The sequence below is a fragment of the Dendrobates tinctorius genome, unplaced genomic scaffold, assembly GCF_039654945.1.
Source record: "Dendrobates tinctorius isolate UK_male_01 unplaced genomic scaffold, ASM3965494v1 ptg000070l, whole genome shotgun sequence".
Classification (NCBI taxonomy): domain Eukaryota; kingdom Metazoa; phylum Chordata; class Amphibia; order Anura; family Dendrobatidae; genus Dendrobates; species Dendrobates tinctorius.
In genome coordinates, this window is record NW_027361738.1 from 16,702,153 (window position 1) to 16,846,331 (window position 144,179).

Consider the following 144,179-nt stretch of genomic DNA (forward strand, 5'->3'; position numbering starts at 1 on the left):
AGGAAACACTTTGTCACCCTTATTGTAAGTAAGCAAATCAACAGATTCTATGCAGACCAAATTATGTGGGACTTTTACAATGTGGAGATATTGATTATTATGATTACATACTGACATTTGCAATAGACTGCTACCTTTTCAATGTTTTCAAAAATTGAAAACTGTCTTTAGTCCTAAAAAATGTTCTAAAGGATTCATGAACCTAATCACTCAAAATGTTAAAATTTAAATACGATGTTTAAACATTTAGGACAATTTATATTATTATTTCCATCATATGGAGGCAGAATACTTGCAGTGAATACACAGATTAAGATTCTTGTTAGGGCTCTTACACGGGCCTTGATATTGCCAGTACTGCAAAAACCAGTAACAGAGATATCAGTGTCCGTGTGTTTAATACTTGTGGCATACATGTGGCAATCATGTGCCACATCAGTACCACATGTACTGGCGCTTGGGAATCAGCGGTACTGTTTGTGCTGTTCCCCGATGCCGGGTGCTGAAGACAGCTCACATCACTGTCAACTGATGGGAGTATTCATCAGCCACCGCCTGCTCTATAAATAAATAAATAAATAATAATTAAAATGACGTGGGGTTCGCCTGCATTTTTGATAAGCCAAGCAAAACTGACAGCTGCAATCCTCAGCTGTCAGCTCTAGCAAGGTTGGTTAACAAGAATAGAGGAGTTCAATTATTTAAATAAAGAATTCAAAAGATGACATGGGGTTCCTCCCATTTTTAATAACCAGCCAAGCTAAAGCAGACAACTGGGGCTGGTATTCTCAGGCTGGTAAGGGGCCATGGATATAGCCCCCCAGCCTAAAAATAGCAGCCCGCAGTCACCCAGAAAAGACACATCTATAAGATGCGCCAATTCAGGCACTGTGCCCGGCTCTTCCCACTTGCTATATGGAGTTGGCAAGTGGGGTTCAAATTTATGGTGTTGATGTCATCTTTGTATTTTCTGGTGATCTCAAACCCATGGCTTAGTAATAGAGAGACGTCTATAAGACACTTATCCATAACTAATCCTATAGTTTTAGTGTAAAAAAAAATACACAGCAGGGATAAAGTCCTTTATTTTAAATAAAAACAAAACACATTTTTCCTTTTTTACTTAAAAATAACAAACACAGCTATACTCACCTAACGCCCATTCCATTGAAGACCTTGTCTCCTGTAATAAAACAAAAATAAAAAACAAACATATCCCTCACCTGTCTATCGTTCTGTCCCACACCATAATCCATGTCTGGGGATAAACAGTTTTAAACCTGGACGGTGCCAAGATGCGACCATCCAGGCTGAGAACCACTGATGAATGAGCTGCTAAAAGCGCAGCATCAGTGAGTAGTGGTGACATCATCGAGGTTACCACAGGTCACTGAGGCTTCATTCCCAGCCGAGCAGAACTGCGGTGACCTCAGCACTGGGGAAAAAAGTCAGTGAGTTCACTACAGTTAAGCTTATTGAGTTCACCGCAATTCACCATGAGAAATTGACCTTATGATGGCTAGTTTTCAGCGCAAGTGCTCGCTACTTGAGTTTGCATCGTGTGCTCGGGTATGCACATAGTATCGCAGATCCCTGTATGTTAATTTTTGGTTGTCTAACAGCCAAGAAACATATAGGGCAGGGACTCTAGCATGTCCCACAAGCACCCACGATATTTGCGCTCAACACTACTGATGACATGTTCAATATGACAATCTAATGTTAACAAATGCTGTGTCATACATGTGGGTTCAAAATGCTCACTATATCCCGGATAAAATCCTTGAGAGGTGTAGTTTCTAAAATGGGGTCACTTGTGGGGGATTTCCACTCTTTAGCACATCAGGGGCTCTCCAAATGAGACATGGCTTCCTTTTTCAATTCCAGCCACTTTTGCGTTCAAAAAGTTAAACGGTGCTCCTTCCCTTCTGAATCCTGCCATGCACCCAAACAGTGGCTACCCCCCCCACATATGGGGTTTCAGTGTACTCAGCAGAAATTGCACAATAAATGTTGAGGTCCATTTTTTCCTGTTACCCTTGAGAAAATAAAAAGTTTGGGTCTTAAGTAAAAAAAAAAATTGTGGAAAAAAAAGGTAAATGTTCATTTTTTCCTTCCATATTGCTTCAATTCTCATGAAGCAACTGAAGGGTTAATCAACTTCTTGAATGTGGTTTTGAACACCTTGAGGGGTGCAGATTTTACAATGGTGCCACTTTTAGGTATTTTCTGTCATATAGACCCCTCAAAGTCACTTCAAATGGGATGTGGTCCCTAAAAAATGGTTTTGTAAATTTTGTTGGAAAAATGAGGAATCGCTGGTCAACTTTTAACCTTTCTAACTACCTAACAAAAAATAATTGTTTGCAAAATTGTGCTGATGTAAAGTAGACATGTGGGAAATGTTATTTATGAACTTTGTTGTGCGACATAACTCTGCTAAATAAATGTAAGTCATATCGAAGAAATTTTACCATTGTCATGAAGTACAATATGTCATAAAAATAGTCACAGAATCAGTGGGATCTGTTGAAGCGTTCCAGAGTTATAACCTCATAAAGTGACACTGGTCAGAATTGTAAAATTTGGCTTGGTCATTAAGATGAAAGTTGGCTGTCACTAAGGGATTGATTTGGTAGTTTGCTCTTTCTTATGTGTGATTTTGAAGAATATCCATATAAAGATTATTATTATTATTGGACCTTTTTTACATATGAGATGGATGAAAATCAGGTTCAATTTTTTGTAGTTAATTATATAAATTTGTGCGGTTGGTAATAACATGACAGCAAATAGTATATCATAAACCCACAACAGACAATAACATACTGTTGTGCACAAGTTCTCATCCTGTGTCATTATGTAGGGGATACCAAGTCCATAACCTACAAATGAAAAGAAAAAACCCCTCTGTTGCTGATTCTGACAAACAGGGTAGGGGATTATCTCTATAATCCCTATCTGGGATGGGCTGTCCACACAAGGGAGGGAGAAAATGTAAGGGTACCGTTACACCTAGCGACTCACCAGCGATCCCGACCAGCGATATGACTCGGTCAGGATCGCTGGTGAATCGCTAGGTGGTCGCTAGTGAGCTGCCACTCAGGCAGATCTCACCAGCGACATCGCAGGGGACGGGGATCTCTACTTACCTGTCACACCAGGCGATCCTGCGTCCTCCCGCCCGGCTCCACGTGTCGCTCATCGTCACAGCAGGAAGCGCCGCAGGAAGTGGACGACGAGGAATGGTCCAGCAGCTTCTCGCGCGATCAGCGATAACCAGCGGGGGAGCCGGTCGGAGGTAAGTATCAGACATAGCGATGTCGCTAGCAATATCGCTGCAACGTCACAAAATCAGTGACTTTACAGCGATATTGCTAGCGATATCGCAGTGTGTAACGGGGGCTTTAGAGATAGTTTATCAACACCATGCAAACATTAATCCATTATCGAAGTGATGATAACAGATGTTGTGTGTTTGATCCATTGTCTTCAAGACGGAACAAAATAGGGAAACACATTGCGGTGAACACAATGTAAAACATACAGTTATACAGAAGAGGATAACCTAGTGAGAAATAATGAGAAGAACAAACACCCCCTTTGATGTAATTGTGAGTGGATGATCTGCTGAATCAAATAAGACTGTGAGAGTCTTTCTTGTAAAAAAAAAAAATCTTTGAAGCAAAGCAAGTAAGAAATATGCCACTTTTACTCATAACTCACAAATCAGTATATTTGGTCAGAAATTATTCAGTATTTGTAAACCCAAACCAAAAGAGGCTTTAAAACACAGCGCAGGGGTGGTTCATTTATAGTTTTTCTCTCTGTAGACTCCACTCCTGACTTTAGAATAAGAGCCAAATTTTCTTTGAGTATTCTTTATGAAGTTTAGTGATGGAAGCAGGTGCACAGACCTTTCAACATTTTGGCCTACTGGATGCCACAGAAATTGAATTATTTCATTCTAATTATAATCAATAAAAATAATAATTTTCTAATGTGTGCAGGTTTGTCTACATTATAAGGCGACACCTTTACCGAAGTATGTATATATATAAATATATATATATATATATATATATATACATACAGTGGGGCAAAAAAGTATTTAGTCAGTCAGCAATAGTGCAAGTTCCACCACTTAAAAAGATGAGAGGCGTCTGTAATTTACATCATAGGTAGACCTCAACTATGGGAGACAAACTGAGAAAAAAAAATCCAGAAAATCACAATGTCTGTTTTTTTTTCATTTTATTTGCATATTATGGTGGAAAATAAGTATTTGGTCAGAAACAAAATTTCATCTCAATACTTAGTGATATATCCTTTGTTGGCAATGACAGAGGTCAAACGTTTTCTGTAAGTCTTCACAAGGTTGCCACACACTGTTGTTGGTATGTTGGCCCATTCCTCCATGCAGATCTCCTCTAGAGCAGTGATGTTTTTGGCTTTTCGCTTGGCAACACGGACTTTCAACTCCCTCCAAAGGTTTTCTATAGGGTTGAGATCTGGAGACTGGCTAGGCCACTCCAGGACCTTGAAATGCTTCTTACGAAGCCACTCCTTCGTTGCCCTGGCGGTGTGCTTTGGATCATTGTCATGTTGAAAGACCCAGCCACGTTTCATCTTCAATGCCCTTGCTGATGGAAGGAGGTTTGCACTCAAAATCTCACGATACATGGCCCCATTCATTCTTTCATGTACCCGGATCAGTCGTCCTGGCCCCTTTGCAGAGAAACAGCCCCAAAGCATGATGTTTCCACCACCATGCTTTACAGTAGGTATGGTGTTTGATGGGTGCAACTCAGTATTCTTTTTCCTCCAAACACGACAAGTTGTGTTTCTACCAAACAGTTCCAGTTTGGTTTCATCAGACCATAGGACATTCTCCCAAAACTCCTCTGGATCATCCAAATGCTCTCTAGCAAATTTCAGAAGGGCCCGGACATGTACAGGCTTAACAGTTGATTTCTTCACTCCAAGCTGGTTGGCTATTGCAGATTCAGTCTTCCCAGCCTGGTGCAGGGCTACAATTTTGTTTCTGGTGTCCTTTGACAGCTCTTTGGTCTTCACCATAGTGGAGTTTGGAGTCAGACTGTTTGAGGGTGTGCACAGGTGTCTTTTTATACTGATAACAAGTTTAAACAGGTGCCATTACTACAGGTAATGAGTGGAGGAAAGAGGAGACTCTTAAAGAAGAAGTTACAGGTCTGTGAGAGCCAGAAATCTTGATTGCTTGTTTCTGACCAAATACTTATTTTCCACCATAATATGCAAATAAAATGAAAAAAAAACAGACAATGTGATTTTCTGGATTTTTTTTTCTCAGTTTGTCTCCCATAGTTGAGGTCTACCTATGATGTAAATTACAGACGCCTCTCATCTTTTTAAGTGGTGGAACTTGCACTATTGCTGACTGACTAAATACTTTTTTGCCCCACTGTATATTGTGTGGCAATGACCCCTGTTACATCTAGGAGGTGCTGTGTGTTCTCCCCAGGATAAGCATGGAGGCGTATTGAGGCTATGAAGATGCATTGTGGTCACAGGAATAGCTGGGATTGCAATGGGGAAGCAGTGACCGATGTCACAGGTAGGCGTCGCTGTCTAGTCTCCCCAGGATATGCACGGGGGTGTATGAAGATCATAGGTGTGCATGGCTGTCATGGGTGAAGCTGTGACTGCAATGCAGACTGATAATAAAAGTAAGTGATAGTCTTGGACATGTTAGTGTACATGACAGAGGTATGGAAAACCTGCTCTGGATGTTGTGTTTGAAACAGATTGCAGAATGATAGTGTTGCAGTCTGTTCCATTCCGGATCCAGGTTTTCCATGTGGCTGAAAGCCACAGGTTCCTGTGCTAAAAATCCTGCAGGAAAGGGTTAGTGAGATCTGAGGAGTTCTGAGTGAGTCTCAGGTGTGTCAGGGCCAGAGTGAGTTGGTGCTTGTTGCTGTGCAGCAGAGCAGTTGGTGTGCAGATCACAGGACAGAGTGGAGCTCATAGGCCTGGCACTAACAGCGTACACGGTGATGCAAGTCGTCCACGGTAACTGGTCTCGGATGTGGTCAGTCCTGTGCCAGGAGGTGAACCGGAGGTGGATGTCCTGTGCCCGAAAGAGGACTGGCATGTAACGATTGCAAAACAGGTGGATATGGTGCCTGGCTGTGATCCGTAGGACATCCTGGACTGTGTACAGCTCTGAGTAGAGACTGTGATACAAGCAGGTGCAGGACACCCACAGGAACTAGTTAGAGGAAGACTAGCGTGTGTAGTGACTGCAGTCTAAAGGATGCTGTGTACTATGGAGTGCTATGAACTGGTGTGAACTGAACACTGATATTATGCACTGAAGTTATATGCAATTGTGTGAAGATAACACGTTAAAAAGACTTTTGTGTTTGAATTTTGTGGGTCACTGCCTCTTCAATGCGCATGGTGCTACCGCTGCCTTACTATATATATATATATATATACAGCTGTTTCTCACAAAATTAGAATATCATCAAAAAGTTAATAAGTTAACTTATTTCACTTCTTGTTGCTGATTATGGCTTACAGCCAATGAAAACCCAAAAGTCATTATCGCAGTAAATTAGAATACTTTATAACACCAGCTTGAAAAAATGATTTTAAAATCTGAAATGTTCGCCTACTGAAATGTATGCTCAGTAAATGCACTCAATACTTGGTCGAGGCTCCTTTTGCATCAATTACTGCATCAATGTGGCATGGCATGGAGGCGATCAGCCTGTGGCACTGCTGAGGTGTTATAGAAGCCCAGGTTGCTTTGATAGCAGCCTTCAGCTCATCTGCATTGTGGGGTCTGGTGTATCTCATCTTCTTGACAATACCCCATATAATACCCCATAGATTCTCTATGGGGTTAAGGTCAGGCGAGTTTGCTGGCCAATCAAGCATAGTGATACTGTTGTTTGTAAACCAGGTATTGGTACTTTTGGCAGTGTGGACAGGTGCCAAGTACAGCTGGAGAATGACATTTCCATCTCCAAAAGCTTGACGGTAGAGGGAAGCATGGGGTGCTCTAAAATTTCCTGGTAGACGGTTGCGCTGACTTTGGTCTTGATAAAACACAGTGGACCTACACCAGCAGATGACATAGCTCCCACCATCACTGATTGTGGAAACTTCACACTAGACTTCATGCAGCTTGGATTGTGGCCTTTCCTCTCTTCCTCCAGACTCTGGGACCTTGATTTCCAAATGAAATGCAAAATTTACTTTCATCTGAAAACAACACCTTGGACCATTGAGCAACAGCCCAGTTCTTTTTCTCCTTGGCCCAGGTAAGACGCTTCTGGTGTTATTTATTGGTCATGAGTGGCTTGACACAAGGAATGCGACACTTGTAGCCCATATCCTGGATACATCTCTGTGTGATGGCTGGTGAACCAATGACTCAAGCAGCAGTCCACGCCTTGCGAATCTCCCCCAAATTTTTGTGTTGAAGAACTGAAATAAATTAACTTTTTGATGATATTCTAATTTTGTGAGAAGCACCTGTACATATTTGTTGTGTATATATATATATATATATAGACTGTATTTATACATACTATGTCTAAATATATATAAAAATGTACATGTATACTTACTGTATATGTGCACAATATAATCATTGATTATAAAAATAATAATAAAAATATTTTTTTAAATTGGTGCAGACATATTTACATTATAATACACCACCTTTCTCAAAGTATATATATCTATATATGTATATATAGATATATATAGGTATTATACATAAAAAGACATTTACTGTATATACCTAAATATATTCAAATATGTACAATATATATATAAAAGATGTATGTGTGTATATATATATAAATATATATATATACACTAAATATATACAGTTTATTGTATATATACAGTAAATATGGAAATATGTCTTTATATGTACAATACCTCTGTATGTATGTGTGTATATATATATATATATATATATATATATATAAAGGTGGCATATCATAATGTAGACATATCTGCACCAGTTAGTAAAAATATTTGTTTTATTATTTTTATAATCAATGATTATAGTGCGCAGATATACAGTAAGTATACACGTGTATTTATATATATATATACAGTCATGGCCAAAAGTATTGACACCCCTGCAATTCTGTCAGATAATACTCAGTTTCTTCCTGAAAATGATTGCAAACACAAATTCTTTGGTATTATTATCTTCATTTAATTTGTCTTAAATGAAAAAACACAAAAAGAATTGTCCTAAAGCCAAACTGGATATAATTCCACACCAAACTTAAAAAAGAGGGTGGACAAAAGTATTGGCACTGTGCAAAAAATCATGTGATGCTTCTCTAATTTGTGTAATTAACAGCACCTGTAACTTACCTGTGGCACCTAACAGGTGTTGGCAATAACTAAATCACACTTGCAGCCAGTTGACATGGATTAAAGTTGACTCAACCTCTGTCCTGTGTCCTTGTGTGTACCACATTGAGCATGGAGAAAAGAAAGAAGACCAAAGAACTGTCTGAGGACTTGAGAAAACAAATTGTGAGGAAGCATGAGAAATCTCAAAGCTACAAGTCCATCTCCAAAGACCTGAATGTTCCTGTGTCTACCATGCGCAGTGTCATCAAGAAGTTTAAAGCCCATGGCACTGTGGCTAACCTCCCTAGATGTGGACGGAAAAGAAAAACTGACAAGAGATTTCAACGCAAGATTGTGCGGATGTTGGATAAAGAACCTCGACTAACATCCAAACAAGTTCAAGCTGCCCTGCAGTCCGAGGGTACAACAGTGTCAACCCGTACTATCCGTCGGCATCTGAATGAAAAGGGACTGTATGGTAGGAGACCCAGGAAGACTCCACTTCTTACCCCGAGACATAAAAAAGCCAGGCTGGAGTTTGCCAAAACTTACCTGAAAAAGCCTAAAACATTTTGGAAGAATGTTCTTTGGTCAGATGAGACAAAAGTAGAGCTTTTAGGGCAAAAGCATCAACATAGAGTTTACAGGAGAAAAAAGAGGCATTCAAAGAAAAGTACACGGTCCCTACAGTCAAACATGGCGGAGGTTCCCTGATGTTTTGGGGTTGCTTTGCTGCCTCTGGCACTGGACTGCTTGACCGTGTGCATGGCATTATGAAGTCTGAAGACTACCAACAAATTTTGCAGCATAATGTAGGGCCCAGTGTGAGAAAGCTGGGTCTACCTCAGAGGTCATGGGTCTTCCAGCAGGACAATAACCCAAAACACACTTCAAAAAGCACTAGAAAATGGTATGAGAGAAAGCACTGGAGACTTCTAAGGTGGCCAGCAATGAGTCCAGACCTGAATCCCATAGAACACCTGTGGAGAGATCTAAAAATGGCAGTTTGGAGAAGGCACCCTTCAAATATCAGGGACCTGGAGTAGTTTGCCAAAGAAGAATGGTCTAAAATTCCAGCAGAGCATTGTAAGAAACTCATTGATGGTTACCGGAAGCGGTTGGTCGCAGTTATTTTGGCTAAAGGTTGTGCAACCAAGTATTAGGCTGAGGGTGCCAATACTTTTGTCCGGACCATTTTTGGAGTTTTGTGTGAAATGATCAATGTTTTGCTTTTTGCTTCATTCTCTTTTGTGTTTTTTCATTTAAGACAAATTAAATGAAGATAATAATACCAAAGAATTTGTGTTTGCAATCATTTTCAGGAAGAAACTGAATATTATCTGACAGAATTGCAGGGGTGTCAATACTTTTGGCCATGACTGTATATATATACTAGCAGAGAAATACAGTGAGCGTCATGTTGCCTCCAGCCTTAAAATTTCTAAGATGGCAGTCCATTACAACAAGGTCAAGCAGCAGACATTGGGGACAACACAGCCACAGACCAGCAGAGGGTGAAAAATGACTCTCTACTGACCGGGATGACCGTCATCTTATTCGAATGTCACTCAGCAACCGCAGGATGGCATCAAGTGACCTACAAAAGGAATGGCAAATGGCAGCTGGGGTGAAGTGTGCGGCAAGAACAGTTCTTAACAGGCTCCTAGAGGTAGGGCTCAATGTAAAGCTAGAAAAAAGCCTTTCATCAATGAGAAGCAAAGGCTGTAGTTTGCCAAAGACCATAAGGATTGGAACATAGAGGACTGGAGTTACATCAAACAAAGAACTGCTTAAATTTTTGTACCAGGAGTGGCATAAGGTCACCGAAAAGCAGTGTGAAAGACTGGGGAAAGCATGCCAAGATGCATGAAAGCTGTGATTTAAAAATCATGGTTATTCCACAAAATATTGATTTCTGAATGCTTACAGAATTAAAACATTAGTATTGATGCTTCAAAATGATTATGAACTTGATTTCTTAGCATTATTTGAGGTCTGAAAGCACTGCATTGTTTTGTTCTTTTGACCATTTCTTATTTTCTGAAAATAAATACAAAATTTAGTGCTTGGAAATTCGAAGACATGTTATCAGTAGTTTACAGAATAAAATGTTGCTCAAAAATATACCTATAACGAGAAAAACCAGATATACTGAATATAAATATATATATTTTGTGATGTGACGGGTGGGTGGTCGCGTGGTTAATGGGAGGTATATGTCACATGGATGGATGCTCCCTGCGATGCAACCCGGAGTATTTTGTTGTTAGTGTACATGAGCACTAATATGGCGTTTAGTGCACTGGGTCCGGGTTGCGGGTAGCTATGAGAGATGGGAGGGTCTGGCTACCCATATTGCCTCACCTTTGGGTGAGTGTGCGGACTGTACCCCGTTTTGCCTGAAGATATGTGTATGTTCAGGACCTGTGGTGAGGCCCTGACCATGTGACCAGCTCGTGTGATCCATACCTCACCTATGGGAGTGGTTACAGGGCTATGTAATTGAGGTGTTTAGCACATGTGAGCGAGTGTGAGGGAGTCTGTCAGAGTGTGGACAGACTTCCAAGTGTCCAGGTGGGACACTACAGAGTGGTCTGTGTTCTAAGGAAGGAGAAGCCTTCCTGTGTCTGAGGCTGCAGATAGAGCTCTGCTATGGACATTGCCCTGGCCTGTGTGTGCACAGAGGGAACCAAGCCCAGCTAAGGACTGTTTTTTGTGTTTCTGTAAGACTGTTTGCCTTTTGTTCATGCTTCAATAGTTTATGGAGAAAATAAACCGAATGGACCCATTTTAACCCTGCATGTGCCAGTATTTACCTCCAAGACCTGCAAAGTGAGTAACCCCTGTCCACAGACAGTGTGGAACGTTACTATATATATATATATATATATATATATATATATTGTGGCGTGGCTAAGGGTCGTATAGTCGGTGGGAGGTATGTGTCACAGAGACGGCTTGTCTCTGTGATGTAGCCCGGAATGTTTTGTTTAGTGCACGGAAGCAGTAAGGGACGTCACCGCACCTCTATATGTGTTTGAGGACCTGCGGTAATGTCACAGTCACGTGACTAGTCAGGTGATGGGTTCCTGGGTGTGGTTATAACAATGTAATGTGTGCTACTGCTTAAAACAGAGCTGTATGTGGGGAGGGGGAAGCCTCCTGTGTATGTTAAGGCTCCAGGACCGAGCCTGAAGTACTGGACACTTGTACTTTGTTTTGCCTGAGCAAAAGGCCATTTCTTTTGTTCTGCTCTGCTTTGTGAGTTTGTGAAGCAATAAACCCCGTGAACTTTAAAAGGAACGTGCCTCCTGAGCGACACACAGCTCTGGCAAAAATTAAGAGACCACTTTCAAATGTTCAGTTTGTCTGATTTTTTTTCTTTTTAGGTATATTTTTGAGTAAATTGTAAATTGTTCTTTTAGTCTATAAACGTCTGACAACGTCTCCGAATTTCCAAGCAATAAATTTTGTATTTTTCTTCTGACAAAGAAAAATGGTCAGAAATAAAGAAAAAACAGTGCTTTCAGACCTCAAATTATGCAAAGAAAACAAGTTCATAATCATTTAGAAACAACAATGCTAATGTTTTAACTCAGGAAGAGTTCTGAAATCAATATTTTGGGGAATAACCATGATTTTTAATCACAGCTTTCATGCGTCTTGGCATGCTTTCCACCAGTCTTTCACAATGCTTCTGGCTCAAAAATGTAAGAAGTTCTTCATTGTTTGATGGCTTGTGACTATCCATCTTCTTCTTGATTAGATTCCAGAGGTTTTCAATGGGTTTCAGGTCTCAAGAATGGGCTGCCCAAGACAGGGTTTTGATGTGGTGGTCTCTTAATTTTATATATATATACTAGCTGAAGAGCCCGGCGTTGCCTGGGCATAGTAACCAACTGTGGTTAGTTATAACAAATTATAATGATTATATTGCACATAAAAACCGTGCATCTAATCCTATCCTTGTGATACTGACTGCTGAGCCATGTATCTAATCCTATTCTCTGTGATACTGTCTGCTGAGCTGTGTATCTAATACTATTCTGTGTGATACTGTGTGCTGAGCTGCGTATCTAATCCTATCCTGTGTGATACTGTCTGCTGAGCCGTGTATCTATTCCTATCCTGTGTGATACTGACTGCTGAGCTGTGTATCTAATCCTATCCTGTGTGATACTGACTGCTGAGCTGTGTATCTAATCCTATCCTGTGTGATACTGCCTGCTGAGCCATGTATCTAATCCTATCCTGTGTGATACTGGGTCACCCTCCCAGGGCTGTGGGGTACTTGGTATCGGGCCGATGTCGGCGGGATGTGTCACAGCAGCGGTGACCCGGTCCTTGGCCCTGGGTGCCCAATTAACAGGAGAAGATTGAATGGTGGAATGTAGTTAATGGTATAGTTTGTGACGCCACCTGTGGTGTTCGGCAAGTGAGATGTTAAGCCGACGCTGCGTGCAGATCCTCTGGGGCTGGTGGTGTGTTGCAGCTAAGATGGTGAAGTTCCCCACAGGTGAAGCTATAGCCCCAGGGCAGTGTAGATGTAGGGGTAGAGGAGAGGCACAAGCGGTGTAGTAGCTGGTACCCAGGTGTAGCAGTGCTGGGTGTGTTGGCGCAAGAATCTTTGGAGGACACCAGGGCTTGTAGTTCCAAAGCTTTACTCACAGTCTGTAGTACACACAGGTGCCTGCCTCCGTACTGTGTCCTCCGGGTCAGAGACTCAATCAACCTCCAGGCCAGATGGAATGCTCCCTTCCAACGCTCCGCCAACATGTACCTTTCTGAGCGTCTCCTCTTATAGCGCCTTTAAGTGTGAAGTACTCCCAGTACTGAGTTACACTGGAGTGCCTCCTGACAGATGTTCCCAAGAACTCTACTTGTACGGCAGCCACCTGTAGTCTGCTTCGGGGACTCCTTACTCCTGAGTCCCGGCTCACTATCCAAGTTGCTGTTGTGCCCCCAAGTCATAAATGGGAGTAGTGCATTTACAGCCCACTACTCCACCGGTGTCTGCTGCAGGACCATTAGCATCCATACAACCTCGGGGACTGGGCCCTGGCCTTGCGCTTAGAACTTCTAGGCAGGGTTCTCCTCTAACCCACGTCCTCTGTTCCCTTTTACTCCTTTGTTCCGTACTAATCTTTCCTTCTCATGGAAGATCAGGTTTCAGTTTAATGTCTTTCTCCTTTCCTTTCCCGTGCCAGCAGACCCAGGTCACTGAGGTCTGCTGCAGCACCTTCCTCCATCCCTCTCCCAGGGATCTTCTTTCCTCACTCCTCTCTGAGTGACTCTCCGACTCACACTGCCTGACTGACCTCAAATCCTAAACCTTCCCGCTCTTTTATGTTTTCTAACTCCACCCGCCTCCCAGCACATTTCGTGTTCCAAGCAGGGAGCCACCAAAGGTGCTCTGCTACACTCCAAGCAGGGAGCCGCAATGTGGCTTTGCTGAACTACTGCGTTGTGTGGGATGCAGATGTTGGAGCGTGGTCAGGAGCCTCCAACTTTCCTGGATGGTGAGGCACCACATCTCAGGAGGAGGTGCAGTACCTCTGTGGCGACTGAGCCTCAGGGGCACCACAATACTGATTGCTGAGCTGTGTATCTAATCCTATCTTGTGTGATACTGACTGCTGAGCCATGTATCTAATCCTATCCTGTGTGATACTGGGCTCCCCCTGCAGTCTGTGTCAGAGGGTGGTCTGTGTTGGCACGGTAATAAATTGTGTTATTTCCAGCTTTACAGAAGGATGATAACACCATAGAAATGATAAGAATAATAGGCCTCAGTTACCACAACTGTCTACAAAGAAAACTGTTGCTGATAGCAACAAATCGCAGCTCATTTTTCATCTTTTAAACAGCTCTGGGACAGCGTGCCGAGTTTTGAGTGGCGACTTTTGTGTTTCGACTTTTATGTGGCGAGGTTGGTGTATGTGTGCTGAGGGTGGTATATGTGTTGAAGCATGTGGTAGTGTGTGGTGCATTTTGTGTGTGTGTGTTCATATTATTATTATTATTATTTATTGTTATAGCGCCATTTATTCCATGGCGCTTTACATGTAGGGAGGGGTATACATAAAAACAAGTACAATAATGTTGAACAATACAAGTCATAACTGGTACAGGAGGAGAGAAGACCCTGCCCGCGAAGGCTCACAATCTACAAGGGATGGGTGAAAATACAGTAGGCGAGGGTAGAGCTGGTCATGCAGCGGTTTGGTCGATCGGTGGTTACTGCAGGTTATAGGCTTGTCAGAAGAGGTGGGTCTTCAGGCTCTTTTTGAAGGTTTTGATGGTAGGTGAGAGTCTGATATGTTGTGGTAGAGAGTTCCAGAGTAGGGGTGATGCGCGAGAGAAATCTGGTATGTGATTGTGGGAAGAGGAGATAAGAGGGGAGTAGAGAAGGAGATCTTGTGAGGATCGGAGGTTGTGTGCAGGAAAGTACCGGGAGACGAAGTCACAGATGTATGGAGGAGACAGATTGTGGATGGCTTTGTATGTCATGGTTAGGGTTTTGTACTGGAGTCTCTGGGCAATGGGGAGCCAGTGAAGGGATTGACAGAGGGGAGAAGCTGGGGAATAGTGGGGGGACAGGTGTATTAGTCGGGCAGCGGAGTTTAGAATAGATTGGAGGGGTGCGAGAGTGTTCGAGGGGGGCCACTGAGCAGGAGGTTGCAGTAGTCAAGGCGAGAGATAATGAGGGCATGGACTAGGGTTTTTGTAGATTCTTGGTTGAGGAATGAACGGATTCGTGAAATATTTTTGAGTTGAAGTCGGCAGGAAGTGGAAAGGGCTTGGATATGTGATTTGAAGGAGAGATCAGCATCAAGGATTACCCCGAGGCAGCTAGCCTGTGGGACTGGGGAGAGTGGGCAGCCATTTACTGTAATGGATAGGTTCGTTGGGGGGGTCACGTGAGATGGGGGAAAGATGATGAATTCTGTTTTGTCCATGTTAAGTTTCAGAAATCTGGTAGAGAAGAAGGATGAAATAGTGGACAGACATTGAGGGATTCTCGTTAGCAGGGAGGTGATATCTGGTCCAGAGATGTAGATCTGTGTGTCATCAGCATAGAGATGATACTGAAAGCCGTGAGATTCTATGAGCTGTCCCAGGCCAAAGGTGTAAATGGAGAAGAGCAGGGGTCCTAGGACTGAACCTTGTGGGACTCCGACAGATAGGGGGCGAGGTGAGGAGGTGGTGTGTGAGTGGGAGACGCTGAATGTCCGGTCAGTTAGGTAAGATGAGATCCAGGACAAGGCCAAGTCTGTGATGCCAAGGGATGAGAGGGTCTGTAATAGTAGGGAATGGTCCACTGTGTCAAAGGCAGCCGACAGGTCCAGGAGGAGGAGGACAGAGTAGTGTCGCTTGCTCTTGGCGGTTAAGAGGTCATTGGTGACCTTAGTAAGGGCAGTTTCGGTGGAGTGGTGTGACCGGAAGCCAGATTGTAAGCGGTCGAAGAGGGAGCAAGAAGAGAGATGGGAGGACAGTTCAAGGTAGACGTGTTGTTCCAGTAGCTTGGAGGCATAAGGGAGAAGTGATATAGGGCGATAGCTAGATACAGAGGATGGGTCAAGAGAGGGCTTTTTGAGGATAGGTGTGATTGAGGCATGTTTAAAGCTTGAGGGGAAAACACCAGTTGTTAGTGAAAGGTTGAAGAGATGGGTTAGGGTTGGGATGAAGACTGTGGTGAGGTTTGGGATGAAGTGGGAAGGGATCGGTTCAAGTGCACAAGTGGTGAGATGTGATCTTGAGAGTAGAGTGGAGAGTCGATCTTCTGTAATGGTGGAGAAGTTGGTTTTGGAGGTGGAGGGCTGGGAAGTTGGGAGGAGGGGCTCTGGGGGTTGTTGACCAAAACTGTCTCTGATGTTATCAATCTTCTGCTTGAAAAATGAGGCAAAGTCTTCAGCTGAGATGAGTGGGGAGGGAGGAGGTGCTGGGGGACGGAGGAGAGAATTGAAGGTGTTGGATAACTGTTTAGGGTTGTGAGACAGGGCGGATATGAGCGATGAGAAGTAGGTTTGTTTAGCTGTGGCGAGTGTGGTCTTGAAAGTAGTGAGAGACTGTTTGAATGCGATGAAGTGCTCGTTGGAGTGGGATCTTTTCCATCTGCGCTCAGCAGCCCTGGAAGCTCGCCTCAGTTCTTTGGTCAGGCTTGTGTGCCAGGGCTGTCTGTTGATTTTGCGAGCTTTGGTATGTGTAATTGGGGCAGCAGATTCCAAAGCTACAGCTATTGTGGTGTTATATAGAGCAGCAGCGTCATCCGCATTGTGTAAGGCACTTATATCTGTGAGAGGGAGGAGGGATTCAGAGAATGAGTGTAGGTCAAGGTGTTTAAGATTTCTGCGAGGGTGTGAAAGTTTGTGGGGTGGGGATTGTAGACATGGAGTGGAGAGGGAAGAGAATGTGAGAAGGTTGTGGTCAGAGAGAGGAAGAGGTGAGTTAGAGAGGTTAGATAGGGAGCAGAGGTGGGTGAAGATGAGGTCCAGTGTGTGGCCATCTTTGTGGATGGCTGTAGAAGACCATTGAGTGAGGCCGAAGGAGGAAGTGAGAGATAGAAGTTTAGTGGAAGATGAGAGGGAAGTGTCAATGGGGATGATGAAGTCGCCCATGATGATAGTAGGGATGTCCGCAGAAAGGAAATTAAGTAGCCAGGTGGTGAAGTGGTCAAAGAAGGTGGTGGCAGGCCCTGGGGGCCGGTAGCTGACAGCCAGTTGGAGGGGGAGTAGACGTGCACAGAGTGCACCTCAAAGGAAGGGAGGGTAACAGAGGGTGGCAGTGGGATTGGGGTGAAGGAGCAGGTATCTGACAGGAGAAAACCAACTCCTCCGCCATGTTTGCTGGTGGGGCGGGGGGTGTGAGAAAGGTTGAAGCCACCATATGAAAGTGCAGCAGGAGAGGCTGTGTCAGAAGGGGTAAGCCAGGTTTCAGTGATGGTGAGGAAGGAAAGTTTGCTAGTAAAGTTTGCTGCTTGTTGCAGACAGAGCGAGCGTTCCACAGAGCTCCTGTTAGTGGGACTTGGGAAGCGGGGACTGGGTGAATGGGTATAAGGTTGGAGTGGTTACGGAAGGTTGTGATAGAGCGTGGATGGGAGGTAGAAATGACTGTGGGAATGTGGTGAGGAGGACCAGGATTTGGAGAGATATCACCAGCAGAGAAAGTGTTAGCAGGTGGGAGCAGGAGAGGGCATGAGGGGGCTGTCTGTGTTTGGAGACAGAGGATTGTATGTTAAGGAACAGTTTTGAGGAGGAGGCGAGGTGGATGGGGAGGATTGAAGAAGAGATGAAAAGTTCCTTACTAGGAGTAGGGATTAGGGGAATTAGCAGAAAGTGAAGGATTATTGGGGTGAAAGTGAAAACAAACAGAAACATTGTTTATAGTGACTGTGTACAGTTACCTTCAGTTCCCTTCTGGTTCAATTCTGGTTTTAATTCTAAAATTTATCTTCACACTTCTAGAACACACTTATAGGAAACACACTGCAGACTGACGTCTATGCAGACTTGAGCTATGCAATATATGTACAACTACGTGCAGTCAGGTGTGAAGCAGAGAGGAGTGGTCTCTGCTCATCTTGGTCGCACCATTAAGAGTGGACCAGATGCATATGATCAAGCCAGAGTAAACAAGGTCATAAATACCTCTGGGGTAAGCTGGGGTTAGCTGAAAGGCATACCATGTGAATGCTAGGTGCAGAGGCAAGTCTATGTGCAAAGCTGGGTGATGGACTATGTGCTCTTCATAGACAGGCAGCAGGAGAGCAGGAGAGCTGGGTGGATGAACATACCATGTGAATGCTAGGTGCAGAGGCAAGTCTATGTGCAAAGCTGGGTGATATCCCCGTGTGTGGTGAGTATCCCATGTCAGGGCCCCACCTTAGCAACTGTATGGTATATACTCTTTGGTGCCATCGCTCTCATTCTTTAAGTCCCCCTTGTTCACATCTGGCAGCTGTCAATTTGCCTCCAACACTTTTCCTTTCAATTTTTCTCCATTATGTAGATAGGGGCAAAATTGTTTGGTGAATTGGAACGCGTGGGGTTAAAATTTCACCTCACAACATAGCCTATGACGCTCTTGGGGTCCAGACGTGTGACTGTGCAAAATTTTGTTGCTGTAGCTACGACGGCGCAGATGCCAATCCCGGACATACACACATACATGCACACACACATTGAGCTCTATATATTGTGTATATATATATATATATATATATATATATATATATATATATACACTGTATATATCAGTATATATCAGATAATCTATTTCACATTGCGCTGTGATGGCCTGAAAGGGGATTTCATTCCCATGCATTTTAATCACTGTAGTAATATGCCGAGACTGATTCTATTTCCCACAGTGTCTGCCGAGATGAGATGTGACAGAAAAATACCCAACAACCATGTGTAAAGTATACATGTAGAGGGTTTTATTATATGCATCACTGCAAAACAAGCCAAAATGAATAAAAGCAGGCCTGGTTGATGGGGTGTTCATGTGTACAGTATTTCAGAGAAGAATGTGAATTTAAACAAAAAAGTTCAATAGGGAACCACTATCAAACGGTGATATATGAGGAAAGCAGGTTCGGAGCAGTAACCTGATCCTGCAATAAGTTGGAGAATTTTATTTGGAAAAGATGCGCTCTGAGGGATTATGTGATTTCATGTTAACATGTTATATCCATTATATACCATATCAGGCATCTGTGGCCTGTAAACATTGTATTCCATTTCATGCCGACATATGGTAAAGATCACATGTAAGCAAATATAACACCTAATGTGATAAGACAACATGGATGTGAAAGTGACATCATGGGCGCTTTAATATTGCACTATAGACCATGTATATATGTACCAAATGCATGTGATGCTTCTTCCAAAATACACTGTTAATATCATTCTCTTTTTGTGACACTTTGCAACAATTGTTCTTGCACGAATTGCATTGAATGGTCTGCGAACGTCAATAGAAAGTATGTGCATGGATTTGGCAATAAGGATGGTGAGGAGTTGCACTTGCGAGAGTTCAGTTGAAGGTCAGACGTGTTCACTGTCCATGTGCGACGGAATGAAACAAATATTGTCATCTTTGTCAGTAGATCACATTTTGTAGCCATTCATGTGTACATTTGCGTTTCTGTTATAACAAAAAAAAAAAAAATGGAAAACCTTGGAGCATCTTTGTTTAACAGACAAAACCTCTTAAACAGTATATTTGACCTTAAGAAGCCGCGTTTTTATGCTGCCCAGCTCGTTTATACATGACAGTCTGTGAGAAGCTGGAGGTCGGAGCGGAATTCTTACTCATTAAGAAATGTTCCTGTCAAGGCTACAATATCATAGGGATAATGAATGAAAAATGGATGTTAGTAACTGTAAACAGGCTCCCAATAATAGCATTCGATAGGTTTACGGAACATATTCTTTCGTGGCCCTGAGTAATTGCAAACTAAAAATAAATGTTATGAGCCATAGGGTCTATGGCAAAAAATAGATGAGTTCATGTGACAAGACCAATTAAGTGACTGACTATATGAAATTTGTCAGAATGGCAAATGTTCAAATTACAGATGGTTACGAGCTTTCATAAAAATATAAAAATATTAACAATCTTTACTACAATTATGCATTGTGAGTAGTAAACGAAGAGTAGATGTAATAATTCTTGGGTTAATATCAAGGGTTCAAAAAGGAAGGATAAAGTTGTTTTTTTTTTGCATCTTTTAACAATACTTTAGGCAATAGATTACCATAAGCATGTGATATAAAAGTAGAAAAAAATATATTATTAGTCTTGGATTAATTTTGGAGCTATGTAAAAGTTATCTATAACTGTCTTAGTGAGAAGTCTCCTATATACTGTACATCACATAGGAAATGCTGAGACTGCTGTATATACATCACAGAAGACATCAAAGCTGCTGAACATACATCTCAACACTGGTATTGCTGGATATACATCATGTAGGAGAATCTGGGGCTGGATCATACACATCACATAGGAGGAACTAGGGCTGGAGCATATATATCACATAGGAGACACTGTGACTGCTGTCTTCTTAGGAATGGGACGAGACCACAGAGTGCACTATCTCCACCCTCAAAGAACGTCCTGATTTTGGTACTGGCCAGCATCAGGATGCATTTCTTCATTCCATGCACTGCAATGTTCAGTAGTGAAGACTGCGGGCATGTGCTCAGAGTGTATGGACAGTACGGTGGCTCAGTGGTCCTGGGTTCGAATCCCACCAAGGACAACTTCTGCAAGGAGTTTGCATGTTCTCCCCGTGTTTGCGTGGGTTTCCTCTGGGTACTCCGGTTTCCTCCCACACTCCAAAGACATACTGATAGGGAATTTAGATTGTGAGCCCCATCGGGTACAGTGATAATGTGTGCAAACTGTAAAGCGCTGTGGAATATTAGTGCTATATAAAAAATTAAAGATTATTATTATTAAGGAAGAATTAAAGGGCCAGAAGCCGGCAAAATGGGGCCACAAGCCCAAGACCTCCAGTACCCAGGATTATGTCCAGGGGCTGAAGGAAATGACATCATGGGCCTTAAACAGCTCGTGAGCTCAATGTTCCATACCCCGGTTCAATTGTGACTTTCTGCACAATTGTGTTTCCCTCCCTATGTTTCCAAGTGGGCTTATGCCTAGCTTTCTTTCCATGTTCCCTTTTTTCTCTTTCCTATTTTGGCAGACATTTATATGATTTGATTATTGTTTATTGACTATTTTATTTCCATTTAAAGCTTTTGTAGAACATTTTTTAAAATAAAATAATGCGCAATGACCAGTAATTTTCCAGTGAGGAAAAACAGTTTTCCAATCAGACACTAATTAGGCAAAGTGTAGTGCAAATAAAATAGAGAAAATTATCAGGTTCTACCTATTATGTTACTAATCTTATAGAGAATCTGTCAGTGGGATCATACCTCTTAAACTGTCTATATGGGCTGCTCTCCGCTCTCCTGATCTCACTGCAGAGTTGTGTGTGATTATACCAGACACAACTGCAGGTTCCTCGCAGCTTCAGCTTCAGTCTCACAGGCACACGGGGTTGTACTATTGTTATAATTCACTAATACAGCACGGCACAGAAAGAGGACTTGAAAATCCTCCAATAGCAGAAAACAGCAATGAAGCAACAAAGTTTACCCGTACAGGCCTCCAGACAAATGCACTATCAGGATGCAGTGGACCCATATAATTAAGATAACACAGGTGCAAAAATACCAATGAAACAACCGCTCGCAGCCTACCAATACATGGAGGGGGCGGTTGCCTGGTATATTGATGCACAAAAAACTTGTATGCGGCACTGTTCACACCATGGCCTGCACAGCATCCAGGCCAGCCTAGTAGTGACACCCTTCTATTAGCTCAGGCGGGCTGGCCCAGTACTATCAAAATGCATGCCATGGGGACAGACACCGCAGTTTACAAGACCAAATGGGCACAACTGCACCCTGAATAAAAAGTGCAAAAAACACATTTACAAAAAATGTGGAGTATTACCTGATATTTTGGCCAAAATACGTGAGCCCGTAACCTATGTTATCTTAATTATATGGGTCCACTGCATCCTGATAGTGCATTTGTCTGGAGGCCTGTATGGGTAAACTTTATTGTTACAATTCAGCAGAGCTCAGAGAGCTGTAAAAAATGTGTTTGCAAGGAGACAAAGTTCAGTTTTACTGTTCTGTGTTAGTTACATGTCTCACAGTCGTGACGCCCCCATTTATTTTAAATAATCTCTGGAGGCAGATTCTCATCATCCATGGCCTGGAAAACTCATTTACATATAAAATAACATGGATTTCTAAGGAATAAGACATTGAATCTCAGATATCAAGGTAAGGTCTTATTCAGCTTACTATGATCTACATGAACTAGATTGCTTATGAGCGTTGATCCTACTGACATATTCCCTTTAATCCAGCAGAGTCATAAATAAAGACTTTAGAGAGTAATTGTCACCAGGGGCATCTTCTATTCAAGACCTATTTTCTGTTAACTGTAGAAGAGAGCCAATTATTAAGCGCTGCCCCGACTTCAGCAGAGTTGTCCCACTCATGTATTATTAATCAACCATTCATTTCAATGAGAACCATGTAATTCTACAATCTGTGGCTGGACGATCCTTCTCTAAGTTCCAGGAGCTAGACCATCGTCATTTAGCTGACTGCCTGGTGACATTTTTTAAGAGAAGATACCCTTTTAATAAAAGAAACTTGCTGCAAATGTAAATTTAAGCTTCATTTTAAAACTAGGAATGAGTTTGTGTTTTCTGTTTTCTATTATGAGCTACAGGGTGCAAAATATGATCCTCTTGTGCTCTTTATTTTGATTTAAGAGATCCTATCCATATAGCAGTAAATTCTTCACAATATAAAACACATTTTATGATCAGTGAAACAAGGATGAACTTATAGGGCATTGAAGGGAACCTCTATAAAAAAAATAAAATGTACTGGAAGTACATTCCCTGGTGTTATAGATAGATGGTTCAATGGAGAAGACATTATTTTTGGATGGTGTCCAGAAGTCAACTTTTCTTTTAATTTGTTGCAGATTATGTGAGATTCTCATTTGACTTTCCATCTCTAAGATATGTAATGTTCCCCAAAGGCTATGAAACCATGCTTTACCAGCTGCCAGATGTACATCTCCACATGCTGAGAGTCTATAGTCCTATCCTCTTCAGGGTTCAGAAGATATCTATACGGTGCACAGGATGAACGACTTCCAATTCACAATAGTATCTTTTGAAAGTTTTGAAAGTCTGGATTTGATTTGGACTGAGCTCTCTTCCTTTTCTAAGGTTGGCTTCAGTGTTACAGTTTGCTGCCATGTGTGCAACCCTGTTTCTTGTTATAAAGGAAAAAAAACGTTTTACTCCTCTCCCCAGATCTTTATCATTCTAAGCACCATTACACATTGTCTATTCAATTAAAGAATGTGCGAGTTATAAAAATAAAATAGCTCATTTGTAGCTGAGAAGAGCTAAGACCAAAGTTATGGATATTCTCACCACCCATGAGCAGACATTTGGAGAGTAAAGGAGAAAGTCTACGAAAATTCACCAATGCGCATATCTCAAAGTTGCAATGTAAACTCAAATATGTGTCCCATCTTTGGACTTTAAATGGGTTGTCCACAAATTAATATTAATGTACACTGTTAGACCTTGCTAAACATTTCCTTCCATTTGGAATAACGAAAAATTTTACATGGCGCCCAATTGTGTTGACTTTGCTGCTTCTCAGAACGTCCAGTGCTGGTGGTAAAACCTTCGTCTAAATCTGCATGTAACCCAGACGATGAGTGATTCTCACTGTTGTACAAGCTTGTCTAAAATTAGAGAATCCAGTGAACTAGAAGCTATTGTTTTCAAACTAGCAACATAAGGGAGATGTTCCATAAGGGTATCGACAAATAAAAAAAGGAGGCACTTTAATAAATCTGTAACAGCAATATGTGACTATTGTTGGAAAAATAGTTCTCTTTTTGCCTGATCTAACAATATCTAAAGGGCTTATATCCACTACGTGGAAAACCTGTTCTGAATCTCTATGTTTCCCCCTTGTAAAATAATAACACACGGTGCTGGTGCTCTTCCAGAGGTGTTAGCATTGCCGATCAGTGATGGCTTCACTCTTCCCACTTTCGAAAGAATCGTATACAATTGTAAAAATTGTGATCAGCAGCTCTCACTTCCTCCCGATGTATGTGATTTGTCCAAAGGCAGGGAGAGTGAAGTCAGCGTTGTTTGGCCACAGGAACCATGGAACAATGTCATGCGATCCTCATTAGAGCCAATGCAGACACCGCTGGAACAGCGCCGGTACAGGAGGTGATGATAAGTGTTATTATTTTACAAGGGGGAATTACAGGGATTGAGAAGAGGTTGTCCAAGTAGCGTACAACCCCTTTAAAGAGAATCTGTGATGTTGAACTTGCAGTCCAATCAGCAGGCAGCAAGATATAGAGAAGAAGAAGCTGAGCAAATTTGTATATAGTTTTATGAATAAAGATTCGGCATAACTTGCATTTTATTCATTTATTTTTTTCTGAGCTTCTCAGACACGAGAGCAGTTGTAATCAGTGACTGCCAGCTTTGCAGCCTTCATCAAGGATTGCTGTCAATCACGAGTAGAAGCGCCTGCTTCATGGAAAAGCCTAGAATAAACAGAAATGACAAATAATAAAACACAGTTGATACTACATTTCCCACAAGGCTATATATCAATCTGCTCAGCTCCACCTGCTCTAGTTCCTGCTCTCTGTTTTTGCTACATTTTCAATATCACTGGCTTCTTTTAATCATGAGACATACTTTTTAAATATGAAGCCCAAAATAGCAATGTTTTCTGGAAGCAAATATCTGACCATGATAGGATTGGACAGTCTTTCAGAGTACTGCTTGTGTGAATCAGGGTACCTTCCCTATACTCATATGTAACGTTACCTTATTATGAAGCATAGATTTATCTCTTTAACATAACATAATGGAGAATGTGACTTTGGGATGTGTTAGGGAGTCTTTATGTTTTTCATAAGGAGGCACACATGCTTGATGGTTGTAAATACACAGAATGGCACAGTGATTTGAAGGTGGTAGAATGCACATGATGACACTAAGCTCCTCAACATTGTAAAATAGAACTTTTCTGTGTTCTTTCTGAGCGAGGGCTGGATACAGTGTGATACTCTATTGATCCATGGAGGTGGCTGCTTTCTTTCACCTCTCCCCCAATGCCCCTGTGATTCCTTAGGAAGTTATCACAATGTTCAAAATTTCGCAAAAATATAGAGGTTCAAGTTGCAAAACTCTCTGCATTACAGGATCACTGACCCAGACCACTGTCTCACAGGCACAGTTCTGGGTCAAGTACTGCAGTGTGCAGGCGCCGGGAAAGGTCAGAGAGGCCCAGCGTCTGCGCGCTGCAGTACTTTGCTCTGCCCTCTACAGGGCAGATAAGTATCCCTGCGCAAAAGCCACGACACGAAGCAAGGAAGATGACGACATCGTATGAAGATGGGAGGCGCAGGACCCGGACCTGCGACGCCCATCGGACTGGACCTTCCCCGGGTGAGTATAATAAAACTTGTTTTTCTTCTCTTTCAGGTTAGATCAGGGGGCTTATCTACAGCATTCTAGAATGCTGTAGATAAGCCCTGAAAGGCAGTGTCCGCAGCTCATAGCTAAATAAGGAGGTGAGAGGTTCCCTTTAAAATGTCTCTCAGGTCAACAACTGATGGCTCAGGCAATTCATGCTGTTCCATCTGGCACCAAGCACTAACCTTAAAAGGAATCTGTCAGCAGGTATTTGCTATGTATCTGAGGGAAGAATGAGGTAGAGGCTGAGGCACTGATTTTAGTGATGTTTCACTTATTATATTAGGCTGTGTGCTCTTGTTTAAATATAATAACTGTTTTATCAGCAAGAGATTAACACTACAAGACTACAACTTGGGTGCATACTGGTCCAACCCTACCGCCACCACTGATTAGCAATAGTGATGAGCAAGCCAGCTCAGATAAGGTGTTATCTGAGCACACTCGTTTGCTAATAGAGTGTCTTTAGCGTGCGACACTAACATTAGACTATTCGAGCACGCTGAAGATACGCTATCAACATTAGACTATTCGAGCACGCTGAAGATACGCTATCAGCAAACGAGAATGCTTGGATAACAACTTATTTGAGCACGCTTTCTCATCACTAATTAGCAACTTACTGTCAAAAGACAATTTACACCAGGGATACTCAACATTTTTTGGTGCTAGGACCACATACTGAACCAATCCAAAGGCCGCAAAAATTTTAAAGGGGTACTTACATGAATAGATCACCAGAACCATTGTTGGTGCATTAATGCATAATAAGAATCAAGTGTTGAGTATTTGAGAAGGATTTGAAGAGTTGCTAGTCAGTTTCTGCTCTCAAAAAATCAGTGTAGGCACACCCCAAACCAAAACCACTTAATAATCTCCAAACTAAGTTTGGGAATTATTCATTTTTGACATGAAACATGTTAAGGATTTCTACGATCAGAACCACAGTCGGTACATAAATGCAGCACTAGAACCATCGTCAGTACTAAAATTCAGTGGCAGAATTACCATCAACACCTCAATGCAGCACCATAACCACCATCAGTGCCAAAACCACCATTAGTACATAAATGCAGTGCTAGAACAACTGTCAGTACATGAATACAGCAGCAGAATCACTGTGAATTCATGAATACAGCCCCAGAACCACCGTCAGTACATGACTATATCTCAAGTTTAGTACAGTGATAAACTGCAGTTTCAGGTCCGCCCCTATAGACTTGTATCCCCCCACAATGCCCCTCTTATTAATGTCCCCCACCCACTGCCCCTCTCCGTAATGTCCCCAAAATGCCGCCATGGTTATAGACTACTCAAAAACACTGAGTGCTATCATAAATTAAAAGAGTACTTCGATAAAGTATTAGTTTAACCCCTTCACGCCATGGACATTTTCTGATTTTTCCTCCCCTTCTTCCATGAGCCATAACTTTTTTATCTCCATAAATATAACCATATGGAGGCTAGTTTTTTAAGCTACAACTTGTACTTTTGAATGGCACCATTGATTTTGCCATATAGCATACTGGAATACAGGAAAAAAATTCCAAATGTGATGAATTGCAAAAAAAAGTGCGATTCCCCCATAGTTTTTGGAGTTTTTTATTTACCATGTTTACTATAGGGTAAAACTATCAATAGACCCCCAAAGAAGCCTACGCGAAACGGGCGTTGGAGCTGCCGCTGTCTGCACATGAACACACAGGTTACCATGGGTGAGATAATTCTTTTTTGATCATCTTTACCATGTTTTTCTTAGGATAATTCCTCCACCGACTTTATCACTCTTACCAATGTCTGTACTTTATGGCTGTTACCGTTATCATTTTGTAAATATCATGGAATACATATACAATTGACTACTTGGATGTTCCCATTATTTACTACTGGTGTTTCCCTTTGTGAGGACTTAATGATGTGTACGTTTTTCCGTTATATCAGTTATTTACAGGGAAACGCCACTTCTGTGAACCCCTAAGGGTCCTATTGATTTATCTGAATTCCCATGCCTGTTATTTTGGGCATGGATGTGCAGCTTTTTTCACACCATGCGCCTTTGCCTCAAACCTTATACTTTGTATGTAGTAGCTTTTGTTATGTCTTGTTACCAATATGAAATTAAGGAAAGAGAGCGCACATAGGGTGATAAAAGTGATTTTTTGGGGGTTAGTGCACTCGCCTTAACAGGCTGTGAACAGTTACAACCCCTTGCAGAATGTAAAAGGAACCAGTAGTCGCTGCAGACTCCCGTAGATACCAATGTCACAAAGGAGGAGGAAAAAGTCCGGGTTTTTCAATGTATCCACTCTGACCACACAAGGACGAAATATTCTTCAAAACTTTCGTTTCGTGGCAAATCTGCCACTTCCTCGGGGCCAAAGAATTACAGTATCTGATTACAGCAGTGGCTTTATACAAAACCTTCATGACATCACAATTACATACAAAAAGACATCACTTCCTGTGGAAACGCCCCCTGCAATGTCAAAATGGCATACACCAGTCACAATAACTTTATATCAAGATCTAACCTCTGATGAAACACATTAAACATCTAAACAATCAATCTTTAATTTGAAAAAGTGTATGAAGAATATTTCTGTCCTTGTGAGGTCAGTGCGGACACATTGAAAAACCCGGTCTTTTTCTTCCTCCTTTGTGACATTGTTACCAATAATAAACTTTTGTAAAAATGTTTTATTATATTCTGGTTTAATACTCCGAGTCTCTTTTAGGATACACATATATGGTAAAACTAACCTGGTGATATGATTACCCCGGTCAGTACAATTATGCAGATACCAAATATGTATAGTTTATTTTTTTAAATGGTCAAAAAAAATTAAAAAATTTGTATGAAATAAAGTTTTACTTTGGCATTCTGCAATCACGTGACAGGGCGCCGATTGGCAGTATCTATGATGCGCGTGTTAATTCCCGCTGTTTGATATTGGCAGCAGGATTTAACTGGTTGACTGCCGCAGTGGAGCTCTGATCCACCCGCGGCTGTTAAAGGCACATGACAGATGATTATATCAGCTCTCATGTGCGAGAAAAGATGCCGTCATGTGAGCCAGCATCAAAGGCAAGGACACAACATATGGCGTACATATACGTCATATGTCGTGAAAGAGGTTAAGGGTGTGCATATTTATGCAGCCACATTATTTTCATTTGTCATTTTCCATCCTAAGAGATTTCAGTTAATTTTTACTTTATTTTTCAATTGAATTGTACAGATTATGGGTGACATTAAAAGTTCGGAAATGATTCTGCTAGCTATAATTGTTTTATTTGATAAAAAATGGCTTCTTAACAGGGGTGTGAAGACTTTTTATATCCACTGTATGTATCAGTCTTTTCTATAAGAGATTCCATGCTAGAGTTTCATCCAATTAAGGAAAACTCTGAATATTGCTTTGTAATATAAGGCAAACTTGCTCTTTATCTACTATATTTATGAAATAGGATTTCATGGTATATGGCGTTCATTAAAGTAAATGACAATAATTTATTTTCACTCGTATTACTTGTCCATGATGAAACAAATTATTTTCCAGCCCAAAATGAAGACATTACATTGTTATATTCTTAGTAACTACTCTGTTCAGTAGGTTTATAAACACTGAGAGTACTGATATACAGTAGAGATATATAATACCTTTCCTTAAAACTCATTCAACAAACTATTTCAAGTACAAGGAGAAAATAAATGTCTATAATGTTCAGCATTTATTTGGAAATGGAAAATGACTGCAAGTAATGTATTCGTAATTTCCTGCTTCTTGGAATTAGACTAAATAAAAATGTTTTTTTGGATTTTTTTCTGTCACCATTTAATATATACTATAAAATAGTGTACAGATATAGGAAATACAAAGTACATTATGTGAAAAGAGTGAATAATTAAGTAAAAAGAAGGAATCAGAATGTGGTGAGAAATATAAAGGAATGGCCTCCCAAACTTGCAAGCAATATTGCTTTGGAATAATAAGTATTCCAAAACTTCCCAAATCTAATTGAACAAAAAGCCAATCAAACTTATTTAAAAATTATCCCTCAAAACATTAAAATCTATTTCCTATTTGTTTAAAAAATAGTTCACTATAAAAAATAGATAAATGGTTGCATCGCTATTAAAGAATCACAAAAAAATGCCAAAAACCTGTAAAAAAATTTGTACCTAAATACCAAAATAGGTGGGACGTTAAGGAGATAATTTGGGTAATTTACTAATGATTGTGAATATTTTTTTTCAAATTGTGACTTGACTATGTAATTGTAACGGGAGTGGTGAAACCACTGTGCTGTAGTCTGAGGAGAGCCTGGAGGAGCGTGACTAGGTTAGCACCTGACTTTTCACTATAGTCCCTGATGATGTAGTAAGGCTTGGCTCCCAATGAACACCAGGTGCTATTCCAAGACAGACCATGGACACACGGCAACTGACCCCCAAAGGACTGGTAGCTGAAACGGCCTGGAAGGAGAGGACAGCTGATGCAGGCAGGTGCTGGCAGAAACTAATCAGTACGGTTGATACCCAAATTGGCCCGGCAAGTGCAAACAAGTCCGACTGATGTATAGACTGGCAAGGCAGGTGCAGGCAGGTTCGGCTGACATACTGATTGGCACAGCTGGTGCAGGCTGGTCCAGCTTTTATACATATTGTCACAGTAAATGCTGGCGGATCCAGCTGATGTACAGACTGGCACAGCAGGTGCTGGTGGATTCATCTGATATACATATGAGCAGGTTGTGGGATGCAGTGACTCACGAGAGGCAGAGCAAGGGATAACAATTTAATTTAACAATGGGATACTCCTCGCAGGGAGACAAACAGTTAAAAGAGGGAATAAACAGTTTAATTGTAAAGGATATACAGAGATAATGAGCAATTACCAAGGTAACGGCAGTTATTACAAACATTTATCGTGTCAGAGGTTTCTCAGGCTGTAGATGATGCTTGGAAGTCAGTAGCGCCAACAACGGCTGGCCCGGTGCTTGTCCAATGAGGTCCTGCAGGCAATGAGGTTCCATCTTCTGGTGGAAGCGTTCAGTCTCTGGTACCTTCCACTGAGCCCCTAGTCCATCAGTGGCTGTGGCAAACAAGGCCGCTGTACTGTCAGGGTCCTGGTTGAGCGGCGTGGCAATATCCGGTAGGGGGGGCAGCGGTGAACAGTCCTGCACTCTACCCTGGCTCTTAGGCTGACGTGCGGCACTTAGCTGAACAGGGCTCATGGCTCTCTGCCTTTTACTGCGGTGGGCTCTGGCAACGTCCTGGCATCGGATCGGCCGCGTGTCATTTCGGCCTGGCTGCACACTCTGCGGAGCATGCTATGCATGCCCCTTGCCTCTGTCACTGATGGCGGGAAACTGCCTGACGCTGTGCATGCTTTACCTGCTTTACCGCACCCCCAGCTTCCAGGTCAGGGCATGGGTCCCGGCCTTTTTCCTTCCCCCGGACAACATGGAACGCAGCCTCGACAGTCCTGGACCCGGTTTAGTACAGGTACCCTCGGTCCGGTCTTCCCTCTTACATACAGACTGGTACGGCAGGTGGTGATGAATCCCACTGATATACAACTGGTATGACTGGTACAGGCGGGTCCGGCTAATATACAGATTTGAATGTCAAGTTCTGGAAAGCTTCGGCAGATGTACAGACTGGCAAGGCAGGTGCTGGTGGATCCAACTGTAATACAGACTGACAAGGCAAGTATTGTTCAGGAGGTTTAGAGACAGTCAGGCACTAGCAGGAACCAGCAGACTGGGACCTGAGAACTAGCAAGCTTGTGTGGGAACTGTCATGATCCATGCTGGATCATGACAGATAAAAAGCACAGGTAACCTTTTTTTTCCTTTAGCTGTGTGCTTAAGTTTTGTTTTGCCCCCGGTGGCCATTAGTATTATTACACAGTGGTGTCTTTCGTTTAGTTTGCCCCCGGTGGTGGTGAGCGTCATTGCACTCTGGTTTCTTTAGTTTAGTGCATGTGATTATAGAGCAGGTGTGATTACTCTTGCTCTGCTATAAAAGAGTCTCAGGTGTTGCAATCAGAGTTGGTGATAGTGTTCATTTCAACCATCCTTGGTGGAGGAAGGAGCTGGAGTGCGTTCCTTGCAGCACAGTCAGAGAGGATTTCCTTGCAGCTCTGACAGCTTGGTGGCAGCTATTCAGGAGGAAAGCTGCATTCTGGTGGTGGACTCTGTTAGGAGCAAGAGCAACAGAGCTAAGCTAAGTGGTGTTTCCCTGTTTGTATTTTCCCTGGTGTGTATTAGTACAGCGGTGGGGCCAGTGCCTGCACTACCCAGCTCCCTAGCAAGGGATAGATGTAGGGTGTGCTAGGGTGACAGGTATCCTGATCGGCGCCCGGGGCGGAACCAGCATAGGGAACGTTAGGAGTGTTAGGGACACTGACTCAGGGGAGTGCAGGATGTCTCCATGTCCCCATTCCCTATCGCCCACCGTTGTAACTGTTTCCCCTTTCCCTGTGTCTTGTTGTTTTAGTTACCGCTCTGCGGGCCGTGTCACACAGGACAGTTTCACGTGTCGCGTCTTGTTGTTTCAGTTACCGGCCTGCGGGTCGTGTCACACAGGACGGGTCCACGTGACAGAAACAGACTAACAACGCTGCCAGCAAGGAAGGAGGAGAAAGTACAGGATGGCGGCCGTGGCGGTGAGTGAGATGGCATCCCTGCTGTGGAAGAGAGGCAGTGTTTAGGGACACCGGCACTACAGATATTTGGAACTCTCTGCCATATGATGTGTAATGAGTGATTCCCTACTAAAATTTAAGAAGGGTCTGGATGCCTTTCTTTAAAAATATAATATTACAGGGTATATACACTAGTTTCCTTGATATTGCGTTGATCCAGGGAGCTAGTCTGATTGCCGTATGTGGAGTCGGGAAGGAATTTTTTTCCCAATGTGAAGCTTACTGTTTGCCACATGGCTTTTTCTCAACATGTTAGGGCAGTTTAGGATAGGATATGGGCTGAACTAGATGGACTTAAAGTCTTCCTTGAACCTTAATAACTATGTTACTATGTTACAGTCTCTAATAATGCCCCTCCCTTGGCATAATTGACATTCTCCAAAGCACGTCTCAGAGTTTTGCAATCTCTCGCATTCATGTGAGGTCATTCCTCCCAGGACAGGCGCAATGCATCAATGAAGCCTTGAAGTCTTTTGAGGGAGTAATAAAGTTATGTTGAATGAACAATTTGGCTCCATTTTACCCTTTCTATTAGTCTTTTGCACTGGAGACATTAGTGTAGGCTGGAAGACAAAGATGGAGGAAGCAAAGTAGCCTGAAATATGGTGTAAAACTAACATAAGGATGGTCATACACAGGCTGTTGACTGAACAATGCTTCAGCAGATAGTTAAGCTGACAGCCATCTTAGCCTACTCTCCCATACACAGGAGTGCTGATTTGACTGAGCGCTCCAGTGTTTTCCATGAGAATGTCACCAACAGGAGTCTCTTCTGGTTACTTATCTATTTACAAAGGAAAACCCTGCGTCAATGGGGAATGAGGATGGTCTGATGTGACCCTTTTCAAAACTTTCTGTGATATAGTCCTTCATGGCTTGCATCTCTGGATCAGAGATATTATACAGTCTGCTCTTAGGTTGCTTATCTCTGGGAGAACAGTGGAATTGGCAGTCTGAAATCGGCAATGCGTGATTGACATCTCCCCCAAACATCAGTGGGCCGGCGCCCCCATACATATTAGACTGTGTGATGAACTTATAGATATCGGCAAGTTTGGACGACTTTAGTCTAATGTGTGTGAGGGTCTTAACTCTTGATAACATTCTCATTATTTGTTTTATTTTGTTGAACTTACGCTAAAGCTGTGTAAAGGCATTGACTTATTACAACCCAACTGACCCACATTATTAAACATAATAAAGCAAATTTTATAAGAGGGTTGATCAATAAATTTTAAATGAGTTGAACAACTAATTAAATATATAATACATCAAAATATGATACAGTTTTTTTGGAAAAAATCCCAGAAACTCTCACAAATAACACATTGTTTTAGAGACTTCTCAATTGTTTTGGAACATCCAAATAATTTAGAACAAAGCTCATATGTTTCTTAAAGTATCTACAAATCCTGAGGGTGTTTTTACTCTTCCCAAATGTAATAAATCCTTGGAATTCATATAAACTAAGAGTTGTTGTTCAAGTGTGTCATTTAATAACTCTTAATTGTTAAAAACTCCTAAAAAGACTGTGAATTTATCATGAGTTAGAACTGAAAATGGTGTCAAATTTACCAAATGAGTCAAACTCTCATAATTATTTCTCAATTGTTGTAAATTAAAAGTAACTTCACATCTATGACTTTTTAGTAGTGTTGAGCGATACTTTCCGATATTGGGAAATATCGGATCGGATGGGATCGGACCGATACCCAAAAAGTATCAAGTATCGCCGATTCCGATACCGGAAACCCATGCAAGTTAATGGGACAGAAATATCGGAATTAAAAAAAACCCTTTCTTTACTTGCACATCCAGTTCGGGAGGGGGGAAGAGTGTGGGCGGTGCGTGGGTGGAAACTGTGTGTGTCTGTGTGTGCGGGGTCTGTACGGGCCTCTCGGGGGTCTGTGCGGGCCTGCCGGGGGTCTGTGCAGGCCTGCTGGGGGTCTGTGCGGGCCTGCCGGGGGTCTGTGTGGGCCTGCCGGAGGTCTATGCGGGCCTGCCGGGGGTCTGTGCGGGCTGCCGGGGGTCTGTGCGGGCTGCCGGGGGTCTGTGCGGGCCTGCCGGGGGTCTGTGCGGGCTGCCGGGGGTCTGTGTGGGCTGCCGGGGGTCTGTGCGGGCCTGCTGGGGATTGTGTGTGTGTGCAGGAATCGTCCGATGGGACTACAAGTCCCATCGGGCTATGCCTGCTACAATGACAGTGATTGACACATTTGCCAATGATGGGACAGTAGTAGTCCCATCATGTGGCTAATGTGTTGAATGTAAAAACAAAACCAAACATACATACTACATACATACTACATATATACTACATTCATACAACATACATACATACATACATACTACATACATATATACTACATTCATACAACATACATGCATACATACTACATACATACTTCATATATACTACATTCATACAACATACATAGTACATACTACATATATACTACATTCATACAACATACATACATACTACATACTACATACATACTTCATATATACTACATTCATACAACATACATGCATGCTACATACATACTACATATATACTACATTCATACAACATACATACATACATACTACATACATACTTCATATATACTACATTCATACAGCATACATACTTCATATATACTAGATTCATACAACATACATACATGCTACATACTTACTACATATATACTACATTCATACAACATACATACTACATAAATACATACTACATATATACTACATTCATACAACATACATACATACTACATACATACTTCATATATACTACATTCATACAACATACATACATACTACATATATACTACATTCATACAACATACATACTACATAAATACTACATTCATACAACATGCATACATACTACATACATACTTCATATATACTACATTCATACAACATACATACATACTACATACATACTACATATATACTACATTCATACAACATACATACATACTTCATATATACTACATTCATACAACATACATACATACTACATACATACTTCATATATACTACATTCATACAACATACATGCATACATAGTACATACTACATATATACTACATTCATACAACATACATACTACATACATACTTCATATATACTACATTCATATAACATACATACATACTACATACATAATACATATATACTGCATTCATACAACATACATACATACTACATACATACTTCATATATACTACATTCATACAACATACATACATACTACATACATACATGCTACATACATATTACATATATACTACATTCATACAACATACATTCATACTACATACTACATACATACTACATATATACTACATTCATACAACATACATACATAGTACATACTACATACATAAAACATGCTACAGACATACAACATACACACTACATACATACTACATACAAAACATTCATACATTCATACAATACATACATATAGACATACAGTACATATAACAGAGTACATACTCACCATCACTTGTCACTTTGATCCCCGAAGCCAGTGTCATCTGTAAAAAATATTAAAATAACAAACAACCAATATACTCCCTGATCCGCAGAAATCCACGAGTGTCCCACGGCGATCTCCCGTGGAGAACAGCAGCATCAGCTGATGCCACCGCTCTCTAGGGGCCCCAGGAATACAATGAAGGGAGGCAGGTATCCTTCCGCACTGCATTCCTCCGCCACTGTAAAAAAATAGTCCCTAGTCTCACTTTTGGAATTGCTGTGTGAGAAAGTTCCCACGCAGCTTTTGCCATAAAGTGAGACCAGTGAACTATAGTAACCTGCACTGCACTGTGATGCACTGCAGGAGATCGTCGTGGGACACTCGAGGATTTCTGTGGATCAGGGAGTATATCGGTTGTTTGTTATTTTAATATTTTTTACAGTGAGATGACACTGGCTTCGGGGATCAAATTGACAAGTGATGGTGAGTATGTACTCTATGTTATATGTACTGTATGTCTATATGTATGTATTATATGAATGTATGAATGTATTGTATGTAGTATGTATGTAGTATGTATGTTGTATGAATGTAGTATATTTGTAGTATGTATGAAGTATGTAGTATGTATGTATGTTGTATGAATGTAGTATATATGTAGTATGTATGTAGTATGTATGTATGTTGTATGAATGTAGTATATATGAAGTATGTATGTAGTATGTAGTATGTATGAATGTTGTATATATGTAGTATGTATGTAGTATGTAGTATGCATGTTTTTTTTTTTTTTACATTCAACACATTAGCCGGATGATGGGACTACTACTGTCCCATCATTGGCTAATGTGTAAATCACTGTCACTGTAGCAGGCATAGCCCGATGGGACTTGTAGTCCCATCGGACAATGCCTGCACACACACACAACCCCCGGCAGGCCCGTACAGACCCCCGGCAGGCCCGTACAGACCCCCGGCAGGCCCGTACAGACCCCCGGCAGGCCCATACAGACCCCCGGCAGGCCCGTACAGACCCCCGGCAGCCCACACAGACCCCCGGCAGGCCTGTACAGACTCCCCCGGCAGGCCCGGACAGACCCCCGGCAGCCCGCACAGACCCCCGCAGGCCCGCACAGACCGCGCATCGTGATGCGCACAGACTGCGCATCATGATGACATCATTTCAGCAGACAATCACAGCCACAACACTGGCTCATTGCATTATGGGAACTTCCGATTCCGGTATTCGATATTGTAAAAATATCGGTACTCGGTATTGGAATTCCGATACAGCGAATATCGGCCAATACCCGATATTTGCAGTATTGGAATGCTCAACACTACTTTTTACTAATCATTTTTGTACATCTGGTCTTACAAGATGTAGGCAGCTGTATACCAGTAAGAATGCTGCATGTGCTTAAAGGTGCTGTCTCACTATTAGAAATCATAGTAAGGAGTCCCTTTCTTAGGACCTCTCTATGACGTACCTCTCTGTATCAGTGGCTCCCCCTTTGGAGGATCATTTACTCTATGCATAATATAGATGGTCTGAATGATCATTAAGTAATGCTACATTTTCCCTGTATCGGAGGCTGCAGGCAAATCTGGCCAGGCATGGCTTCAATTTGCAAAGTCAGTTGCCTGCTAGGGCGGCTGTCAATGGATACAAAGTAAACTGATCCTGGTATAAGTGGTTGCAGCATTATGAAAGGGCTTGTTTCTAATGATATAAAAAATTCATTTTATACGTGTTGAAAAAAACAGAACAAATCAAATTTGTCCAATTTGTACTCAAATGTCATCTATACTGCCAGGGAAGTCATGGCACATGTTCTGCCCTCTGATATAGGGCAGTCTGTCTTGTGTTATGTTCTCTGAATAAAGCAATATGTTTATTTATTGCTGGGTTAATTATAGCACCATCTAGTGGTGGCTGAATTTATAGCAGTGTTTTTTGATAGCATTATATAGTCTGGGCCTTTAACAGAAGCAATGCACTATGGGAAGGAAGCAATGTATTCTGGGATGAAGAAGGGCCATTTTGCTTCTGTGTATATCATAGGATGCACATGTTTACCTGTCCTCCATCTTAATTCTCAAACTTCAAATCGTTATCCTGGTAAATAGCATATCTGGTAAGCTCAATCTTTCTTACAATGCAGTGTGTGTGCAGAGAGTTTATTAGCTGCATTCAGTAGATGTAATTAGACACCTGTGTTTTTTTCTATGTAGATTGCATCACACTAAATGCTTCCTGTATCTGTGTTAACTGTGTGATCATCTGCTCAATACTTATGTATGTCATTGTATTCTTTACTGTTTTACTGCGCATGTTCTATACTCTTCACAAATAAACAAGTTAGACTACAGAGAACAGTCTTCTTATTTTGGAAGACAGAGCTGTGGTTTATACTGTATGCTGGATTGCACATCTTGTCAGCGTGCCTGAAGGCAGAATAGTAAAACAGATGCTAGACGCCTGCGATAGTGAATTCAGGCTGTAAGGGACCACTATCATCCAGACTGCTCCGCATACGGTTACTACAGCAGCCGCCATACAGCCACAGCAGACAAGTCCAGGGCCTAGTAAAACAGATTGCCATGCGCCTGCGACAGTGAATTCAAGCTGTAAGGGACCGCTATCACCCAGACTGCTCCGCATACGGGTACTACAGCAGCCACCATACAGCTGCAGGAGACAAGCCAAGGGCTCAGTAAAGGACCGCCGGTCACACGAGGTGATTGCATAGACTGTACGGGACCGCTAACACCCACTGCTCTGCATACGGGTATCACAACAGCCGCCATACAGCCGCAGAATGCTACTGCAGCTCGCCAAGAAGTGCTACATCTTTCCCGCCATACACAGACTGTTTCCCTCCAATATACTCAGCAGTACTCCGCCAAATGCACAATGTCTCGGAAGAGCACATCCTCACTCAAAATGAGGTCACGAGCAAGCTCCAGCAGATCGTCATTAGCAGAGCTAGCTGCTGTCGCTCACGCCGAGGCTGAGGCAGCCAAAGCAAGATCTTCCTTTGCCGAACGAGAGATGCATCTAAAGCTGAGACAAGCAGAGCACGAGGCAGAGAGAGAGGCTGAAACCGTACGTTTGCAGGCAGAGAGAGAAGTGGAAACTGCACGTTTGCAAGCAGAGCTAGAGAAACTTGCGGCCGACAAAGAGACAGCCGCTGCAATAGCTAAAGCAGAGTATTTGGAAGCTATGAAAGATCCTGATTCTGAGAGACACAGCAGCATTCTCGGACCAGATCTAGAGCAGCAAGATCTAGCTCAACGTGTCGCAGAGTACGTCCTTTAGCAAACCAGCATAGATGACAGCCCTGGCGCATCATATCGATCAGCGCATGCCGATTACCAACGATCCAACCCCGAGCTTCACTACCATAGGTGAGGAGACATCCAGCACAGAGATGTCGACTACAGCTACCGTTCCACTGAAAGGAAGGTACAGCTCCCATCCCGCCTTAAAGAGACACCTTCTTCACCAACGAGGTACCGCACAGATATCCAGAGTCACAAGCATCTTACAGGTATGGTGATGCACCACACACTAGACATGACTATCACACACCGGCTCGTGCCAGCACTGACGGAGCCATCAAGGACCTTGCAAAGTTCCTTGCCCGCCAAGAACTGGTTACAAAGGGACTTGTAAAGTTCACTGACAAACCCGAGAACTATCGGTCATGGCGAGCCTCGTTCCGGAACGCCATTCATGGTCTGGACCTTTCTTGTGGTCTCCTGGTAAAGTGGCTCGGAAGTGAGTCAGTCGAGCATGCCAAAAGACTGAGAGACATTAATGTAATCCTCGCACAGCCCTACATAAAGTGTGGGAAAGACTTGATGAATGCTATGGGTCAGTAGAAGTCATAGAGAATGCTTTATATAAAAGAATTGAGGATTTTCCTAAGACCTGGACCTTTCTTGTGGTGAGGAGTTAGATCTCCTGGTAAAGTGGCTCGGAAGTGAGTCACTCGAGCATGCCAAAAGACTGAGAGACATTAATGTAATCCTCGCACAGCCCTACATAAAGTGTGGGAAAGACTTGATGAATGCTATGGGTCAGTAGAAGTCATAGAGAATGCTTTATATAAAAGAATTGAGGATTTTCCTAAGATAGGACCTAAAGGTTATCTAAAGCTTAGAGAACTGAGAGATTTATTGAATAAATTGCAGGTTGCTCAGCAAGAAGGAGACTTGCCTAGATTGGCATTCTTAGATACTGCTAAGGGTGTCAATCTGATAGTACAGAAACTTCCTTACAACCTACAAGAAAAGTGGATTACATGTAGTTCAGAGTATAAACACAATCATAATGTATCATTTCCTCCTTTCAATGTATTTGTTGATTTTGTCACCAAACAATCTAGGATTAGAAATGACCCTAGTTTTGCTTTTACTCTGTTGTGTTCCACTGCTACTGGTGTCAAACCCGGTAAGACACCCATGGCAGTCCACAAAACTAAGATTGACTCCACAGGCCCTCCTCACAAGGTGAATAAAACCCCTCCAGATGAGAGTAAACCTCAGGATGCCAGCTAATGTTGTCCTCTACACAAGAAACCACATCCTCTACTAAAATGCAGAGCCTTCGGGGAGAAGACTTTAGAGGATCGTAAAGGTTTCCTCAAGGAGAACAGCATCTGCTTCAAATGTTGTGCCACAACCTCTCACTTCGCCAGGAACTGTGAAGCTAGCGTGAAATGTGCAGAATGCAGCAGCATGGATCACAATACAGCCTTGCACCCTGGATCACCTCCACGAGTGTTGTCGCAAGCAGAGGAACACGATGGAAAGCAGAAAGACACTGACGAAGACACCCTGGATGTCAGCTTTAAATGTACTGAGATCTGTAAAGGACTCACAGGAGGAAGGTCCTGTTCAAAAATCTGCCTTTTCCGAATTTATCCTGCAGGCCGCAAGGACAAAGCCTTCAAGATTTATGCAGTCCTGGATGACCAAAGTAACAGGTCTCTAGCAAGGTCCATCTTCTTTGACAACTTCAGCATTGTAGGCCCCGGTTCTCCCTACACCCTGAGAACATGTTCAGGTACCGTTGAGACGGCGGGGAGAAAAGCAACTGGATACAAAGTGGCGTCCATAGATGGCCAGACCTGCCTATCACTACCGACCATCCTGGAGTGCAACCAGATTCCTGACAACAGGTCAGAAATACCTTCACGGGAGGTGGCGACATATTACCCCCATCTAAAGCGTATAGCCCACCTGATACCTAAACCAGATCCAGGAACCCCAATAGCTCTACTTCTGCGGAGATATATTCTACAAGTCCACAAGGCTAGAGAATGTATAAATGGCTCCAGGAATGCTCCGTACGCACAGAGGCTCGACCTTGGATGGGTCATCATTGGAGACGTCTGCCTAGGAGGAGCACACAAGCTAGCCTTAGTTGACAGCATGCTTACCAATACTCTTGAAAATGGACGTCCGTCTCTCTTCCAGCCATGTAAGAGTAGCTTCCTGGTAAAAGAGTTGCCACACAATGCTCCTCTACCTTGTCCATTAGCTGATCCTTCCTGTGGAGACCACTCATGTGACGGCGACCAAGATCACATAGGGTGCACAGTTTTCCACAGAACAAAAGAGGACAACAAGGTAGCAATGTCCATAGAAGACAGATTGTTTTTGGACATCATGGATCGAGAGATAGTAAGAGATGAGTCAGAGTTGGACGGCCCCTCTACCATTTAATCCCCAGAAGCAATGCTTACCCACCAGTCAGAAGTCTTGTAAAGGTTGGCACCATTCCAAACACGCATTTACTGCTCCAAACTTGGAAAATGGCAAAAACATGATAATTCGTACCATACAACGCGAGTGTTACGCCAAAGAAGTAGACAACCTTAACAAAGGTCAACCCATTTCTAGACACAGTGTCTTGAAAAAGCTTGATCCAATAGTTGACCAAAATGGGCTGATAAGAATTGGAGGTCGTCTTCAGGAAGCCAAGGTGGAATTTGTGGAAAAACACCCTGTAATAATTCCTGGCCATCATAATGTGACTACTCTGCTCGTACAGCGCCATCATGTTTTGGTGAAACATCAGGGCTGATTGTTTACCGAAGGGAAACTGCGAACTGCTGGACTATGGATAGTCGGAACAAAGAGCTGTGTGACTTGTCGCAAACTCCGCGGCGCGACTCAATGCCCAAAGATGGCCAATCTCCCATCAGACAGACTTAGTATGGATCCTCCCTTCACCAACGTTGGACTGGAAGTATTCAGGCCGTGGTCTGTGGTTGCACAGGATACTAGAAGAGTCCAAGCCAATGCAAAACGCTGGGCAGTTATGTTTACCTGCATGTCCATCAGAGCGGTCCACATCGAAGTGATTGAATCCATGGACACATCAAATTTCATAAATGCACTCCGACGCTTCATTGCCATCAGAGGCACCATGAAACACATTCGCTCTGACAGAGGCACAAATTTCGTAGGAGCAGTGAAAGAACTCCAAATTCCTTCCAACCTAGACATTACCAGTGTGGAAAGATACCTGAGTGAACAGGGATGTACCTGGACCTTCAATTTACCACACTCTTCTCACATGGGAGGTGCTTGGGAGAGGATGATAGGAATAGCATGCAGAATCTTAGACTCTATCTTCTTGCAAGAAGGTAGCACAAGACTCACACACGAAGGTTTGACTACATTCTTGGCAGAAGTTTCGGCCATCATAAATGCCAGACTGTTGACTGAACTCTCCAGTGATGCTGGAGATCCAACCATTCTCACTCCCGCCATCTTACTCACTCAGAAAACCGACACTCCTAGCGCTCCACTGGGAGAATTCAGCAACAAGGACCTCTACAGACGTCAATGGAGACAAGTTCAAAGTCTCTCCAATACTTTCTGGGACAGATGGAGAAAGCAATATCTCTCCACCTTACAGCCTAGAAAGAAGTGGAAGATCAATAGGCCGATCATCAAACCTGGTGATATTGTGCTCATGAAAGACAGCCAGTCACACCGAAATGAGTGGCCACTAGGCCTTATCACCAAGGTGTTCCCAAGCAAAGATGAGAAGGTGCGCAAGGTCGAGGTCAAAGTGTGGAAGGCTGGGGAGAGTAAACTATTCCTCAGACCAGTTGCAGAGCTAATTCTATTGCTTTCGCCTAAAGAGCCTGTAAGTGGCATCAGTTGATGCCAAGCAGGGAGTGTTCTGCCCTCTGATATAGGGCAGTCTGTCTTGTGTTATTTGCTCTGAATAAAGCAATGTTTATTTATTGTTGGGTTAATTATTGTTAGGCGTCGGATTCCTGCAGCTGCACAGCAGGAATCCAGAGCCATACATCCAGCGGTCTCCCATTCCTTTATGACTGCTCAGGGACCTGCACAGCAATCTCGGTGATCCAGGCGCCCTGCTCAGACCAGCTCTCTGGGTCTGGATGTTGCTGCCACCTCTGGACCAGCAATGGTAGCGCAACCTGCGTTGCAGGAAACCACTCCAGAGGCTAAGTCCTGTCGCCGTGCTACTGGGCATGCCCACGAGACGATCTCCCTGTGGAGATCGGGGGGTCACTTGCTCAGGTCCTTGTCCTGATCTGATTGGACCATCTCAGAGGTATGAAAGGTCCCGGAAGCGCATGGCTATAAAAGGCCTGCATGGCCGCTCGCCCATGCGCTAGTATAGACTATACTGCTATGTGTGAATGGTGACGGATGTATGATTCTGGTGACTGACTCATTTGAAACCCCTTCCCTCTGATATTACGCATGTGGATAGGGATCTAGAGAGATAGTCAGCGCCAGTCAGTGGCAAGCTATAGGCCACAGTGCATACCGCACCTGTCATGGTCACATGTGTCAGGACGCAGATGATGTCGCAAGGCGAACCCATAACACACGTGACCCTGGATACACCGCCTCCAGTGGGGTGAATTTAAATAATAAAGCGTGCAGGTGGATACGCCACCTCCACCTGGCGGATTTAGGTATTACACGCCATGCATACATATATCTGGAAACACCGCCTCCAGTAAGGCGCATTTAAATAATAAAGGGGGGAACCTGGGTAACTATAACAATGGTGGGCCCTGCGATAGGGAATGGGGACATGGAGACCTCCTAATCTCCCCTGAGCCAGTGTCCCTGCACTCCTTACATTCCCTATGCCGGTTTCGCACCGGGCGCCGCACGCGTACCTCAACGCCCTAGCTCGCCCTGACCCTAAACCCTCACTAGGGAATAGGTCGGTGCGGAAACTAATCCCACCACTGCACTAATAACACACATGAGGAAAGAGACAATACAGGGGAAACACCACTTAGCTTTGCTCTGTTGCGTGCGCTCCTAGCAACAGAGCCCTCCACAGAGTGCATCTTCTCCTCCACCTGGATCCATCACCATAACAGGATCCTCCACCTTAGTGCAGCCTTGGAGCAGAGTCCAACACCAGTTGCAGCTGCTTAGTACCAGAGTCCCAAGGAAGTGTTCAGCTTCTGCCACGAAGTCAAGCATGCTTGAGTCCAGCTCAGCGGCCAAGTCCCACATGGTGAGTGCCACTCTCCATAGTAGCCACTCCACCAGACCATGCAGACACTTCCCGCTGACTCCATCACTGCGACCCCACCACGCCATGCGAGCCCTTCGTCCAGACACCATAGCTGCAACACGTCCCCCCTGGCTAAGCTGTGCAGGACTCCTCACCAGCTCCATCCTTCCTCCAGGCTCTCCCACACAAAGTGAAAGCAATCTCACAATATCACAGGCCGTGATTGCACACCTCTAGCACACCTTTATAGGGTGTCACACCTAATACCTAATTAAGTGCACAAAAACCCAAAGTGCAATACCACAACCACCTCCGGGGACAGTCAAAACACCTTTGAACTTAACCAAAGTAAAAAAAGTTCAGTTTGTGCTTTTAATACCGCCAGATCCAACACTGGATCATGACAGTACCCCCTCCTTAATGAGGGGCCTCTGGACCCTCAAGACCACCCCTAATTAGGGAAACACCTACAGCGGGGACGCCCAGATCCTGAGTTCACCCCACCATTACCTGACACTTCAGGTTCATGACAAACACAGCTGGTATTGGCAATACATGTTCATTTTGGAGGCACCACTCATCTCCACAGCGCCGACCTGGGGAACGAGATTATGTATGTGTATGTATGCTAAGAGCTGATCAGACTCCACAACACATTTCCAAGATGTTTTTTGGTAGCACACATACACGCTCGTTCACACACAGGTCCGGACCTGAACGTTTATTACACACATTCGTTTGTCATTTTTTGGTGAACTCACTCTGGACTTGACAACAGAGGCGTCCCCCTGTGTCACCACACTCACACCCCCACTATTCACCAAGGGACACCACCCTCCAACCCTTTCACCATGAGGACTGCGCCTCCTAGGGTTGGTTAATGGCGAGGGTAGAGATTTGTCCCTACTCCCCCGCAGCACACCTGCTGCACACACCAGGAGGAGAAGGGGACGGGAAATGGAGGAAATATACTCTCGCTGGTCGCCTCCACACGACCAGGAGGGCGGCTTCTTCGATGGCATAGAAGATATGGCGTAAACCCCGCGGACTATCACACCAGTCAGCTCACCACAGGGGCGTACCCCTTCACCTCGGGGAATACCAGGCAACTCCGTGGGGCACCATTCCTCCCACCTGCCTGGGTGCGCCCGCCTGCATGAACCAGTCCCGCTCCCCAGCAGCGACTCTAGGGGGTTTTAGTACCATAGCCGCAGGAATATGGAGGAAAATATATATACTCGCTGGTCGCCTCCACACGACCAGGAGGGGCGGCATCGAAGATTTGGCATGAGCCCCGCGGACTATTCACCAATCTGCTCACCACAGGGATGTACCCCTTCACCTCGGGGAATACCAGGCAGCTCCGTGGGGCACCATTCCTCCCACCTTCCTGGGTACCTCCCCGTGCGAGAGCAAGTCCCGCTCCCCAGCAGCGACTCTAGGGGCTTTTGCCAGACCGCAGCCGCCATTTTTTTTTTTTTTTTTTTTTCTCTGGTTATCTGAGCAGAGGCCCCAGACCGTGATAACTGCTGCTGCAGCGGCTCTAAACACCTTGCCGCTCCCCACTCACATCAGTGAGGCCCGGCAGCAATTACTCAACGGTCTCCACATGGCCAAAGCTCACCAGAAAAAAAAAACTGTAGGGCCTGTGATAATGTCATGGTCACGTGTGTCAGGACGCAGATGATACCGCAAGGCGGACCCATAACACACGTGACCCTGGAAACACCGCCTCCAGTGGGGCGCATTTAAATAATAAAACGTGCAGGTGGATACGCCGCCTCCACCTGGCGGATTTAGGTATTACACGTTATACAATAAATCAAATAATAAAGGGGGAACCTGGGTAACTGTAACAATGGTGGGCCCTGCGATAGGGAATGGGGACATGGAGACCTCCTAATCTCCCCTGAGCCAGTGTCCCTGCACTCCTTACATTCCCTATGCCGGTTTCGCACCGGGCGCCGCACGCGTACCTCAACGCCCTAGCTCGCCCTGACCCTAAACCCTCACTAGGGAATAGGTCGGTGTGGAAACTAATCCCACCACTGCACTAATAACACACATGAGGAAAGAGACAATACAGGGGAAACACCACTTAGCTTTGCTCTGTTGCGTGCGCTCCTAGCAACAGAGCCCTCCACCTGAGTGCATCTTCTCCTCCACCTGGATCCATCACCATAACAGGATCCTCCACCTTAGTGCAGCCTTGGAGCAGAGTCCAACACCAGTTGCAGCTGCTTAGTACCAGAGTCCCAAGGAAGTGTTCAGCTTCTGCCACGAAGTCAAGCATGCTTGAGTCCAGCTCAGCGGCCAAGTCCCACATGGTGAGTGCCACTCTCCATAGTAGCCACTCCACCAGACCATGCAGACACTTCCCGCTGACTCCATCACTGCGACCCCACCACGCCATGCGAGCCCTTCGTCCAGACACCATAGCTGCAACACGTCCCCCCTGGCTAAGCTGCGCAGGACTCCTCACCAGCTCCATCCTTCCTCCAGGCTCTCCCACACAAAGTGAAAGCAATCTCACAATATCACAGGCCGTGATTGCACACCTCTAGCACACCTTTATAGGGTGTCACACCTAATACCTAATTAAGTGCACAAAAACCCAAAGTGCAATACCACAACCACCACCAGGGACAGTCAAAACACCTTTGAACTTAACCAAAGTAAAAAAAGTTCAGTTTGTGCTTTTAATACCGCCAGATCCAACACTGGATCATGACAGCACCTCTGCACTAGCGTCCGATGGTGTCACGCCTCACGGCACAATCATATAGCGGCAGTAGTTACCGCCGCGCTACAGTTAGCAGCACTTGCCGGCGTCCGTGGTAGCGACGCCACACGCACGGTAGGTCAAGACGGACACCGACCTCAAACTAACAGGCTCGGCGTTTATGCTTTAACGGCCTCTGTGAGTTCAGCAGAGTCCGCTCTGCGTACCCCGGGTGACGTTTAACCCGAGCGCAGTATACCGCCTTATAGCGAGTCCGCCATTACTCTGCAGCGGTTGTTACACCTACTGCACGGTGGACCCCGGGCGGCGAACGCACTTCCTATTTATATTTAGTGCTTTCCGCCGTCCCTAACAATTATAGCACCATCTAGTGGTGGCTGAATTTATAGCAGTGTTTTTTGATTGCATTATATAGTCTGTGCCTTTAACAGAAGCAATGCATATGGGAAGGAAGCAATGTATTCTGGGATGAAGAAGGGCCATTTTGCTTCTGTGTATATCATAGGATGCACGTGTTTACCTGTCCTCCATCTTAATTCTCCAACTTGAATTCGTTATCCGGGTAAATAGAATATCTGGTAAGCTCAATCTTTCTTACAATGCAGTGTGTGTGCAGAGAGTTTATTAGCTGAATTCAGTATTTGTAATTAGACACCTGTGTTTTTTCTATGTAGATTGCATCACACTAAATGCTTCCTGTTAACTGCGTGATCATCTGCTCAATACTTATGTATGTCATTGTATTCTTTACAGTTTTACCGCGCATGTTCTATACTCTTCACAAATAAACAAGTTAGACTACAGAGAACAGTCTGCTTATTTTGGAAGACAGAGCTGTGGTTTATACTGTATGCTGGATTGCACATCTTGTCAGCGTGCCTGAAGGCAGAATAGCACAGCTCTGTCTATAGAAAATGGCTGTCAATATTCATGTCAATTCAGCTGCATTTCTGACAATCCATTTGAGTAGTCATGACGACTGATAAATTAAGTAAAATTAGTTTATCCAATGATTAGATAAATTAGATGATTCACTTACAGGACTAATTTACTTACATAGGTTGGCATGGATACATTACAATTGCATCCTTTTTTGTGCAATGCTAGCGGTACAGAAATATCTGTATAGTTGCGTTCTCACTTTCCTATTGATGTTTTGTTTTTTTATATATATACATTATATTTATATATATATATATATATATATATATATATATATATATATATATATATATATATATTATATAAAGCTCAATGTGGGTGTGTATGTATGTGTGTGTGTGTGTGTATGTCCGGGATTGGCATCCGCACTGTCGCAGCTACAGCCATAAAATTTGGCACAGTCACACGTCTGGACCCCCAAGAGTGTCCTAGGCTATGTTGTGAGGTGAAATTTTAACCCCGCGCATTCCAATTCACCAAACAAATTTGCCCCTATCTACATAATGGGGAAAAAGTGTGTGTGTATCAAGCCCCGCCCCTCATTATGATGTCATAATGGTTGCCATGGCGACGCTGATGTCATCATAGGTTTAAAAAACTGAAGTCTGAACTGAGAAAGTAAATTAATGTGTATGCACAGTGTAAGTGCATATTAACACATGACCATTAACCAGAGAAAACAAAAAGAAAAAAACACAAATATCCTGAAATAAAAAGTAAAAAATAAACTGCAAATAATGCGTAAAGGTAATAATAATAACAAGGGTATTTAGTAAGCATAATTTTGATCAAAATAGTGTGCAAGTCATCCCGCCACGTCACGGCAACCCTTGTGGGACAGTCCTACTCTAGTATTTAAAACCTTTTCACTTGCCAAGTGATGTGAATGTGAACAAGAATCGAGGGACTGACAGTTCAGACTTCAGTTTTTTTATCCATTTCATTGTGCATTCAGTGCATATAAAGGCTCATTCAGACGTCAGTATTTGGTCAGTATTTTGCATCAGTGTTTGTATGCCAAAGCCAGGGATGGAACTTACCGAGAAAAAAATATAATTGAAAGACTGACTCCTGTTCCTTATTTTGGAGACATTCCTGGTTTTGGCATACAAATACTGATGAAATACTGATCAAAAATACTGATGTGTGAAAGAGGCCTAAGGGTGTCACCGCCCTCTTTCTGAGCTGGGAAAACCATCCAGTCTGGCCTATGCTTTTACTAGTGTGTCAGTCCCTCGATCCTTGTTCACATTCACGTCACTTGGCAAGTGAAAAGGTTTTAAATACTTGAGTAGGACTGTCCCATAAGGGTTGCCGTGACGTGGCGGGATGGCTTGTACATTATTTTGATCAAAATTATGTTTACTAAATACCGTTGTTATTATTATTACCTTTATGCATTATTTGCAGTTTATTTTTTACATTTGATATCAGGATATTTGTGTCTTTTACTTTTGGTTTTCTCTGTCATCATAGGTTGCAAGCCCCGCCGCTCATTATGATGTCATAATGGTTGACTATGGGATGGAGGATGTGTGATGGGTATATGGGCACTGGACTATGGGATGGAGGATGTGTGATGGCTATATGGGCACTGGACTATAGGATGGAGGATATGTATGACGGGTATATGGGCATGGGATTATGGGATGGAGGATGTGTGATGGGTATATGGGCACTGGACTATAGGATGGAGGATATGTATGGCGGGTATATGGGCATGGGACTATGGGATGGAGGATGTGTGATGGGTATATGGGCACTGGACTATAGGATGGAGGATGTGTATGACGGGTATATGGGCATGGGACTATGGGATGACGGATATGTATGATGGGTATATGGGCACGGGACTATGAGATGAAGGATGTGTGATGGGTATATGGGCACTCGACTTTGGGATGGCGAATATGTATGATGGGTATATGGGCATGGGACTATGGGATGGAGGATGTGTGATGGGTATATGGGCACTCGACTATGGGATGGAGGATATGTATGATGGGTATATGGGCACGGGACTATAGGATGGAGGATAATTATAATTTGTTATAACTAACCACAGTTAGTTACTATGCCCGGGCAGCGCAGGGCTCTTCAGCTAATATATATATATATATATATACATATACCGTATTTTTCGCTTTGTAAGACGCACTTTTTTCCCCCAAATTTGGGGGGAAAATAGGGGTGCGTCTTACAATGCAAACATACGTCATACGTTTTTTGGGCTGCCGCTGCGGGTGTCCGTTACTTGCCGCCACCGCGCTGGGTCCTCCTGGTGCTGCCGCCGCGCTGGGTCCCTCAGGTGCTGCGGCCGCCGTGCTGTGTCCCCCGGAGCCTGCCGCCGCCACCGGGCTCTGTCCCGTGCTGCGTGGGGGGCTCTGCCGTTCCATCCATGCCTGCGCGGTGGCTTGCTTCCTGGAAAATGGCCGCCACGCAAGCGCAGATGGAGATCTCAGCACTGAAATCTCGGCTGCCCAAAAAACGTATGTTTGCATTGTAAGACAGTGGCGGCAGCACCAGGTACAGAGTGGGTGACAGCACCCAGGGGACAGAGTGGGCAACAGCACCCAGGGGACAGAGTGGGCGACAGCAACCCGGGGACAGACCGGTAAGCAATAAGACGCCTGGATTATAAGAAGCACCACCATTTTATTAAAAAACGTTTTTTCCTATTTTTCTCCTCAAAATTTGGGGTGCGTCTTATAATCCGGAGCGTCTTATAAAGCGAAAAATACGGTATATATATATATTGTATATATATATTTTTTCAAAATAGAGACAGTTTGTGAAATGCTTAGTGACATAGTAAAATAGTTATATGGAGTGAAATGCAGGAATACAAATTGAGTGTTTCAAAAATGACTGTAACCACTGCAGTTGGCATACAGCTTGTAAGAAGTGGAGATGCGGGAACTGGGAAGTGCAACAAAAATAAAAGAGAGGAAAATGTAGCAGGTCAAAGTTGTGCTAAAAATGTTTTAATATGTGCAAATTTAATGGGCCTAAAATGGGAATGCAACCATGGAAGACCCAATTGCTGTGTTGTCCTAAATAAGCAGGAATGTATGTGTTTAAATAAGCTGGATTTTAAAAATACTGATAAAGCAGCAAAATCACTTAAGGGACCCCATACATAACAGATAACTGTTGGTCTATTTGAGATTTTAGCTGATCTTTGTGTCACCCAACTCATCCATACACAAAACGGACATATAATAGGTGTAACATGTGAATTCACACAGGCCCAAGAGGTAAGTGGAGAGGCACTTCCACTCCAAAAGAAGGAGGTATTGTGTTCTATTATGAGATATTGGACTGTAAAGAGCCCATTCAGTTTATTGTTCTTGCACATGTACCATCTCCTGTTGATGGCCGCTCCTACTGATGAGTGGTGCAAGAGATCCCCTGCCAGACTCCTCTAGTGGTGGCCCACCAATCCAAGAACAAAAAAATCAGTAGCCTGAAATCAAGCATGCAAGATGCATATCTCCTCTGACATCATCTGTTAGAGGAGAGTCGGTAGATCCCATACTCATTAGACTATTGACCGAGCCCACCAATATCAGTGGGTTCAACTGACGTTGTTCTAATGTGTATGGGGGCTTTAAGACAGCTGTATAGCAGGGGGCTAATAAGCCCTAGTGGGGATGATAGGGAATTGGTATGCGCATATTTAATGAGCGGGTGCCATTTGACAGCTGAAGCAGGAAGAGAGCAGCGCCGACAAACATGGAACAAGCAGGGGAGCTGCAGAGAAGGGTGAGTATGATCTGACACCCCCGCTCCCCCTCCCCCGCCGATCCCCCCCGGTATATGGCTCGTGTATAAGCCGAGAGGGGGACTTTCAGCCCAAAAAAATGGGCTGAAAATCTCGGCTTATACACGAGTATATACGGTACATCTGCATGGAATCTACATTATGTTTTACTCTTTTTTAAATTCAAGCTGCATAAATAATTTTTTATCACATATCAATATTCCTCCCTTAACTACATATAGTAACAATGCACAAGAACTTTAAAACCACAAGCTTAAATGAATTCCTATCTCATTAAAGTGGATGCATTATTAATAATATTGCACTGCTGCCAGCTGGTATGACTCACAATTTATTCTACAATAATTAGTTTTTTTTCATTCCTTACGAAAATTTCATTTTGAGTGTCTTTATCTCGATGGGGTGTGAAGAATAGGCATGTATCTCTGTTTTTGGCATTCAAACAAATATGCATTTGCTAATATGAAACCAGTAAATGTTTTAGTAATTATCTTTAATCATAATATATGTAAAAGTGCAATATGCAGGAGAGCTTTACCCAAAGTAAAAAGGATCTAATGAATTCCATATACTGTTGGTTAGATGGAAAACAACGCAAAATGACAATATCTCTGGTACATTTTTCATTCGTTGCACTGAGCTGGCCTGAGGCTTGTTTAACAGTGCACCAGATGTTTCTTTGAGAAATGTATTTGTCTTTGTGTGATGACAGATGCGCTCTGAAATCTTACTGTATGTAATGATAGAGTTTGCCATTTCAAATCAGGAAACTCAATTTGTTTCCATACAAGTAAGGAAAGAGGGTAAACCCAGGAACAAGGCACTATAATAGCTGATGCTTCCACTGTTTACAAAATAATATAGGATTGCATTTTACTATTAACCACACCTGTCATGCCGAAATCAGTATACTCATATACTAGGAGAATAACATTTCTACTTGTTCATCCAGATATTGCTTAGAATTAAAATTAAAAGCAAGTTTAGACTACATTTACACCACATTCAATGATTTCAATCAAAGCATTCAGTTGTTAAAAATTTTTTCCCACAAAAGTTTAATGAGATGTTGATAATTTTATAGTCGCAAAGACGAAAAACATGATTTTTTTAAGACCTGTCAAGTATAAACTGACTACCCATAGAATAAACTTAAAGAAGCACTCCCAGTAAAGTTTTTATTGCAGTCATCATATTGTATAGCACTGTGTACTTAGAATTGCTTATTTTGATTTTCTACCCAGCTAATTCTTCTCTTTTCTCTAAATTATGTAGAAACAGTGTAACAGGCTGGGTGCTCGAACCACTGAGCCTCACTGATGTATTCACATTGGCAGCTGAGACTGAACTGGCTGATGTACAGACAGACGGGTACGGCTGATAGACAGGCAGGTGGGCATGGCTGATTGACTTGCAGGAATACAAAAATGCGAGCACTGGGACCTGAGAACTTACAAGAGAGTTTAGGAACAAACGTACAATGTTGCATAAGCACTTCCCTTCTGGTGGAGGTACCCTAAATAATGTCTGTCTCCCAGTTATTGGCTGGGGGCACTATAGGATGACACACGCTGTCCCTTTAAGAGGACGGGAATGTGTGTGCACCCTAAGCACAGTGCCCGGGGATCTGCGCGCAGTGCACACACCCTGGCATCAGTAGCCAGACCAGGAAGTGAGGGACGGGGGCCACATCGGTGAGTAAGTCAGCCTCTCTGTTGAGGAAGAGGGGCAACAGGCAGAGATGCCGGCGCTACACTGCCCTCCCTTTATGCTTCCTCTTTTTCAAGTTCATAATAAATCTCTCCAGGAGTAGAGGGGTATGAATGCTCTACCTGGGCGCCCAGGACCTCTCCTCAGGACTTAACCCCTTCCAATACACTAGAAAAAAAAAAATTTTCTTCTTACCTTCTTGGCCAAAATGTTATCTAACTCTAAAGCATCGTGAGTGCTGACTGGAGCAGCAGGTGTACCAGGATCTTTGAAAAACGAGCTGAAGATGACCGGTTTGAGGAGAGACATATGAAAAGAATTAGGGATCCATAAAGAGGTCGGGAGTTGAAGTTTGTAGGCTATTGAATTAATCTGCTTCAGAACCTTGAATGGACCAATGATGGCCCAGTTCATAGGAGGGTACCCTGAGATGGATATACATAAATAGCCAGACCTTGTCCCCAGGATGAAACAGCGTCGGATCCAGATGTCTCTTGTCTGCATATTTCTTCCATACGTTCTGAGGACTTCAATAATGAGGACTGGGTGTCCATGGTAGTAGACAAAGGGAACGGAACATTGGGATGTTGACCATAGACCACAAAAAATGGAGATTTAGCAGAGTATTCACTGACATGGTTGTTGTAAGAAAATTCAGCCCAATGCAGGAGTTCAGCCCTTTCACTGTGGTGGGCATTGACGTAGTGTCACAAGATGTTGGACAGGATCTGATTGACTCACTGCACCTGGCAATCAGACTGGGGATAGTAGGCCGAAGAGAAATCCAGAGTGACGTTTAGCAGTCTGCAGGTGGCCCTCCAGAAGTGAGAAGTAAACAAGACGCCTTTATCCGAATCAATATGTAGCGGAACGCCATGTAGTCAAAAGATATGTGAAATAAACTTCAAATACTTCAGTGGACGGGAGACCAATATGCTGCCAGGAAGCAAATAGTATGGGCAATGGGAGTAGCCGACCAGTTGGAAGCTGTTTCGGAGACTTGTTTAGGGCACAAGAGGGACAGGCAGAGACAAAATCAGTGATATCCTTATGCAGAGTCAGCCACCAATAATGTTGGGAAATGAGGGGGGCTGTTTTCTTCTCTCTGGCATGGCCAGCTAACTAGGATGTGTGACCCCACAGAAAATCTTTCTTCCTATCTTGTTCTGCAATGCAACGTTTTTCCGAAGGGAGCCAAGACAAATCAAATGGAGCAACTGTAATAATCTTGGGGACCTCGATGATGTGTTTAAGCTTCTCCTCCTGGTTGGAAGCCTAGAATGATCTGGAGAGAGCATCATCAGCCATCTGAAATATGGAGAGTGAAGTTGAAGTGAGAGAAGAACAAAGACCACCTAGGTTGTCGAGGGTTTAGTCGCTGTGTGGATCTCAGATAGGCAAGGTTCTTGTGGTCAGCTTATATAACCACTGGGTGCATCACCCCTTCCAGCAAGTATCACTACTCCTTCAGAGCCAGCTTAATCGCAAGCAGTTCTCAATCTCATATAGAATAATTGCATTCAGGAGCAGAGAAGATCTTCCAAAAGAGGCTGCAGGTCACCATGTGACCAGACAAAGACTTCTGAGGCAGAACAGCACCAGCCCCTGAGGAGGAAGCATCCACCTCCTGAAAGAATTGTCTGTTATTATTCTGCTGATGCATCACAGAAGCCAAGGGGAAGGCCTGCTTGAGAGATACAAAGGCGTTTTGTGCTTCCACCGCTTTATATTGGCCACCTTGCAGGTCAAGGCAGAAATAAGAGCGGTATGAGAGAAGCAGGGAGGTATCAATTGTTGATAGTAATTTGTAAACCTGAGAAACCACTGAATGGCCTTTAGACTAGATGGGACCACTTCAGGATGGCGGATATCTTCTCAGGATCCATTTTCAGGCAGGTCTTGGAGACGATGTACCCCAGAAATGGAAGAGAGGTCTGCTTGAAGATACACTTTTCATATTTGGTGTATAGACGGTTTATTCTAAACCTTTGCAGAACCTTGCAAACGTTCCTCCTGTGTGTTGGCAGATCAGGAGCGAGCACCAAGATATCATCTAGGTAAACTATCACACTATCACACGCAAGTAGTGGAGGTCCTGGAAGATATCCTTGACCAGTTCTTGGAAGACTGCTGGGGAATTACACAGACCAAACGCCATAACGGGATACTTGTAATGGCCGACGCGGGTGTTAAAGGCCGTCTTCCTTTTATCTTTCTGGTGAATTTGAACCAAGTTATATGCCCCTCAAAGGTCGAGTTTTGTTAAGACTTTGGAAGCTTTCAGGCGATCAAATAGATCGGACATGAGAGGCAGAGGATATTTATTCTTAATCGTGATTTGATTGAGACCCCTATAGTCAATGCAGGGTTGTATAGAACTGTCCTTTTTCTTTACAAAGAAGAAATCGTCTCCTTCCGGGGAGGAAAATTTCTGGATAAGACTCCTGGCAAGGTTCTCTTCAATATATTCGGACATGGCCTGGATCTTGGCCTATGACAATGGATAGATTCTGCCTCGTGGAGGGGATGCACCCAGCAGAAGGTGAATCGAACAGTCGTACAGCCTATGAGTTTTAGCCTCAGCCTCGTTTTTATGAAAGATGTTCGTGTACATCCAATATGCTGCAGGAAAACCAGGAAAATTAGAGGGAGAAGTCAGAGGTTGGACTGGACGAATGGGAGCAAGACAACAGGTAAGTCAAATAGATTCATGAGGCCTCAGACGGGATCCTAATAGGACGTGTGCATTTTGAAGAGTTCTGCTCACACCGACGCGGCATCCACCGCTGGATCCAACCAGCGATGGATGCTGCGCCGGTGTGTGCAGAACTCCTCGAGACTCACACGTGCTATTAGGACCCCCTCTGAGGCCTCATGAATCTATTTGACTTACCTGTCATCTTTACAGGTCCAATTAGGACCCCATTCTAGGGCCTCTTCTGAATTTATTTTACTTACCTGTCATCTTTACAGGCTAACATCATCAGCTCTATCGTATACTTACCGCCAATTTTCTCATTTGAGCAGTCGGACTGATGAAGGTCCATCTGGGACCGAAACGTCTCTTGTCTTTGTATGTACTGACTGCAATTAAAATTTTCTTTGGATTATTCTATTAAGTTGAGTGTCAAGTTTTATTCTTATACTTACTGGCTTGGGAACCTACTTGTGCACCACTTCACTAAGGCTGTGCTACATTCTACACCATACAATATATTAAGAGCATACAAATTTTGATGGGAGTGCTTCTTTAATGCCACTTATACTACACAGTCAAACATGTAAAAATAAATGACCCCATGGGATCATTCAGACATCAGTGATTTTTCTTACATGCAAACAACTGAGCGATTTTCATCAGTGTTTTAGATCTAAAGTAATTTTCATCAGTGTTTGGTCAGTGTGTCAGTTTTTTCCATCTGATTTTCATCAGGTTTTATTTTGAGCGAAAAGTTTTCTCAGGCTTCTTCTAGGAAACTAATATGAAAATAGACATGGCATCCAAGCGTTCTCCAATTTTTTCTATTTTCTACACGGCCCATAGACTTGCGTTGCTGAGTTTGATACGTGACTTGCATCATAATCGGAATTGTTTCCATGCTTTCGTGTGAGCCACTCAGTCTGCAAAGATACATGAACATGTTAATAGCCCTAATAGGTGCAAGTTTAATTCATGAAAAACACGTATAGAACTGCAAAACCGATATCTTCATGAGTCTCAACTGCTGAAAAATTAAAACTTTTATTCTTTACCATCTGCCACACATGTCAAAATCATCAGAACACCAGTTTGCAAAATGGGGTGACTTCTTGGCAGGTTTCACTTCATGCCAAAGCGAAATGATGCTCCTTCTTTTCTGACCTTTGCCATGTTCCTAAACAGTAGTGTACCATCACTTATAGGGTGATGCTTTACTTGGGAGAAAATTCATAATATATTGTGGGTTAACTTTTTTCTTATTACCACTTGTAAAAATTAAATACTTTGTGCTAAACTACATAATATTGTAACAAATGTGATTTTTAATGTTCACAAGCCCAATCATCAATTACCTAACCTTTGAAATGTCTGTGGAGTAAAAATGTTCACTTCATCACTTGATGTTGTTTCCAATATAGGGTTACTTCAGGGGGGTTTCACTTTACTAGTACCTAAGAGGTTCTGAAAATGTTATATGGAATCCAAAATTTGAGTGGCAAAGGCCAGATCGATGTCCTTTCTTTCCTGAGACCCAAACAGTAGTTTATGATGGCATATAGGGTATCACTGTATTGTGGAAAAATTGTGTAATAAATTCCATAGTACTTTTTCTCATACTGAAGTGACTGCAGACTTTTATCAGAAGATCGGACAACCCCTTTAGCCACTTTGTGTGTATTACTATCTATTTTAAGGACAGACACATAAAAAGTAAAAAAATTCAAATTCATTTGTATTTAATATTTTCACAATCTAAATTTACTATTAATTCAAAGTATGTCGCTTGTCGTGACCTCCTCGCTGTGTGTTATCACAGGTGGAATAGCGACCCTGGGAGCTCTGACATAACATCCACTAGAATCTCAATGAGTCAGCGGAGGGGGTGAGACCCTGTGGTGTGCACCATTTTGAGTAATTGCTGGAGTTGTTCTGTTTGCTATTGGGTGTTTTGGTTCAATAAAGCTTGGCCACACTGTTTTACCCTAACCCTGTGTTGTCTTTGTAGTGTCCTGCCCACAAGGAGATAGAGCGGGCGTTCAGTGGCATGAGCCCTGGTCCATGCAGTCTAGCTAAAGACAGCCAGGCCAGCGGACGAGAGCACCCACTAACCCCGTTTATCCACAGTATGTGTCACAAAAACAATCTCAAAACCACATAAAGGCATTCTAAAGTTTTTGTGATTCAAAGTGACACAAGTAAAATTTGAAAAAAGGGGCTGCCCCAAAACAACCCGTATAAACAGCATTAAGGGGTTAATATTGTTCTAGTAAATCTTCATTAAAGAACCCCTCAAAATTCAGTGTGAACACAAAGTCACTGGAGTCATGTACTTAGATTATGCATGTCATCCTAGTATAAATGTGTAATTGCACATCAAAGTAATGGGAATATTGTGTTTCCAGTTAAATCTGAGAGGTTATGCAACAGTATATGCAGTTGTTTGACTTATATTATTTCTTTGCATGTCCTTTAGTCCAAAGGACTATGACCAAGTCCTACAGCATCCTTAGTTGCCCTGCCAGACCACATTAAAACCTATTGTATTTTAACTACATTCTCAGAGGAAACACGAAAGTGAAAGAAGTCTGAAAAAAAATAAGGGAAATATAAGACAGATGAAAACACTCTGAAAATGTAGTTGAGAATGATTTCTGGAGGTACATGCATTAAAACTAGAGATGACAGGATTGATTCATGGAGGATCAAGTTTGAAAATGATAATGATAATGCCCTGCAGCTATGACATCTTATGGATTATCATACCTTGTAGAGTCGTGGTCAGTAACTGGGACATCACAGATTGGCGGTTCTCAGTGGTGCACAGTTTGCAAGCCAGAGTTGCTTTCCATCCCCAGACTCAAGGTATCACTTTCTCTCTTCTGTAGATCATAAGCTCTTATGCTCATGGAGTTCTCTCTCCTGTAGAATGTAAGCTCTTATAGCAAGTGGTGTCCGCTCTTTTGTAGAATGTAGGCTCTTATAACCAGTAGTGTCCTCTCTCATCTGTAGAATGTAAGCTCTCATAGTCAGCTGTGTCCTCTCTCTTCTGTAGAATGAAAGCTTTTATAGCCAGTGGTGTCCTCTCTCTTCTCTAGAATGTAAGCTTTTATAGCCAGTGGTGTCCTCTCTCATCTGTAGAATGTAAGCTTTCGTAGCCAGCGGTGTCCTCTCTCTTCTGTAGAATGTAAGCTCTCATAGCCAGCGGTGTCCTCTCTCTTCTGTAGAATGTAAGCTTTTATAGCCAGTGGTGTCCTCTCTCATCTGTAGAATGTAACCTTTCGTAGCCAGCGGTGTCCTCTCTCTACAGTAGAATGTAAGCTCTCATAGCCAGTGGTGTCCTGTCTTCTGTAGAATGTAAGCTTTTATAGCCAGCGGTGTCCTCTCTTCTGTAGTGTAAGCTTTTATAGCCAGTGGTGTCCTCTCTCTTCTGTAGAATGTAAGCTTTCCTAGCCAGTGGTGGCTTCTCTCTTCTGTTGAATGTAGGCTCTCATAGCCAGTGGTGTCAGCTCTTTTCTGTAGAATGAAATCTTTCATAGTAGAGGTGTCTGCTCTCTTCTGTAGAATGTAAGTTTTTATAGCCAGTGGTGTCCTCTCTCTTCTGTAGAATGAAAACCCTCATAGCCACCGGTATCCTCTCTCCTGTATACAGTGTGGGGAAGGTGACTTGACGGACAGACGTGACTGGCAGTAGGAGGGGACGGTTTGTGCACCAGAGACGGAGATTGACAGGATAGAAGGGTGACAGCTGAGAAAGGTAGATAGGAGGGTGTAGTACCGAGAAATGACCACAAGATGGCAGGGGAGAGTAGTTGAGGACTGAACATCAGCTTATGGCTCAGGAAAACGCTTAGTCATGGGGGGCGGGGAGATAGGAACCCAAGAGGGGAATTCCCCAGTGAGAGAGGGGATAAATAGAACTGGTTGGGGTTCCAGACAGGCCAGTCCCGGGAGGAGCTCAGGAAACGAAGACTCAGGACAGAAGACCTGAAACAGTGGAAGAGCTCGACCAGGGGACTGACAGAGAAGAGACAGTCAGGGGGGTGGCCCTGACCCGACGGACCGCAGGACAGAAGAGTCCCTGGGGGTACCGGTTGGACGACGACCTCGGGCAGGTGAAGCGCTGGCGGTAGATTGGTCTAGGACAGCCCCAGCGAAAGATCCACGAGGGACGTTACTTTGACTGGAGCAAAGGTGCAGGTACCCGGGCCTGGAGACAGAGAACTGTAAAGTGGCTGTGGTCGTCAGGAGGACGACGAATAAATCCGGAACTGTTACAACTGAAATCTGTCTCCGCCTCGTCCTTTCATCGCCTGGTGTCTGTGTCATCCGGGGGGGGGTAAGCAGCGGTCCACCCCCCATCCCCAGCCCCTACCACAACAATATAAGCTCTTATAGCCAATGTGGTTCTTTCTCATTTGTAAACAGTAAGCTCTTATAGTCTCTGAGGTTCTCCCTCTCTGTCTCTCTCTCCTCTACCCACTTGTATTTTACAAACTTTCCAGTTTTTAATTTGCGCAAATTTATTTGCTGCAAATCAAATTTTGAGGAAATAATACGTGGTCACCAAATTGCAAAAAGTCCACTCATCTCTAATTAAAACCATTAAGGAAAGTAAATACAGTCCAATAGTAAGCACATAGCTTTCAATACTACCATGAAAGTAAATTTAAGACAAAATAGAATTAGGGGTAGGGTTCTTTTAATTGCCTCCATTAAGCATGGTATCAGTTGCAGTTTATTAATGATTGGCATGTAAATTCTGTTTGCATTCTTTTATACAAGTCAGTTTGTAACCCTATAACAACAGCCATTAGGATGTAATTTAATATAACCTAAGAAAGCCTTCTACAATTTAATTTATGAATTGCCTTGTGGTTGTTTTGCAAAGCTTATACAGGTCATTAAATGATCTTGGTGCCCTGTACCGATGCCAGTAACGCTCATTACCATATACTAAACAATACTTTTTGTGTGCGATTTTACTCTTTGAGTGAGCTTTGCTCAATGTCTGGTTTTCAGATGTTTTATACTCCTAAAATAAAAGTTGTAAGAAATTTTTAAATAGCCTACAAAATAATTTAAATTCAAAGTGCTGAAAATGAAACGCATAATTTAATATTTAGATCAGTTTTTTATTATCATAAACATTTTGCTTGTTTTTACATGACTAAAAAAATCTAAATATTTACCAGGACAATAGGCTGGCATTTCCTGATCTGTACAGCTGCCATTTTATTTTTGCTGAGTAGACTGCGACAGAGTCAGCATATTGATCTCATGATCCACAGATAATGGGGGATTTGGTGCTGTACTGTATTTATGGAACACTAAATATGGCAGGATAGCAGCAGACTTCCACACAGTTGATATTCTGTATGCATCTCCCCTGCCACAACTTAAGCTGGAACATGCAAAACACAAGCCGCGGAGACACCATCACATGTTTCTCAACGCAAGCAATGACTAGCCAGGTCTTTCCCTGGGAAGGAACAACCACGGGAAGGGCAGTCTCCAATGAAGGAAACCACCTATGCCAAAACATGGTATCCATCCACAGACAGCTGTTTCGGCGTATTGCCCCTCATCAGTGTGGAGTAGGAAACTGGCTAGTAGGAGCTAGTCCTTCCCGGGGAAAGACCTGGCTAGTCATTGCTTGCGTTGAGAAACATGTGATGGTGTCTCCGCGGCTTGTGTTTTGCATGTTTTTGCATATTTCCCATAAGGGATGGGGCCATTGCTCTAGAATCACTGCATTGAGAAACATGTGATGGTGTCTCCGCAGTGGTGGATGTTGATCTCCATGAGTTCATTCATCCTCATTTTTCACAGTCTTTTACTAGGCATTGCTCCTACTAGCCTACGTTAGTTACCAGCTGATCGCTGGTCTCCCGCCTGTCACACGCAGCAATGCAGCAATGCATGCTGGCCAGTGGGAGACCAGCGACCAAAAAAATGTCCAGGGCTTTCCTACAGCGATCAGCGATACCGGCAGGGGGGGCAGTCACTGATCGCTGTCACACACAGCGATCTCACTGGTGAGATCGCTGTTGTGTCACAAAACTTGTGACTCAGCAGCAATCTCGCTAGCGAGATCGCTATGTGTGACGGGGCCCTTAGAGGAGAGTGTGGTATCCAGGGCCACTTCTGCCATTAAGCATGATGAGCATCTTGCCTCAGGCGGTGTTCTGAGGAGACTTTTAAGGAGGGATATTTTGATGTCACCAAGGGGTCTTTTTCGGCTGGATGTCCAGAGTGGTTATTAAACAAATAACCATGCAGGGAACCAGTAGAGCACCAGTTCCCTTTCTTCTGCACTGAATTGTGTTTGTGACTTTGAGATGTGCAAATTGTCTCTTCAGAGAGGAAGAGGACTAGAACTCTAGTGCCACCTATAGGAAGTAGTAATCCTAAAAGTCAATGTCGACCCTTTAACGAGCCTTGTAACATGACTTAGGATAATAGCCAAACCAGAATCTCAATTTGCAGACACTGTGTTTCAGAGTACTGCCCCTCATCAGTGCAAAGTGTGAGATCTGGTTTGGCTGTGTGAGAGGCATCTGACCAATATCCAAGAAGTATTGTTTCTCCTGCGGAGATTGACATGCTAAGTATGCCGAGATGAGGAGACTTAAAGCCGCAATCCTCCTCTGGGAAATAAGCAAATTGTCTCTTCAGAGAGGAAGAGGACTAGAACTCTAGTGCCACCTATTGGAAGTAGCATCCTAAAATTCAATGTCAACCCTTTAATGAGCCTTGTCACATGACTTGAATGAAAGCCAAACCACTTCATGCTTAGCATGTCAATTTCCACAAGGAGAAACGATACTTCGTGACTTTCAGATCCAAATGCAATTAAAGACTTGAGTGTCTGAACAGGGAAAAAAGGAGCACTCTTTCGCTCCCTGCCCCAAATTTCAGCAGCATTATGTCAGTGAATGGAAGCACTCCATGGAGCCAAAGATTTTAGGGACTTTTTTAAAGACAGGGCAGGAATGTTATTGTGAGGGCACAGTATGGGGGACAGTGTGTAGAGAAAGTTGGAGAGGGGGCACAATGTAGAGAGGAAGGAGCATGAGGGGAAAGTATAGATGGGGAACACTGTGGGGGATAGTATGGAGAGGCTGCATCATACGGAGGACAGTGTGATGGACAGTATGGAGATAGAGCAGCATGTGTAATAGTATGGAGAAGGGCAGCGTGGGTGAAAAGCTTGAAGAGATGGCAACATGGTGGACACGATGAGAAGGTGCCAGTGTGTGGGAACAGTATGGAGAGGGGCAGCAAGTGGGACAGTATAGAGAGGAGGAAAAATACAATTCTGAGATAATAGGGAGAGGTGGCAGTGTGGAAGGACAGTATGGACATAGGAGCAGTGTAGGGGGACAGTCTGGAGAAAGGAGCAGCTTAGAGGAGAGTTTAGAGAGGGGCAGAATAAGGTGACAGCATGGAGAGGGGGCAGCAAGGGAGGACAGCATGGTTAGGGGGCAGCATGGAGGGGACAGTATGGAGAGGGTGAAGCTAAGGCTACGTGCACACGCTGCAGATTCACCTGCGGCTTTTTCCGCGCGGATCCGCAGGTAAAGTGACCTGCGGTTTTTCTGCGGATTAGCCTGCGGTTTTGCCCTGCGGTTTCACACCTCTACTATGTTAAAGGTGTGAAACCGCTGCGGAATCCGCCCAAACAATTGACATGCTGCGGTTTGTAAACCGCAGCAAAACCGCGCGGAAAAAAACGCAGCGTGAGCACAGCGGTTTTGAAATGCCATTGGATAACATGGTATTGTACCATGTCTGCGGAACTGCTGCGTTTCCGCAGGGCCAAAACCGCTGCGGAAACGCAGCAGAATCCGCAAAGTGTGCACACAGCCTAAAGGGGAACACTGAAGATGGGACAGTGTGGAGGGGGCAGTGTAGCAATAGGGTCAATATGAGAGAGGACTGTGTAAGGATGGGGCAGGATGAGGCATCCTGTCAGTTAATGCTCATAAAGGGGGAGTCTGCAATACTGCAGTAAAAATTTGAAACTCCTCACTCACACTGACCTGGAGAATCATGTTCTCAAGTTTATTTTACCATAACATTAATATCATACAAGCAAAGTAAAAAAACAATGACAGATTTATATTGCTCAGCGGAATGGGGTGTCACTTTAATTTTCAAGTTGGATAGCAGCAAAGCTAGAATCGTCCCTGGTCATACCTCATATCTTCCTGAGACCTACAGTACTGAGCCGAAATAAATATATATATATATATATATGTATATATATATATATATATATATATACACTCACTGGCCACTTTATTAGGTACACCATGCTAGTAAGGGGTTGGACCCCCTTTTGCCTTCAGAACTGCCTCAATTCTTCGTGGCAGAGATTCAACAAGGTGCTGGAAGCATTCCTCAGAGATTTTGGACCATATTGACATGATGGCATCACACAGTTGGCGCAGATTTGTCGGCTGCACATCCCTGATGCGAATCTCCCGTTCCACCACATCCCAAAGATGCTCTATTGGATTGAGATCTGGTGACTGAGGAGGCCATTTGAGTACAGTAAACTCATTGTCATGTTCAAGAAACCAATCTGAGATGATTCGAGCTTTATGACATGGCGCATTATCCTGCTGAAAGTAGCCATCAGATGTTGGGTACATTGTGGTCATAAAGGGATGGACATGGTCAGCAACAATACTCAGGTAGGCTGTGGCGTTGCAACGATGCTCAATTGGTACCAAGGGGCCCAAAGAGTGCCCAGAAAAAATTCCACACACCATGACACCACCACCACCAGCCTGAACCGTTGATACAAGGCAGGATGGATCCATGCTTTCATGTTGTTTACGCCAAATTCTGACCCTACCATCCGAATGTCGCAGCAGAAATCGAGACTCATCAGACCAGGCAACGTTTTTCCAATCTTCTACTGTCCAATTTCGATGAGCTTGTGCAAATTGTAGCCTCAGTTTCCTGTTCTTAGCTGAGAGGAGTGGTACCCAGTGTGGTCTTCTGCTGCTGTAGCCCATCTGCCTCAAAGTTCGACGCACTGTGCGTTCAGAGATGCTCTTCTGCCTACCTTGGTTGTAACGGGTGGCAATTTGAGTCACTGTTGCCTTTCTATCAGCTCGAACCAGTCTGCCCATTCTCCTCTGACCTCTGGCATCAACATGGCATTTCCGGCCACAGAACTGCCGCTCACTGGATTTTTTTTTCTTTTTCGGACCATTCTCTGTAAACCCTAGAGATGGTTGTGCGTGAAAATCCCAGTAGATCAGCAGTTTCTGAAATTCTCAGACCAGCCCTTCTGGCACCAACAATCATGCCACGTTCAAAGGCACTCAAATCACCTTTCTTCCCCATACTGATGCTCGGTTTGAACTGCAGGAGATTGTCTTGACCATGTCTACATGCCTAAATGCACTGAGTTGCCGCCATGTGATTGGCTGATTAGAAATTAAGTCTTAACACACAGTTGGACAGGTGTACCTAATAAAGTGGCCAGTGAGTGTATATCCAATAGGATTATTCAGTAAACCTTTGGTTTCCTTTCTGAAACACCATATTCTATTGGATACCATACTGCAAAATACACCCACAAATGGGGGTCATTGATTGCAAAGAAAATGTCTTCTTTTGCACACCCATGAAATTAATTTTCCTAACAAATTAAATCAAGACAATGTTGCAAAAATGAGTATACCCTCAGTCTTAGGAGCAAAGCTAAAGTTTAGACTACAGATTTGTAATTAATAAGAAGTTCTCCACAGGTAAGTCTAATTATTCATTAAACAGGAGTCCAGCAGACAAATGATTATAAAACGGTGTTACTTAACAAAGAAAACCCCTTCCCCTTTCATGATGTCAGCAATGGTACTACATGGGAGAGAAATGTAATTAAACCTGAGAAATAAAATAATTTCTTTGCAAAAAAGATGAAGACTGCAAGAAGATCAGCAGAGCTATACTATAGAAATAGTGATACAAAAATTAACAATGAGGGAACCGCAACTATCTCAACTAAGTAAACACCTAACCAGGAGCATCTTCTAATGAGAAGGGTTGAAGAAAATTAACCTGCCTGCAAGTTCACCGCTGTTATCTAAAGAAGTAAAAAGTATAAAATATAGATGATACAATATGTCACCAGCTTGTTTATTCAATGCCTAGAAAACTTGCTGTTATACAAAATACTAGATGTCATAGTTTTTGAAGTGAGGTGCATTTATTTTTACATCAACTAACTAATTTAAGTAAAACTGAAGATTTTGCAATGAAAATTATATTATTAACCTTACTTTCATGTTATGGGAAGAGATGAGCAAGTATTAAAATGCTCGGATGTTCGTTACGCAAACCGAATGCTCGTTTTGAGCAACGAGTAATAGGTAATAGGTTTTTGACAACTATGAGAGACAATTACCTTTCACAACTGGTTCAGGACCCAACAAGAGGGGGGCAATGCTAGACCTAATATTAACCAACAGGCCAGACCGCATATCCAGTGTAAGGGTTGAGGGTCACTTGGGTAATAGTGATCACAAAATAATACGTTTTCATGTATCCTTTAATAAGATGTGTAGTAGAGGGGTTACAAGGACACTAAACTTCAGGAAAGCAAATTTCCAACGGATGAGAGATGATCTTGGTGCAATTAACTGGGACGATATCCTGAGACATAAAAATACACAAAGAAAATGGGAGACGTTTATTAGCATCCTGAATAGGAGCTGTGCACAATATATACCGTATGGGAATAAACATGCGAGAAATAGGAGGAAACCACTATGGCTAAATAGAGCTGTAAGGGGAGCAATAAGAGATAAAAATAAAGCATTTAGAGAATTAAAGCAAGTAGGTAGTGATGAGGCATTAAATAAATACAGAAGATTAAATAAATTCTGTAAAAAGCAAATCAAGACAGCAAAGATTGAGACAGAGAGACTCATTGCCAGAGAAAGTAAAAATAATCCCAAAATATTCTTTAGAATCATAGAATCATAGAATCGTAGAGTTGGAAGGGACCTCCTGGGCCATCTGGTCCAACCCCCTGCTCAAAGCAGGATTCGCTAAATCATCCCAGTTAGATGTCTGTCCAGCCTCTGTTTGAAGACTTCCATTGAATGAGAACTCACCACTTCTCGTGGCAGCCTGTTCCACTCATTGATCACTCTAACTGTCAAAAAGTTTTTTCTAATATCTAATCTGTGTCTCCTCCCATTCAGCTTCATCCCATTGCTTCTAGTCTTTCCTTGTGCAAATGAGAATAAAGTTGATCCTTCTACAATGTGACAGCCCTTTAGATATTTGTAGACAGCTATTAAGTCTCCTCTCAGTCTTCTCTTTTGCAAACTAAACATTCCCAAATCCTGCAACCTTTCCTCATAAGACAGGGTTTGCAGACCGGTCACCATTCTGGTCGCTCTTTTCTGAACTTGCTCCAGTTTGTTGATGTCTTTTTTAAAATGTGGTGCCCAAAATTGGACACAATATTCCAGATGAGGTCTGACCAAAGAGGAGTAGAGGGAAATAATTACTTCACGTGATCTAGACTGTATGCTTACAGTCCTAGAATTGCATTTGCCTTTTTTGCTGCTGCATCACACTGTTGACTCATATTCAGTCTGTGATCTATTAGTATACCCAAGTCTTTTTCACATGTGCTGTCACTTAGCCCTATTCCTCCCATTCTATATATGCTTTTTTCATTTTTATTGCCCAGATGTAGTACTTTGCATTTCTCCCTGTTAAAAACCATTCTGTTAGTTGCTGCCCACTTCTCCAGTTTATTTAAATCTTTTTGAATCCTCTCTCTCTCTTCTCTAGTATTAGCTATCCCTCCTAGCTTTGTGTCATCAGCAAATTTAATCAGTTTACCCTCAATTCCTTCATCTAAATCGTTGATAAAGATGTTGAACAATACAGGGCCCAGGACAGAGCCCTGTGGTACCCCACTTGAGACATTCTTCCAACTGGATGTGCAGCCATTTACGACCACTCTTTGGGTCCGATCACTAAGCCAGTTATGAATCCACCTAACAGTTGCCTTGTCCATTCCATACTTAGTCATTTTTTCAATAAGGATTGTATGAGAGACTTTGTCAAATGCTTTGCTGAAGTCAAGATATACTATATCTACAGCATTTCCTTGATCCACCCAATCAGTAATACCATCATAGAAGGAAATTAAATTAGTCTGACATGACTTATTAGTTACAAACCCATGCTGACTCTGTTTAATCACTTCATTCTTATCCAGGTATTGACATACATGTTGTTTAATAATTTGTTCAAAGATCTTTCCTGGTATAGAAGTCAGACTCACCGGCCTATAGTTGCCTGGGTCCACCTTCTTCCCCTTTTTGAAGATAGGAACAACATTTGCTCTTCTCCAGTCTTCTGGCACTTCTCCTGTTCTCCAAGAATTTTCAAAGATTATGGAGAGGGGTTCAAAAATTTCTTCTGCTATCTCCTTCAGTACTCTGGGGTGTAATTCATCTGGACCTGGAGACTTGAATACATTTAGGTTAGCTAAGTGTTTCCTCACTATCTTTCTGTTTATAGATATCCTGGATTCTTCTATTCCCTTAATAGGACAGTGAATAACAGTTGATGTTACATTTCCTTTCTGAGAGAAAACAGATGCAAAATAGGAATTTAAAAGTTCAGCCTTCTCAACATCCTGTCTTACCATTTCATCATTTTCATCCTGTAAAAATCCTATAGCATCTTTGACTTTTCTTTTACTTTTGACATATCCCCAAAATCCTTTATTATTGCTTTTGACATCTCTTGCAAGCCTCAATTCATTTTCAGCTTTAGATAATCTGATTTGTGCCTTGCAGGTTCTGCAGACAGCATTATATTCTTCTTTAGATATGCCTCCTTCTTTCCATTTTATAAACATTTTTTGCTTCCTTTTTAGCATGTGCTTAAGCTCTGTGTTCATCCATCCTGGTTTCCTTAAATGCTTCCTATTCTTCCCTCTTTTCGGAATTGTTAACAACTGTGCTTTGAGAATTTCATTTTTCAAGATTTCCCATCCTTCCTGGACATTTTTGTCTTTAAGGATATCCAGCCATTGGATCCCTCCAATTCTCTTTCTGAATCCCTTAAAATCTGCCTTTCTGAAATCTAACCTTGACGTCTGAGTCTTCACAGGTCTTCCGCCTCTAGTTATCCAAAATTCTAAAATAGCATGGTCGCTACCTCCTAGGGTCCCAGCCACTTTTACCTCCTCAACCATTTCCTCCCTGTTTATAAGGATTAGATCCAAGGTAGCAGTTCCCCTTGTTTTCTCCTTTACCTTTTGGAAGATAAAGTTGTCAGCAAGAGAGGATAAGAATTTCCTTGACCTGTTAGTTTTGCCTGAGAGATTCCCAACAAATGTCTGGATAGTTGAAATCTCCCATGACAACTATGTCATATTTTTTGGAGAACTTGGCCATTTGATGCATAAAGAGTTCATCCATATCTTCAGCTTGCACAGGCGGCCTGTAGTAAATGCCTACAATGGTGTCCTTTCCATTGTTCTGTCCTTGTATTCTTACCCAAACAGTTTCCACAGAACTCCCAGTCTCTGGAGCTTCAATCTCTGTGCAGATATACGCATTTCTAACATACAATGCGACACCCCCTCCTCGTTTATCAAGTCTGTTTCTTGCAAATAAGTTGTATCCTTCTAGTCTTGTATTCCAATCATGTGTATTGTCCCACCAAGTTTCAGTGATTCCAATGACATCATATTTCTTTTCCTGTGTTAGTAGTTCCAATTCTCCTTGTTTGTTGCCCATGCTTTGTGCATTAGTATAGAAACATTTTAGTTTGTGATTGGTTTCTCTTTCTCCAATATTTTTTTTAATTAGATTCTTTCGTCTTTGTTCTTCCTTTCCACTTCTAATAGCAGAGTTCTCAGTAGCATTTGTCAGGTGTATGGCTTTTTCTGGTCTTTTGCTTCCCTTCCCATGTTGTTCTAGTTTAAAGCTCTCCTTACAAGTGTAGCAAGGCGACTTCCAAATACCTGCTTTCCAGTCTTCGTAAGGTGCACCCCATCTCTAGCAAGTAGTCCATCGTATAAGTAGTTCACTCCGTGATCCAGAAATCCAAATCGTTGCTGACGGCACCATCGACGTAGCCAGTTGTTCACCTGCAGAATCTTATTCCACCTCCTTGTTCCATGGCCATCCACTGGGAGGATGGAAGAGAAGACCACCTGCGCTCCCAGTTCTTTCACTTTCTTGCCTAAGTCTTCAAAGTCTCTGCAGATGGTTTCCAGGTCGTTTCTTGCGGTGTCATTTGTCCCCACATGTAGTAGCAGGAATGGGTAGTCATCTGTAGGTCTGAAGAGTCCTGATATCCTGTCAGACACATCTTTAATTTTTGCACCTGGAAGACAGCACATTTCTCTTGAAGTTATATCCGGTCTGCAGATAGCGGCCTCTGTTCCTCTCAACAGGGAATCCCCCATGACCACCACTCTCCGTTTCTTCTTCACAACATTTTTCTTTCTCCATCCAGGAGGACTCTGAAGGCGAACAAGGTTGCTGTTTGTTGGCAAAGTCTTATCCTGATGTATTTCTTCATCGTTTTCCTGCATGAGAGCCTGGTACTGGTTTCTGAGCAGTATGGGTGCTGACTGCCTCCTGATCCTCCTGCTTCTCTGGGTCACATGTCTCCAATCCTCTGTTTCTTCAGGTGCACTTCGAATTTCTTCTCTTTCTGTAACATGAAGAGATAATTCTGCTCTGTCCAAGAACTCTTCACCTTCCTTAATGATCTTCAACGTAGCTAACCTCTCTTCGAGATTTTGCAACTTTTCCTCCAACAGGGTCACAAGCTTGCATTTGTGGCATGTGAAGTTTGGCTTTTCCACTGGTAAATCTGTGAACATGTAGCAAGAAATGCAGCTCACCAAATGGCTCCTGGCCTCTTCCATCTTGAGATTTCTTAAAAAGATGAAAGATGAGCCAAAATTCGCGCGCCAATAGGCGCGCGGTTTCTCCGATTTCCTCTTTTCAGCTGCAACGGCCAAAACCCAGTGATCGTTGAGCTCGCGGAGACTCTTCACTTATCCCAGAAGGCACTGGGAATATGCAAATGATCTCCTCAAGACTCTTCCCCTGGTTTAACTACATAAATAGTAAGAAACTAAAAAATGATAGTGTTGGTCCCCTTAAAAATAGTCTGGGTGAAATGGTGGATGAGGATGAGGAAAAAGCCAATATGCTAAATGACTTTATATCAACAGTATTTACACAAGAAAATCCCATGACAGATAACATGATCAGGGATAAAAATTCTCCATTATATGTCACCTGCTTAACCCAGCAGGAAGTACGGCGGCATCTAAAAATCACTAAAATTGACAAATCCCCCGGCCCGGATGGGATACACCCCCGAGTACTGCAGGAATTAAGCACAGTCATAGATAGAACTTTATTTTTAATCTTTAAAGATTCCGTAATAGCAGGATCTGTACCACAGGACTGGCGTATAGCAAATGTGGTGCCAATATTCATAAAGGGGACAAAATGTGAACTTGGAAATTATAGGCCAGTAAGTTTAACCTCAACTGTGGGTAAAATCCTGGAGGGTTTTCTAAGAGATACTATACTGGAGTATCTGGAGAAGAATAACCTCATAATCCAATATCAACATGGGTTTACAAGGGACCGTTCCTGTCAGACTAATCTGATAATCTTTTATGAAGAGGTAAGTTCCGGACTGGACCAAGGGAATGCAGTGGATGTGGTGTACATGGACTTTTCAAAAGCTTTTGATACGGTGCCACACAAAAGGTTGATACATAAAATGAGAACAATGGGGATAGGGGAAAATATGTGTAGGTGGGTTAAGAGCTGGCTCAGGGATAGGAAACAAAGGGTGGTTATTAATGGAGCACACTTGGACTGGGTCACGGTTAGCAGTGGGGTACCAAAGGGGTCAGTTTTGGGCCCACTTCTTTTTAACATATTTATTAATGACCTTGTAGGGGGCATAGAGAGTAGAATTTCAATATTTGCAGATGACACTAAACTCTGCAGGGTAATCAATACAGAGGAGGACAATTTTATATTACAGGAGGATTTATGTAAACTAGAAGCTTGGGCTGATAAATGGCAAATGAGCTTTAATGGGGATAAATGTAAGGTCATGCACTTGGGTAGAACAAACAAGATGTATAATTATGTGCTTAATTGTAAAACACTGGGCAAAACTGTCAAACTGAAAAAGACCTGGGTGTATGGGTGGACGACAAACACATTTAGTGGCAAGTGTCAGGCAGCTGCTGCAAAGGCAAATAAAATAATGGGATACATTAAAAGAGGCATAGATGCTCATGAGGAGAACATAATTTTACCTCTATATAAGTCACTAGTGTGACCACACTTAGAATACTGTGCACAGTTCTGGTCTCCAGTGTATAAGAAAGACATAGTTGAACTGGAGCGGGTGCAGAGAAGAGCGACCAAGGTTATTAGGGAGCTGGGGGGTCTGTAATACCAAGACAGGTTATTACACTTGGGGTTATTTAGTTTGGGAAATCGAAGGCTTAGGGGTGATCTTATTACAATGTATAAATATATGCGGGGACAGTACAAAGACCTTTCTAATGATCTTTTTACTCTTAGACCTGTGACGGGGACAAGGGGGCATCCTCTACGTCTGGAGGAAAGAAGGTTTAAGCATACTCAGACGCGGATTCTTTACTGTAAGAGCAGTGAGACTATGGAACTCTCTGCCATATGATGTTGCAATGAGTGATTCCCTACAAAAATTTAAGAAGGGACTGGATGCCTTTCTTGAAAAGTATAATATTACAGGGTATATACACTAGTTCCTTAATATTGCGTTGATCCAGGGAGCTAGTCTGGTTGCTGTATGTGGCGTCGGGAAGGAATTTTTTTCCCCAATGAGAAGCTTACTGTTTGGTTTTTTTTGCCTTCCTCTGGATCAACATGTTAGGGAAGGTTAGGATAGGATATGGGTTGAACTAGATGGACTTAAAGTCTCCCTTCAACCTTAATAACTATGTTACTATGTTACTATGAGTATAATGGGGTCAATGCGAAATCCGAGCATTTTTCCTGTAGACTCTAAAAAGAGATCTGGGGAGGCAGTGAAAATGTTGAAATGGATGTAAAAAGTGTTGAATGGAAGGAGAACAGGATGGGAATGGAAGCATCACTGACTCCCATATCAGTGCTTAGAACAATGGTGTCATACTATTACTTAGGACCCTGTCACACATAGCGACTCACCAGGGATCCCTACAACGATATCAACTTGTCAGGATCACTGGTGTGTCGCTACATGATCGCTGGTGAGCTGTCAAACAGGCAGCTTCACCAGTGATCAGCACCAGCGACGCCGAGCGGGCTCATCGCTGTGTACGTTAGTTACCAGCGCGTTGATGCAGGGATGCAGGGAACTGATAACTAAGGTACACATCGGGTTTCTAAGCAGCGCGCATTGCTTAGAAACCCTGCGTTTACCTTAGTTACCAGCTCGCTGATCGCTGATCTCCCGCCTGTCACACGCAGCGATGCGTGCTGGCCAGCGGGAGACCAGCGATCAAAAAAATGTTCTGGCTATTCCAGGACGATCAGCGATAACCGGCAGGGGGGCCGGTCGCTGGTCACTGTCACACACAGCAATCTCGCTGGTGAGATCGCTGTTGCGTCACAAAACTTGTGACTCAGCAGTCACATCACTATGTGTGACGGGGCTTTAACTCTAAGGATTGACAACAACAAAAAAGCACAGGTCTGCAAAAATGTATTTTGTATTCATTGCAGGTGACTTTGTACTTTTCTGAATCATCTTTTTGTCCTGATTTAAAAATTGTATATAGTTTTTCTGTAGCACGTATAGTTTCCATGGAGCAGCATCATTATTATAAGGTATATGAAATATACTGGCGATATTAAGAAAACAGTAATCTACATATCAGAAAAAAATGCTTCACCTTACAAAACAGTTTTTATTGAACCAAAATAATTTCACATGCAAAACCGAAACCAAAATAAGAACAGAAATTAAAAGTGCTTGACATTAGACTGTCGTCGGTATGATTTTTTAGGGTTGTCCCTGTATAACATTCAACAGTAATCTGCCATTATTGAGTCATTCCAAAAACCCTGGTAGCGGAGTTCCATTACTTTAATGTCCTGGTGAAGCCGCTCGCCTTGTTCATCGCTTACATCCCCAAGATTTTGAGGGAAGAAGTCTAAATGTGAATGCAAAAAGTGCATGTTCAGAGACATGCGACATCCAAGACACTGGTATGCATTTAGCAGTTCCTCAACACCTTCAACATATTCTGGAGATTTTTGTTTTCCTAAGACGTTTTCACAGATCCACTTGAAGCTTTTCCAAGATCTCAATTCCTTATCATTTAGAGTTCCTTCAAACACATCATCTCTCATAAGCTCTCTGATCTGAGGACCAACAAATACACCTTCCTTCAGTTTTGCAGGTGAAATGCTGGTGAATTTCTGTGAAATGTACTGGAACCCTTGTGAATTTGTCTTTGCCATGGCTTTCACAAAGTTTTTAATCAATCTCAACTTTATATGTAGTGGAAGAAGAAAGATTTTTCTTGGAGAAACTAAAGGATTATGCTGAACATTGTCTCTACCTGGAGCCTAGATGTTTCTCTGTCCCCAGTCACATTGAACACAATGCACTACTGTATTTCTACTGTCCCATAAACACAAGAAGCAACAATATTTTGTGAAACCTCCTTGCATTCCCATTAGCAGACCAATCACTTTGCAAATCTCCACAGATATTCCATTGATGATGCTTATATTGTATAGCATCCAAAACAACTGACAGATTTTCATAACTTTCCTTTAGATGACATGAGTGAGCAATAGGGATTGATGGTTTCATATTTCCATTGTGAAGCAACACTGCCTTCAAACTTCTCTGTGATGAGTCAATAAACAATCGCCAATCTGCAACAAAATACTTTTGATTCAGTTCTTCAAAGAGGCCATTCACATTGTTACAGTACACCATTGGTCCATCAACTGTAAAAAATTGTGTTAAAGTGTTACTTCTGTTTCAGTAATAACACTTTTACATCATCATGAAGAAGATTCTTCTGTTTCAATCTAGATGCAATAAGTTCATCTTTATCTTTTAACAATGCAAGGTCTCTGATTTGATCATTTAATTCATGTTGAGTAAAGCATTCTGGCAGCTCGGCTGCTCCATCAGGTACATACTCATCTTGACTTGAGGTCTCCATGTCTTCGCCAGTAGCTTCAGCTCCATAGTCTTCATATTCTACTTCATTTTCATCCAATCCAGACAATGGTGGTACAGGAACTGACAAGGTACCATCATGTGGAACTGGCCTAATCGCAGATTCAAGTTCAGGTTAATTAATCCTGTGTGTTCTTTGTAGAAAAGCCCTTCAGTTTGACAAAACAAAAGTAGCAGTCATCACTATCATTTTTGGGTTCTCTCCAAATCATGGGAACAGCAAATAGCGTAGCCACTTTCCTCATATTCAACCAGTCACGAAGCCCATTTGAACAACTTGAGCAGATCACGTGAGGGGTCCAGCTTTTGTCTTGATCACCAAGTGGACACTTAAAGTAAATCTGGTGCATCTTTTTAACATCATGACATGAGTGATTGAACCTACTTGACCTTTGGGTGTAAAAGAACCACACACAGCAGAATCTGTTTGGATAATTGCTACACTGTCGGGGCATCTTTCTTCTTTAAATCAGATCAAATGGTAGAGTAAGTTCAGTTCAATGGTGGTAACAAACTAAAAAAAAAATGATTTGACCAACTATATGTAGATATTTCGCCAGAGATGACAGAGGCAGCTTGTATTTAGAACTGATTTTACTGGAGGTAATCTGGTAGATAACTATATACAGTTGTGAGGTAAACGGGTCAGCCTATTCCTTACAGATGAACATTTGCAGGCAGGAAGTTTCTCAGTGTGATATTAGCTGATTTCAAGTTCTCCCTCTGTGGAGACCCTCACTCAATTAAACCTCAGTGGCTGAGCTGTTTTCTTCCCTCTGAGGTGACTTGCTCTCCCAGAAATGCAGTGAAAATTCTCTCACAATGGCAGCTGTCTGCTGGCTTCCCTTCTATCTCCCTGTGGCAGGGCTCAGATCCCTGTAAAGGCCTGTCTCCTGTCAGAGTCTCACATACCAGTCCTTGCTACCATCCTCATCCTTTTCTCACTGACTCAAATCTTACTGCCTCGTAAAAGTTAGCTCCTCCCCACAACTTAAGACTTTCTGAGAAGCAATTATTGGCTGACTGCACTTTCACTGTTCCTTCCCATAAAACTCACTAAAACCTTCACTGATGTCGTCCCTGTGAGAAAATTCACAATTAAGTAAGGCAAACAAAGAAATGTGAATAACATAGGAATAACCGCATACATTGAAAATGCAGAAATAACGTAATAACAAAAATACTTTTATCTCAGAAACTTTGTGATAGAGCAAAACTAAGCCTTTGCTGATGATTTTTTGTGTTGACCAGTGAAATGAACAAGAAATTGGAGTTTATAGGAAAAAATGTTAAGAAACATTCTTTCCTGTATAATGACACTTATATAAGGCAAAATTTAAGAAGGATTTTTTTTTTAAATAATGATTTAAGTAAACCAAAATTGCATATCTTAGTAAAAATCAGAAATTTCAGTGTAATTTTTGAAGGAAGCAAAAACTCCCAAAAAATGTGATGGAAGAGGGACTCAGATACACCCTGTATTAAAATTGAAAGAGGGCCTCATACACATTCTGTTCAAATTGTCAGGTTGTGGTACTCCTAAACTCATAAAGGCTATGCACTAAGTGCAAAGCCAGCCAAAATTTACAAGCAGGGTCATCCATACAACCTTGAAGGCACCAACTGTAGTACCTCATTCAAATATTGTGAGCAACGTATACTCCTACACTCTTAAAAGTTATGTAACATGCAAAGCCTTCCAAAAATTACAAGCAGGGTCATTTATACAAGGCAACAACTGGACTGCCTCATTAAAATATTAAGAAATTGTACACCTGTAGCAGGCGAATTTTGTTTTTTATTTCAAACCAACAAAATTTCACACAAAACAGGTTCTACAGTACATATAACAATAGTCAATTTTTTACCAAAAATATTTTGTGAACTGTGCCAGGCCAAGCGGTTTTTAAACATTTTAACCCGCCATAGTTTTACCCAAAGCGCGATAAACTATATGCATGAATCATTGAATCCATAACAATTTTTGGAAGGTTTTTTTAGAGTCTAATAAACCAGCAAAATGTAGCAAGAATCGCGATACAGTTTATGGATGAATCATTGGATCCATAAAAAATTTTGGAAGGTTTTTTGTGAGTTTAATATACCATTGAAATGTAACAAGAACCGAGTTACAGTGTATGGATGAACTGATGAATCACTAAATCCATAAACATTTTTTCATGTTTTTTTTTATTTTTATATAACACTGAAATGTCACAGAAAGCTGGTAAAACTGTATGGATGAGTAATTGAATGTAGACAAATTTCTCACTGCTTTTATGTAGTGTTATACACTCACTGGCCACTTTATTAGGTACACCTGTCCAACTGTGTGTTAAGACTTAATTTCTAATCAGCCAATCACATGGCGGCAACTCAGTGCATTTAGGCATGTAGACATGGTCAAGACAATCTCCTGCAGTTCAAACCGAGCATCAGTATGGGGAAGAAAGGTGATTTGAGTGCCTTTGAACGTGGCATGATTGTTGGTGCCAGAAGGGCTGGTCTGAGAATTTCAGAAACTGCTGATCTACTGGGATTTTCACGCACAACCATCTCTAGGGTTTACAGAGAATGGTCCGAAAAAGAAAAAAAATCCAGTGAGCGGCAGTTCTGTGGCCGGAAATGCCATGTTGATGCCAGAGGTCAGAGGAGAATGGGCAGACTGGTTCGAGCTGATAGAAAGGCAACAGTGACTCAAATTGCCACCCGTTACAACCAAGGTAGGCAGAAGAGCATCTCTGAACGCACAGTGCGTCGAACTTTGAGGCAGATGGGCTACAGCAGCAGAAGATCACACTGGGTACCACTCCTCTCAGCTAAGAACAGGAAACTGAGGCTACAATTTGCACAAGCTCATCGAAATTGGACAGTAGAAGATTGGAAAAACGTTGCCTGGTCTGATGAGTCTCGATTTCTGCTGCGACATTCGGATGGTAGGGTCAGAATTTGGCGTAAACAACATGAAAGCATGGATCCATCCTGCCTTGTATCAACGGTTCAGGCTGGTGGTGGTGGTGTCATGGTGTGGGGAATTTCTTCTGGGCACTCTTTGGGCCCCTTGGTACCAATTGAGCATCGTTGCAACGCCACAGCCTACCTGAGTATTGTTGCTGAATATGTGCATCCCTTTATGACCACAAGGTACCCAACATCTGATGGCTACTTTCAGCAGGATAATGCGCCATGTCATAAAGCTCGAATCATCTCAGATTGGTTTCTTGAACATGACAATGAGTTTACTGTACTCAAATGGCCTCCTCAGTCACCAGATCTCAATCCAATAGAGCATCTTTGGGATGTGGTGGAACGGGAGATTCGCATCAGGGATGTGCAGCCGACAAATCTGCGCCAACTGTGTGATGCCATCATGTCAATATGGTCCAAAATCTCTGAGGAATGCTTCCAGCACCTTGTTGAATCTATGCCACGAAGAATTGAGGCAGTTCTGAAGGCAAAAGGGGGTCCAACCCCTTACTAGCATGGTGTACCTAATAAAGTGGCCAGTGAGTGTATATACCACTGAAATGTACCCAAGATCATGTGATACTCTATGGATGAGCAATAAACACACACATCTAATGCACCCTGTTGCCTCTTGTTACTGCTCTGCATAGATAATAGAATGACTGGAAGTCTCTTTTACAATATAAGACCATGGAGTCTTGTTCTGATTCTTTATAGGCATACATAGTAAAGCCACTTCACAGTCACACTGTGCTCTGTATGACCCAGAAGGTCTGAAAAGCGATGATGTCACTCAGAAGAGGACTGGAGCATTGCTGGATCTTGAAGAATGGTATTTGAGTATTATTATTTATTTATATAGCACCATTAATTCCATGGTGCTGTACATGTGATGGGGTTACATCAAAATACAAATGTCACTTACAGTAAACTAACAATGACAGACTGATACAGAGGGGAGAGGACCCATCCCTTGCGGGCTTACATTCTACAGGATGGTGGGGAAGGAGACAGTAGGTTGGGGGGTTGCAGTAGCTCCAATGGTGATAAGGTGGCTGTGTTGTCTTTACAGGTTGTAAGATTCTTTGAAGAGAGTATATATATATATATATATATATATATATATATATATGTTTGGGGAAAAAGTCATTTGAAGACCTCTTTACAATCACTATCTGTTTTTTGTTTTTCATTTAGTTCCTCATTGTGGACAGGGTTTAGGTTTTCCAGATGTTATCGTCTTCTTCATCATTTGTGACCTTTTTGAAAAGCCACAATTTTTTTACGCAGCTGTACTCCAGTTCTTCCCTGGAGCAATTTTATGTACATGTGGAATTTGTACAGCATTTTTTAAGTAATGTACAAATTTGGGGGTGAGGTGGAGGGGGGGGGACTGAAAAGTCTCAAAAAAAGTTTAAAGGGTAAAAATAAAAAAATAAAGATTTTTTTTTACATTGTGCCACAGTCTGTAATCGCATTTTGAAGAATTTGGTGAAAAAAATGGCAGCAAAAACCACAATAGAAATAAAGAAAAGCAACTTAAAAAATGCAAATGATAAATATCTTTTTAATAAAGGATAATAAATTATAATAGAAATGAAGATTGTAAGATGGAAATACCATAGAAATCGCTGACTGCTGGCACTGCGGATACAGAAATGGATAAACTCAAATTTTTACTGAAAAATTACATTTCTGGTGTTTTTCATGTCATTTAAATATTACAAAATTATTTTTACTACTTGCTATATAGAATATGATCCTTCTACAACTGTGGATTTTAATTACCTATTGCCAGGACATATTCCACTTAGCCAGCATTCATTTCCAGAGATATGAGGTGAGCATTATTTCTGTAAGAGGTATCATCTGGGCAGCATGATAGAGCAGTTTGTGCTAAAGTACAACAGCTGCAATTGGGTATATTGTGCTGGCAGCATTTCCTGCAATTGTTCACAATTATAATAGCTCACTGTATCCTGTAGAGCATTTAGGAGTACAGGAATTAAGAATGATCTGAGAAATGCAAGTTGACGTTGAATTGTAATATTATGGCAAACTGAAAAAGAAACCAATTTATGGCTGATTTAATTGGCTTAAATATACTTCCTTAGGAAGAACTTGAGGCTTTTCAGATGTGGAAATCAGACACAACAGAATCTTGTCCTTACATCAAAGCCATTTTTGCTCCTCTTTTAAATTCCTTTGTTATTTAACCTAAAATATGCAAATTGTTTCTTCAGAGAGGCAGAGGACTAAAGGTACTGTCACACTTAGCGATGTACCAGCGATCCCGACCAGCAATATGACGCGGTCAGGATCACTGGTGCATCGCTAAGTGGTCGCTAGTGAGCTGCCACACAGGCAGATCTCACTAGCGACATCGCTGGGGACGGGGATCGCTACTTACCTGTCACACCAGGCGATCCTGCGTCCTCCCGCCCGGCTCCACGCGTCGCTCGTCGTCACAGCAGGAAGCGCCGCAGGAAGCTGACGACGAGAAACAGTCCTGAACATTCTCGCGCGATCAGCGATAACCAGCGGGGGAGCCGGTCGTAGGTAAGTATCAGACACAGAGATATCGCTAGCAATATCGCTATAACGTCACTAGTTATAGCGATATTGCTAGCGATATCTCTTAGTGTGACAGGCCCTTAAAACTCTAGCGCCATCAATTGGAAGCAGCGAATCTAGAAATCAGTATTGACTCTTTAACAAGTCTTGTCACATGACTTAGGATAAAGCCCAAACCAGAATATCAATTTACAGACACTGTGTTGCCCCCTCATGAGTGCAAAGCATGAGATCTGATTTGGCTAGGTAAGGGGCTCTAGACTAAGACCTAAGAGGTAACGTTTCTCCTTATGGAAAGTGACAAGCCAAGACTGTCATGTCAGAGTGAGGAGACTTATAAGCTATGCAAGCTGGGAAATTGAATATGCATATTGTCTCTTCTTCTAAAACCTTATAAATTGGAGTCACTAAAACAGCAAACCACTGGGTTCATCAATCGCTACATATAAGGGCTCGTATATACAACTGTATTATCGTCCAATTGCAATCTGACAAAACATCAGATCATACTCGGACCAATTTTATTCTTTGGTGCCATGCACATCTGATTTTTTCCTCAAAGTCTGTCCAAGGAAAATTTAAGCATGCCCGAGTTTGATCTGATTCGGATCGCACTTGGCCATGCAAGTCAATAAGTCTGTGGATAACAGGACAACTCAGTGCAATCCGATTTTCATGGACTGAATGGAGAAATTTTCTGTCAAAATTTTCTGTCGAATGGAGAAATTGTAATTTTATTTTTCCCATCTTCACCTCAACCGAGAAAATCGAAGCACACTCTGATCAAACTCTGATCAACCTCTGAACACAGTGTGATTAGCATAATTCTCCCAATTCTCTCCGATGAGAGAAAATACACTGGTGCAACTCTAGCCTTACGAATATGTTCACACCTGTGTCATGTATTCAGAAGTCACTAGACAGTGCCAGATCCATTGTATGGCAAATGCCGATGGCACCCGAAAGCCCCATATATCTATAATGGATTCCATTGTATCTGTTGTTTTATGGGGAAGAATAACACTTCATGAAGCCATCATATATGTGAAAAGCGCATTTCTAAGGTCGAAAGATTATCCTACAATTTTGATCAGCAGAAAGGCAAATTATCCTAATTACAGAGGAAAAATTGAGTTCACTATATGGTAGAAGTTGCATTTTAAACTTACACTTTAAAAAACTTCAGCACTTAAAATAATTAATTCTAAATAATAAATATTTAATTCTAAAATAATAATTCTATGATTCTATAATTGGGGCACATACAACTTTTTCTTTGCAATTTATCCTATTGTCTGTGAGGTGGGATGAACAAAAAAGAATTGTGCCATTGCTTTTTCTTCACTGTCTTCATGTGTGGGTTAAATAATATGATTGTTATGTGCAGTGACTTGTAGCATTTAGTTTCTGACGCCACCAGTTTTTATTTTAGTATTTTACAAAATAAAGCAAATTCTAATTTTACAGACAGAAGATTGGACATTTTCTTAATTACTAAAAAGGATCTAACTTGTCTTTTTCGTAAATCCCTGCATCCCTCACAGAGGCATAGGGTTCCAGCTCAGGAGGGGGGATGAAACATCAGAGTGAGCCCTTAACCGGTAACCCCGATTATATAACTATGGTGGCACAATGTTATTACCGCCACGTGGTGACCATATAGTGGTAGATACCAGTCCTGCAGAACATATAGTAGATTACAGTACAGTTATAGATGGTGACTTACAGCTGATGTTCTTTCTGATGGAGTCGTTCATTTTTTCACATCTTTTCCATCTGTCCCAGACCGACATTGCAATTTCTTCAGCAATGACACGTCTGCAGAGATTACAACACAGGGAATCTGTCACCAGATTTTTCCACCTATTCTGAAAGCAGCATAATGTAGAGGCTGAGACCCTCATTCCAGTGATGTGTCAGTTACTGGGTTACTTACTGTAGTTTTGTTAAAACCACAGTTTTATCAGCCACAGATTATCACTAGAGAACTTGTAAATCTGCTGACATGTAGTCTTCCATATCCATGATCTCTATATAACCCCCCAACCATGATTGGCAGCTTTCTGCCTATGCACAGTGCACAAGGACAGCTGCCAATCAGTGGTGTGGGCGAGATTATACAGAGCTCAGCATTCAGAGAATTAGTAGTTCTGCAGAAGACAAAACAGTGATTGTATCAGAACTGCAGCAAGCAATACATTTCTGGGATCAGGGTATCTGCTCCTACATTATGCTGCTCTCAGATAGGGTATCAAAAAACTAGTAACAGATAGAGTTGAGCGATACCAGCAGATACTTGAAAATATCGGATCGGAATGGATCGGCCGATCTTAAAAAAAAAAGTATCGGTATCGCCGATTCCGATACCGGGAACCAATGCAAGTCAATGGGGCCAAAATATCGGAATTAAAGAAAACCCTTTCTTTCCTTGTAGGTTAATTCTACATGAAGAAAAACAACTAAGAATAATGTGGAATGTATTGTGGGAGGTGGAGGAGACATTAAAGCCATAGAGGTTTAGCCCAATCAAATGGAATAGCAGGAATTAAACTTTTTTTTTAAAGACGTTAGGAGTTACAAAGATATTGACTATGTTAGCCTCATTTATATTTTGCCAGACATGTATGTCTTCTTCTTCTTTCTTCTTTCTTCTTCTTTCTTATTCTTCTTCCTTTTTTTACCTTCTTCTTCTTCTTCTTCTTATTCCTTTTTTTACATTCTTCTTCTTCTTCCTTTTTTTACATTCTTCTACTTCCTTTTTTTACATTCTTCTTCTTCTTCCTTTTCTTACATTCTTCATATTCTTCTTATTCAACAATTATTATTCTACATATTCAACTTCTTCATCTTCTTCTTATTCTTCTTCATCATATTCTTATTTGTGTCAGGCATTCCTGTAGTTGTTATCTAGAAAAGTTAGAAGTTTACACCTTCCGTTCTGCCTGTCACAAAAGATTTACAACAGGATTTGTCCGCGTTCAGTTTGGCCTGCAGCAGCAGGCCTTTTCCAGGGGCACCACGAGGAGGAACGGACTCGCCCCCATACACTGCTTAGTCTTCTTCTGCTTATAAATAAGATAATATCATTTGCTCAGAGTATTAGTCTTATGCTTAATGTTCTTCTGCTTTGCTTTTTTATGCTTCTTTGACTTCTCTCCCTTGTTGTTCTGCACCTTGGTGGTTGTCTTCCTGTTCTTTGTCCTCTTGAACCAGCTGACGGTACTGGCACCCGGAGGGGCAGCAGAAGGAACAAGAGCCAATGGCACTACCGAGGACCAGCTGACGGTGCTGGAACCCGGTTACTAAGCAGGAGGTACCTGTGCTACAAAGCACTACCAAGGACCAGCAGACATTGCCGGAACTCGGATACCGAGATGGAGGCACCTAGGCCAAAGGCTTTGCCGAGAACCAGCTGACGGTGCTGGAACCCGGATGGGTAGCATAAGCTGCAAGAGCAATTGGAAATAGCGAGGACCAGCTGACAGTGCTGGCACCCGGAGGGGCAGCAGAAGGAATAAGAGCCAATGGCACAACCGAGGACCAGCTGACGGTGCTGGAACATGGTTACTAAGCAGGAGGTACCTGTGCTACAAAGCACTACCAAGGACCAGCAGACGTTGCCGGAACTCGGATACCGAGATGGAGGCACCTAGGCCAAAGGCTCTGCCGAGAACCAGCTGACGGTGCTGGAACCCGGAGGGGCAGCTGAAGTTACCCCTGAAAAGCAAAGTTGGCATGCCGCAAGCTGGCCGCAGTTACCGAATCACACAGTCCTACAGGGGGTGCTTGTCCTACTGGCACTACGGAACAAGCCTTTCTTACCAGAACCCGCAGTCCACATAGGAAGCACCTAAACTGCTGGCACCCTAGCCTCGGCTAACCCAACCGCAACGACATGGCAACTTGGGGTGGCAAACTGACATTGACACTTCCCGGAAACAGCAGGCAGGGCTGGAACCAAGCTGGGCAGGAGGGAATACCCGTGCCAAAGTCAGTTATGAACAGCAACTGGCGATGTTGGAGCCCAGGGACAAGCACTTAGCAGGCTGAGGCCTGATGTGCTGTCAATTGGGAGGCAGCAGGACAGATTGCCATCAAAACAGCAGGGGAACAGCTGACGTTACTGAACCCCACAAACACAGGAGCTAGTGTTTTACTCTGTGAAGACGGCACTTCCGAGCAACAACTGGCTGTGTTGAAGCCCAGGGACAAGCACGGAGCATGCTGAGGCTGCATTGAAGAAATTATAAGATCGGTTGTAGACTTCTACTAATTTTGACCAAGCAGAGGTTCTTCCTTGGTGATCCTGTGAGGAAGCCGAACCAGCAGTGTGTGAGCTGGAGGGAGAGGCCCCAACACGAACTGAAGAGGTGGTAGGTGGTGCTGTACGTTGGCCTACGTCTTCAGGGTGGCTCTGCAACTCCAACTCGTGCTTGGTGCGCACATGTTTCCACATATTTGTGGTATTGAGGTTGCTGACATTTCTCCCTCTTTTGACTTTCTGATGACACAGCTTGCATTTGACAAAGCAAATGTCATCTGCAACTGTGTCAAAAAAGGACCACGCACTGCAAGTCTTGGGAGCGCCCGTTTTGCCTTTGGAATGAGGAATGCTCCTAACGGGTGCCGAAGTGGAGGGTACAGGCAACCAAGTCTTCCCCCTCCCTCTGCCTCCTGTTTTGGCCGGTAGGGGAATCTCTTCCTCCGAGCTGCTCCCACCACCTTCCTGTTCCTCACGCCATGATGGGTCAAGGACCTCATCATCTTCCCTCCCCTCTTCAAACAGCTGCTTCTCCGGGGTTGTCTCGCCAGCACCGTACGCACCAGAAAGTGGCAACTGAGTCTCGTCATCATCTGATGCGTACTGAGGTGTGCTGACCATAGGCATGGGCCCACTCGCCTCTTCAGATTCAGAGGGACAAAGAAGTTGCGCATCACTGCATACTCCCTCTTCTTCACATTCAGGAATGCTGCTTGGCTGGCCCCCTCTTACCAAGCCAACAGATTCCGAGAACAGAAGTAGAGACTGTGATGGCTCCTGTCCATGTCTCTCTGACTGCCTGGGCACTTTGGCAGGTGGTGAAGAGACAGATGGTTGCTCTTCGGTGCTCTGGTCCTGAGAGGCTGTGGAAGTAATTGAAGTCGATGCGTTAGCTGCCATCCATCCGACAACGGCTTCAATTTGTTCCTCCCGCAGCAGTGGGGTACGTTGAGGTCCTACAAAGCTGCGCATGAAGGACTGTTGCCTGCTAAAACTGGGGGATGCTGATCCACTGGTGCCCGCAGCAGGCCCAGAATCCCCACGTCCTCTACCTGCAGAATCCCCACGTCCTCTCCCTGCAGAATCCCCACGTCCTCTCCCTGCTGAAACTCCACGCCCACGCCCACGCGCCTTACTCCCTGCCTTCTTCATCTTGCCAGACTGCTTAAGATAGGCAGAAAAGTACAAAGGGGGGCCTTAGTGTGCTTATTCCTGAACAGCTGGTTACAGGTACAAGAAACACTAATTTTATGAAGTGTGTGTGTGTGGACTACACTTTAATAGGAGCTGATGTGGCCTACACAAGTTCCAAATGTAGTGTTTGGTGAACTTTTTTTGTGGTTTCTTTGTTGGAAACAAACTCAAAGTATGTGAACAAAGAATTGAAACTGATAGTATCACCAACTTTTTGGAGCTATTACAATGCAGGCAGGTAACCTACAATGCAAAAGATGAGGCTCCAAAAAAATTGGGTAATACTAATCTGGCTGCGCCGGCAGGGCACAAGCCAGAAAAAAAGGCTCCTCTATCTACTCCTATATAGTGTTTGCAACCAACCAATGTTGATGGATACGGATGGATGCACACTAATAGGAGAAGAAAAAATGAGCTGCACTCAAAGACAAATATGTGTGAGGCAGTGACGCACGTTGAGCGTCCTACAACCAGACGTAGCTGCAGGACACTCTACTCAGCGTGAGCTGCACTCACACACAGTCAGAGACCTCTCAGACAGCCGTGAACAGTGCAGCTAATTGGGCACTGGCACTGACAGGCTGCAGAAAGGCTCCGCTGTGTTCTCCTATATAGTGTTTGCAACCACAGTAGATGGAGACGGATGGATGCACACTAATAGAAGAAAAAATGAGCTGCACTCAAATAAAAATATGTGTGAGGCACTGACGCACGCTGAGCGTCCTACAACCAGACGTAGCTGCACTCACACACAGTCAGAGACCTCTCAGACAGCCGTGAACAGTGCAGCAAAGTGGACACTAGCACTGAAAGGCTGCAGAAAGGCTCCGCTGTCTACTACTAGTGTTTGCAACCAACGTATATGGATACGGATGGAAGCACACTAGATTGAAATTATGTAAAAAATGCAGCTCAAAAATTAAAAGATGTATGAGGCAGCAGTGAGGCACGCTGGGCAGCCTACAACCTGACGTGGCTGCAGGACCCACTCCACAGCGTGAGCTGCACTCACACAGCCCTTGCAGACAGCTGTGAACACTGCTGCTAGGGCAAAGAAGGCTACAGTGGTGGTTTATGTAGCCTGGGTAAAGCACTAGATGTTTGGTGGAATCGCTATTTCTAACTGTCCCTCACAGTCTTCTACAGCAGCCTGTCCCTAACTGAATTCACAGCAGAGTGAACCAGAAATGGCGGCTGCGGTGGCTTTCATAGTGCATCATGGCATCATTTCGGCAGCCAATCACAGCCTTGCCAATAGTTAACATGCCTACATGCCTAACAGGATGTGCCCACACTTCGGAGGATTCCCATTGGCTTAATCAAAGCAAGCAGGCTCATAGCATGATGGGAACTTCCGATTCCGGTATCCGATATGACAAAAGTATCGGAAGTCAGTATCGGAATTCCGATACCGCTAATATCGGCCGATACCCGATACTTGCGGTATCGGAATGCTCAACACTAGTAACAGATTCTCTTTCATTGAAATAACATAAAACAGTACAAAATGAGTTATTAGTAAAGATTCCCCATAATTATTATATTATAAAAAATACAATTATACAGGAGCGCTTATATATCTTCTTCACTGACCCTGAGGCAAAATGACATTTCCACATCATTACACTACCATTAACATACAGGTGCATCTCAAAAAAATAGAATATCATCATAAAGTTAATTTATTTCAGTTCTTCAATATAAAAAGTGAAACTCATATATTATATAGAGTCATTACAAACAGAGTGATCTATTTCACGTGTTTATTTCTGTTAATGTTGATGATTATGGCTTACAGCCAATGAAAACCCAAAAGTCATTATCTCAGTAAATTAGAATACTTTATAACACCAGCTTGAAAAATGATTTTAAAATCCGAAATGTTGGCCTACTGAAATGTATGTTCAGTAAATGTAGTCAATATTTGGTCGGGGCTCCTTTTGCATCAATTACTGCATCAATGCGGCGTGGCATGGAGGCGATCAGTCTGTGGCACTGCTGAGGTGTTATGGAAGCCCAGGTTGCTTTGATAGCAGCCTTCAGCTCATCTGCATTGTTGGGTCTGGTGTCTCATCTTCCTCTTGACAATACTCCATAGATTCTCTATGGGGTTAAGGTCAGGTGAGTTTGCTGGCCAATCAAGCACAGTGATACTGTTGTTTTTAAACCAGGTATTGGTACTTTTGGCAGTGTGAGGAGGTGCCCAGTTCTGCTGGAGAATGAAATTTCAATCTCCAAAAAGCTTGTCAGCAGAGGGAAGCGTGAAGTGCTCTCAAATTTCCAGGTAGATGACTGCGCTGACTTTGGTCTTGATAAAACACAATGGACCTACACCAGCAGATAACATGGCTCCCCAAACCATCACTGATTGTTGAAACGTTACACTAGACCTCAAGCAGCTTGAATTGTCTGTCTCTCCATTCTTCCTCCACACTTTGAGACATTGATTTCAAAGATAGAACTTTTTGGTGATAATTCTAAGCCTTGTATGTGGAGAAAACCAGGCACTGCTCATCAGCTGCCCAATACAATCCCAACAGTGAAACATGGTGGTGGCAACATCATGCTATGGGGGTGTTTTTCAGCTGCAGGGACAGGACGACTGGTTGTCATTGAAGGAAACATGAATGCGGCCAAGTACAGAGATATCCTGGATGAAAACCTTTTCCAGAGTGCTCTGGATCTCAGGCTTGGCCAAAGGTTCACCTTCCAACAAAACAATGACCCTAAGAACACAGCTAAAATAACAAAGGAGTGGCTTCAGAACACCTTTGTGACCATTCTTGACTGGCCCAGCCAGCGCCGTGACCTAAATCCTATTGAACATCTCTGGAGAGACATGAAAATGGCTGTCCACCAACGTTCACCATCCAACCTGACGGAACTGGAGAGGATCTGCACGGAAGAATGGCAGAGGATCCCCAAATCCAGGTGTGAAAAACTTCAGAAGACTCATGAATGTTCTAGCTCAAAAGGGTGTTTCTACTCAATGCTGAGCAAAGGGTCTGAATACTTATGACCATGTGATATTTCAGTTTTTCTTTTTTAATAAATTTGCAAAAATTTCTACATTTCTGTTTATTTTCAGTCAATATGGGGTGCAGAGTGTACATTAATGGTAAAAAATGAACTTTTTTGAATTTACCAAATGGCTGCAATGAAAAAGAGTGAAAAATTTAAAGAGGTCTGAATATTTTCTGTACCCACTGTATATTATCAAAGAAAGACCAAACTATATAAGAACCATGTCTTTGTAAAATGTTCCTCAATATGAAGACCTTATCCAATGACTTCATTGTTGACTTGCCCTTATCTATTCTCCTCTTGATTTCCAGTGTTGTTGATGCATCTTGAGTAATCATTGATCACAGGAAAGATATAGATCTTTGTACCATGTTATCCAGTAGATGAATGAATGTGTCCCATGGATTTAAGGGCCCCGTCACACATAGCGACTCACCAGCGATCCCGACAACGATATCAACGTGTCAGGATCGCTGGTGAGCTGTCAAACAGACAGCTTCACCAGCGATCAGCACCAGTGACGCCGAGCGCACAACGTCGCTGTGTACTTTAGTTACCAGCGCGCTGATGCAGGGAGCTGGTAACTAAGGTACACATCATGTATCTAAGGGACGCCCGGTGCTTAGAAACCCTGCGTTTACCTTAGTTACCAGCTGATCGCTGGTCTCCTGCCTGTCACACGCAGCGATGCATGCTGGCCAGCGGGAGACCAGCGATCAAAGAAATGTCCAGGGCTTTCCAACAGCGATCAGCGATACCGGCAGGGGGGCCAGTCACTGATAGGTATCATACACAGCGATCTCGCTGGTGAGATCTCTGTTACGTCACAAAACTTGTGACTCAGCAGCGATCTCGCTAGCGAGATCGCTATGTGTGACGGGGCCCTTTGTCTTTTAACATCAATTAAGGAATTTGCTCCTCAGACCTTGTGGGGGCTTCTCAACACAGAACCAGACCCCAATCAGAGGACAGTAAAACTTTCACACTCCTTATCTATGAACTGTTCTAATATTTATGGCCACAAAACTGTTTATCTCTGTCCCATAATGATAGTTCTGCTTCATGTCACTTGTCTTAACTATTACATTATTTCTGTGCTGTGTTGTGTATAAATACCATATTTTTTGCTTTGTAAGATGCACTTTTTTCCCTCCAAACTTGGGGGGAAAATGGGGGTGCGTCTTACAAAGCGGCCATGCCTTACCGGGTGTAGGCTGCAGGGGTGTCCGGGTGTCTCCGGGTGCCTGGCGGTGCTGTGGGTGTCTCCGGGTGCCCAGCTGTGTCTCCAGGTGCCCAGCCGTGTTGCCGGTGCCCAGCCCGGGGCTTTGCGGACATTTTGCGACAGGCCAGAGCCCTGGGACACTTTCTCGGTTCCCTCTGTGTGATGGGCAATATAGCTGCCGCCGAGGGCGGCACATGCGCTGATGGTGATCTTGGGACTGAGATCTCGAGAGATGAGATCTCGGCGCTAAAATCTCATCTCTCGAGATCTCAGTCCCAAGATCATAATGTGCGCATGCGCTGCCCCCGGCGGCGGCCATGTTGCCGGAATCCATCACACAGAAGGAACCATGAAAGTGCCCCGGGGCTCTGGCCTGTTGCAAAATGTTAGCAGAGACACCCATGGGCACCAGAGACACCCACAGCACCGGCCAGCACTGCTGATCTCCCGGAGACACCCGGCAGCAGCAAAAGCCCCCTAGCAGCAGCACAAGCCCCCCTGGCAGCAGCACAAGCCCCCCGGCTGCAACGCAAGACCCCTTGGCAGCACATTGCACATTGGATCACCCCCCTCATCCCTTGCTGCAGCCTGCAGCATCACCCCACTCTTGCCTCCTCCAGCAGCGACCCCGGGACCCCCCTTCACCGCAGCCACCAACCCTGGTAAGCAATAAGACGAATGGATTATAAGAAGCACCACCATTTTATTACAAAAAATATTTTTTTCTTATTTTTCTTCTCAAAATTTGGTGTGTGTCTTATAATCCAGAGCATCTTATAAAGTGAAAAAATACGGTATGTGATTTATCAGATTACACAGCATTAAATAGTTTTCAGAAGTTTTGGCATACTTAACTTTTGTCGTAAATTAAAACCAGAGATACATTGAGATGCGGAACCCAAATGAAGCAGCTTACTGACAACCAGATAAACACTAGTATCTGAATACATGGATAAAGAAACCTTGTCTTGACATTTTGTACTGTCCACACTATAAAATACATTTTTATTTTGCTACTTAGTGATTAAGACTTGGCATGCCTACTAGCAATAATTTAATACATGTGAAAGCTAATGTGACATGAGTCATAATCAATGTTTCTCAATCTGCATGAGAAAAAGATCATGTTAATATTAAAGGTTAAAATGTGCTTACAGAAATAGCATACAGATGATAACTTTTCGCATCATTTACGTAACTCATTTATTACATAAATATTGTAAAAATATATTTTATAGAAGTGAAAATCACACAAGGAAAATGCCTGTGACCACACACAAAAAACACTGATCCTAAAAATTTAAAGAGAAACTGTTGATGTAATTTTTATTTAAGAAATTAATAGTACACATGAAATGAGCAATTTTGCAATGTATCTTATTAGAGAAATTTGTTTCTGTTGTCCCCTGGACTGATCATTGTCTCTAAATTTATGACTAAAGTCTGTAAAATCTGTATTCAATGAATAAACATTTTCCCATTACAGAGATGGGAGATGACAGCTAGTGCTTATAAGAATCTATGGAGGGGAGAGGAGAAGGTGAAGCAAGAGGCAGACACAGACATTCTGCTGCTAGTTCTCCTGAAATGATAGGTACAGTTATCCATAGAACTTTATGAGCACAGATTTTACCTGTGAATTGAAAATTTTGGCAATGAATGATCAGTCCAGGAGGAGAAAGAATCAGATTTCTCTAATAAGATATATTACAAACAGTGATGAGCGAGCACTAAAATGCTCGGGTGCTCGTTACTCTTAATGAACTTTTCCATAATGCTCGTGTGGTCTGTCTGTGCTGGGAACAGAGTTATCGCGCACTTGGATGGTGTGACTACACATGGTGGTTTCTCGTGTGTGAAAGTAGTGAGTGATGTGGGAACACAAGACGCCATGCCTCCCTCTTGGAAGCCCAGGATGGTTAACGACTGACGCGTTTTGACCATGAGGTCTTAATCATGGTCTGTCTTTTACCTCTATACAGGTATACTTATATATCTACAAAATAAATGGTTACAAAATAACCCAGAACGAGTATAAACCCTAAAAATAATTTTTCTTTATTTATCTTCACAAAGGAATACATTAAAATATAAGGACAATGCTACTGAAGATTAAAATACAAAATAAAATGAAGAGGGGCGCTAAACCAATATCCAAACAGGACGTATATTGTAGAGACTGGTAACAACCTGAAGCTGCTTTACTGACTACTTATATACATTCACCTTTCTCTGTGCCTAGCTAAGCATAAATCCACACAACTCATGTATAAGAAAAAACAGCAGGAAGATCACACTTACATTAATAAATGGGAGAAAGCGTCCCCGTCGCCCCAACGCACGTTTCGTCTTTAGGACTTCTTCAGGAGGCGCCTAAATTAGAGGGAGGCTCAGACATATAGACACGTAGAGGAGGGACTTTGATTCAGTTATGGCACTATTTGGAAAAGATTCTGACTCCGAAACTGGCAAAGGCTTTGCTGTCACTGCAAAGCCTAGATAAATTTACAAGGAGTCATTGCAATACAACTAGCAAGATATGTAGAGGGGGGACTCTGAATACATTTTTAGCCAATTTTAAAAAGATTGTCAATTGGTTAAATGAAGAATATATTTTTGGACGATTTTAAAAAGATTGGCAATTGGGTTGCTTTCTTTTGGGAATTTCTGTCTAAACATGACCATAAAGAGACTGAATCGGGCAACGTATGCATGCAAAGAAGGCCTCATGCTGTGTCCAATTTTGGAAAATTTTTAAAAGATTGTCAATTGGATTTGATGAAGAATACATTTTTGGGCAATTTTAAAAAGATTGTCAATTGGATTGCTTTCTTTTGGGAATTCCTTTCTACCCATGACAATAAAGCGACAGTATCGGGCAATGAAAGCATGGAAAGAAAGCCTCATGCTGTATACTGTGGAAGAGTCCAAAAGAAAGAAGTTGGTAGGACTGACCTCATCTCTTACTAGATCTCTTACTAGATCTCTTACTAGATCCATATGTAAATGTTCAAATAAAAAGTCACATAGAGTTAATGAGAACAACTACCCGAGCAAAGAAAGAAGCAAAGAATTTGCGGTGCTGCTAACACTTTAGGATTTCCCTTTAGGATGCTAAATTACCTAACATTTTGCAAAAAGTCAGTGAAACAGATTCTTTAAAATCCTTGCAACACTGTAAACCAATGTGCCAGAAAATTACAGCTTTTGAAAGAAACAACACTGCATTTTGAAAAGTTCGCCCACACAGCCTGGTGTACAGTGCCGATACAGAGGCTGTTTTACAATGGCATTCACAGAGCCTGACACTGCTCCTCACTCGAGCTGCGTCCTGTCCCTACACTAGTCAGAGCAGAATGGCAGCGCTACCTGTGATATGGCAGTTAAGCTTGACCTCCCAAAATTAGGAGTGAGAATTTTTAAAATAGAGGGACTCTTACGCTGCTAAAGCCTATGCACTTACTGCAAGTCCTAGTAAATATTTAAAGGAGAGATTGCAGAACACCCTGGAAGAGACATAGAGGAGGGCCTCAGAAAACATTGTTTTAACACTGGTAATGAGTAGGACTCCGAGAATGGTAAAGCCGATGCATTATGTGTAATGCCTGACAAAAATTGAATGGAAGAGACGCAGAGGAGTGGCGAAAAACATTTACCGCTGGTGGGTATACATACAGTATATATGCAAGATGATTTTACGGGTATGCCTTTAAAAATTATTTAGTAGAGTATCAGACCCACCCTTTAAATATTAGGAGCAAGAGTTGGATAATGACCCTGTAGATATGGTTGAGGAGGAAGACACTAAAAATTACAAAATAAGAAATATATATCCTTGTTTGGGTAGGAAGGAATGTACGGGAATATACCCTTAAAAATTATTATTTAAGTTTATGTTCCATTGCTTTCATCCGGTGGTGTTGCAAAGTGTTGGCCAATCCAGCCCTTGTCTATTTTCATGAGAGTCAGCCTGTCAGCATTTTCATTTGACAGACGGATGCGCCTGTCAGTTACTATGCCTCGGCAGCACTAAAAACCTGCTCTGATAAAATGTAAGCAGCAGGGAAGTCCAGCACCTCCAAGGTATAGAGGTAAAGTTCAAGCCCTGTGTCCAAGTTGGACACCCAATAGTTGTATGGCACAATCACGGGGTATGCTTGTACAGTCAGCTAGGTACTCCTTCACCATCTTCATGAACTTTACCCTCCTTGTCAGAGTACCCTGCAAATCATAGCCTGGGTACTGGGAGGGTCTAATGAAACTGTCCCAGACCTTTGATAGTGTTCTCCTGTCTCTCTTGGACTTGTGGGTCTCCCTCCTCTCTACTCCTTGGTTGTCCAAAGAACTTTGACCTCTGCCACCAGCGTTGTCAGATGGGAATTGTTTTGCTAATTCTGCTACTAAGACCTTCTGATATTACCCCATTTATTAGCCCTTTCCGCTGCCGAGAGAAGAGATAGAAAGTTCTCCTTGCAGCGGGGGATGAGAAGGGTAAACAATCTTGAATAGGTGGTGACCAGAATGCATATAGTGTGAGGGTCACGTGAAAGGCAACAGGACATAAAGTTTGCTGCGTGCCATACTTCCAACATTCAAGATTTCACTGTCCCCACCAGGAGGACGACGCTCCATCTCCTCCTCCCTCTCCTCCTCTTCAGGTCTTCCACGCTGAACAGACGGGAAGCTGATGTTGGTAGTACACTCTGTAATGCAGGTAACCATCTCCTGTACCTCCTCCTCCACATTATCACCCAATTTGTTCTGAGAAGATGAGATGAGGCAGGGATGGGTAGTATCACCATTAGTGTTGAGCGATACCGTTCGATACCCAAAAATATCGTATCGGATGGTATCGCCCGATAGGAAAAAAATATCGGGTATCGCCGATTCCGATACCGGAAGTCCCATTCAAGTCAATGGGACTTCCGGTATCGGAATTAAAAAAAGCCCTTTACAGTCATATGTTAAAGTTTGGGCACCCCTATTAATGTTAACCTTTTTTCTTTATAACAATTTTTGTTTTTGCAACAGCTATTTCAGTTTCATATATCTAATAACTGATGGACTCCGTTATATTTCTGGATTCAAATGAGATTTATTGTACTAACAGAAAATGTGCAATCTGCATTTAAACAAAATTTGACCGGTGCAAAAGTAAGGGCACCCTTATCATTTTCTTGATTTGAACACTCTTAACTACTTTTTACTGACTTCCTCAAGCACTAAATTGGTTTTGTAACCTCATTGAGCTTTGAACTTCATAGCCAGGTGTATCAAATCATGAGAAAAGGTATTTAAGGTGGCCACTTGCAAGTAGTTCTCCTATTTGATTCTCCTATGAAGAGTGGCATCATGGGCTCCTCAAAACAACTCTCAAATGATCTGAAAACAAAGATTATTCAACATAGCTTTTCAGGGGAAGGATACAAAAAGTTGTCTCAGAGATTTAACCTGTCAGTTTCCACTGTGAGGAACATAGTAAGGAAATGGAAGAACACAGGTACAGTTCTTGTTAAGCCCAGAAGCTGCAGGCCAAGAAAAATATCAGAAAGGCAGAGAAGAAGAATGGTGAGAACAGTCAAGGACAATCCACAGACCACCTCCAAAGACCTGCAGCATCATCTTGCAGCTGATGGTGTCACTGTGCATCGGTCAACAATACAGCGCACTTTTCACAAGGAGAAGCTGTATGGGAGAGTGATGCGAAAGAAGCCGTTTCTGCAAGCACGCCACAAACAGAGTCGCCTGAGGTATGCAAAAGCACATTTGGACAAGCCAGTTACATTTTGGAAGAAGGTCCTGTGGACTGATGAAACAAAGATTGAGTTGTTTGGTCATACAAAAAGACGTTATGCATGGAGGCTAAAAAACACAGCATTCCAAGAAAAACACTTCCTACCCACAGTAAAATTTGGTGGAGGTTCCATCATGCTTTGGGGCTGTGTGGCCAATGCCGGCACCGGGAATCTTGCTAAAGTTGAGGGTCGCATGGATTCAACTCAGTATCAGCAGATTCTTGACAATAATGTGCAAGAATCAGTGACGAAGTTGAAGTTATGCGGGCGATAGATATTTCAACAAGACAAAGATCCAAAACACCGCTCCAAATCTACTCAGGCATTCATGCAGAGGAACAATTACAATGTTCTCGAATGGCCATCCCAGTCCCCAGACCTGAATATCATTGAACATCTGTGGGATGATTTGAAGCGGGCTGTCCATGCTCGGCGACCATCAAACTTAACTGAACTGGAATTGTTTTGTAAACAGGAATGGTCACAAATACCTTGATCCAGAATCCAGGAACTCATTAATAGCTACAGGAAGAGACTAGAGGCTGTTATTTTTGCAAAAGGAGGAGCTACGAAATATTAATGTCACTTTTATGTTGAGGTGCCCATACTTTTGCACCGGTCAAATTTTGTTTAAATGCAGATTGCACATTTTCTGTTAATACAATAAACCTCATTTGAATCCAGAAATATAACTGAGTCCATCAGTTATTAGATATATGAAACTGAAATAGCTGTTGCAAAAACCAAAATTGTTATAAAGAAAAAAGGTTAACATTAATAGGGGTGCCCAAACTTTAACATATGACTGTATTTCCTTGTTGGCTAATTCTACATAATTGAAAACAAATAAGAATCATGTAGAATGTATTGGGGGAGGTGGAGGAGACATTAAAAGCATAGTGGTTTATTCAAATCACATGGCATAGCATTAATTCCAATTTTTTTATTCAATACGTTCGGAGATAAAAAGATATTGACTATGTTAACCTTTTTTATATTTTGTCAGATATGTATGTTTCACAACTTCCATGCTCTTCACCTTCTTTTGTACTTCTCCCACACTTTCTCCTTCATGATCCGCAGCAGTAGCATTTTTTTCATCAACTTTTTCTTCACCTTATTCATCTTCTTCTTCTTCATCTTCTTCCCATTAATTTTTTTTTCCATTCTTCATATTCTTCTTATTCAGCTATTATTAATTTTAATATGCTATTTCTTCATCTTCTTCCTATTCTTCTTTGTCTTCATTTTCTTATGGTGACAGGCATTCCTGTAGTACTTATCTATAAAAGTTATAAGATTACACCTTACGTTCTGCCTGTCACTAAAGATTTACAACAGGATTTGTCCGCGTTCAGTTTGGCCTGCAGCAGCAGGCATTTTCCAGGGGCACCACGAGGAGGAACGGACTCACCCCCATTTACTGCTTAGTCTTCTTCTGCTTATAATTTTGATTTCTTCTATGCTGATTTTTAGTCTTATGCTTAATGTTCTTCTGCTTTCTGTTCTTCTGCTTTTGCTTCTTCTGCTTCTTGTTCTTCTGTCTTTTGTTCTGTATCTTGGTGGTTGTCTTCATGTTCTTTGTCCTCTTGGTCTTATTATTTAGGGTCATATTTCTGGTCTTCTTTGGTGTGGTCTTCAGGGTCGTCGTCATCAGGGTCGTCGTCATGGAGATCAATAAGGATTACCAAAGACAATTTCAAAAAGCTTGATCTTGGAAATGTAGCAGAAGGTACAAGAAGACTGAGAAACTGGCGAGGCACCCGGATGGGTAGCAGAAGGAACAAGAGCCAATGGCACTACCGAGGACCAACTGACGGTGCTGGACCACGGTTACTAAGCAGAAGGTACCTGTGCTAAAAAGCACTACCAAGGACCAGCTGACGGTGCTGGACCTCGGATACCGAGATGGAGGCACCTAGGCCAAAGGCTGTGGCGAGAACCAGCAGACAGTGCTGGCACCCGGATGGGTAGCAGAAGGAACAAGAGCCAATGGCACTACCGAGGACCAACTGACGGTGCTGGACCACGGTTACTAAGCAGAAGGTACCTGTGCTAAAAAGCACTACCAAGGACCAGCTGACAGTGCTGGACCTCGGATACCGAGATGGAGGCACCTAGGCCAAAGGCTGTGGCGAGAACCAGCAGACAGTGCTGGCACCCGGATGGGTAGCAGAAGGAACAAGAGCCAATGGCACTACCGAGGACCAACTGACGGTGCTGGACCACGGTTACTAAGCAGAAGGTACCTGTGCTAAAAAGCACTACCAAGGACCAGCTGATGGTGCTGGACCTCGGATACCGAGATGGAGGCACCTAGGCCAAAGGCTATGGCGAGAACCAGCAGACAGTGCTGGCACCCGGATGGGTAGCAGAAGGAACAAGAGCCAATGGCACTACCGAGGACCAACTGACGGTGCTGGACCACGGTTACTAAGCAGAAGGTACCTGTGCTAAAAAGCACTACCAAGGACCAGCTGACGATGCTGGACCTCGGATACCGAGATGGAGGCACCTAGGCCAAAGGCTGTGGTGAGAACCAGCAGACAGTGCTGGCACCCGGATGGGTAGCAGAAGGAACAAGAGCCAATGGCACTACCGAGGACCAACTGACGGTGCTGGACCACGGTTACTAAGCAGAAGGTACCTGTGCTAAAAAGCACTACCAAGGACCAGCTGACGGTGCTGGACCTCGGATACCGAGATGGAGGCACCTAGGCCAAAGGCTCTGGCGAGAACCAGCAGACAGTGCTGGAACCTGGGTGGGTAGCAGAAGGAACAAGAGCCAATGGCACTACCGAGGACCAACTGACGGTGCTGGACCACGGTTACTAAGCAGAAGGTACCTGTGCTAAAAAGCACTACCGAGGACCAGCTGACGGTGCTGGACCTCGGATACCGAGATGGAGGCACCTAGGCCAAAGGCTCTGGCGAGAACTAGCAGACAGTGCTGGAACCCGGGTGGGTAGCAGAAGGTTCCCATTCAAAGCAAAGTAGCCAGGCCGCAAGCCGGCCGCAGTTACCGAAACCCACAGTCCTACAGGGGGTCCATGTCCCATTGGCACTACGGATCCAGCCTTCAGTGCCAGTTCCCGCAGCCCACATAGGAGTCACCTAAACTGCAGGCACCGTAGAGTCGGCTAACCCGGCCGCAAGACGACAGGACAACGGATTTGTGGCATAGTGACCTTGACACTACCCGGAAACAGCAGGCGTGCTGAAAACAGGCTGGGCAACAGGGAGTACCCATGCCAAAGACACTGCCGAGAACCAGCTGACGGTGCTGGAACCCAGATGGGTAGCAAAAGCTACAAGAGCCAATGGCACTACCGAGGAACAGCTGACGTGCTGGACCACGGTTACTAGGTACCTGTGCTAGAAAGCACTACCAAGGACCAGCTGACGGTGCTGGACCTCGGATACCGAGATGGAGGCACCTAGGCCAAAGGCTGTGGCGAGAACCAACAGACAGTGCTGGCACCTGGATGGGTAGCAGAAGGTACCCATTCAAAGCAAAGTAGCCAGGCCGCAAGCCGGCCGCAGTTACCGAAACCCACAGTCCTACAGGGGGTCCATGTCCCATTGGCACTACGGATCCAGCCTTCAGTGCCAGTTCCCGCAGCCCACATAGGAGTCACCTAAACTGCAGGCACCGTAGAGTCGGCTAACCCGGCCGCAAGACGACAGGACAACGGATTGGTGGCATAGTGACCTTGACACTACCCGGAAACAGCAGGCGTGCTGAAAACAGGCTGGGCAACAGGGAGTACCCGTGCCAAAGACACTGCCGAGAACCAGCTGACGGTGCTGGAACCCAGATGGGTAGCAAAAGCTACAAGAGCCAATGGCACTACCGAGGAACAGCTGACGGTGCTGGACCACGGTTACTAGGTACCTGTGCTAGAAAGCACTACCAAGGACCAGCTGATGGTGCTGGACTTCGGATACCGAGATGGAGGCACCTAGGCCAAAGGCTCTGGCGAGAACCAGCAGACAGTGCTGGAACCTGGGTGGGTAGCAGAAGGTACCCATTCAAAGCAAAGTAGCCAGGCCGCAAGCCGGCCGCAGTTACCGAAACCCACAGTCCTACAGGGGGTCCATGTCCCATTGGCACTACGGATCCAGCCTTCAGTGCCAGTTCCCGCAGCCCACATAGGAGTCACCTAAACTGCAGGCACCGTAGAGTCGGCTAACCCGGCCGCAAGACGACAGGACAACGGATTGGTGGCATAGTGACCTTGACACTACCCGGAAACAGCAGGCGTGCTGAAAACAGGCTGGGCAACAGGGAGTACCTGTGCCAAAGACACTGCCGAGAACCAGCTGATGGTGCTGGAAACCAGATGGGTAGCAAAAGCTACAAGAGCCAATGGCACTACCGAGGAACAGCTGACGGTGCTGGACCACGGTTACTAGGTACCTGTGCTAGAAAGCACTACCAAGGACCAGCTGACGGTGCTGGACTTTGGATACCGAGATGGAGGCACCTAGGCCAAAGGCTCTGGCGAGAACCAGCAGACAGTGCTGGAACCCGGGTGGGTAGCAGAAGGTACCCATTCAAAGCAAAGTAGCCAGGCCGCAAGCCGGCCGCAGTTACCGAAACCCACAGTCCTACAGGGGGTCCATGTCCCATTGGCACTACGGATCCAGCCTTCAGTGCCAGTTCCCGCAGCCCACATAGGAGTCACCTAAACTGCAGGCACCGTAGAGTCGGCTAACCCGGCCGCAAGACGACAGGACAACGGATTGGTGGCATAGTGACCTTGACACTACCCGGAAACAGCAGGCGTGCTGGAACCAGGCTGGGCAACAGGGAGTCCCCGTGCCAAAGACACTGCCGAGCACCAACTGGCGTTGTTGGAGCCCAGGGACAATCATGGTGTAGGCCGAGGCCTACTTGGTGGTAGTTTTAGATTTTTTGTAGGCTACAACAGACTGTCAACGTGCTCCAATTAGGCATCTGTCTCCACTCTGTTTCCAGGATTTCACGTGACCACCAACACCGCCAGTTTATGCGTACAGCAGTCGTCTGCCCAATCCACACGTGTTCCTGTGTTACTGGGGTTCTGTAATGTCAGCAGATCCCCTGATGTGTGTCTGCCACTGTCTCCTGCTCTGTCCACATTCCCACCGCTTGCAGTGGGAAGGTGGACAGCACAGGAGACAGTGGCGGACACATATTGGGGGATCTGCTGACGTTACAGAACCCCAGTAACACAGGAACACATGTGGAATGCGTGGACGGCAACTGTGAGCAGGAACTGGCGGTGTTGGAGGTCAGGGGAAATACTAGAGACAGAGTGGAGACAGAGGCCAAATCAGAGAATGTTTAAATCTGAAGTAGTTACAATTTGGAGGCAGCAGCACTTTGCCCTCCACACAGCAGGGGATCAGCTGACGTTACCGACCCCCACTTTCACATGAACGAGTGTTTTTTTCTGTGTGGACAGCACTTCCAAGCAACAACTGACGATGTTGGAGCACAGGGATAGTCATTTTGTAGGCTGAGGCCTACTTGGAGGCAGTTTAAGATAAGACGCTGTTTGAATTTGGAGGCAGCAGCAGTTTGCCCTCCACACAGCAGGGGATCAGCTGACGTTACTGACCCCCACTTTCACATGAACGAGTGTGATTTTCTGTGTGGACAGCACTTCAGAGCACCAACTAGCGTTGTTGGAACCCAGGGACAATCAGGGTGCAGGCCGAAGCCTACTAGGAGCCAGGTGTAAAACTAAGGTATTTTGACTTTGGAGGGAGCAGGACACTTTGCCCTCCACACAGCAGGGGATCAGCCGACGTTACCGACTCCCACTTTCACATTAACAAGTGTTTTTTTCTGTGTGGACAGCACTTCCGAGCAACAACTGACGATGTTGGAGCCCAGGGATAGTCATTTTGTAGGCTGAGGCCTACTTGGAGGCAGTTTAAGATAAGACGTTGTTTGAATTTGGAGGCAGCAGCAGTTTGCCCTCCACACAGCAGGGGATCAGCTGACGTTACCGAACCCCACTTTCACATGAACGAGTGTGTTTTTCTGTGTGGACAGCACTTCCGAGCACCAACTAGCGTTGTTGGAGCCCAGGGAGAACCAGGGTGCAGGCCGAGGCCTACTTGGTGGCAGTTTTAGATTGTTTGTAGGCTACAACAGACTGTCAACGTGCTCCAATTAGGCATCTGTCTCCACTCTGTTTCCAGGATTTCACGTGACCACCAACACCGCCAGTTTATGCGTACAGCAGCCGTCTACCCAATCCACACCTGTTCCTGAGTTACTGGGGTTCTGTAATGTCAGCATATCCCCTGATGAGTGTCTGCCACTGTCTCCTGCTCTGTCCACATTCCCACCGCTTGCAGTGGGAAGGTGGACAGCGCAGGAGACAGTGGCGGACACATATTGGGGGATGTGCTGACGTTACAGAACCCCAGTAACACAGGAACACGTGTGGAATGCGTGGACGGCAACTGTGAACAGGAACTGGCGGTGTTGGAGGTCAGGGGAAATACTAGAGACAGAGTGGAGACAGAGGCCAAATCAGAGAATGTTTAAATCTGAAGTAGTTACAATTTGGATGCAGCAGCACTTTGCCCTCTACACAGCAGGGGATCAGCTGACGTTACCGAACCCCACTTTCACATGAACGAGTGTTTTTTTCTGTGTGGACAGCACTTCCGAGCACCAACTAGCGTTGTTGGAGCCCAGGGAGAACCAGTGTGCAGGCCGAGGCCTACTAGGAGCCAGGTGTAAATCGGAGTTATTTTGACTTTGGAGGCAGCAGCAGTTTGCCCTCCACACAGCAGGGGATCAGCTGGCGTTACCGAACCCCACTTTCACATGAACGAGTGTTTTTTTCTGTGTGGACAACACTTCCGAGCACCAACTAGCGTTGTTGGAGCCCAGGGAGAACCAGGGTGCAGGCCGAGGCCTACTAGGAGCCAGGTGTAAATTGGAGTTATTTTGACTTTGGAGGCAGCAGCAGTTTGCCCTCCACACAGCAGGGGATCAGCTGACGTTACCAAACCCCACTTACTCATGAGCGAGTGTTTTGTCTGTGCGGACAGCACTTCTGAGCACAAACTGGCGGTGTCGGAGCCCAGGGAAAATCAGGTAGTAGGCCGAGGCCTACTTGGAGCCAGGTGTAAATCTGAGGTTGTTTGACTGTGGAGGGAGCAGGACACTTTGCCGTACACACAGCAGGGGATCAGCTGACGTTACCGAACCCCACTTACACATGAGCGAGTGTTTTGTCTGTGCGGACAGCACTTCTGAGCACCAACTGGCGGTGTCGGAGCCCAGGGAAAATCAGGTAGTAGGCCGAGGCCTACTTGGTGGCAGTTTGCGATTGTTTCTAGACTACTACTAACTGTCAACGTACTCCAATTAGGCCTGTCTTCACTCTGTTTCGAGTATTTCCTCTGGCTTCCAACCACGCCAGTTGCTGCTCTGAAATGCCGTCTGCACAACCCACACTTGTTCCTGTGTTACTGGGGTTCTGTAACAGCAGCTTCTGCCTAGAGGTGAGTCAGGCAATGTCTCCTGCTCTGTCCACATTTCCACTACAAGTATTGGGAATGTAGACAAAGCAGGAGACATTGCCGTGCTCACCTCTGGAGATGAGCAGATGTTACAGGACCCAGGTAACACAGGAACAAGTGTGGATTGTGCAGACGGCACTTGAGAGCAGAAACAGGCGGTGTTGTAGGCCGGAGGAAATACTCAAAACAGAGTGGAGACAGAGGGCAAATCAGAGAACATATTAAATCAGAGGTAGTCAGAAGTTGTAGGCAGCAGGAGAGTTTGCCGTACACACAGCAGGGGATCAGCTGACGTTACCGAACCCCACTTACACATGAACGAGTGTTTTGTCTGTGCGGACAGCACTTCTGAGCACCAACTGGCGGTGTCGGAGCCCAGGGAAAATCAGGTAGTAGGCCGAGGCCTACTTGGAGCCAGGTGTAAATCTGAGTTTGTTTGACTGTGGAGGGAGCAGGACACTTTGCCATACACACAGCAGGGGATCAGCTGACGTTACCGAACCCCACTTACACATGAGCGAGTGTTTTGTCTGTGCGGACAGCACTTCTGAGCAACAACGGGCGTTGCTGTAGCCCAGGAAATAAAGTTCAGGTCATAGAAACATGAACACAACAGGAGACCTGGATCCTGTTGCCAGCCAATTGTTTATTCTGGAAGAGGACTGGCAAATTCAGGTGAGATCCAGGCCTTGTTCATTTTCAGAAAAGTAAGCCGGTCAACATTATCGGCGGATAGTCGCGTGCGACGGTCTGTTACCACACCACCTGCAGCACTAAAGACACGTTCCGATAATACACTGGCAGCAGGGCAAGCCAGCACCTCCAATGCATACTGGCTAAGCTCTGGCCATGTATCCAGCTTAGAGACCCAATACTTGAACGGGGAAGAGCCGTCTGGGAGAACACTAACAGGGCACGACAAGTAGTCTGTCACCATCTGACGGAAACGTTGCCTCCTGCTGACTGGAGCCGTCTGTGATGGTGTAGCCGTTTGTGGCGGTCCCACAAAACTTTTCCACATTTGGGCCATACTGGCCTTGCCTTGTCCTGCGGCACTGCCTCTGCTACCTCTTTGTGCAGAGCTTCCTCCACTGCCTCTACCCACATGGCTGCTTTGAAAAGCACTACCAGCAACACTTGCGGGGGGAATGGAGAACATGATGGCCTGCACAAGTGTTTCTTGGTACTCCCGCATTTTTCACTCCCGGTTCAACTGTGGTATGAGGCTTTGTAAGTTGTCCCGGTAGCGAGGATCTAGGAGGGTGTACACCCAATAATCAGCCGTGTGGAGAATGTTGGCGATGCGGCGGTCATTTAACAAGCACTGCAGCATGAAATCAACCATGTGCTGCAGACTGCCAACTGGACCGGAAACGCTGTCCCCAGCTTGAGGCAGCATCTCTCCCTGCTCAGCATCACCCCACCCTCGCTGTACACACTGACTACTAGAGCCTTGTGTACCTCCCTCCTCTGGAGAGATGTGTTCCTCCTCCTCCATTGACTCCTCGTCATCCTCCTCACTAAGTGTCCCCTGCCTGGGCCTTTGTGTGGAAGCACGTTGCGCAGACTTGCCAGAAGCAGATGGCATTTCTGACTGCTCATCCTCGACCTCTTCAAAAACCTCCTCACTTAGTGCTTGTAAGGTTTTTTGAAGCAGACAGATGAGGGGGACAGTCATGCTGATTAGTGCATCATCTGCACTGGCCATCCGCGTGGAGTCATCGAAGGCACGCAAAACTTGGCAGATGTCCCTCATAGTGGCCCACTCAGTGGTGGTGAAGTGTGTCCGGCGCACAGTGCGACTTGTTTGCGCCTGATGCAGCTGGTACTCCATTACTGCTGCCTGCTGCTCACACAACCGCTCCAACATATGTAACATTGAATTCCACCTGGTGGGGAGGTCACATATGATGTGATGTTCTGGCAGGCGGAATCGGCGTTGCAGAGATGCAATGCGCGATCTTGCCATGCTGGAACGCCGCAAGTGAGCACACTCTAGGCGAACCTTGTGCAGCAGTGCATCAAGATCCGGATAGTCCCTCAGAAAGCTCTGCACGACCAAATTGAGCACGTGTGCCAGACATGGTATGTGAGTGAGGTTGCCTAGGCCCAGAGCTGCCACTAGATTTCGGCCATTGTCACTCACTACCAAACCTGGCTGGAGATTCGCTGGCACAAACCACACATCGCTCTCCTGCTTGATGGCATTCGAGAGCTCATGTGCTGTGTGGCTCCGATTCCCCATAGAAATTAATTTAAGGACGGCCTGTTGACGTTTGGCCACACCTGTGCTCATATCTGGCCTAACAGGCTCACGCAGTGCTGATTCCGAGGAACTAGAGTAGGAGGAGGACTCAATATGTACAGACTGCATTTCTGCAATCCTTGGAGTTGGCAGAATACGTACAGAGCCACTCTCCAGATCTGTACCCGGCTCCACAACATTGACCCAATGGGCAGTGAGGGAAAGGTATCGTCCCTGTCCATGGCTACTGGTCCACGCATCAGTGGTCAGGTGGACTTTGCTACTGATGGCATTTAGTAGCACATTTTTAATTTTTCCCTCCACATGCTTTTGCAGGGCAGGGACGGCTTGCCTGCTGAAATAAAAGCGGCTGGGCACATTGTATTGCGGAACTGCCAATGACATAAAGTTCCGGAAGGTGTCAGTCTCCACCAGCCTGAATGACAGCATCTCAAGGGCCAGTAATTTGGCAATGCCGGCTTTCAGAGCCAGTGCTCGGGGATGGTTTGCCGAGTATGGCCGCTTTTTCTCCCATGTCTGTGCTATCGATTGCTGGTGAGTGGCCTGGGAGTGTGCTGACGACTGCGAACGTGGTTCAGTGGGTGGAATTTCACTGGGTCTCTGGACAACAGTGGCAGTGGTTCTTCCATGGCGTTCCAGTGAGGAAGCCGAACCAGCTGTGTGTGAGCTGGAGGAAGAGGCCCCAACACGAGCTGAAGAGGTGGTAGGTGCTGCTGAAGGTTGGCCTACATCTTCAGTGTGTCTGTGTAACTCCACCTCGTGCTTGGTACGCACATGTTTCCACATATTTGTGGTATTGAGGTTGCTCACATTTTTCCCTCGTTTCACTTTCTGATGACACAGCTTGCATTTGACAAAGCAAATGTCATCTGCAACTGTGTCAAAAAAAGACCACGCACTGCAAGTCCTGGGAGCGCCCGTTTTGTGTTTTGGAAGAAGATTGCTCCTCACGGGTGCCAAAGTGGAGGCTACAGGCAACCAAGTCTGCCCCCGCCCTCTCCCTCCTCTTTTGGCCGTTTGGGGAATCTCTTCCTCAGAGCTGCTCCCACCACCTTCCTGTGGCTGACGCCATGATGGGTCAAGGACCTCATCATCTCCACTCCCCTCTTCAAGCACCGGCTGGTCCTGGGTTGTCTCGCCAGCACCGTACGCACCAGAAATTGGCAACTGAGTCTCATCATCATCAGATGAGCACTGAGGTGTGCTGACAATAGGCACTGGCCCACCCGCCTCTTCAGATTCAGAGGGACAAAGCAGTTGCGCATCACTGCATACTCCCTCTTCTTCACGCTCTAGAATGCTGCTTGGCTGGCCACCTCTTTCCAAGCCAACAGATTCTGAGAACAGAAGTAAAGATTGAGATGGCTCCTGTCCAGGGCTCTCAGACTGCCTGGGCAATTTGGCAGGTGGTGAAGAGACAGATGGTTGCTCTTCAGTGCTCTGGCCTTGGGAGGATGCGGAAGTCATTGAAGTGGATGCGTTAGCTGCCATCCATCCGACAACGGCTTCAATTTGTTCGTCACGCAGCAGTGGGGTACGGCGAGGTCCTACAAAGCTGCGCATGAAGGACTGTTGCCTGGTAAAAGTGGGGGATGCCGGGTCACTGGTGGCAGCAGCAGACACCGAATCCCCACGTCCTCTCCCTGCTGAATCCCCCCGTCCTCTCCCTGCTGAAACTCCACGGCCACGACCACGTGCCTTACTCCCTGCCTTCTTCATCTTGGTAGACTGATAAAGATAGGCAGAAAAGTAAAAAAGGGGTGGCTTAGTGTTCTTATTCCTGAACACCTGCTAACCAGTATAAGAAACACTAATTTGGCTAAGAGTGTGTGTACTACACCTTAATATGATCTAATGTGGCCTAGACAACTGTAAAGTGGAGTGTTTGGTGAACTTTATTTCCTTTTTTTTTTTTGGAGGGGAAAGAAAAGCATGTGACCAAAGTTTGAAAGCTATAGTATCACAAACTTTTTGGAGCGATTACAATGCAGGAAGCTAACCTACAATGCAATTGATGAGGCTCCAAAAAATAGGGTGATACTAGTCTGGCTGGCCCTGAAGGGCACAAGCCAGCAAAAAGGCTCCTCTACCTAATCCTATATAGTGTTTGCAACCAACCAATGACAATGGATGCGGTTGGAAGCACACTAATATAGGAGCAAAAATCTGGCTAAATTAGCTGCAAAAAAAGGACTATGTATGAGGCAGTGACGCACGCTGAGCGGACTACAGCTAGCGGTGGCTGTAGAACACACTGCAACGTGAGCTGCACTCACACACAGAGAGACCTATCAGACAGCCAAAAACAGTGCAGAGAAATGGGCTATAGCACTGAAAGGCTGCTGAAAGGCTCCGCTGTCCACTCCTTTAGTGTTTGCAACCAACGTATATGGATACGTATGGAAGCACATTATACAGGAGAAAAAAAAGCAGCAATAAAAGAAAAATGTGTATGAGGCAGAGACACACGCTGGGCGGCCTACAAGCAGACGTGCCTGCAGGACACACTACACAGCGTGGGTCTGCACTCACACAGCCCTTGCAGACAGCTGTGAAAACAGCGCTGCTAGGGAAAAGCAAGCTACAGTGGTGGTTTATGTAGCCTGGGTTAAGCACTAGATGTGTTTTGAGAGTCGCTATTTCTAACTGTCCCTCACAGTCTTCAACAGCAGCCTGTCCCTAACTGAATTCACAGCAGAGTGAACCAGAAATGGCGGCTGCGGTGGCTTTTATAGTGCATCATGGCATCATTCCGGCAGCCAATCACAGCCATGCCAATAGTTAACATGCCTACATGCCTAACAGGATGTGCCCACACTTCGGAGGATTCCCATTGGCTTAATCAAAGCAAGCAGGCTCATAGCATGATGGGAACTTCCGATTCCGGTATCCGATATGACAAAAGTATCGGAAGTCAGTATCGGAATTCCGATACCGCTAATATCGGCCGATACCCGATACTTGCGGTATCGGAATGCTCAACACTAATCACCATGCTTACTTTCTTCCTCCATGGCCACCTGGTCTGCATGCAAAGTTTCATCCTTCATAGTGAGCAGCAAGCGTTTGAGTAGACTGCAGAGGCAAAGCAGAATACCAACGAGTATGTTGAAGTTGGTATTGCCCTTTGCTGCACACATAGCCTTGCCAACATATGGAATGTTGAATTCAAAGCACGTGGGAAGGTTGCAAACTAGTTGGTGATGTGGTAGTTGCAAGTGCTGCTGCGGCACTGCCGGACCGGCAGCAGCTGTAGCCAACCTGCGGAAATGGGCCCACATGCGTCATACCTTGACGAGTAGCTCAGGAAAATTGGGGTAGGTTTTTAGAAAGCACTGAATCACTAATTTGAGCATGTGGGCCAGGCATGGTACGTGTGCGAGGTTACCAATCTTCAGAGCCATCACCAGGTTACGGCCATAATTGCACACAACCATGCCTGGCTGTAGGTTCAGAGGTGAGAGCCACAGATCTGTCTGGTCTGTTAGACCTTTCAACAACTCTACCATGGTGTGCTGTTTGTCACCTAAACATATGAGTTTAAGCAGAGCCTGTTGCTGCTTCGCCGAGGCAGTGCTGCAGTCTTTCAACATGTTACTGATATCGACGATAAGTCTGTGATGGAGGATAAGGAGCAGTAGTGGGTGCAGGTACTTGCGTAGGAGGTGGGGGAAACTTGATAGAACTTGGGCCCGCAATTCTAGACATCGGCATCACATTTGCAGAACCAGGGTCTATCTTAGTTCCGACCTCCAGAAAGTTCAGCCAGTGTGCCGTCATGGAAAGGAAAGACACTGTCTGCAATCACGCAAAAAACCCTGCAAAAAGTCCAACACGTCTGATGCACAAAAACACTGAAGTCGCACGACTTTGCCCCCTCTATATCAGCACTCTGGTATATTCCGAAAGCAAAGCAAAAACAGACCAATATAACAGGGGACAAAACAAACTGGCACATGCAGTAACATATGGGCGGTGATTCAGCACAGCCCCAGCTGGAGCTGGCTGACCCGCACAAAGCAGAGATAAACAAAACCAGATCAAATGAAAACAGAATAACAAATGAACCACTTAGCTGAACATGCAGGGAAAGAGCAGGAGACATCAGACCTCAGAAGGGACAGGAAGAAAATCACCAGCAGGGATAGAGGGAGTCAGCTGTCTTAAATCCCAATCAGAAACCCCAGATCTCCAGTCGTCTTCCTCATCATCAGGTGGCAAGCCTCTGTCAATCAGATCAGCTCCACTGCCTCCAGTAACCATCAGAGGGAGTCCAGAAAGAGAACTCGCAACCCCTCTGTCAATCTGACCATCTCCACTACCTTCAGTAATCACCAGAGGGAAGCCAGAGAGAGAATTCACAACAGGTGGCTGCATATTTCCATTGCATTCTGAGGCCTGTGATAGGGACAGCTGAATGCTGTGTGGACAAGGAAGTGAACCTTGTTGCAGTGGTGTAACTCGCAGACAATGATTGGGGACCCATACGTTCAGCCCATCTAGTTGGGTGCTTGGATGGCATGTGCCTGAGTATGCTGGTGGTGGTTAGACTGGTAGTGATCAGGCCCCTGCTGATCTTGGTACGGGACAGGTTGTCTATAAAAAATCTCCAGATTGGAGAACACTTGACAATTGACCTACTATCTGGCCATGTGGTGGTGCTCTGGGAAACAGTTGACCACCTTCTCTAACTGTCAGCCCCTTTCTTTCTGCCTGTTGTGGCGCTGCAGATCCCTACCTCTTTGCACTGCTATGCTTGCTCTGCATGCCACTTTGCCAGGTTTTATCAGTGACTTCATCATCCACCACCTCGTCTTCCACTTCCTCACTCTGTCACTACTCCACTGCCTCTTCCTGCCTGTTGGGGCACTGAGGATCCCTCCCCCTCTGCGCTGTTGTGCTTGCCCTGTATGCCACTTTGTCAGGTTGGGTCAGTGACTTCATTATCCACCACCTTGTCTTCCACTTCATCACTCTGTTCTTCCTCCTGAAGTGTTCTCTTAACATGGCTTGTTGGCAACTGTGTCTCATCATCATTCACCTCTTGAGACTGTAATTGACGTTCTCCCCCCGTTGGCTTCTTCTTATCATGGCTGGTGAACTATTTGGTCATCAGCGCACACAATCGCCTCATTTCTCTCCTGAAACTTGCATGGTGACAGGCCAGAAGAAGCCAAAAATGGAAAGGTAAAGAGCTACTTGAAGTGTCCAAGTATGGGGTGAGTTGCCTTCTGGGACTTGGAATGGTGGGAGGAAGGAGGAGCGGGGTGAGGACTATGTGGTGCAGACTCTTGGCTACCAAGACTGGACTAAGTGGAAGACAGGTGGAGCTGGGAAACAGACTGCCCATCTAGCTTTAAGAGTGGTGTCCTGCACCCCCCTGAAAGTGGGACTCTAGGAAGGCTAGATGATTTCCTCAATACACTTCACATTGTGGGCTATAGTTAATTTAGTGACAAAATGCACAAATGGTGGAGAAAGGTTGAACTTGTTGGACCTCGGTCTTTTATCACCCTATGTAACTATTTAACTATGCATGCATCATACTGAGATTGATGTTATTGCTGTGTTGGTGTTAAGTAAAGATGTGCACACACTTACACATGTGGGGGTCATGCAAAATCATTGCTCCTTTCTGGGTTGAACTGGACCAGGTTTTGGGTATGTCACCAGTTGGTCCTCTGAAATGGCTCTCCTTTCCATGTTGCCTGGTTCCACCTCCATGCAAAAAAAGAGAGCATCCTATACTTCACTTTGCAAGCTGCTAGAATTGTATTCCCAGACATTGGAAATCAAGGTTTCTAATAGAATGGGTTGAAGAAATCCAGCTTGTAGAAAAGTCAATGGCAATGGACTCTGATTTGAAGTTTTCTCAATCTCGATCATTTATAGGGAGGCACTTATGGTTCACAGAAGTGAAATCCGGTATCTATAATATAACCATGGGAGCATCACTCTGTCTGAAGCCTTTATAGACTGCACAAGCGCGACGCACCTGCGCAGTCTGGCTCCAGACAGAATGAGGCATCAAGCGGTAAGAGGAGTGTGTATGGCGCTGGAGATGGCGGTACGCATACACACTGCATACTGCTATCTCCGGCGCCTTACCTACATACTTACCTGACCGGGAGGAGCGTTGCCGTGGCACTTCTCTTCAGCCGGAGACCGAGGCCGGAGTGCGCGTGGGAATCGTGCATGTGCATAGCGCTATCCGGCACCATTTTACTGAAGACACATTTGAAGTATATCTTCAGCAATATGGCGCCAGACAGCGCGGTATTGGCATGCGTGTACTCCGGCACCAGACTCCTCCCCCTGGTCTCCGGCAGAAAGGGACAGCGCTGGACACAGGGAAGAAAGGTGAGTATTATTTTTTTTGAATGTGTGCAGTTTAATAGGAGACAGGGGGACCAAGCATACCAGGAAAGGAGGGTGAGGAGACCATGCATACCAGGAAAGAGGGGCGATGGGACCATACATACCACGAAAGGGGGGTGAGGGGACCATGCATACCAGGAAAGAGGGGTGAGGGGACCATGCGTACCACAAAAGGGGGTGAGGAGACCATGCATACCACAAAAGGGGGTAAGGGGACCATGCATACCATGAAAGGGGGGTAAGGATACCATGCATACCAGGAAAGAGGGGTGAGGGGACCATGCATACGAGGAAAGGGGGGTGAGGGGACCATGCATACCAGGAAAGGGGGGTGAGGGGACCATGCATACCATGAAAGGGGGAGTGAGGGGACCATGCATACCACGAAAGGGGGGTGAGGGGACCATGCATACGAGGAAAGGGGGGTGAGGGGACCATGCATACCAGGAAAGGGGGGTGAGGGGACCATGCATACCACGAAAGGGGGAGTGAGGGGACCATGCATACCACGAAAGGGGGGTGAGGGGACCATGCATACCAGGAAAGGGGGGTGAGGGGACCATGCATACGAGGAAAGGGGGGTGAGGGGACCATGCATACCAGGAAAGGGGGGTGAGGGGACCATGCATACCACGAAAGGGGGAGTGAGGGGACCATGCATACCACGAAAGGGGGGTGAGGGGACCATGCATACCATGATAGGGATAAGGGCGTACCATGCATACCAGTATTGGAGGGGTGAGGGGACCATACATACCAGGATATGGATGAGTGGGTACCATGCATACCAGGATTAGAGGGTGAGGGGACCATGCATACCAGGATGAGGAATGGGGTGCCATGTATACCAGGATTGTGGGGTGAGGGTACCATGCATACCAGGATAGGGATAAGGGGTGCCATGCATACCAGGACAGGAGGGGGGCAGCACATACCAGAATGGGAGACCATATACCAATAAAAAATGCTCTCCACCTGGGCGGAGAATGGGTTCATAGCTAGTATTGTATATAACCAATTTACACATTATGTGGTATAGTAACCACTGTGTCCGCTAGGGGGCACTGTGTGGATGTCCCAGGAGAAAGGATGAATGGCAGAATACTGAATGGCCGTTATGTATCTCAAAGTAGGTGGCTTTGAGATGGAGACTTATGTGTTGATCAGCAGTGATACTGCTGAGGTGCTGCTTTAATGTGACAGGGAGATGTCTCCAGGTAACTAGGGAGATGGGCGGGCCAGTTACCTACAAACCCACCCAGGGGGTGTGTTTAAAGAACACTGTTGTAAAGAGTATGAGTGGTTGAAGGACCTGTGATGAGGTCATAGTCATGTGACCCGGTGGGCGTGGCTATGGACCATATAATGTGGCCAGGGTAGGTCACATGTGGTGAATGCTGGGACCCGATTGGTCCAGTGTGGAAGGACCCGCTGAGATTGAGCTTCCTGGCTAACAGCCTGTGAAGTGGCTGTGGTGAATGGCTGCAGGTGTCTGAGAGTTCCCAGGGGAGGGAATAAACGTCTGCAGAAAGCTGAAGCAGCCATGAGGAAACCCGGACGTGGGTGAGATAAGTGAGGCTAAGAGAGCCTGTATGCTGGACATTGTACAACCTGTGTGAACACAGGGTTTACAGAGTGAAACTCTGCCATGGACGCTCTGCTGTTTATATGAAGTTTTGTTGCTGCTGTGGGTTTATGATGTTGAATAAACCGCATGGACTGTTATGATTTGATGGAAAATCTGTGCCGGATCTGATTGTGTGGCTGCTGAGCAAGTATCCCCTACCCGAATAACAACGCTACCTCACAATAACAATATACAATACAACCCTTCCCTTCTCCTATCCTTCCTATTCCCCTTCCTTCCCAATGTGTTGCTTTGTACTTGTGCTGTTTGATGTATACTTTGCAGTTCATATTTGATGCCAGTTTTATGTCAATGTGATAATGTGATATGTGACTTCATATATCACAAAAAGATGCTTCACAGTAGTGCCAGGCGGATGCCTATAATAAGTGTTGTCAGCGAACACATTCTTAAGGTAATATTTAATAGTGAAGTTTTTAGAATTGCACAGAAATTCTAGGTGTCTTCCGTCCACACTCATTTTAGTGGTAAGGTATCATTCCTGTTATATGTCTTTATTTACTTTCAACTTATTCACAAACTACAAAGGTACCGTACCTGACAAATACTTTTGTTTTATGCAGAAAGGTTATCTTTCATATACAATTCTAGCTGACCTTCTCACAAGTTTTTTGATGTTCCATAGAAACTTATTAAACTACGAAAATATTAAAGCAACTCTGTAACTAATTTCCAAAATATGAAATCCTTACCCTAGTAGACATCCAAAATCTCTTTCATTTACTTTCCAAGATTTTTCCATTTTTTTTCCTGTTTTATTGTGGCAACCAGTTTAGCAAAAGGGATAACAGGAAGTACAACAATCTTACATGTCCCTTTTGAAATCATTTCTCTCAAAAACTGGTAGCTTTCTTTTTTGTCTCAATCTATTAAATAAAAAAAATAAATGCCTCGATTCTTCAAGACTGGTGACTCTCTCGTTGATATTGATGAGGGGGCGTGGTAGAGTCAGACGCTTCTGATTCATAATGAGGGTGGAGTAATATTTCTAGTGAAGTGAAAGCCACAGCTTGTCATAAATTAGACAAGCTGTTGGATCATGCTTCCACCATGTTCCATCCCACCCAAGCTCTGCCTACTGGAGTGGAGTTGGGAGATACCAACATTCAAAAGCGGCAAAATTTTTGTGCCAAAATTTTGCAAATTTTCAAAGACATTTACCCTAGAATTCTGACGAAACTGCTTGGAAAGAGCGAACCAATGTGTACAGGTTTGCCATCTGTCATCGAGAAACTCATTAACAGGTATCAATGCTTTTGATTGCAGTTTCTATGTTCAATTAAAACAGAAATTGCAGATCCTAAGCAGTTTGTAAAGCCCACCAAACCTTATTATGGGTGATTTCTCACACTACCTATTCTTCAACTGTTCCATTTCTGAAATTACATCAGAGATGAATGTAACTGATGTTTAGTTGTGGAAATTTGTGCAACAAACTCTAAAAAAGCATGTGAATTCACCCTAAAGTAGACACCCAACATCCATCAAGGCTTAGATTTGAGACATTCTTGTAACAACAACGAAGCCCATCCAACCTAAAAGAATATTGTGCCCTAAACAGATTGATACCCCACACATTTAAGATTGCAAGATTAAACCTGGAGCTTTAACCAAACACTTGGATAAAAAAGGTTTATTAGCCCCAAACTGCAGCTGCAACTTTGATCCCCAACAGTTATAAAAACACACAGAACATTGTTCTAAATTCCCACACATTTATTGAACATAATAACCACAATACACACCAAACCAAAGAGCATATCACATCCTAAACATACAGTATTTATGCCACTTGTTTAAATTGAACTTGAAACTTTAAACATTTAATGTATGCAATTTGCCATATTTATAAGCCCAAAACAATTTATACCCCCAGTCTACACATATTTGAAACTAGACACCGTGATTTAGGCTACATTCACATGACTGTATAGGAAACATAGTTTACAGACACAATTCCTGTCTTGACCAAACATTTCTGTTCCAGAACTAACAATATCATATATGACATATAAACAACTGTGTGAATCTAGCCAAAAACAACAGCAATTTCTGATAATAAATGATCTGCAAATGAGTCCAAAACACATTTTGAGCAGAAAAAAATCCCCAGCAAACATAACAGGAATAGAATCATTTGCAGTCTATTTTTTTTAATACAGACTCTGTTGACAGGAGGGGCTTGTTTAGTTAAGGGCATGTCACACTAAGAGATATCGCTAGCAATATCGCTATAACTAGTGACGTTATAGCGATATTGCTAGCGATATCTCTGTGTCTGATATTTACCAGCGACCCGCTCCCCCACTGGTTATCGCTGATCGCGCGAGAACGTTCAGGACTGTTTCTCGTCGTCAGCTTCCTGTGGCGCTTCCTGCTGTGAGGACGAGCGACGCGTGGAGCCGGGCGGGAGGACGCAGGATCGCCTAGTGTGACAGGTAAGTAGCGACCCCCGTCCCCAGCGATGTCGCTAGTGAGATCTGCCTATGTGGCAGCTCACTAGCAACCACTTAGCGATGTACCAGCGATCCTGACCGCGTCATATCGCTGGTCGGGATCGCTGGTACATCGCTAAGTGTGACAGTACCTTTAGGTTTGATAGTGGAAGATTTTATTAGTGAGGTTTAATAAAAACAAGGATGATTGAATAGTGAACAGCTGGAAACATAAAAAATTTCAATTCTCTGCGTTTTTCCAAAAAATTGATTTGACTAAATTAGTTACAAGACTATACATAATCTATAGTGGAAGGTATCACCCATAGATAAGAAGTGAAGAGACAAAGGAACGAGAATAAAAATGGAATATTTTATTGAAATACAATTATTAAAATCAAGATAAACATTTAGAAAAAAGGGAGAGAGAGACTCCAAAAAGGAGGTGGGGAGAGATGCCAGCTGAAAAGCTATTAAAAGAATGAAGAGTGTGCAAAAAACATGTGGGGATAAGGAGCCCAGTTACAACAACAAGAGCCAACAAAAAGCTTCAAAACATTGGTACTCCAGAAAAAGCACAAGTGTGTGTCCTGATTGTAACATAGTAACATAGTAACATAGTTTTGAAGGCTGAAGGAAGCCCTTATGTCCATCTAGTTCAGCCTATTTTTAGTGCAGCTGTTCTGCATTGTTGATCCTGGGGAAGGCATAAAACCCACAGAGTAGAAGCCAGTTTTCTCCATAGGGAAAAAAATTCCTTCCCCTAAGCTGGGTCAACCATCTACCTATAATATTATGTAATTCGTAACCTTCTATACTGTTACTCACAAGAAAAGCATCCATTCCTTTCTTAAATTCATTCAGTGAGTTGGCCATCACCACTTCCTCAGGAAGAGAATTCCAGAGCCTCACTGCTCTTACCGTGAAGAACCCTCTTCTATGCTGGTGCAGAAATTGTCTTTCCTCCAAACGAAGAGAATGCCCCCTTGTTCTTGTCACAGTCCTTGGTACAAACAGTTCATTGGAGAGATCTCTGTATTGCCCTCTGATATATTTGTACATATATATTAGGTCTCCCCTAAGTCTTCTCTTTTCTAGAGTAAATATTATTATTTATTTATATAGCACCATTGGTTCCATAGTGCTGTACATGAGAAGGGGTTACATACAGATTACAGATATCACTTACAGCAAACAAACTAACAATCACTGACTGATATAGAGGGGAGAGAGGACCCTGCCTTTTCGGGTTTACATGCTATAGGATGGTGGGGAAGGAGACAGTAGGTTGGGGGGTTACAGCAGTGCCAGTGATGGTGAGGCGGTAGCTCCAGTAGTGGTGAGGAGGCAGCGGGGATCACTGCAGGCTGTAGGCTTTCCTGAAGAGGTGGGTTTTCAGGTTCCATCTGAAGGATCTGAGTGTGGTTGATAGCCGGACGTGTTGGGGCAGGGAATTCCAGAGGATGGGGGCTATTCGGGAGAAGTCTTGGAGGCGGTTGGGTGAGGAGCGAATAAGTGTGGAGGAGAGAAGGAGGTCTTGGGAGGACCGCAGATTCCTTGAGGGAAGGTATCTGGAGATTAGTTCAGAGATGTATGGAGGAGACAGGTTGTAGATGGCCTTGTAGGTCAGTATTAGTAATTTGAACTGGATACGCTGTGGGAATGGGAGCCAGTGAAGAGATTTGCAGAGGGGAGAAGTGGAGGAGTAGTGAGGAGAGAGATGAATTAGTCGGGCGGCAGAGTTGAGAATGTGTCCCCAGACCTCTTCTAATGCATCCCATGACACTATTTGCTTTGGTGGCAGCTGCCTGACACTGGGCACTCCAGTTTAGCTTCTTATTGACTAAGATGCCTAAGTCTTTTTCCATGTCTGATTTCCCCAGCAGTTTCCCATTTAGTAAGTAATTGTAGCATCTATTTCTCCTTCCCATGTGCATAACCTTACACTTATCTGTGTTAAACCTCATTTGCCATTTTTCAGCCCAATTCTCCAATTTACTCAAATTTGTCTGTAGTTGCATATAAATGAATAGAGAATGGAGAGACATGTGTAGGGGTGATAATGGAGTGATAAATTAGTTACATGTCACAATACTGAAAAGATGAGTGACTGCAGTATATCACAGGTTAATCAATGAAAAGTCAAACTGACTATAAAGCTACAGCACTTCCCTATATATCACTTGAATCTTTGAATTACGGTATATTATTCAAAGATTGAGATCATCACTACCATTTCCAATGTGTTTCAGCACTTCAGTAGGACACCACAATCAGATTAAAGGGAACCTGTCACATGAAAAAACGTTATTAACTTTCAAATATGGGGTAACTTACAGTTTAATAGCATTCTGAACCTGCCCAGTGCTTGCACTTAGAGTGTTGCTCAGTGTATAGAGAGCGGTGGCTGTAACCATGCTCTTGGCACTGACTGGCAGCTGGCTCAAATGATGATCCTGCTCTCATTCACTGCCGGGGGCGCATTTACAGGCACCACTCAATATGTATTGAGGAGTGACCAAACTGCCTTGCTTTGCTTCTCACTTTTACCATCCATAATGTGTTTCATCGATCGCTACTCAAAAAATATGTTGGGTCCTCTGTACCATCACCACTACTGCCATCTGCAGTTATTCTGGCTAGTAATTTTGAATTTCAAATAACCAAGATCGTTAATTCTCACTTAGTTTGCCGGTTCCTTCAGTATCAAAGCAATATAACTACACCATGACCTATCAGGCCAAGTGGCCAAGAAAGAAGTAAAGTAAAAATAATAATAATATTAATAATAATAAAGAATTAGTATTGTACTGAAAAAGTAGCTCAAATGGTGATTAACATAATGGATGGCAAAAATGGAAAGAGACTAACCAGAATGCAAGTATCATCTTTGCCTCTTCCAGGGAACATGACTATAGGGTGGTGAAAATATCCTTTTATATGGTTATTTACTAATAAGGATTTTATTGATTCCAGATAGTGCTTGTTTCGACTGAGCAATGCACCAGATATCATGAAGTTTGTGTCCAACATCATCATTCATCCCCGAGATCTGAAGCATCAGAGAAGAAGGCGAGGAGTAGAGAACATCACGGGATGTTCCAACATGGAGACCTGATGCCAGTCAGTCAAAGCGAGCCCCCAGGGCCAGCCCGAACGTATAGGCGAACTAGGCGGCCGCCTAGGGCGCCGACCCAAAGGGGGCGCCAGAGAAAAAATAGAAAAAATTATAACAAATCTTTTCAAAAGGCAAAAAGTTTTAGGGATGGAAAGAAAAGTGTACATATTTAAGGGCAAATATGATGCAAGAGAGGTTGGTTGGGTTGGCAACAATTTCGATAGAATCTGAAGTTGCTAAACAAATTAATCTCGGTGACTTAGTGTCATCCTTTTCAAAAAAAGGCAAGGAAACAAAAATTTTAATTACCTATGGTCATTTTTGTTTTGTGTTATTCATTACTTTGTATATATTTGTCCTATACAACTTCTCAGAAGATTAAAGAGTTAGGAGAGAGTTAATTAATCATTGTTGTTGTGGTTTATTTTGCTCCTAAATTTATATCCCAAGTTTTCATCTACTGCCAAGAATAGTAGGGGCGCAACAAAATAGTTTCGCCTAAGGCGCCGTAATCTCTCGGGCCGGCCCTGCGAGCCCCCACCACTGGAAAAAACACATAGAAGGAAGGAAACCGTACACAGTAAGCTGGCTGAGATGAAAAGAAAAGGTAGATAATAGATAACACCAAAGATCGTTTACTAAACAAAGAAAAAGGGAGAAAACAATAATAATATATAACATCATTCAAGTGATCATATATTAACATGTAGACCTACAGGGTAAAAGGTAATAAATAGAGATGAATAAATAAATTTGATTGAAATTGAATTATACTTGAAGTTTATATTAATCCGCATTCATTAAAAAGCGTATTTTTAGTAATTAGCTTCTGCACAGTTCAGCAAAATAACAGCTTATGTAAGCCATTTTTCCAAACCATAAAATGGTTAAATGGTTAAAATGTTAAAAAAAAATCCTTATGTGCACCTGTCAAGTCCCTCCACGTCACCTGTCTGAACCTCAGTGCATCTTGAGGCTTGAGATCACCTCCAATCGTGCCAAAATCTCATGGCCTCTCATGTTGGGCTTCACAAGCACACATAAGGTAACAGTGTTATGACATCACAGCAGGTTTGTTGGCCTATCAGAGAGCCCTTCGCTTAGAGCTGGGAACGTGACCACTACCACGCCCCCCAATAACCTCGCTACTACACGGTGGTGCTTCCGGCCGCAGCCCGCTGTTTTTTTCGATCCTCTTCGCGAGCTCACATGGAGGCACGGCAGTGGCAGGATGCTCCCACTGCACACCACCCGCTCCACTACGACTGCACTAGCACCTGAAGCCGGGATGAAAGCCATACTCATTAGCCAAGAAGGTGTCGTAGTCTCAGTGTTGTTATTAGCTATTGGCAGTTCCTTGTTGTAAAGACATTGTTTAGGACTCATAGCAGAACTGTAGCACGGTAGTAATTTAATTTTCAATTTTAAAGTACATCACAGCATGTGCTGTGACCTTATGACCTTGAGCGTGCATGCTCAGGACCTACTCGGGCTCTATCAAAGCAGGAAAGTCCCAATCCAGTGTGAGAGACCCTGGGATTTCAGTTGCAGCCAAGAATTTTTTATTTTTCACATATTGAGTTTATTATACTTAGGTGTCTGGAAAAAGTATTGAAAAACTAGTAATTTTAGACGTATCTGACGAGATTCAAATTCACCAAATTACAGATTTCACCAGGAAACGTGATTCACAGCAAATTTATTATTCGCAAATCAAATATCATTTGTTATTCTCTATTGTCTGTAGTGAAACAAGAGTATAACAAACATAAGGAAGAAAACAACTAAAACCTCACCACTCACCCCTCCATGGGTATGTTCCTCAGCACTTTATCTTACTGCTGAAACTCTGGGCCTCTTTATGCTAGTCCAAGACTTCTGTCCGTGACCAGGCCCAGAATATCCCTGTATATAAGTGTTGAAAAGTCATGGCTCGTGTCATAAGGTCAAACTGCATATCATAATGACACAACATCACTACCTTATAATACGCAAGTGTATGGACGTCAAAGGCCTAGAGGCAACTGGAAGACCTGTAGAGTATAGCCATACACAATTGTATCCATATTTGTTTAAGAAATATTATACAAATCCATGATATCTATTAGGGTTCAAGAACATCATTTTACAACTAAAAAATACATTAAGAAATAAAATTAAAAAAAGCAAAACCTGATACCGTAAAAACAGGAAAGGAGCAAAAAAAATAATCGGAAGTTCCTGCCTAGTGTGAAGAGGCACCAGGGACCATATGGGAGACCGCGAACAGCGTGGGTAGCCAGAGAGGGGAGTGGGGAGGCATTATTGACTTTTTTAACCTTTTGCTGGCTACCTTTAGTTAGGCAAAAAGGCTGCCAGATGGCTCCAATTTTGTTGAATTTGTGTGGATAGAATCATAAAAAAATCCGTATTATGTAGAATACAAACTTTTTAAAATTTGAGTAAAATTCAATTAGGCTCCAATAGACTTGACATCTCCACTACTAATGTGTACTTGCTTAGCTCTCCTATAGTTTTGGAATACAAAATCCAGAGATTGTTATGTGATTGTCAGCATGTTTAGATTGGATTACAAAGGGGGCTGATTATTATTATAAAACTTTTTTGCCTATTATTGGTTTATAGAAATTAATCATTTGGCCAGTGTAAGAAAGCAGGAAGTAAGGTTCTGGATGGCAGATACGTGTCACCTAGGTAGTTTGCCTCGGTGATGTAAGTCCCAGGAGAAAGTGCACCAGTAGCAACAGGTTACTGAGATGGCTTTATTTTTTACTGGATTTTGGGTCCTGGATGTAGGAGCATGCCAAAAGAAACTGGGTGGGAAAGGTTGCTACCATTCTACAGTTCGGGTTCTAAAGGTCTAAGAGCCGGCAGCTTGGTTAGCTCAGCAGTGTGTGTTGTGTTGGAGCTGGAGAAAGACAGTTAATATGGACAGTTTATACTAGAGGCTAGAGATGGAGAAGTAAGTGCCTGTAATACCAAGTTGGTGTGACCATTTTGATTTACTTTGCCTTACCAAGAGAAAAGGCTGTTTTGTTATTCATTTGTGCTGAAGAAAGGACTGTTTTGTTATTCATTTGATTTCAGTACATATTAGTGGTTTTAGATTATGCTACCCGGTACCCAGAGGCGGTGTCTTTGAAAAACTCCTCTTTTAAGTGTACTGCTTGACAGTTATCCAGTATACTTTCTCAAACTGGCATTCCCAAGGAGATATTAATTGATCATGGGAAAGTCACAAGGGACCCTAAAAATTTCACAGTTACGTACCTCTGTGTATCATGCACAGACGGATAGTCTGGTAGAGAGGTTTAATAAAACCTTGAAGGCCATGTTAAAGAAGATGGTAGAGAAGGATGGTTGGGATTGGGACTATCTTTTACCCTACATATTGTTCTCTATCAGGGAAGTTTCACAAGCCTCAACAAGCTTTTATTCATCTGTCCTGAAGAAAGGACTGTTTTCATTTTGAAGCTGTAAAGTTTACGAAGGACAATATATTTCATTCTGTTTTGATGTAAAAACCCTGTGCCTGTGCATATTCACACGGCTACCAGATAGCTGAAACCCCCACACCGGGTTCAGACAGCCCTATTAAAACTTGTGCCAGTCATGTCCACAAATTGTGACTGGCTCCGTGTGAAGCTCCATGTACTTGTCCAAATAGCACACGAGAGCAGGAGCTGTTTGCTATATAAATGAACTAGTCTGGTCTATAAATTGGACCAAAATATTGTATAATGCGATTTTATCCCTAGCAGTGCAGAAGATTGGCCATGTTCCCTGGCACACTGGCTATAAGGAGACCATGCGCTCTCCATGTGCTGTCTCTGGTGCACAAGGACAGCGCATCTACAAACAATACTCTCTTCTCAATGAGCTCTAAGGTGGTTTGTCAGTATCTTTCTCTGAAATCTTCAATTTTTAGTAAATAGTCCCTCCACTTGAGCAGATTATTTAGGTTAGGAAATAGGTTTGCAATCAGTTTCCAGTCATCCACAACACATACAATTTATGGAAAAAATGAAGCGCTAAGGTGTTTCACTTAGGCAATGTTTTCATAGTCTGATTGCTGTTGCATATTTTAATAATTTCCTTTCACAATAATGTGTGAGTAACCATGATCCCTTTTCTTTGTATTTTGTTTTAAACAATAGAACCATGTAGAAGCCTGCAGAAGAAGCAGCAGGGAGGTAGCCTAAGTGAATAGGTTACTGCTCACCGTATTTTATTTGTGCCTGAGCGGTATGAATTATATATGAATTTCTATTCTTAGGCATAAAATTTTGATGACATAAAATCCCATAGCTGTGTGTCATTGCCAAGTGTCATCTGAGATTCTGGTTTAGTCTGTTGGTAAATAAACTTCATTTTCTTTCTTTATTTTTAAACATTTATCTTGTGCTACAGTATTTGTGGCTTGGATTTCTCTCCAGGGCTGAAAGAAATAAATATATACAGTACGTATATAGGATTTATCAACAAAAGAAAATATTTATATAGTGGTTAGAATAAACCTTCTACAACTACAATGAAAAATGGCAATAAAATAAATGAAACATGGGAAACAGCCATAAATGCAATTTCTAAACAGCTATATCTTATTTATCTGTAAGGCTCTATCCACGTGTCCAAATTTCGCAAACATATCCTATAGTTTTTAACAACTTTTCCGATTTTGATCTGATTTGCGTTTCAAAGTCGCTCATTCAAATGAATAGGTATGAAAAAAAAATAGGCAGCAAATGGATGGCATTTTTATTGCACCTGAGTGCAGTCTGTTTTTAACTGTTTAAGGACGGATTCAAACGACCATATGGCTTGTCATTCATGTGACTTCAATATGAAATCCATTTTTATGCATCAACAATTAAAAACATTTACAAGGCCAAATATAGTTTCCTATGCTAAGAATTGGAATGTAACAGCTAAAAATGGACTCCACAGAGTCCGCTTGGCATCTGTTTTGATTCCACAACCATTACTGTTAATGGGTCAGTCTCCTCTGAAAAATGGATCAATTGCATTTTTAATTGTGAACCATTAGTCCACATGTTAAAAAAAAACTTAATATGAACTATCCCATTCATTTGCATTATTTCAAGTGCAGTCTGTTTGGCACACGGACAGTGTATAGACCAAAAATGTACTCTTCTTCAGGAGCCATAGTGCTAGGTGAAACTTGAGATTCCTCAACCAGTCTTTATTGTTCTCATTTGAGAATAACGGATTATACACAGAACACACAGACCAAAATCAGATGAAAATCAGAACCAGGATCCAGTCCATTTCTTGCTCAAAAGAATAAAAACTGACATGTGAATCCAGCATTAAAGTCATGGGGTATGAGGTCCCAGTTCTGTTTGAACTTAAACGGGTTGTCCACTACTGGATGTCCTTGGCTTAATCACTTCAGGCCTATATAGAAACTAAAAACAATCTAAACTCATTTTCTGCATTGGGACGATTCCAGTGATCTTGGCGCTGATATTCCCGGCGGGTCAAGTGTTGTATCACATGAGCATTGCAGCCAGTCAGCAGCCACTGATCAGGTGTAGCTCATCAATACTCCATCAGAGTGGATGTTCACTCTGATGAAATAGTAGAGGCTGCAGCAATCTGTGACCGCTGATTGGCTGCAGTGGTTACATGACACAACAATGTCACATGATCTGTCAGTCAGCATCTCCAACATCGCTGGACAAGCACCGCTGTGGTAGGTGAGTATAGTCTGTTTTAATTTTCAATAGGGGCTTGATGTGCTTTAATATGATGTGATTAGTCAAGGACATGTGGCTTTAACTAACTACCATACAGTAGAAGAAGCAGTGTTAGGCTAGTTTCTCATTTGCGTTTCAGGGCGCAGCGACGGCGTCCCCTATCTTTATCACTGGGGATGCAGGCCGTGCGCAGTATGCGTTTGGCGGCGCATGCGTCCTTTTGACGGTGTGCCGAGCGCAACCAAATTGCAACAGGTTGCGTTTGGCGCTGGTTGGCGCACTGTCAAAAGGAAAAATGCGCCGCCAAACGCATACTGAGCACGGCCTCCGCCCCCAGTGATAAAGATAGAGGGCGCAGGACGCATGCAGCATCATGCGCTGGTAGGCGGAGCTACCGGAGGAGGCATGACAGGTGGCGGGGCTGTGCGGCGGCCGTGCGCAGGCCGTCACTGCGCCCTGAAATGCAAATGTGAAACTAGCCTTAGAGATCCTAAATAGCAGGTTGATGTGCACATGATTGTCTTGTAGCCAAAGAAATAGCGATCAAAAGCCCTTGTTAAGACCAAGGAGAGCTGAGAACTTAAATTAGTAAGAACATTCTTTCTTTTTTAAACATGTATAGCAATTGTGTATTTCATGTATTCATTAGTGGCAGTGTGCTGACACACAGTGAATGTATATATCTTTGTGTACTGGGGTATTTGTCCACGAGCATATTAATGTAATTAATTTGTAAATAACAGATCAAGCTATTCACAGTCAAACTGAATCTGCTGGTCCTGCACCTCCATAAATCTCTCTTGAATATTTGTATTATTATTCACACACTGAGACTAGCACACCAATAACCAATGTGATTCAGCACTGCAGTAGTTCACCACAATCAGATATAGGCCTATTTCCATACCTATGTATAATGAGCCGTGAACTTTGACCTCCTATCCATAAGCTTGCTGTGTCCTCATTTGTTATAGTCCCCTGACCAGCGGCCCACAGAAAGGAGAGCGGTAGTGCAGGGAGATCGTGTCTCCCTGCTCTACGGCAGAGGTTAGCTATACTGGCACACTGCGCATGCCGATAAAGTTAACAATAGCATTTTTTGGGAACTTTGTGAATCAAATAGCAAATAGTCTAGTTTGGCAGGAAAAGCAAATTTCTGAAAATTGAAGTCCACTTGCAGATGATTGATCAGTTTATTTCTAGCAATAACTATTATTTTTACAGCATTATAGCCCTGGGAAACACAATTTTTGTTGCGTCAGATCTGACATTTTTCAATTAATTTTTGACTTCTGAATCCAAAAGTGACCTCAGTTTTTTTTCTAATCACAACAACTTTTTTGTTACAGGATTCCCTCCCCTTGTCTATAAAATCATAGAAAATGTACATACAATGGAAAATAATGGAAGAAATAACCTGAATGTAATGTTTATTGGAAGCTATTTCATATAAATGATATATTGTTACTGTAAGTCAAATTGTGTGCAAGTAGTAAAGTTGGTTAGCAGTTAAAGTAAAAATTAAGCTTATAAATTTCCTGGGGTAGTGAATCTGTGGGCAATCTCGCCCCATGCGTCAACAATAGTCAGCCATCATATGTACATCCCATCTACCCTGATATCGTCCTTCCATGACATTCAAATCTTCGTGGAATCGTTTGCATTGCTCATCACTGACTGCACCAAGGTTTTCAGGAGAGTTAGCAAGATGGCTTTGCAGAATTTAATCATTTGCTCATATATTTCCAATAAAATCCTTGTCAAGGTTTGAATGATAACCAAACATTCTTTTAGAGCTCTGATATTGTTTAAGGATGAAATGTTCATCTTTGATGAGCTACCGAATCTGTAGACCATCAAACACACAGGCCTTTATTGTTTCAAATGACAGTGTCATGCTCTGACAGTCTTCGGTAAGGAAGGGGGGCCTCAGCCTGTCCCTGGAACTGGGATCCTAACTTTTCCTGTCCCAGGGGTACTCTTGAAGGCCCACCTTCACCCATTGGACAGTAATGTAAGGTAAACAGAGATGACAGAAAACCTCTATCATACAAAAGCACCAAACAACAATAGAGAGGAGGATAGAGACAGGAAGGAATAAACTAAATGGAAATGGACCAGGAGATAAACACACAGATACAACAGCAAACCACAGAACACTGCTACAAAAACTCTTCTTCAACCACTTAGCTTTAGCACATAGCACAGGACACAAATCTTTCACCGGCAGGGACAAGAAGGTCTGACCAGTTTTATAGGAATGACGAGATCAGAAGCAGCTAAAATGGAGCTGCATGTTTCTGACCACCATAGAAAGGATCGTTAACATCTTCAGCACCAGAGGAAACTAAATCCATTTAATATGGGACACAACTCACACCATCTCTAAAGAAGACCTATGATTCATTATCTGACATGACCATCTAACTCCATGTCTTCCACGAGGATGTGACACCCTTGTGACAGACAGGCTAGTTAATGCCAAAATAAAGTACTTGAAACAGTTTCCTTCAGTTGGCAAAGCTTTAACGAATTGCTTCATGAGACCCAGTTTCATGTGCAGATATGTGAATAGAATGTTCTTTTTGTCAACAAGTGGCTCGTGTACAATGTTTGGCTCATTAGGTTTGAGGTCAGATCTTGGAGGCCAATTCCTGTCCACCCTTTGCTTCTTGCGAGCTCTGCTGTCCCACATACACAGAAAAGAAGGATACTTGGTATATCTGCTTTGCTGACCAAGAAGTAAGGATACCATTTTAAGGTCAACACAGATGATCAAATTGTGTTTGTGATATTTGAACAACTTCAATGACTCACTTTATGTCTCCGTATTCTTCAAAAAAAGGAACTGAATAACACTCCGGTTGGGCTCCGTTTTGAGCTATTAATGAACAATTGCGATTCATTTGAGTTATAAATTGGAATTCCTAATTCCTCAATTAAACTATTTATGTTATGGAATTACACAAAGCCACTTTCACTTCTAAAGTGTTACAGGAATGTACTTTCTCTGGATCGAAAGTAGGATACCTTTGCTCTTTTTTCAATTATGTTTTTCTCATGTTGTCTTGATGCTAGGAGTTCTGAAGTCTTTTTTGATAGTGGAAAGGTCAGCCAGGGCCATAGTCGGGGCTGAGTTCATCAGGGCTTGTGTGCCCTTGCCTTCCAATACATAAAAATCACGCTCCACTGTCAGCTTACTTGCCTCTCTGTCCCCTGCGTCATCAAGGTCTGTTCTCCATTCTTTATGATCACCTCTGTCCGCTTCTGAATAAAGAGAGACACAGTCCAGGTGCAATTCAAAGCGGAAAACTTTACTTTCATGACTTCGCAGCATATTCAGTTTCGTTACAACATTTTCGGCAACTTGTAAGTTACACATTCTTCCCTGCACTCCTCCCTGTCACATTACACATTCCTGGGTCGGACAGTTTCCAACGGCTCCTCAGCATCCTCCCTGGCCAGCCTCACTGCATACGGGTGTTCCATCAGCCGTTTCACCCCGGTTCTGAGGGCATCAGCCCAAACAATGACTTGCCACATGGTGAGCGACCTGCCCTGCGGTGCTGTGGTGACTTCTCCTGTTTTCCAGGTTCCTGTAGATGCTGTCTCTGCTATATCTGAGGCTATGCTGTCCCACTGACTCTGGATGGCTGGGTTCCTCCTTAAACATTGCGGGGCGCTGAGTAGCTCAGGCATTTTGCCCACCCGAGCCCTTCGGGCTACCTAGCCCTGACTGAATCTACCCAGGAACTATTCCTGCCCTACACCCAGCTGACCCCTCCTACAGTTAACCATTTATACGAATACACTCTTGTCCTACACTAAGCACACCTATAATACCCCCATCTAGTGACCAAACATCTGCACTACACTTTCCCTAATCATATACATATTTACATAGCAGATTTTACACATATTACGAACCAATAATACAGTATATACACAATTACACAAATTTACACAATAAACCAGGACAAGTTTGGAGGTTCAGGACAGTTTCTCTAACCCCCCTTACAATAGTTTCAAATTTAATTCCAAATCGTTCAACTCATACTGGTTAAATCCCTTATGAGCTAAGACATTTTCAATTTCAAAATCTTAATCATTGCTGTAGTTTGTTCTTCACCATAATGCTGTTCTTGAAAAGAGGTTAGTTCAAGGAAAACTGCACTGGGATTTCAGCTGAATAAGGAGCTCGATGAGTAGCTGATGGTAAACTAGGATTCTCTATTTTATATTTACTATTCTTGTTATATTCTGAAGTTGTCAGTTTTAAAAAGTAACAATCACTGGAATGATCTCTTGGCTCTCACCAAACCATAGATATACCAAATGGCATCTTATCACAGGCAGCCAGGATCATATTCCTCGCCAGTCATTACACCGATGCCTCTACCTTGTGCCAGTCATTACACTGGCTACCCTTCCACTCCAGAATCCAGTACAAACTTATTACCCTCACTCACAAAGCTCTCCATGGCTCAGCACCACCCTACATCTCCTTTGTTTCAGTATACCACCCTACCCACGCCCTCCATTCCACTGATGACCTGAGGTTAGCATCCTCAATAATCGAAAACTCCCACTCCCGTCTCCAAGACTATACACGTGCTGTGCCAATTCTTTGGAATGCACTTCCCAGGTCAATTCGATTAGTCCCCAATCCCTACAATTTTAAGCGTGCCCTGAAAATGCATTTATTCAGACTGGCCTACCGCCTCAACACATTAACCTAACTAACCCTGGGTGGCACAGTCAAAAGTTTTCCCATAACCAGGTTCCCCGCATCATGTTCCCAGGTGCTTTATGCCTCCATTAGCCCTCTGTGTCTGTACTGTTACACACTTAACATTATGGCTGGTCGATACAATCAGGGCAATTGTTACCACCCACCTTTCGTGTCTACCTCTTTCCTCACAGACTGTAAGCTTGCGAGCAGGGCCCTCATTCCTCTTGGTATCTGTTATGATCTATGTGATTATTGTTATGCTGTAATGTCTATCGTCTGTACAAGTCCCCTCTGAAATGTAAAGTGCTGTGGAATATGTCGGCGCTATAGAAATAAAATTTATTATTATTATTATTATTATGTTCCCTTCGTCCACATCCATAATCCAAAATTTCTACTGAAAAAATATGCAATTATAAAGTCTGATGGAGAACTAATAGATAACTAATGGAGCCCATAAATAGGTATAGCAGTGGCCTTATGCTCCTTTTTAGAAGCCCTTTTATTGCTCTGTAAAAAATGGTCATGACATAATATGACTGTGTGCATGAGTTGTTACACTGAATGGCCACATATTAGAGACACCTACCCTTTCACGATTGGAGCTTCCCTGTATGGGAATTAGATATAGAACCCTAGAGATCAGCATAAAATCAGGAGAACGTTACTTCTGTGGATCAGATTCAGGGCTCGTTCACATAAGCGTTTATATCAGATGAGTGCTATCCGGTGTTTCATCGCATAGCACTCAGAAAAATATTATTCCATGGGGCAATGCCAATCATTGTTTTTTTTCTCATACTGCTTTGGCATGAGAAAAAAATTACAGTATGCTGTGATTTGTAGCTTAAATCAGATCACACTCACCTATTCAAGTTTGTGGAAATCTGTGGATGACATCTGAGTGCAGTCTGATTTCCGCTGACACAATGGAGAAGATGGAGAAATGTTGTTCTCCTTCTTCACCTCAACTATGGTGCAATTCTCACATCTGAGAAATCGGATCACACAAAGCTGGCACTCTGATCAAATTCGGATCAGAGTTTGACCAGAGTGTCATTAAAATAATCTATCTGATTCTTTCGCATGAGAGAATATAAGCTCGTGTGACCATATCCATACTGGAATTCGAAAATCAAGTGATCTTAGTGACTTCTAATGAGGCATGGTTATCAGGGCTGGAGTAGTCTGGACCAGTATTTAAAACATTGCCACTTTGAGGGGTTTTCTTGTATCATACTGTTGAGAGAACACTAAGAATGGTGTGAAAAAGAAAAGAATCTGGTAAAAGGGATTCCAGGAAGTTCAACAAAAGGGGTCAGAGGAGGATATCAAGTGTCGCTTTATAGACCAGGCAGGGCACACCCAAGAAAATTGCTGCCGAATATAACAGTGGTGCCACAAATGCAAACAACCAGTTTGAAACTATTGTTGTCCAAGGGTAACAAAATGGCAAGGCTAAAGTAATTAAAAATTGGATCAGCAAGCGCTGGAAAAACATTGCCTAGTCACGTGATTTCAGATTCCTGATGCACCATTCTGACGGAGAGTCCAACATGCTACTAGATGGGTGTCTTTAATGAAGTGGCCAATTATTGTTTTCAAAATGTCAGCAATTGTTCTATAATTGTGAAAAGTAAGTTCTACTATGGGTATTACACAAGCAAAAAATGTATCTCATGATGGTCAGTACATGCTTGTGCATAACTGATGCTCAATGCTAACGCTATGTGCACACGTTGCAGATTCAGCTGCGGGTTTTTCCGCGCGGATCCGCAGGTAAAACCGCAGGTAAAGTGATCTGCGGTTTTGCTGCGGTTTAGCCCTGTGGTTTCACACCTCTACTATGTTAAAGGTGTGAAAACGCTGTGGAAACCGCCCAAACAATTGACATGCTGCGATTTGTAAACCGCAACAAAACCACGCGGAAAAAAACGCACCGTCAGCACAACGGTTTTGAAAAGCCATAGGGTTACATGGTACTGTAACATGTCTGCGGAACTGCTGCGTTTCCGCAGGGCCAAAACCGCTGCGGAAACGCAGAAGAATCCGCAACGTGTGCACATAGCCTAAGAGTTGTGCATATATAAAGCCAACAAAATAAATCCAAAACGTTTTGAGAGAGAAACAGGTTTTAAAGGTTAAATGCAAGCACAGGATCTTGGCAGCTTCATCTTGAAACAATAAGGCTCTCATCAAGCTTTTCAAATCAGTTAAACATCCATATATCACATGTTAAAACGCCAAATCATGCCAGACACCGCAAGAGACTGGGTGACACACCCATCCAATATAAAACGTAGAGTTGTCATCTAAATGCCTATTCAGATTCACTTTTCATTTATTTTGGCCAAGATTTCCTTTTATTCTCATATGAATCATAATTACCATGTATATAACCCTCGGAGGCTCCAAGATATCTTTTTCCTTCAGTAGTAAATTCCATAGGCTGACAATAAAATACATTCATATTTATGCCAGTGTTTTATATGTTTATTTTATGATACGGCAATATCAAGATAAAAAAGCAAACAGGAATGTGAAAATTAAAGCTGCTATAACGCAATAAAATATTTATAAGTTTGGCTTTTTATAGGAAAAGCAGCTGATAGATGTCTTGGAAATTACAGTCATTGTACAATATTTGAAACTTAATAAAGTTGTGGCTTTCTAGTTATCTTATTAGTCACACCGCTTTGTATACAAATTATAAAGAAAGTGTTCTGGGACTTGAGAAGTCTAGTGAAATTGAAGAAGAAAAGACTTGAGTACTTGGAAGGATGAAGGAGAGGAAAGCTATTCAATAATGTTTAGTTCTGCTTATTTGGAACGACTTGGGTCATGTTCAGACAACTCTTTTTAAAGGTAGTCCAAAACTACAAGTTTTTCAAGCAGAAACTGCTTCTGGAAACGCTGGTGTTTTTTTGTCCTGATGTGTTTTTATTATCATTTTCTATAATGTTTTGTATTATACCTTCCTCTTATACTTTTTCTTTTAAAAGTTTTTTTTAAGCATTTTTTCAGATTTTTTTAAGCGATTTGCTCACCTTTTTTGAAATTCGTCAAGCAATGAATAAAATGCGATCGAGGTGAAAACTCAGATGCTTACAAAATGTTAAAAAAGGTATCCAGATGTTTTTTTTTTTTTAGCCTTCCGATTGACTTCTATTATAAAGTATGGCAGAAAATGCCTGAAGATTGGTCCACTCAATTCCTTTAACCGAATGTTAATGTGCCTATGTGATGTCCCTGATTGTAAGTTATAATGGCTATTGGTGCCCTTTTCAAACCAGTCAATTTCCTTCCACTTAACACCCTGATGAAGGGCAAGTGAAATGAGCGTTGGAGAGGTATGAGGGGGTCGTGGTGTGTCTCTCAGATAGGTATCACTCTTTAACCCCTTTATGGGTCCATTGAAACTCATCAGTTCCCCATGATGGGACATTAGTACTGTTTCGACACTGCAATAATTCCGTACATTTTTATTGTATTATTTTTCTTGAAATCGACCATTCTACTTTATATTTATTTATATTATGTATTTATGAATTTTCATGCTCAGTGCACTTTATGTATCTAAACTGATGATATATCATACTATTCTTTTTCATCATGGCACATCCTCCTCCTTTTATAAAACCACTTCTTTATCTTGTCTCTTGTGTTCTACTTGCTTTTTAATGTCATTCTTTTTTAATCAATAAAGTGACTTATTTGACATTATTGCCTGGTTTTGAATACATTTTGTTGGTTCACTTATTGTTGGTATTATATTATATCATATTAGAGACAATTTCTTGGATGGGATCCAGATGAGAAAGGTAAAGAGATATTGTAACAAAGTGTATTATAGCAAAATTGTCAAGTAAAGATGTTTGTGCTGGAGCTACTGGGCCCATAGGTACAATCTATAGCAGGATCATCCACCTAACATGGCCATTTACAATCCCATGTTCTTATGTTCATGAAAGGTGATTGCAGCCACTTCAGCTTGAATATTGGACAAGTATGGAGATTGGGAAAGAAGCAGACAGATATGATAAGAAATTAGTTAATACAGATGACCAAGATAAGAACAAATGGAGTAGCATAAATTCATGGTAGTGTAAGGTGTTCGAGCAGGGTAGTCATGGACAAACTGTAGCTCTTTCACGCTCTGGAACTCTGCAAGAAAATTGTGTCCCAATCCCCATGTGCTGTTAGGTGTGGGGTGTATCACACTCACTTGTGGGCCATAGGCCTCAGCTGACTCCAGGTTTCCACCTTCATGAACTACCACACACAGTCCAGGGAACACCAAGTGATTTTCAATAGTCAAACTTTTACTGACCAGTTCACAGTCCTTACTGTGGACTATGTGGGATAGGGCACAACAGGTTACAGTCTTTCCCTTAGCTACTGGACATAATTTCAGCCCTAACACTTGTTCCCGATAGAGTATCCCTTTTCCTGCTGTCTCCGCTACCTCTAGGAATCCTACGCCACCAATGGCAGTGCACCCAGATTCCATTATCCTTCACCTTTGAGGATCTGTGTCCATCTTCCCCTGCAGGTGAAACGTTCCTGATGACCCGGAGCCAATCTCAAAGTCCCGGGCTCGACGAATGGATCCACATGGAGGAGTTGTATGGTAATCCACTGCCCCTAGTGATAGGCCCATGTTGGCCCTAGCAGCCCACTGCACTCCATGATGAATTGGCTTAAACCTTCCACTAATCCTATCCAACCATAACCAGGAAGTACATCTTCCTTTATTAACACTTTTACCCTCTCAACTGTGGGCCTGTACCTAACATTAACTATTCCTTATCTATTTCATATCTCCTACCATATATTACTAATGATCCTTGCTTTCTTTTATCGATAAACACTTATCCGTATACACTATCATGGGGTTTCAGCATTTGCACCTCTATTCTACACATTATGACAATATTTTACATAAGGATTATACACATGCACATTAAATGCATAAAAGCATAACACTGTTCATGCTACACATACTGTAAGCATACGGCGGTTGTCTTCAAGGTAGGTACAAGGTAGGACAGTCCATATCCTCACAGTAGCAGTCAGCAAGAGGGAATATGTTGAAAAGTACTTACAAACAAATTTCAAAAAGAAAAGTAATTCATGATGAGATTAAAATATTCATTACTTATGACAAAACCAACATGACAGTTATGTGACAAACCTGTAAAAGCATGAATGAAGAAATAGAGGGGAGCGTGTGATTTCATGTTACCCATTTATCTAGATTTCCAGGCCTGGCTCCACATTCTTCCCCCTATGGACGCTGCACTTTGCTGTGCTCCACATCGTACCTCTCTGGCATCATCACTCAAGGCCTTTTCAGGTTGACTTGGACACACCTGTGTGTCTGAATTTTCTGTAACATTCATTGTCCAGTGGCTGTTTGTTTTGAAGCTTGCATCCAGTTCCTTCAGATGGATAGACTCCTGCTTTTACTGCTCCTTAGACTTGCTGATTAATCCATCATTGCTGTAAGCATTACATGCCGCTTTCTAGAGACTATTTATATTACACTGTAGTCACCTGTGCAAGCTCGTGTGATTTCTACAACCTGTATCTACTGCTCCCCGAACCTGATGATTAACCAATCATCTGCTGTAAGCATTACAAACTATTTTCTAGAGACTGTTCACATTATGGTGCAATTACTTCTGCTAACTCCTGTGGTCTACATCGACATACTAGTTCAAACCTGCTGTTTAAAAACTCATCTACTGCAAGCATACCAAGCAGTTACCTGGACTTGTTAACATTACTGTGCAGCAATTCCTGGTCTACTTTACATCGTCAGCTCTTGTCTACACTTCTGGTTCTCTGGCTTCCAATGTGATTTGCTCTGCTTGTTTGTATGCTGTTTAGCTTAGTCCATTGTCCAGGTCTTCCCTATTCTACTTGTCATATGGCAAGTCAAGCCTGTTTGGCCATTGCCCATGCATTCGACAAAACATGCTACTTAGTGAATCGAATTCACCAGGTGACACTAACATTAACTAATGGATAAACAACACGTTAAATTGTCAGACACTGGCTATTAAAAGTGAAATTACCTAACCTCCAGATGTAGGATGGGGAGGACAGCCACATATGGCATGTGTTGCATGCCTTCACACTACCATAAATGTAATCGATATCCAAGCATAATCAGTTTCAAGGCATTTCTCATAGTGCCAATGTGTTACTGTATATTAGTCCTGTAGAATATATGCCATAAGTGGCCTCTAGCATTAATGCAAGGATGTACTGTATGGCATATCTGTGTCATAAAACCAATGCGTTAAGAGGTAAGCCCAAATCTGGAAAGAAAGCATAACTTTTATAATGCAGTTTATTTTTTTTAATAATATTCATGTCAAAGTTTTTTTATAGCTCTATGTAGTTTACACATTATTATTCTGCTATTTTCTGCACCCTGCTGTTATGAAGATTAAAATTTTGCCAAACCAGACTCTTCATATCCTTAGCAGTTCATAATGTAAAAAATATTATTCATTATGGCACCGATTGGAATGTGAATGAAGGAGGTCTAGGAAATTACGGCTGGCACATAGTAATTGTACATAACATTCAGTACCCATGGCTTTGAAAAATCTGCAGTTGACAGCCAGAGAGTAGCCGTGAGAAAAAATGCTTTGGAAAATTAAGAAGATAAAGCCAAAATACTTCTACCCTGCTTCCAAGCTTATTCACGTTTCATTAAACCAGTGCACAGGAAAGAAAATTGAAGAGACAATTATTGGAAATGTATGTCTGGACATTGATATTAGTAGTATCAAAATGCATTCCTAAAAATAGCCAAGACCAAATTAAATAAAGTGTGGCACCCCCAGGAGTATGGCCGCCACAGTGACTTTGCCTTCCTCCAGGGAGGGTGATGTCATGCTTGGAAGCAGTGAAGGGTCTCTCTCGCAGTTAACCTATACATGCAACACAGTTCCACTCCAGGCCAGCAGGGGGGACTCTGAACCGGAGTTGAGGGGAGGAGTGCTCTCTGAGGGTCAAGAGGAAGGAGGGTCAGTTAGTGTGAGGAGGTCCACGTGTGCAGATGTGTGGAGAGGAACTGGAGGTTGAGCTGAGGAAAGAGAACTCCCTCACAGTGAGAGCGCCTGGTCTCCACGATTGTACGGATACTAACGGTCCTGCAACAAATACCAGAGGAGTAGGAGGCTGTAAATGCCCTACTCCCATCTAAGACTCGGAGGCACAACAGCACGGAGTGAGCCAAGAGAGGAATATGGCTACAGCTGTCTGCCATACGAGGTAGTTCTAAGAGACAATAAGAGAAGTAGGAGGAATTCCAGTGTATCTCAGTACTAGGAGTACTTCACTCAAATAAGCGCTAAGAAGGAGACTGCACAGCCCATCTGCTGAGAGAGAATCCCTGAGCTGCTTCCAGGCTAGCCTGCTCCAGTACCATCTGTAATCAGGACCCTGGACTGCATTTATCAAGTAAAGGTACAGAAATTGCACCCCGCTGTGTCTTTGTCTGCTTCCTACCCTTCCGGCACTGCTACATCCCCGTGCCAACTACATCTACGCTGCCCTGGGACTACAGCTTCACCTGTGGGGAGCTTTAACATCTTTGCTGCACCATACCACCAGTCCCAGTGGATCTGCACGCAGCGTCGGCTTAACATCTCACTTGCCGAACACCACAGGTGGCGTCACGAACTAATCCATTAACTACATTCCACCTTTCAATTCCCCCATTACTTGGGCGCCCAGGGCCACGGACCGGGTCACTGCTGCTGTGACACATCCCGCTGACACCGGCCCGGTACCGAGTACCCCACAGCCCTGGGAGGGCGACCCAAAAGCGTATAGTAAATAAGCATATATAAATTCTATATTATTTTCTACAGATTAGATATTTAGAAAAAAAAAATCTTATACAGTTTAACCCCTTTCCCACCTTAGGCCTCTTTCACACGTCCGTGTCTACGGAAATTGTGGTGACAGTTTTCACACGTATCGGAGACACGTTCTCACGTAGACCCATTCAAATGAATATGGGTCTGTGCACATGTCAGTGTATTTCCACAGACCGTGTGTCCATGTGCAAAACAAGCTGACATGTCTGTTTTTTTGCCGTCAGCACGGATGGCAAAACATCCCGCACATGTGCACACGGAGAACACACATGGATGTCCTCTGTGTGACACGCATCGGCACCGGGGAAGAAGCGCTACAGTAAGCGCTGTTCCCCGGCGGCCATCCATGTGGTATTGATGCAGCACACGGGCGGCACATGGTTGCCACATCTGTGCCAAACGTAGTACACACACGGAGACACGGATATCTCCCATACCGTTTTTCCGTTACCGGAAATATCAGGACATGTGAAACCAGCCTTAAGGGTGTTTCTCACATAGCGAGATCGCTAGCGATATTGTTAAAGCGTCACCGATTTCGTGATGCAACATCGATATCGCCAGCGATCTCGCTTTGTGTGACACGTACCTGTGACCGCCCCCCCCCCCCCCCCCCCGCTGGATATCGCTTATCCTGCCCAAATGTCCCAGGCCATTTTCTGATCGTTGGCGTCCCGCTGGCTGGCATGCATCGCTGTGTTCGGCGCCGACTAGCAACGTCACAGAACACATGGACGCAGGCGGTTGTCGTCAGAATCGCTGCGGTGTGACAGGTAACAGCGACGCCTGATGGATCGCTGGGCGGCTGCTGCGTCGCTGGAGAGGTCTGCCTGTTTGGCAGCTCACTAGCGACCATTTAGCGATGCACCAGCGATCCTGATCGGGTCGTATTGTTGTCGGGATCGCTGGTGCATCGCTAAATGCAACGGGACCTTAAGACGTATAGTTACATCTAAAGCGGGCTCACCTTGTTTGCTGTGAGCTCCATCGGTGAGTCCGCAACTTTTCCAACACATGACAGCTGATCTGAAAAGCTGACATGTGCCCTTTACAGGCTCCAGTTTAAAAAAGAGACAAGAAAGAAAGGGGCTATTTTTTTGGGAGTGTTTAGGCCAGAAAATGATTATCCACGTTAATGCCCGCTTATAGCATCTTCAGCTCCAGATAATAAATAATACATTTTTCCCATTATTTTTGTATTTTGTATGAATTATTTTTTGTATAATTCAATAATTTTTTGAGACATTAGGTTTTGGTTTTATCTATTCTGCATGTTTTTTCTCTTAAGCTATGGGATATAAATTAAGTTTTATATACCAAATGCAAAAATATGGTTTCAATTGCTTTGTCTGTCTGCTTTCTCTATTTATCTAAAACAGCAAGAAGAGATAGCATATACTGAAGAACATTGAAGGATGTTTTATTTCCGCTGCTTTCAATGAAGTGATGGTATAAATTGACATTCTTCAAGTTCCATCAGGAAAATGCCAAATCATGTATTTCTTCACTGCAGAGAAATGGAAGGAGAACAGTCACTTCACTTAGACTTCTGCCCGAGGCATGTTTTCCCTGCAATACTGTCCTAGTCCATTGTATGGTCAAAGCTTCCATGCCTGTTGTCTTCAGACTATAGCAGATGTGTTCCGCACCTCAGGGCAACCTTTCAAAGTGAGAGTGTATTTGTGTGAAAGTGACTGATGTGAAAACTCTGCAGCTTTCCACTATTCTCCAGTCAATAACGATCAAAAGTGAAAGTAATGTAGAGGCTCTTGGCAAAGATACTTCCACATAATATTCCATTTTTTATGTTTTCACTCTGTAATAATACATGTCTAAAAGGAACATTTGACAGAAATGGTAGATGACAATACAATTTGCTCCTCTGGCAATTTACGCAAGATTCTATGCCCTAGTAACCTAAATTTTCTTGTTTGCAAACATGGTCAAATTGAAGAAAAAACTTTCTGACAATGAGCTGTTCAAGTATTTTAATCATTTCCAGCTGAAATATTTTATGGTTATATATGTTGGAATCTACAATTTACAGCTTTGATATTGCTAGTATATAAAATGTATCATATGTACCACATACCATAGCAGTTGACACCAAATATACGCTGATGCTGCCTCCAATGCTACAGGTTGGGAGTTTGAATTGTGAGGAAGACCAGACTTCAAGAAAAGGGAAGAATGAGTAAATGAAATGAATGTGCCGGTATGTTTGTACAGAGTACAGATATGAGGACCCTCCACCAAAGGAGAAGGCGGAACTACTGAGCAAAGTGACTCAGAATGAAGCCATTATGGCAGGAGATGAGACATCACAGGCACAGAGTGAGTGAAGGCTGGGACACAGCCCTTACTAAGATATACAACTCCACCAAATCGTGACTTTAACACTGGATCCGTAATGGTTGGGAGCTTTGCATATGTGATGTTACATTCATTGAGATGTGGATGCACACAAGGAGAAACTTGGCTTCCTGTACAAGTGAACTTGGCTGGGTTGAGTTGCTAGCACTGGGTAAGACGTTGGTACTAGGCATGATGAAATGTATAGTAAAGGGGACCAGACACTGCTGTGGCTGGATGTGCTACATGTACATAGTCACATAGTGTGCAGGTATGCATAGGGAACTTTTGGAAGGGATGAAGCAAAAATGTGCAAAAGGTATTAAGAGGTGATTTGAAGTCAAATATAGTGCAGTAGAACCACTTGTAAACCTGAATCAGGGCCACGGTGCATATTTTCAGCCAGGTATATTGGTGTTTCAAATGTTCCAGCATTTAATAGAAAATATAGTTAGAAGATCTAGCTGGGGATCCTAGCTGGAGACGAGACTAGACTGGCCCTGCTTCTGGACGGCTTTTCTCAGCACCGCTCCAGATGATTGGCACATCTTGTGCTATGGAAGAAACCAGTCAATCAGCTACTCCAGTCCTGTGAGAAGCCTGCCGGGGAGCGGTGCTAGCTATTTTCATCTTTGCCTATAGTTTCCACCTGTATCCTCAAACTGTAATGTCTTTGAAATGCCGAAGCATTTCAGAGATAAATACACCTGGCTATAATCGGCAAGCCAGGCTCTGATTCAGGTGGCAAGTGGTTTGGGTAGCATGAATCAGATGACAATTTCCCTTTAAACTGTTACTGAAACTCACCATTAAAAAGTTGTTTTATTTTTCAATAATCTTTATAAGATTTTTAAAGAATTTTTGTGAGGGAAGGGAAAGGGTACAAAAAACAAAGGGATAGGATAGGGAAAAAGAAATTTCCCTGTAAAGACAGGGAAATCCCCCAGGGAGTGAGGGAGTAGACAGGCTATATACATAACACATCAGAGACCACAGAAATTTACATATTGACCTCGAATAATACAAAGAGTCTTTTAAGTGATCATCAGAGTTTAGTATCAGTAAGAAATAGAAATCAATGCACAGAAATATGCTGTAATGTTTGCATATTTGTGTTAGCTAAGAAAAAGCTACAAACTCAACTTTACTATCCAGTTGCTAAATTTCTCTGCAATAAAGTAAAAAAAGCTTATAATAATGGTTTAGAAATCTTCGTATTAATACCTAAAAAAAAAAGCAATTCTTGTTTGCCTCCAATGTGTCAATTAGTGAACATATATAAAGTAGAGTATTGGAGGTATAGTAGCCTGCCCCATCTGAGGTATCCGGTGATGCCCCTGGGACCGATTGGGGGGAAAGTCCGGTTCAATCCTAGAATATTATGAAAGTGGAATATACCGTATTTTTCGGACTATAAGACGCACCGGACCATAAGACGCACCCTTATTTTCAGAAGGAAAATAGGGAAAAAAATAATAATGTGTCAAATGGGGGTCCGTCTTACAGTCTGAATTCAGCTTACCTGGGAAGGGATCTGGCACAGGTGGAGAAGTAGTCACAGGGGTCATTCAGTGGTCCAGGCTCGTGCGGTGGCGGCGGCTCTGTGCTGGGGCAGCTGCGCTGGGGCTGGGGCGGGTGGGCTGTGCTGGGGTAGGGGCAGCTATGCTGGGGTAGGGACAGCTGTGCTGGGGCAGCTGTGGCAGGGGCAGCTGTGCTGGGGCAGGGGCAGCTGTGCTGGGGCAGGTGGGCTGGGGCAGGGGCAGCTGTGCTGGGGCAGGGGCAACTGTGCTTGGGCAGCTGTGCAGGGGCAGCTGTGGCAGGGGCAGCTGTGCTGGGGCAGGGGCAGCTGTGCTGGGGCAGGGGCAGCTGTGCTGGGGCAGGTGGGCTCTGTGGTGGTGGCAGCGGGCGGCGCTCTGCGGTGCGGTGGTAGCAGCGGGCTGTGCTCCGGTGCAGGGGCGGCTGCTCCGCCGGCGTTTCTTCGCAGCCCGGAGGCCCCCGCACACCCCTTGCTGGGCGCCGCCATGTTGCGGTGGCCTCCGGGAGCATGGACGCCGGCAAGATGGCCGCCGGTCCGGGGACGGCGCATGCGCAGCTTCAGATCTCGTGCCGAGATCTCGGGGGGACGAGATTCAAATCTCGGCAACGAGATCTCGTCCCCCGAGATCTCGGCACGAGATCTGAAGCTGCGCATGTGCCGTCCCCGGACCGGCGGCCATCTTGCCGGCGTCCATGCTCCCGGAGGCCACCGCAACATGGCGGCGCCCAGCAAGGGGTGTGCGGGGGCCTCCAGGCTGCGAAGAAACGCCGGCGGAGCCGCCGCCCCTGCACTGGAGCACAGCCCGCTGCCACCACCGCACTGCAGAGCGCCGCCTGCTGCCACCACCGCACCGCAGAGCCTCGCCCGTTGTCACTAGCGCACCGGGTACCGTGCATTGCGACCATAAGATGCACCCCCCACTTTCCCCCAAAATTTTGGGGGAAAAAAGTGCGTCTTGTGGTCCGAAAAATACGGTAATACTAATAAAGACAAGTATGAAAACCTGAAGTAAATAAAAATAGTAAAATACAGTTCTTTCAGTCAGGATGAAGGTCCGAGTTCGAAGAAGAAGAGATTCCCTGGGAGATCTTGGAAATCTTAATTCCGGCACATTCTAAAAAGTCAGTCCCTTCGTCTGGAGAAGAGATAGGAATTAACCTTGCTGCATATTTCACCAGGCAAGTCAAAGATTGAGTCCAAAAATATGGTATCCTGGCGCGTAGCAATTCGCGTGTAGTAGAGGAGAATGCTTTCCTTTTTTTTAAGGTGTTTCTTGTTAAGTCCTTAAAGAAAGATAAATGACTGTAGGGGGAAGATTTGAATTTTGGTTCTTTAGACATTCCAAGAAGCGCACTTCTTTTCCAGTTTGGATGAAACGACACAATAACATCCCTTGCTAAGTCCTGCGGAAGTGCGGGTTGTCTGCGTATTCGAAAAGTTTTTTCAATCAGATAGTTCTCATTGGTATTGGGAAACAAGCAGATGATCATTGAAGATATATAGCTCTTTACTTGGTTGGTCTGGACTGACTCAGGGATACCTCGTGTTTTAACATTGTTTTTTCTTTTAAAATCTTCATAATTGGCCAGGGTGGAGTTGAAAGAAGCAATGTCCTTTTTAATTTTATTCAATGATTCTGAGAACATGGACAGCGTTTGAGAGTTGCTTGATTGTTATATGTCACTTTTAATTTTGATTGAATCGGTTATCTTTGAATCGTGAAGATAACGTCCAGAGACCCTTGAAGAGATCAAAGAAGTTGAATGGGTACCATCGGCTAGTATTGTTGATGTGTCTTTAAAAAGTTTTTTGATTAAAACTTTAGAAGCTTTGTGTTTATCTGTTCGATTGAAGTCAGACAGCTGGATTTCGAGATTATTTAATAATTCCGGATCGCCCTCACCCTTAACGTCCTTTCCAGAAGATTCAACTGAGTTTAAAAAAGCTATCAACATTTTCACCATGAACCCCTCTGTGGGGTAGTCATCGGATGCTGGAATCTCATCTATTGGTAATGGGTTAGAAACAGACTGCCCATGATTCATATAGGGTTTCTCATGATTCGGCTCAACCTTGTCGGCTCAGAATAGAAATTTTTCAGTAAACTCAGAGTTCTCTTGCATATCC

The 144,179-nt window shown here is 43.5% G+C and overlaps 1 long non-coding RNA gene across 1 annotated transcript; it reads left to right on the forward strand.

The window, feature by feature from the left end:
• Nucleotides 1-47,412: 47,412 nt before the first annotated feature.
• On the forward strand, nucleotides 47,413-120,211 carry LOC141095909 (uncharacterized). Its single transcript, XR_012233494.1, has 2 exons — nucleotides 47,413-47,564; nucleotides 119,669-120,211. It is a non-coding gene; the product is annotated as an uncharacterized lncRNA (long non-coding RNA).
• Nucleotides 120,212-144,179: the final 23,968 nt, after the last annotated feature.